This window comes from Mustela erminea, chromosome 17 (genome assembly GCF_009829155.1).
Source record: "Mustela erminea isolate mMusErm1 chromosome 17, mMusErm1.Pri, whole genome shotgun sequence".
Classification (NCBI taxonomy): domain Eukaryota; kingdom Metazoa; phylum Chordata; class Mammalia; order Carnivora; family Mustelidae; genus Mustela; species Mustela erminea.
In genome coordinates, this window is record NC_045630.1 from 18139251 (window position 1) to 18283429 (window position 144179).

At 40.9% G+C, this 144179-nt stretch overlaps 2 protein-coding genes and 1 pseudogene across 8 annotated transcripts; 2 read left to right on the top strand and 1 right to left on the bottom strand.

Annotated features, from left to right (window-relative positions):
* Window positions 1-2671: 2671 nt before the first annotated feature.
* Window positions 2672-4077, bottom strand: LOC116576611 (annotated as a pseudogene).
* A 16214-nt stretch (window positions 4078-20291) lies between these two features.
* On the top strand, window positions 20292-21065 carry LOC116576433 (transmembrane epididymal protein 1-like). The gene has a single exon (XM_032318627.1). It carries the CDS (start codon window positions 20292-20294, stop codon window positions 21063-21065), a length of 774 nt encoding a protein of 257 aa, XP_032174518.1.
* A 7873-nt stretch (window positions 21066-28938) lies between these two features.
* RGSL1 (regulator of G protein signaling like 1) lies at window positions 28939-102990 on the top strand. 7 transcript variants are annotated; one of them, XM_032319156.1, is made up of 21 exons: window positions 28939-29042; window positions 32004-32086; window positions 35542-35629; window positions 40085-40214; window positions 41719-41823; window positions 42809-42970; window positions 44285-45264; window positions 52412-52474; window positions 52873-53095; window positions 55833-55940; window positions 77388-77493; window positions 85222-85415; window positions 86689-86806; window positions 87204-87309; window positions 89995-90124; window positions 93823-93997; window positions 97264-97402; window positions 97636-97760; window positions 100922-101031; window positions 102332-102424; window positions 102792-102990. In XM_032319156.1, exons 2-21 carry the CDS (start codon window positions 32043-32045, stop codon window positions 102971-102973), a joined length of 3381 nt encoding a protein of 1126 aa, XP_032175047.1. In that variant the 5' UTR covers window positions 28939-29042; window positions 32004-32042; the 3' UTR covers window positions 102974-102990. The 7 variants fall into 7 exon arrangements, with proteins under 7 accessions (XP_032175047.1, XP_032175046.1, XP_032175050.1 ...); XM_032319155.1 differs by having other exon boundaries at window positions 35555-35629; XM_032319159.1 differs by having other exon boundaries at window positions 35555-35629; window positions 102332-102399; window positions 102792-102888.
* Window positions 102991-144179: the final 41189 nt, after the last annotated feature.

Consider the following 144179-nt stretch of genomic DNA (forward strand, 5'->3'; position numbering starts at 1 on the left):
GACATCAATGAAGAAGAGCACTGGAAAGTGACCATTGGATTTAGAAGCATAGAAATCATTAGTGACCTTGAAAAGAGCAATTTCAGTGCAGTGTTGGGGACAAGAGTCTGTTTGAAGTTGGTTCAAAAGAGCGTGTGAGGACAGGAGTTGAGACATGAGTATAAACAACTTCTCTGAGAAGGTTTTCTGTAACAGGGAGCAGAGCAGTTGGGTGACATGCAGAGCATTTGGCACAATGCCTGGCACACAGAAAGGGCTCAGTACATCTTGGTCAGAAAAGGTCTTGATGACCCATGGGAAGTGCTCAGGAAATGGGTCATTGACTGGGTACTAATAAAAAGACATATAGGCATAGGGGCTGGTGAGGAAGGGCGTCTTGGAGACTTTTCTTTTGAGCTTTAAAAGAAATGATGGAGTTAGAGGAGGTGCATAGAGGTGAGAGGGCGTTTCAGGCACAAGCTGAGGAACCAAGATGGGGAGATGTTGAGGGAAGGGGCAGCCTGTCTGCCAAGCCAGGGAGTTCTGGGGGGCTCCAAACAGGAGGCTTGAAGAGGAGGACCTGGAGACACAGCTGACAGAAGACCTTGAATGCCAGAGGGTGGCATTTATTTTGGGTCTGATGAGTCAGTAGGGAGCCAGGGATCTTGAGCAGTGGGAATCTAGTGGGAATATAGCATTAATTGTGTTTTCAACTGCGTGCTGTGTTTCTATTCCAAGTGTTGAAGTTGGGCAGGTTACAACGCGTGTTCCAGACAATCTAATGAGAAGCACATGTTTTTATGCTCACTCCAACCTTTAGTTTCTTCCCTAGGCTGGGACAATCCTGGGAATAAAATTCTGGGGCTAAAGAAATAGAAAATAAATAAATAAATAAATATAATTAATAAAAATATATAAATAAATTAATAGAAAATAGAAATGCACTTTAAGGATTTAAGGAGGGATGGGGAGACGGTGTCCTCTGAATAAGCACATTTGATGTTGGCTTAAAAAAAGACCGTTTCTGCAGAAATCCAGGGACTGCTGTCTAGGCTGGCCCTGTTAGCAGCTGTCTCGCATTTCTGAGGCAGGGGTGTGTATGCCTTAATGGCATCTTTCCCGTTTCCATGAATCAGAGTGAGGAAGGAGTGACCTCGCTGGTTATTTTAGCGTCAGGGCCATTCATCTTGTCACATATGGTCTTGAGGTTCTCCCCAGATATGGTTGGTGCAGTCCCAGGACACAGGGGAATGAGTGGTGAGGAGGGGTCTAAGAGGCACTGTGGCCCAGGAACAACCACCAGCCTTTGGATCTAGCTGGACCTGGGTTTGAATTCCAGTCTCTCACCTCCTGCCTTCAGGACCTTTGGCAAGTCCCTGAACCTTGATTACTTTATCTGTCAAATAGAGATGATGCTAATTGAAAGGATTAGTTGTCACCAGCATTTGCTTATATGAAGAATATTTATTACTGCCATTAGTTTTTAAGTTCTGTCCAGTCAATAAATGAGTAAATGGAGAAAAATAGGGGAGAAGCAGAGTTTCAGGCTGGAACATCATGGTTCCACCTAGATAAACCCCTCTACCTCTCGGATTATAGTGTTCTTTTCGGCAATCTATTTTGTTCACATGGTACAGGCTATAAGGAAAGCTCAAACAAGAGATTGCAGTCATTTCTGAATTTTTTTCTTAAAGATTATTAGATTCTGAGTCAATATCCCTTTGGATCCTGGGCTTTTTACATGGAGAGATTGGGCAGGTGCATAGCTATAGGGAATGAGCGGGCAAATAAAATGTAAATAGGGGACTTTGGACTCTCTAACCATCTTAAACTGTAGCTTTCTATTAGATCATCAACTGCTGGCTGGGATGATTGGGACACCAGATACGTTTCTACAAGCGTGAGAGCCTGGCTTACCCTACTGCACCGTGGAGAAGTTGCAATGCCGATTGCATACAGGCAGCCACAGGAATTCAGCATGGCGGGTCAGGGAGTTGAGTCTGACCCCTCCATCTGGAAGGGAGTTTGAATTATTCTTCAAGTGGAACTTTGAAGGCTAGCCCTAAGAACCAGGAGCCAGGGCAGGGCAGCCTCTGTGCCTGTAGAGAGAGGTGGAGAGACAGCCACATGCCAGGGTGTGAGATGAAGGGCCTTCCAGAATCTCTTCTGAGCTGCCTCTTCCCTTTCCCTGATCTCCCTGAGCCAAAAGACTGAATTCTGCCATTGTATGAAGACCCAGACTTGGGGTCTGGAGCTCCAACCCAGACTCGCATTTATTAGCTGTGTGGACTCATGATAATTAGTTAGCCTTTATTTATCTGTTTGTTTATTTATTTATTTATTTATTTACTCAACGGGTCACTGAGGCCTTTTTATTCTGCTCACAGAACCACTGGGGATCTCCCCTGTGGACACCTAGAGATTATCATATAGACAGACTTGGCTCTGACCCTGGGTGGGAAGTGAGGTGAGAAAACAGTGATTTGGGCCAACCTCACGACTACAGAGCTAGGGTTTCCAGCAGGGTTCCAGATGGTCGAGTCAGGCTTCTGCAACAGTTCTAAGGAAGCAGCAAGAACAGCACAGGGAGGGGAGCGGGCAGTTAACTAGCAGAGGCTCCGGTCAGTCTTGGCTGGGGGCAAAGGGGTGAGCAGAGGTCTAATGAGCCGACTCAGGACCACAGGACCTGGGGTGCACCACCTGGAGCTTACTTGGCGAGGGGGTTTCAGAAGTTTCTGTCGGCAAACTTAGCCTGCTACCCAGTTCCTCTTCAATTCTGGGGATCTGGTTGTACTTGGCCAAGTGCCCAAATCAGCAAGGTGCCCCGTCTTGATCTGCCCAGTGCAAAATCCCACCACCAGGTCAGCGATGAAGGTATCCTCGGTCTCCCCAGAGCAATGCAACACCATGATGCCCCAGCTGTTGGACTGGGCCAGCTTGCATGCCTAGAGAGACTCAGTCATGGAGCCGATCTGGCTGACCTTCAGCAGGAGGCAGTTGCACGATTTCTTGCCCATGGCCTTGGAAATCCACTTCGGGCTGGTCACAGTGAGATCGTCCCCCACCGCCTGGCATTGGCAGTGAACTTCTGCCAAGCTTCCCAGTCATCCTGGTCAAAGGGGTCTTCAAAGGACACCGCTGGGTAATCCTTGATGAAGGACTTGTACAAGTTGGCCAGCTCATCGGGCATGAAGTACCTGCTGAGGTCATTGGGAGACTTAAAGTCCAGGTCATACTTGCCCGACCAGAAGAACTGTGAGGCAGCTACTTCCATGCCACGACCACCTTGTCAGTGTAGCCGGCTGTCCTGACGGCGTTCTTCAGCAGCTCTGGAGCTTCTTTGGTCTCCAGGATGTTAGGTGCAAACCTGCCTTCATCCCCCGCGTTGGTGGCTCCTTCCCGTATTTCTCCTTGATAACATTCTTCAGGTTGTGGTAGACCTCAGCCCTGATGCGCATGGCCTCCCAGAAGCCAGCTGCACCCACAGGCAGGATCATGAACGCCTGCTTGACCAGCTTGTTGCTGGCGTGGGAGCCACCGTTGGTGACGTTGAAAGCCAGAACCCGCAGGATGACTTCGGCATTGCCTGCCAAGTCGGCAGTGTGGCGGTACAGAGGCACCCCCTTCTCGACAGCCCCTGCCTTGCAGACATCCAGGATCACACCCAGAATGGTGTTCGCACCAAATTTAGATTTATTTTCTGTTGCATCCATCTCGATCATCAGTCTGTCAGTCTTCTCTTGCTCCACGACGTTCAGTATCTTGCTAATCAGGGCAGGAGCAATAGTTTTATTGATGTGCTCACCAGCCTTTGAGACAACTTTCCCCATGTAGTGGGTCTTATTGTCCCAGAGCTTGAGGGCCTCGTAGATACCAGTGGTCGCACCACTGGGCACAACGCTCTGAAGAGACCTTTGGAGGTGTAGAGGTCAACCTCAGCGGTGGGATTCCCACGAGAGTCGAAGATCTCTCTGGCATGGATCTTGAGAACAGACATGGTGACTTTCTGGCTGCCGGATAGCACTGCCTGGGAAAGAGGCAGAAGATGCTGCAGGCACTGAGGACAGTTGTTAAGCTGGAAGGTCTGGCCGCTCCGAGTACCGTCTATTTATTTATTTATTTATTTTTAAGTAGACTCCACACCCAGCATGGGGCCCAAAGCAGGACTTGAATTCATAACCCTGAGATCAGGACCTGAGTCTCTGAGATCCAGCACTTAACCAACTGAGGCACTTAGCCGCCCCTAATTAGTTAGCCTTTCTCAACATTAGCTTCCTCATTCTCAAAGTGAGGACAATAGTTAGCATTATTATTAGCATAATTTCAGATATTTTTGTGAAGATTAAATGATTAAAAAAAACAAAACTATAAAGTCTAGAGGTGCCTGGATGCTCCGTCGGTTAAGTGTCAGACTCTTGATTTCAGCTCAGGTCATGATCTCAGGGTTGTGAGATTGAGCCCCTCAATGGGTTCAACACTGGGCATGGAACCTGCTTAAAGTTTTGTCTCTCTTGCTGCCCCTCCCCTTCTCATGCTCACTCTCTTTCTCTCAAATAAATAAATAAAAATAAAATCTTAAAATAAAAAACCCACAAAAGCAATAAAGCCTAACTCAGTGTCTGTCACAGAATATCTCAATAATTGTTAGCAACAAGGACATGTAAGAATGTTACACTGGGGGCCCCTGGGTGACTCAGTGGGTTAAGCCTCTGCCTTCAGCTCAGGTCATGATCTCAGGGTCCTGGGATCGAAACCCACATCAGGCTCTCTGCTCAGCAGGGAGCCTGCTTTCCCCTTTCTCTCTGCCTGCCTGCTTCTCTGTATACTTGTGATCTCTCTGTAGATAAATAAATAAAATCTTAAAAAAAAAAAAAAGAATGTTACAGTGGGATAATAACATTTTTAGAAAATGCTTTCCCAAGCATTATCACTTTCAATTTTCACAACACCTAAATATGTAAGAAGATCAGGTCCTGATCTCAGGGTTATGAATTCAAGTCCTGCTTTGGGCCCCATGCTGGGTGTGGAGTCTACTTAAAAATAAATAAATAAATAAATAGATGGTACTCGGAGCGGCCAGACCTTCCAGCTTAACAACTGTCCTCAGTGCCTGCAGCATCTTCTGCCTCTTTCCCAGGCAGTGCTATCCGGCAGTCAGAAAGTCACCATTAATTAGATGATTGAGGTTCAGAGAAGCAATATGACTTCCCAAGTAAGAAAAATTAGGATTCAGTGGGTGGACCAAGTTCAATGCCAATTTTATTTTATCACCATGTGCTGCCAGCATTAATGCTTGGAAAGAAGGGGACAGACCAGTATGAGGCCAGACCAGTATGGGAGGGCACACAGAAGGAAAAATGAGCGGGTACCCAAATCCACAATTTTATGCATGGAATTAGATGTTAACTAGTGGAATCTCTGAGAATAGACCTGTCGTTATACTCCACTCACCTTTGAAAGATCATACATAGGAAAGTCAAGTATTTCGAATACAGGGAAAGTCCAAGACAAAAGAAGGAAGCACCCCTGAAATTTTAATTTGAGTTGATGTTCTAAGGTTCGAGCAGTGACAATTATGCATAAAAAAAATCTCATTCAAAACCAATTTACTGTCTCTATATATGCAATGTTAGTTTATCTTACTGATTCATTGCCTAGGTCATAGATTAGAAGCAGCATAGCAACTGAAGAAGAAAATTCACATATATGACAGCAGATAAGAGCCAAGCCGATGTCCTGACAAGAGGAAAAAACTGACAAGCAGAATAAAACTTAAAAGCATGTAACAATTTGGGTCTAAGTGTAGATACTCATAGCGCTCCTTCCATATCCTACCCTGCCTTCCTATATGATGACTGAACAAAATAACTAGCCAAGCGATAAAAAGATAAAAAAGTAAAATATATTCATCATATCTTATCAAAGGTAGCAGATACGTTTTAATACATTTTAGCAATAATCACGCCTAAAACTGTTTCTAAAACCCATTTTTATTCCAATTTCCTGGGCAATTTGATAGCAGACAAAATTAGGTGTGATTGTCACTAAAAAGTAATTCATTTGCATAAACATTATTAAGTGCCAAGGACCCGTGGGTCAGATCTCAAAGTCATGCGATACCCTTTTCTACTATGAAAGAGTGATCCATTAAAAATTCAACTTGAATTTTTTGTTTCTGTGCCTCAGGAAGACCTGGTGGGACTTTTCATTGTGTGCTGTGTCTGTGTCCCTGGAGCAGTAATCATTCCCCTTTCCGTCCTGGAAAAAGAGGTAGAAACTCATCCAGAAGGAATAAAAGACATTGTCCTAACTACACTGCCAGGATGGCACATAGAATTTTGTGTTCCTAAAGTTTGGATCCTCCTCCTCGGGAGAGTGGATGGCTCGTTCTTTGTCCTGAAAATGCAGGCCTTTCCTCATGGTGCTCAAACTCTTGAAGCAGAAGAAGTCAGAATGGGCTTTTGGGCTTCAGGAAGTTAAAAGTGAACAGCTGCCTGATCCTGGAGGAAATCCCAGGGACTGGGAGTAAATTCAATCACTTCTTCTGAGTAAGGCCTCAGAGGGGGCACCAGGAGTCCTCGGGGACTGAATGGGAGAGAGAAGGTCCTGGGGCCCAGGTAACAAGCACGGGCATCTGAGACCATACCGACTGACTGTTACTCAGAGGGGCCCTCCTTCCAAGGCCTCTGCTGGCTTGAATGGAGACTAGACTGTGGCAGCACTACCTTACTGAGGCTAAATCATCAGAAACATAAAGCTTCAGCGCCGCTCCCGAGCTGGAAGGGCAGAGACATTGTTGCTGCACCAACAACAAGAATACTCCATCATGTCTCTCCTCTATCTGAGAAAGGCTGTTTGACAGACTACGCGACTGCCTTAGTCATGGGGTTCTTGCAGAAGGAGTGGTAGATGACGAAGGATCCATTTCCTGACAATCTGGTAGACTGGGGCTGGAGCCAGTTCTATTTGCATTTGAGAAGTGACTGACATTACTTCTGTCCAGAGAGCGTGAAACCATTTATGTGTAATTTTTTTTTTTTTTTTTTACATCTCGGTAGTCAGAAGACCAGAGAAAAGGACTAGATCCTCTCATGTCTGATGTTCATAAAACCATACCATCCACTCTTATGGCTACAAAAGGAGATGAGTAATTCTGATGCTCTTCCTCTTAGCAATCCCATCTGCATCTACCAGATTTGACCCGGTGATGCTTCCGCCAGCCAGCTGGTTAGCCAGCACAAGATACATCAGAATAGCCTTGTGTTGCAACACTTAAAAAATCAAGTCTCGGTCCTGAATGTGCCTCCAAGAGAGGAAACATGCTTGGATTCCCCATCGTGAGAGATGAGAGCTTTCCTATTGCATGGAGTACTTCGTAGTTTTTAGGGAGATTCCGAAAGCTGGCCAGCATCCTCGGCTGGCTGACTTGCTGGCTGAAGCCCCACGGTGCCACATCTAGCAGAAGCAGATGGGATTGCTAGGAACACTTCAGGGGACTTCAGGTTCTCAGGAGGCCTTAAAGTAAAGGACCCTCTCCTCTTTCCCTCACATGAGAAATTGGGCTCCCTTGTGGGCTTGAGTCTCTTAAGCTCATGATGGATATAATGTTAATGAGAATGGGCAGGTCCTCTTAGTTATGGTCATTAACACAGATTATGGGTTTAGTGGGATATTTCTGATGGCTGTAACCCTGACTTAAGTAGTTGGGATTTTCCGTAATTGGCTCCCTTATGTCTAGCCTTCCAATGAAAGGAGAAATCAAAATCCTTTTCAGGTGGTTTGAGACTCAGTTGCCATCCAGCTATGGTCTCTGATTTCTCATGGGTATTGTAAAGCTCCTGAGAAGAATAGATGTGGGATGAAAGAGAGTTACATTAGGGACCCTCCTGTGGGAGCAAGCTCAACCCCCAGAGGAGGCTATTTCTAGACTGTGGAACACCCTCTTCCAGCCCCATGCATACAGTGGCTAGGCTATACCAGCAACACCATCCCTCAAAAGAAAGCAAAGCACCCACCTAGATGTGTGAACTACCCCAGCAACTCAACACCTTTGCTCCCTTTAAAAGACGAACCTCTTGGGGCTCCTAGGTGGCTCAGTGGGTTAAAGCCTCTGCCTTCAGCTCAGGTCATGATCCCAGATTCCTGGGATCGAGCCTCACATCGGGCTCTCTGCTCGGTAGGGAGCCTGCTTCCCTTCCTCTCTCTGCCTGCCTCTCTGCCTACTTGTGGTCTCTCTCTGACAAATAAATAAATAAAATCTTTAAAAAATATAATATAAATAATATAAATTAATGTAATATAAATATATAAATATAATATAAATAAATATAAATAAAAATAAGTAAATAAAATCTTTTTTTTAAAAAATGTAAAAGATGAACTCCTCTTTAATAACTTCTCTTTCCTTCTCCAAGGACTTCTGTTTTTGGCAACATAACAGGCTGATCTAATCCCCCTCCCACTTCCACAGGAAAAGACATGGGGGATAAAATAAATAAGATGTAGCAGAACAAGATCGTTATTTTTTTTTTTTATCCAAGATCTAAAGAAGAAACCCCCCCAATCCCCAGGTGATAAAATATAAACTGTAGCTCAGAGCTAGAGGGCAAGATCGTGAGTTGATTCCGTGCCCCTGCTAGCTGGGGTTTTCATGCCAGTTAGGGGTACAGGAGGTATGTGCTTGGGCTCAGACATTGGCAAAACGAAAACACAGATTTCTACATAGAGGCTGGATTTGGAAATGGTCCTGTCAGTGTAAGAGAGACTCAACAAATTCTTCCCACCAGCTCAGGAAGTAAGGAAGCTGTTCTCTGGTACGAGCCCAGGGAAGAAAATAAAACAAGGCCCACGTGAGAATCTGCACCCTCTCTGAATTCACACTATTCAAGTGTGGGGGGCAGGGTCCAAGAATCTCAAGCCAAGAAATTAATGTCAAATAGAGTTAGCACCAGCCTAGTGTCCAGCGAATCACATGAGACTCTCAAAGGAAAAAGCAACCCTAGCAGAAGACTGTTCACCATCAGATTTATAGCCCCCTGCCCAAGGAGGCTGTAGCAGTTTGCTAGAGGTGACATAACAAAGTACCACAAACTGAGTGGTTCCAACAGAAATGTATTGTCTCACAGTTCTGCAGTTGAAGAATCTGAGTTCTAGGTGTCAGCAGGGTTGTTCCTTCTGAGGCTGTGAGGAGGGGTCTGTTCTGTGCCTTCTCCCTGGTCTCCGGTGGTTCACTGGCAGTCTTCAGTGCTCCTTGGCTTGTAGAAACATCAGCTCTATCTCTGCCTTCATTTCCTTTTTTTTTTTTTCCTTCATTTCATTTTTTTTTCACATTTACTTTTTAAAATTAGTTTCAGAGGTAGCTTTCAGTGATTCATTGGTTGTACATAACACCCAGTGTTCATTATATCATATGCCTTCCTTAAACTTCCTTAAAGATACCTTGTGCCCTCCCCCTATCCCCTCCAGGACTCTTAGTTTGTTTCCTATGGTTAAGAGTGTCTTATGGTTTGTCTCCCTCTCTGATTACATCTTGTTTTATTTTTCCTTCCCTTCCTCCATGCTCCTCTGTTTTGTTTCTTAAATTCCACATATGAGTGAGATCATATGATAATTGTCTTTTTTTGGTTGACTTATTTTGCCTAGCATAATACCCTCTAGTCCCATCTACATTGTGGCAAGGGGCAAGATTTCATGTTTTTGGATGGCCGAGTACTATTCCATTCTGTATCTATACCCCATGTTCTTTATCCATTCATCTGTTGGTGAACATCTGGGCTCCTTACATAGTTTGGCTACTGTGGACATTGATGCTATAAATACTGGGGTGCAGGTACCCCATGGAATCAATACATTTCTTTTTTTTTATGATTTTTTAAATTTTATTTTCTATAAACATATAATATATTTTTATCCCCAGGGGTACAGGTCTGTGAATCGCCAGGTTTACATACTTCACAGCACTCACCACAACACATACCCTCCCCAATGTCCATAACCCCAGCCCCTTCTGCAACCCTCCTCCACCCCGCAACCCTCAGTTTGTTTTGTGGAATCAATACATTTCTATCTTTGCAGTAAATACCTAGTAATACAATTGCTGGATCATAGGGTAGCTCTGTTTTCAACTTTTTGAGGAACCTCCATACTGTTTTCCAGACTGGCTGCACCATCTTGCATTCCCACCAACAGTATAAGAAATTTCCCCTTTCTCCATGTCCTCGCCAACATTTGTTGTTTCCTGAGTTGCTAATTTTAGCCATTCTAACCATGAAGTGGTATCTCATTGTGCTTTTGAGTTGTATTTCCCTGATGCCAAGTGATGTTGAACATTTTTTCATGTGTCTGTTGGCCAACTGTATGTCTTCTTCGCAGAAATGTCTGTTTATATCTTCTGCCCATTTCTTGGCTGGGTTATTTGTTTTTTGGGTGTTGAGTGTGGTAAGTTCTTTATATATTCTGGATACTAGCCCTTTATCTGATATGTCATTTGCAAATATCTTCCCCATTCTGTCAGTTGTCTTTGGATTTTGCCGACTGTTTCCTTTGCTGTGAAAAAGCTTTATATCTTGATGAAGTCCCAATAGTTCATTTTTGCTTTTGTTTCCCTTGCCTTTGGAGACATGTCTAGCAAGAAGTTCCTACAGCTATAGGCTCCATTTTTAACTCCAGTTCTACTGTGTAAAGTTGTATGACCTTGACCCAATTACTTAATTCTCAAAACTTCTGTTCCTTCAACTGTAAAATGGAAAAAGTTATTTGTTTGCCTTCTGAATAGCCCCCTGCCTCTTCTTTTATCCTAAAGAAACATCCTCCCCCAAATTTGTGTGTGTGTGTGTGTGTGTGTGTGTGTGTGTGTGCATGTGCGCGCGTGCACACTAGTTACTCTCCTCCTTCTGTGTATCAGAGGAGGTGGGCGTAGGCACCAGCCCCAGCAGCAGAGAGTGAAGCAGGTTGAGCCCAGTGGTGATTCCCTTGCTGGTGTTGGGTGTAGGTGTGGGCATGAAATCCAGGTCCTGCTGGAGAAATGTCCCTGTCATAAAGAAATCCTTTATGTATATATTTAAATCTGTATAGATATCTCTATAGAGATATATCTCCAGGCTTGGTGGCTTTATATACTTAATGAAGAAAAAAAGCTCTCTTCTCTGCCTCTGGACGTTCTATAAAGATGTGCCATTGGGAAGTGTGGCAGCAGCTTGAAACAATATCGTTGTTAATCTATGAACAATACCAATGAGAATGGCAGAGAGAAAAACTAGAGAGAATCTGAGTCCTTAATGACTTTACTTGGCCACTGTACTAACCAGCTCTAGGACTAGTCTACCTGTGAAGTTCTTATTAAGTGAGAGAATACATTTCTTAATGTTTAAGTCTGTGGAATCAGGGTTTCCTACTGGTTACATCCCAAGCATCCTAAGTGATTTATTACCTCATATATTTATGTAAATAAATGAGGTATTCCTATAAAGTGTTGAGCACTGTGAAATGTTAACAATTTTCATTAGTAAAACACCCAATTGAAGAATTGTTTACTGCTTTCTTCCTTACTAAAGTGTGTCATAGTTCTCTAAAAATATATGAGAATATTTTTGGCCAGAACTTAAGCTTCTGCTCCTTTGGTGCTCAATTTGGCTACCAGACAAAACACATAGGAGATATTTAATGTATATTTCATGATTAATTAATATATTTTTATTTTTTTCCCTAAATATAACCCTGATAGACGATCTAACCTGGGTGCCTTGTGCTTGGTGGAGACTGTGTCCCCAAGAAGAATATTTTATTTTGTCACTGGGCAGTGAATTCCAAGAGGAACTAAGTAGTTCGAAAAATGGGGAAAATGGCAGCCTGGAAAGTGCTACAGTCACAGGCTGTTGGGGCTCCCTGGAAATCATATGTACATCTTCTTCATTTTATAGCTGAGGCCCTTCATGTTCTAGAGGCCAGTCCAGGACAACAACCCAGCCTCCAGACCCTGCTTCCATCCCTTTCTTGCCCTTTGTCATTACTTTCTTGACTTTCTCCATAGTCAGCTTCCCTTACAACCTTAGTAAGAGGGAAGCCCTCTCCCTAAAGGCCATTTGGGCTGCCAGGAATTCGTAGGAGTCCATGGGAATCTGTGGGAATCTGTGCATCCACTCCCTCCCAAGGTCATTCTGTAGAGCCACTGCCAGGGACCAGGTGGCCTGGCATGAGATCTGAGATTCGGCATCCTTTGCTGACTGCAAACATCAGCCCCTCATCCCTGAGGGGTCACTGAGGGCTAGAGGTTGAAAAGAAGCCTCTGCCTGTCGACACACTGATCAGCCCCTAATGTGGAGGGCTGGTAACAAGGGTAGGGAGGGCCTCCCCATCCAAGTCAAAAGAGGGTACAGCATCTAAGCATGGATGGTGCCATCCATCCCAGGGTGAGATCAAAAAGCTGCTAAAAGACTTTTGTTCCAGTCTGTCCTAGACTGGCTCTGTATATGGCCTACCCCCACCCTCACCCCTGCCCCAGACACCATACACATTCATAACTTTGTTTGTGCCATTTTCCACACCTGAATGCTCCCACCTTCTCCATCTGCTCCCCATCCCCATGCTATTGGCCTGTTAGTGCAAATGGCTGCCTTTCCATCAGAGTTAACTACACGCTCCTCTATGTGCCCACCATACTTGGTTTATTCAACATAAAATTTAATTCAAAATGGCGTCAGTTGGGTCTTTTCTACTAAATCAGTGCTTCTCAAACTTTATACACATAAAAATCACCCAGAGATTCAGATTCGGTAGGTCTGATTTGGAGCCTAGGAGTCTGCATTTTTAACAAGCTCCCAAGTGATGCTGACATTGGGGGCCTATGGGCCACTCTGAATGTCCAGGTACTGCTTTTGAGTTCCCTGAGGGCAGGTGTCATGTCTTATTCGTCCTTGTAGTATCAGTTTTTAGCACAGTGTCTGGCTGATTATATGTAGTTAATACAAATACATTGAATTGAAATGAATCAAACTAAGGCATTGGTGGTTCTGAGGTGTCTCCTTTAAATGCAAATGTGGGATCTGGGCAACATTAGGCAGCTGTAGCTGGGGTGGCAGAAAGTGAGGTGGGGCAGGAATTGGGGGTCAGAGGAAACCAGAGTAAATCAGCATTACAGATCCAGAAACTCAATTTTATCAGCCTGTTTATGTTCTGAAAGACTGAGTGACACTAATATGTAAACCAGAAGGCCAATTTATTAATTAACATGAGAGGATCTGTCTTTCCAGCGATGGAAATACCAGTGTCTGCCAATGAGATACTCTCCTGTTCCCCACCACCCATCCACGCTCCCTGCCCACCAACCCCTCACTCTAGGATCAAAGTGGCTCTGGATAATTTAACTCAGAACCTTGACTAAAAGTAGATAAACTAAATGAACTGGCAGGTAAAAGAAAAGCTTGACAGGGCTGTTTGGGAAGCTCAGTCAGTTAAGCATCTGCCTTCAGCTCAGGTCATAATCCCAGAGTCCTGGGATCAAGCCCCACATCTCATCGGACTTCTTGCTCTGTGGAGAGCCTGCTTCTCCCTCTCCCTCTGACTGCCACTCCCCCTGCTTGTACACTCTCTCTCTATGTCAAATAAATAAATAAAATCTTAAAAAAAAAAAAAAGAAAGAAAGAAAACTTGATGAAATTTTTCCTTTCCCAAAAAGACTGTACTTCTGTAATACTTATTTTCTTCCAATAGCCTTTGTCCTTGGGTGGCACTGGATAAAGACAGTTACATTCTTGTTTCCAAGTATTTGGGTCTCTCTGGTGTGAACAGGCCCCATCAGTGGAGGGACTAGGTAAAAAAGGGGGTCACAGCCTTCACCCACGTATTCTTTGCCTCATGTTGATCTGGACTTCCCTTGTACTTCTTAGTGACAGTCAACTTGTGACTAAATATCTCAGCGTAGACTTTGTTATGCACTAACCCACTAACCATGTGACATCCTGTGAATCACTTTCTGTGCTTTAGTTCCTTCCTTCCTTTGTGAGTCTTCAGAGATTTGGAAGAAATAGGCTCTATGATCTCATCCAGCCCTAAGATTGCCAACTTAAAATACTTTATATTTATAATCTGCTTTAAGATACTATATTTCATGGATGCCCCATAATTTCACATTTACCTATGAGAAGAATGAATCTTAGAGAAAATGAATACCTTGTCTTAAAGCATCCACCTAGCAAATGGCCAAACTAGGTGTCAAACACCAATCAGACTCCTCATTTCTTAATCACTACCTGATAAGGTCTCCCAGAGCCAGGACAAGGAGGGTTTTTTACTTCTCTCCCACCCTTGGGAAAGAAAGCACAACCTCTGGCTCCCTTGAGTCCTCTTTTCTTTGTCTCCGTCTTCTCAGGGTCTGGGCTGCTTTCAACCTTTCTTTCCTCCTGGTGAGCCCCCATGTTCTCTCTCCGTTTCCTCCATCTCTCTCTCCTCCACCTTCCCTTCCCTCTACCTGCCTGTCCATCCCTCATGTAGCCTCCTCCCACCTCTGCTCCCTCTCCTTCTCCTCCTGCATGCCCGCATCTCTTGATAAACATTGTGGGTTCTGCTTTTATAAAGATGTCACCCCATACTCCCGGGTGAATCTGTGGGTTAGTTAGGGCAGGAAGATGGTGCCCATGCATGGCCTAATGATGAGGATGGTGTTTTCTAGTCTAGAGCAATGGTTTCCAAGCCTCAGGAAAGATGGCCTGCATTGGAATCACCAATAGTTGGGGGATGGGGGGTTGGTTGGGTATAACTCAAAATTCAGATTCCTAGGCCCCTACCCAGAGGGACTTTAATCATTAGGGTCAGGGTGAAAATTTAGTGCTCTGTATTTTTAAAGCCTCTTCTGAGATAATTATTATGAACAGCCAAGTTTCATACCTTACTATTGGCCTGTGCCCATCAGACCCTGTCCCTAGGGGTGAGTCAATGAGTAGCCAAGAATCCACTACAGTACAGGAGGGCTGCTTCTGGTGGAGGTCTTGTTTGTAGATTATAAAACATCAGTTCGTAAGTGGACACTTGCTCCGTCCCCATCCCAGGAGTCTCCCCCATCAGTGGTGTATCTGGCTCAATATGGGGAACTCCTTGCTCCTGCCACATTGGGCCAAACAGAAGCTCTTGATTTACATTCCACCTATTTTTAGTCACAAAACCCCAAACCAATAGGATATGCCCATTCCTTTCATCCTTTTAGATGATACTACTTCTTTCATACAGTAAGGAGTAAGAGGAGAGAAATTTTTGTTAATGTCCCTCTAATGGAACGTGAATTTTCCAATTATTGTATCAGGACTTGCAGCATGAAATCTCTGGGTTCTGAAAGCCACACATGCAGAGCCTGGTTTGAGGCCATCTAGTCTACCCCTCACTAATGAACCTCAATTGCTGAAAGACAAACGTTCTTTGAATATGAGCTCTGTGCTGCATTACCAAGCTCTTTGCTGGGATTACACTCTGCCGTTGGTTTATACTGTGTGGTCTCAGTACAGGGAATATTGCCCCAGAGAGAGAGTATTTGTGTTACAGTTATGCCAAGTCCTCCACACCCATAGATCCAAGGACAAAGGAGTTGAAGATAAAATTTGAACTCACATATGTTAGCCTCTCCAGCTGTTCACTGGGAATGATCATATTTGCCCTGACTTCTACAGCTGGGGTGAGCTCTTTCCTCTAATTAAATAGGTCTGGTCTTTTGTTTCACTTATTTGGCATTTAGCTCTTTGCATTAGTAGCCTTGCATCATTTGTATGTATCTGTTCTGTCTTTATAACTAGATTATAAAGCATTTTATGGTAGAGATCATGTGTTCATGTGATACTTCACTCATATATTCATTCATCAAACACTCACTGAGCACCTCCAGGCATGGGGCTAGATTCTCAAGAGAAAAAGAAGACAGGACATGGTCTCCAACTTCAAATGCTTCCTAGTAAATAAGGAGTGGTAAAACTGTGTGACTGTACAGATGAGTATAAGTGCATGTGTATAAGTGTAACTATAGAGATGTGTATCATTCCTTGTTGAGAGGAGACAATACTCAAGCTGAGCTTTGAAGGAGAAAGGAGGAGTTTCCCAAACAGAAAGAATGTGGAATAGGAAGTCCATTGCAGGCTGAACTTGAAGCTTCTGAGATGCCTAAAGACCATGATTCATGTAGGAAGGGACCGGAAATGAGGCCAGGCCAATGTGAGAGACACCTTCCAGGGTTAATCTAAGGTCATGGATTTTATCCACAAAGCCACGGAGGCTACTAGAGAATTTAACTTAGCCAATGGTATCATTAGCTCTCTATTCCCAAAGCTCACTCTGGCTGCAGTGTGGATAAGAATAGATGGGGACTGGAACCCTCCAATTAAGGAATCCCTCAGTTAAGGGATGTGGCAACAAAGCAAAGTTGGTCATGCTTGGACAAGGGCAGTATAGGTGGGGATACAATGTCCAAAGAACTTGTTGATTAATATATTGTAGGGGTGAGTGAAAATTTGTGCTACCACTTTGAAGGGAGATACATCACTAGTTATTAAATTTTGAGAAGGTAATGGTTCTGTGACTCAGAAATGCTAGTTATGGTTATCTTCTCTAAAGAAAAATATTAACTCAGCATTGTTTGTTAAAAAGTATGTCAGCTAAACCAACACGTCCATCACTAGGGGACTAGATAAAGAATATAATATTAAATGTATCAGTACTATCGATATAACAAAATACTTCTATAAATATAACAAAATAGTTCTGTCTCAAGCATCATTATGACTGAGTGAAAAACAGCCAGTAGTAGAATGATACATGTAAGTGTTGATGTCCTAGAGAAAATCTCATTTTGGAATTTGGAGAGGCCCGTGCAAACAGCTCTCTTCCTACCTTCTCCCCATAAAGCAGACTGAATAGACATCCAGTCACACTTCTCCACGCAGAGCTTCTACCTAAAATTCTTATTTTTTTAAAAAAAAAAAAAAAAAAAAAAAAAAAAAGAACACTAAGTAGATACAAAATAACATTATTAGAATACATATAAACTCTACAGAGTTGAGATGTAGACAACACTCCTGTGGTCCCCACCAACTATAAGAACAGAAAAACATTGTTATTTTCCACGCCTGTGTCCCTCTCAAATCTATCTTATGCATCCCCCTCTGGGAGGTAACCACTTTCCTGAATTTTGTTTATGGTTCTATGTATGTGTTCTCATTGTTTAATTTTGTGTGGTTTTGACCTTTTTATATATGTGGAACCTCACAGTATATGTTACATTCTTTTTTTATCTGAATATATTTTTGAGGTTCCATGTTGGTATCAGTCAGAGTTCCCCAGAGAAGCAGAACCCACAGAAGATATATATAAAGGAGATTGATCGTGAGGAAATGGTTCGCATGATTACAAAGGCACAGGAATTCACCATCTGCTGTCTCCAAGCTGGAGACACTGTAGTATAATTCCAGTCAGAGTCTGCAGACCTGAGATCAAGGAAGCTGATGATGTAAACCCAGTGTAAGGCCAGAAGATCTATGTCCCAGATCAGCAGACAGGCTGGAAGTAAAAGGCATGAATTCCATCTTTCTCTGCCTTTTGTTCTATTCAGTCCCCAAAGGATTAGATGAGACCCACCCACATTGGGATGGACAATCCACTTTACAATATCCACTGATTCAAATGTTAATCTCATAGATAGACCTGGAAATAATGGTTAATCTGGGCATCCTGGGGTTCAGTCAACACAGAAAATTATCATGATGTTGTTGAATGTAGCTGTATTTTTCATTCTTACTTCTCTACCATATTTTATTTTATGAATATCATACAAGTTCATCTACATATTTTAAAATTGAGGGACATTTTTATTATTCTTCCTTCTCTCCGCCAGCTATAGACAGGGCTGCTGTGGACCATTCCTGCATATGATCCTCGTGTGGGTGCGTTACCATCTACCATATACAAGTAAGGATGTAGATCTTCAACTTTCTCTATTATGCCATATAATATCAAATTCTTTTCCAAAGTGATTGTATCAACTTATATTCTTATTAGCAATATGTTCATTATTCTGTTTGTTTCACATTGTCAGACAGTTAGTTGTCAAGCTAATTTTTGTCAGTCTAGTGGATGAGAAATGATAGTTAGCAAGCAAAGGGGGCCTGCAATCCTACTGCTACAAAGAACTGAATTCTGCTACAACCCCGTGAGCTTGGAAGAGGACTCAGATTCAGCATGAAGTGCAAGCCTGGTCAACGTCATGACTGTACCTCTTGAGAGTGGGAGCAGAGGACTGACAAAGCTCTATCTGCATCCTGACCCACTGAAAGTGAGATAAGTGCCTGTTGTGTTTTTTCAAGATTTTATTTATTTATTTGAGAGAGAGACACACAGAGATAGCTACAGAGATAGGGAGAGAGCACAAGCAGGGAGGAAAGGGAGAAGCAGGCTCCCTGCTGAGCAGGAACCCTACGCAGGAATGGGTCCCAGCATCCTGCAGATCACGACCTGAGCCAAAGGCGGACGCTTAACCAACTGAGCCACCCAGTCCCCCAAATGCATGTTGTTTTAAGCCACAGAATTAAATTGTGTAAAACTGTTACACAGCAACAGATAATGAATACATTAATGGATCCACGGAGAAGGAAATATAACCCCAATATGCTAATTAGTTCTGCTGTAAGCAGAACTGATATAATCTATGAAAGGGCTGAGAGCTGGTTTCTTTGGTTAAATTGTGGGTGAAGGGCTTAGATCAGCCCCACTGGTTTAGGCACTCAGTCCCTTGACTGATGTGTGAGGAGGAAAGCAGGATTTGTCAGCAAGAGACAGCTCCCGTTTAACCATGTGGCTAGAGGAGACACTTCCCAGGAGAGGAGAGCTTTCACAGTTAAAACAACAACAGAATTCTGTCATGCTAATGCAATTGGGAGAGACAATTAGAAAAGACAGGTGTATCTAAAAGGAGAGCATTTTTTCATTATTGGAGTTCATATGATTATAAAAAATCATTTGAAAATTAGCAAGAGCATAGGTAATGCAACAAGATGGTTAATATGAAGATCAATCTAAAATTGTGGTTTTTTTAATCAGTAAAAATTATAGGGACGCCTGGGTGGTTCAGTGGGTTAAAGCCTCTGCCTTTGGCTCTGGTCATGATCCCAGGGTCCTGTGATCGAGCCCCGCATTGGGCTCTCTGCTCAGTGGGGAGCCTGCTTCCTCCTCTCTCTCTCTGCCTGTCTCTCTGCCTACTTGTGATCTCTGTCTGTCAAATAAATAAATAAAATCTTTTTAAAAATTATAAAATAAAATGGAAGATCCGTTGATAGACCAAAAGAGAATTTACCAACAAATGAACCAAAATGGAAATATGTAGGATCAGTATGAGAAAAATTTAACCTGAGATATTCCTGCACTTGACTGGCTGTCATGAAGGGTTATATGACCATTACATTCTAACTAAATGCTTATTTCATGAGAGAAAATATTTGATGGCTACTTCACACTAAGCTTAGTTTAATAGGATCTTCTTTCTAACCAGTACATACATACTACTAAGTGATTCAAATTTTAGTCCGCCTAAGAGCTACCTGGGAGTGTGTCTTGGAATGCTTATTTCAAGACATCATCCTCAAGAAATTCTGAATTAGCACCGCTGAGTAGAACCTGTTCACCTACATTTTAACTTGGAAAAACATTGCTTCAGCTCAGAGGAAAGACTCTCAGGAGGAAAGATCTCTCTGGAGATCAGCAGAAGACAGATCCTCAGGAGGGAATATTTTTCTGGCAAGCCTCAAATAACGTCAGAGAAATTGAATATTGTATGTATATGTTTACCTAAGACTGTTTGTACCCAGGAGAATACATTTGTACCTAGCACTTGTATGAGATTATATGTGAAGAATCTTAAGGGATATGCCCCACACAGAATCCTCTCCATGCTTTCTCTCGGCTCTTCCTTACGTCCTATGAGTTTGGGAAGTAAGGAAGGTAGCAATGGCATGAAGAGCACGAGGAGGAGAGGCAAGGGGAGTCTATAGCATAATCTCCGAGAACTGCAGGTGTCCAGGCACTGTGATGGAGAATATGCTTATTTTACTGTTTAGCAATGCTTGGTTAGCTATCAATGAACCAGAGCAGAAGACCAGAACGGAAACCATGACACCCACCCCAGCGTAAGTTTGGGTTTCCTCCAAAGCCATTTCCCCGTGTATGTGGATGCAGCTAGCTGGAGAGAAGATATAAGTAGGCTTCAGGAAGCTCCCTCCACGCTCTAGAACCCGAGGCAACCATTTCTGAGCTGCTTCTCTCTCCCTTTGGTCAGATCTACCTTCAGTTCCATGGGAGGCTTTGAGGGCCATCTGTACCCAGGACTGTCTCTCTTCTTCTATGGACTTTATCATGCACGACTAGTCTCCAGGGCCTTAATATGCAACTACCCTGTCCAGTATCTGCCAAGCTATCCCTGGAGCAAAGAACGATGGGCAAGACTGCAGCAAGTATGCTATGTTGGGCTGGTGAAGATATTAAGTGCCTTCATTTTAGCAGCCCAAGAGCTGCATAACATACAGGGACAGTTTGTACTTATCAGCAGGATATATCATCAGAGAAACTTTTTGTACCGCAAACAGTGGCAACACTTCACTCTCTATATGGCCTTCTTTCTGAGCGGGTGTGTGGATGTGGTGAGCCAGAACCTGCTGCCCCAGCGGTGTGCTGCTCTGGAGCAGGGCGCCCAAGCCCTGGGCATGTTTCTCTTTCTGCCTCTGATGGTGTCTCACATGCAGGACTCCGAAGGTGTGGAGCTGCAGTCCCACGTCCTGCTCACCCAGGCCATACTCCTGCTGGCGCTGGTGGTAGTCGCAGAGCTGTGGGCTCCCGATATGCTGCAGCTTTGGGTGATGAAGGCCTTTTTTTATATGTTGACAGGCTCTTGGCTGATTCAGATCGGTTTTATGCTGTACAAACCAATTTCTGGCTATAAATGGATGGACGATGATGAAAACGACATTATATTTGTCACCACCTTCTTCTGCTGGCATGTGGCTTTCATTGCCATGTTGATGATCTGGGTCTACGGCTTCTCCGTGGTGTGGTATTGTTACATTTGTTGATGTCCGAACCTGGGGAAACCCAGAATGGTTCCTATCACCTGCGCATTCTGAAACACCCGGATGAGAAGTTGTGGGAAGTGGTGGTGGTAGAGAGGAAGACGACCGAGGCAGCAGACTCTACTGGGATGACCTACCCCCTCTCCCCTCTGGCTTCTCTCAGTCTCATTTGCTGAGCAGTGTGCTGGGACAGGCAACTGAAACACAAGAGGCATGTCACAATGACCTTCATTCTCGGCTCCCGAAGTATTTCCCCCACCTCCTCTTCCTCTCCTCAACTCCAGCCAAGGCATTCTCTTTGCCTTTCTCCTCTCTGTAATCTTCACATCCCCCCCCCCCAAGGAGAACATGAAAATAAATGTACTATATCTTCCCTTTGGGTCTTTATATATATCCTCACTCACCCAAGAGAAGACTGACCACAAGTTACATTTAGTACATCATAATTTACCCATCATAGTAAGCACCTCCTCACCCTTTCTCTTTCTGGATCTCTTCAATACCTACACGAACTCTAAACTGTTATTTTAACTAGAAAGGGCTCAGAGAACAATTGTTGACTTATTTTTTTATGGTTTGTCAAAGAGATCTTTTGTTTTCAGCTTTATTGAGATATACTTAATTTACAAGCAATTGCACATATTTAATGTATATATTTTGGTGAGTTCGGGCATATGTGATACCATGATAACATCACCACACTCCTGGAAGGCAATTTCCTCCACAGGGTCTAGCACAACAGAGCAGCACCTTGCACATAGCAAGGGCGCAAAAGGACCCGTGTGCTTCCAGGAGTGAGTCTCACTGAGTGTAGAGTCTGTCAGATTCTTCTGCCTGGATAGATCAGCCCATTATTCTGTACATACCTCAATCCATTTCCAAGTGGTAGACTCACCTAGAACAACTCCTTTCTGGTTCTCATGTGTCATGAAATTCAGTGGCTTATTTATTCCACAAAAAAAATTTTTTTAATCCTCACAACTATTTTATCATGTAGGTTTATAGATGATAATCTAAGACTCAAAAGGTTTAAAAAAAAAAAACTAGCTTAAGGCAGTCAGATATCTAGTTATGTCACATAATGCTATGCCTGGTATCCACAGAGGTGGAATTCTAAGTAATAGAGTTAAACTGCTGGCAACTTGCAAAACAATGTCTTTATGATCCCTGCTATGCCTCTTTCCCTGCTGTGCCCAGGATATGGACAATCTGTTAGGCTTCTCTTACTCTTGGTCATGATTATAATATCCAGGCTTAGGACAGAGTGAGGCTGGGGTAGGGGTTCTAGGGGGTCATCATCCTTCCAGTTTCCCTTTTGCTTCTAGTTCTTCAGAGAACTGGACATACCTGTCTTCCTTTGGTTCTGGACTTACTCTTCCTGGTTAATTTCCTAGTTCAACAGTTACTGTGTAGCAGGGGTGAATTATTGTCTTCTTGTTAAGGTTTTCTACTCTGTGGTTTGAAGAGCTGTGAGCATTCAGAGTGACTGCAAAGGGGGTGGTGCCTCCCAGTGTCATTTCAGGGGTGGTCAGCAATGTCTCTGAATGCGGGATGACATGCATGTGACCGGCAGGCACCAACTTTCCAGGGAGGGCTTTTACCTTGCACCAGTAGGGTATCCAATCAGGCAACAATGCGGCTCTCCATCCTGGGTGACCATGGTCTGTGGGGTGGAAATAAAATATTTCTTAGGCATTAGTTCAGCTTCTTTGCCTCTCCTTGGTCCTGGTGACCCGTGGAGCTTTGCAGTTCTCTCTGTAGGTCCTGCCCTCTTCCTGGTTGTCACCTCTGGGTCCCTTCCCCTTGTTTCTCCCTCACAATCTTGGGTATTTTTCAGGACTTGCCTAACCTTGCAGCTCATCCTTCCTTGAACCCTAGCTGAACCTCTTCGAGTGTCCTGAGGTTGGAAAAGTAGGGAATCTGTTTTTCCTCTGCATTCTTTCCTACTGATATGGCAAACTCCTGTTTTTTATTTCACTCAGCCCTCCTATTTTTGAATTAAGAGCATGTTTGGGATTTTTTTAATCTAAAAATTGACTCTTTTCTTACAATTACAAGCAAACCTCATCTTGTGGCAGTGTCTGCCACTAACTGGGGAAGAAGTTATTTACAAGGGTGGAAAAGCAAAGCCTAATATTAATATATTAATATGTCAAGATATTATCTCTCTACAAAGATAGAAGTTGAAGAGATATCAAAGCCATCTACTGACAGATCTGTCCCTTTCTGAGTACTTTTGAGCTCCTGGTAGATGCTCATGAACTCATCTCCTGTAGTAATTAATGCCTCCCAATATTATTACGTCTCACAATATGTACTTTTGAGGTAAGATAATAAATATTAGCACAATCACAGCACCACAAAGAATTATTACTAAGGGCTGATATAATGGCAGAATGGACAGACCTGATGTTTGAATGAAAGGGTCCTTCTGTTCTCTTCACATCGAAGTAGGTATGAGCACTCTGAAAGCAATCCTTTGGATTTGTATCTTTGGATGTAAAACCTTTGGAATGTAAAACCAACTGAAGATAAATTTAGAAACAATAGAAACTGCAAAAAACCCCAGAGTTGTAGAGAGAAAGGTGTAATCTTCACCACGCCCACCAGAGGGCACATTTTTACACGAGCCTGGAAAAGGTAATTGCTCTCCGTTTGGTGTTGAAGTATCAATTAAGAAAAAATGAAGGGATGAAGAGGAGGGCAAAAAAATCCATAAGCAAGTGTTATCCAGGCATCTGGTAAACATAATGAAGGTCTGTTTCTTGTTAAACTTAGGTGTGTGGACAAGAGTAAACACAGAATTCAAACACTAGGTATAAATTATAGATAGATAACTGGAAACGTTGATATATAGATACATAAGGTATACAGGTGTATACATGTATAAATATCTATGCATATATATATAGATAGGTATGTGTGTATCTCAAAAACAAAACCGTGTATAATGCCCTTTGAGCTGAAATGGCTGCTGCTTTTTAGCAACTTTATAAAATAATCAAAATGCTTTTGTTTAGCTCATCACATAATAGATACACATCCAATAGTTGGTGAATGAGTAAATAAAGTATTTAGTACAGGTGTAGCACAGATGAAATGTTGGTTTAATTCTGATCTGCGTTTTGATGCATAAGTAGGAGTTTATTAGAGGAGTTCAGGATAGGAATTCTGAGGCCTTTTATGTTTCCTCTGCTCAGACACCAAAGCCCAACAAACACAACCTTAGCAGAGCAGTTCCAGGGATGGAATTTCATGGCCCAGTGATACAGAGAACACTACCAAGTTCCTGTCCCTTAGAATGGGTGGCTAAGGAAGAGCCATACAAAATTGTTTAATGAGAAGTTTAATAATTTACTTTTCAGTTTGAAGGCAGAATATTATTAATGGGCTCTTACTAATTGAAGGGGAATATTTTTCCAAAATAACAAAAACATTTGCAATTATTTGTATTGTAGTTAACATCCAATAGATTAGGCATACATTGATATATGAATTATTAAATTTTTTAACTTGACATAAAAAAATTATTTATAAATGTAATATTATTTTAAATTGCTATCATTTGTTCACCGTCTTTCAATAAAAGCATGCATTTGATAAATCATGCATATCATAAGTCATAGGAAACAAAATTTTCCTAAACAGATGCCATTTTTGTTGGGTTCCCCCAAAATCGGGTACCCCAATAATGGGTCCGTGATTAAAGGAGCGAGACTGATACAAAGTGAAGGTCAAGCAAAGCTTTATTTTGCGCCAAGCATCAAGAATCAGACCGACCAACAAACAGACCAGTTGGGGCGCCTCTACAGAGAGGATGAACCCTTCCTGCTTTCCAGACTAACTTTTATAGAGCAAAGGCCATGTGGTTGGGCCTGGCCACACACAGGTGGCCAATGAAATTGTAACACACAAAGAAAGCTGCACAGTCATGCTAGGTGACCAATTGAATTACAATTTACCCTAGTAGACATTTGAACCAGCCTATCAACTAGTTCAGAATTGGCGCCCAAAAGGTACCCAAAGGGCGGGGCCCATACTCCTTGGTAGCTAGGAGACAGTCTGCGCCCCCATTGATTGAATACCTCCACCTGGCCTGACCCACCCTTGTATTTGGACTTTGTTACATAGGACTGGTTTCCTGGACTTGCTTTTAAATAAGTTCCCCTGGGAGGGGCAAGGTCAATTTAAGTTTTACCACAAAATGGCAGGTCAACCGTGGTGGGGCCGCTCTGGCTGAATAGACCCTTACAATTTCCATATTTTATTAATTGAAATTCCTTAGTTGTTTCATATTATAAAATTTGAATTTAAATTTACCCACTCAACCAAAAGAAATAAAATTATTTTTGCCAACTTCTTGAGGCATCTCTGTCCAAAACTCAGAATTTTTATACATATTTTAGGTCAAAGAATATAAGATCAAGACTAACCCTTTCTTTGTAGGATTATATACATTTTTGTTGTTGTTGTTGTTGTTGTTGTTTGTTTTCTGTTTTATTTTGCTTTTGTTTTGTTTTTTTTTGTTTTGGTTTGGTTTGGTTTTGCCTTTGGCCAAGACTTCACTAATCACCAGTCACAAAAGATTGTACTTCTTGGAGTGCCTGGGTGGTTCAGTTGTTAAGCATCTGCCTTCAGCTCAGGTCATGATCCCAGGGTAGTGGGATGGAGCCCCTCATCGGGCTCCCTGTTCAGTGGAAAGCCTGCTTCTTCCTCTCCCACTCCCCCTGCTTGTGTTTCCTCTCTTGCTGTCTCTGTCTGTCAAATAAATAAATCTTAAAAAAAAAAAAAAAGAGAGAGAGAGAGAAAGGTTATACTTCTTATAACTTCAGTATCTTTCCTTAGAATGAATTGTTAGCTAAATAGCCCTATTTAGCCCTAAATAGCCCTATTTTAGTGAAAGTCTTTTCCAGTTTTTATTCTCTTTCTGTATTACTATAGCTAAATGCACCAAATCCTATTATGTAGCATTTTATGTAGCATTGGGTAGCATTTTAACCCCTTTATGTAGGAAGAAATTGCCCTTCCTTTGACTTTAAGAATTACATGTATTGCATCGACCACCATTTTGAAGTCTTTGATTGAAATCTATTATATCAGCAAAGATGACAAAAATTAAGAGTAAGGTCTAAATCTGCATGCTGCATCTTTTCCTTAGATAGCTAACAATGAGCAGTAATGCACACAAAGTTCTAAATCAGAAGGCACAGCTTTGCTTAGGAGAATTCTATTGTCTGTCGATACTATATCTAAAGCTTTCATAAGTTAACACTGGGACAATGACTCTGTGTTACTTGCTTTATCTCTTCCTGACCCTCTTTCAGTGTCCCCTTTCCTCAATCACAATTTTTAGGTCTTTATATTTGGGCAGGACTTCAAGCTTTCCATATGACCTTCACATCCATTTCTCAGCGGAACTGAACAAACATTGCCTGGTACCTACTACTGCTGGGCACTACAGGACGTGGGGTACCACTTCGTCTATGTCATTTCCTTTCAGCTCATTTCACCCAATTCCTAAGTAGTGTGATTTATATTTTCCTACTGTTAAAAGAGGATGCCAGTTTGAGAGAACAGATTGCAAGGGGGCAGCTATTACAATTTATTGTCATCCAACTTTCTATGTGTTTAACAACCATGCTTAAGTCCCTTTCCAGGTGGCTCATTCTCTCCCACCTTGTGACTTTCGAATCACTAAACTCAGCTTCCAAGGGTTTTGTAAACTGGTGGGTATTATTTTGGCAGGCAGTATCTCCTGGCTATTCTGTTCACTGAAAACATCAGCCTACCAGAGTCTTGAATTCCCTTTTTCTGGAGGGCTGTCAGGCACTTGGTTATTTTATCAAACAGCTCTTCCATTTTTCTGGCTCTCTTCCCATAGGAAGTGAATATTCAAATAAAAGACCATCACCTCTGTAAACCTTAATAATTTAGCCAAAAGTTACTGAGAAGAGAGTCAATCAGTGTCATACCCAAGAAAGGGTTAAAAGACTTGAAAAGTTCTGGAATTGTTGAGAAGCCTGTCATGTCTAAAAAAATCTTCTTGTCCCAAGGAGAAGAAATTCGGAAGGTGCCAGGCATGTTAATAATGAACCACCAATAATCACTTACATTTGAAGAAGTGTTATGCTTTCTTTGGTTTATGTAAAGACCAAACACTCTTTTTTAAAGTGATTGTGATTTTTAAAGTGAAGAGATTTGTGTTCCAAGATGAGTTGGTAGCCTACCATATTTCTTCAATCAATTATCAGTTACCTCCTTTGTTAGTCAGTATAACACACACACACACACACACACACACACACACACACACACACACACGAGAGAGAGAGAGAGAGAGAGAGAGAGAGAGAGAGAGAGAGAGAGAGAGATAGATAGATATCAGGGCGAAGCTCCTTATGGTTTACTAATCTCCAATCTCATCTATTCCTTAGTTTATCCTGTCCTTTGGAAAAGAGCTATCATAACCTGGCAAAGAAGAAAACAAACAAATAAACAAAAAACCTTTCCAGTCTCTTCCTAAAAGAATGGCATATGTAACACTGATATATACACCCACATTCCTTAACGGAATGTGCTTTCAGACTTGTCCTCAATGAGGCTGGGAGCAGCATTCTCTCCTCCCCATCACTCACCCAGCCTTTCCCAAGCTCAGAGAGGCTACTGGAGCTGTTAACAACTTAATGGAGTGTTGTCACTCAACAGTGGCAAGGACTAAAAGCCAACATCACTGGCTACAGGCATTTCAAGCATGATCCCTGACCTTTCAAGACCTTTTAGTTCCCAAAAGGAAAGGGAATCAGATGTCTCCCAAACTTGTATGATAAGAATCACGTGGGGTACTTGTACATTACCATGTCCTTCCTCTGATAACTCTGACTTAGAAGGGCGGGGGGGGGGGGGGGCTCGGGGATCCATATATTTTACAGGTGCCCCAAGATGATGATTATTCACAGGCAACTACAGGAAATTTTTGAATTAGATAGATTTGAGTTCACATCTCAGCTCTGGGACTTAATGGCTGTGTGTTGGGTCAAAACTATAAGGCAATGATTTCCCAGATCTCTGGGTGTCTCCTTTACCCCAGTGTATCTTTACCCTGGAAATGGCAGCAGATCTCTTTAGCAAAGATTAGGAAAGAGATTCATAGTAATTTCTGAAAGAAGTCCAAGGGGCTTATTTTTAAGTCCATGTGAAAAGTAGGTATGATTTACTAGCATGGGCTCTTGAATCAAATGGGCAGACTAAAATCTGTGTTGTACTTCCTATCTTTCAGAGAAAGGGAGGTAATAACCTCTAGTTTGTGGGTTAAGAATCGAATTAGAACAAACTATAAATACCTAGCCTGGCTTCTTCCTCATGGAAGATATTCAACGAATGTTTATTCTATTCCTTTTCAATGCCAATGAATTATGAAGCAACCCACAGCCAACTGGAAGAGAAACTATCTGGGAAAGAGGAGAAAGGGTAGAAAACACACTTGGATAGTTGGTTGAATTTGCCAGCTTATCTGGAAGATAAGTCAACTCATTAAACATTAAACATTCACCAAGTACCTATTAAATTTCTAGAAGGATCTTAGACACAAGAGACACATTAGAAATAAATGAACAGATCCTTGCTTCCCTGAAGCAGAGAGTCAAGTTAAAGAGACAGAACTAAAACTCAGGACCTGTATAACTTGAAAACAATTTATGAAGAACTTGTCAGAGCACACAAAATAGTATATGGACTAAAAGCCTAAGTATAGGAAGAGTCTGGTACATTCCAGGAGATCCAGGAGATGAGGTAACAATGACTTATCTTCAGACTGAGGTCTACACCAGACAGAAATAGGCCACTTCCTGATAGAATCTGGAACCCTTGGAGGGGGTGTCACTGCATGCTCACAAGGGATGGAGTTCTGTTGACTGGGGGCTAAAATTCTGCCTCCTAATCAATCACAGTGGCAGGGAAAGCATGGCAACATGAGCAATGCTGGTGAGTATCTAAAAGGGATGTTTCTGAGGCTTTTAGCTCCCCCTACTTAAGGCAAACCTCTCACCTTCCCAGTCTTACACCACATATGGCTTTTATGTTTCATGCCCTTTATTTCCTTTTTTCCCTCTTCTCCTCCCCAACTCCTACCCCCACTTTATGCCACCTGATCTTTAAGAATAGGACAGAGCCCCAATCATAGAAGAGTAAAGCAACTAAGAAGGAGGAAGAAAAACACCGATTGGGCTATCACGTGCCATGTCTCCTCCAGGGAGAAGGCTAGCTTGAGGTTTGGGATTACCCAATGATCTCATTTGTTCCTGAGTCAGTATTACTGTATGGAATGAATGTTGAAGGCCTGTCCAAATTACTAGGAAGTTTCAAGGCAGAACAGGTGAAAATAGAAACACAGGAATGAAGACATAGTAGGATAAGGAAGGGAAAGATGTGGAAAACCTAGTTTCTATACCCTATTAAGACAGTCTTATTAGTGGCAAATTCTGTCATAGTCGAGCCCCTTGTCACCAACAGCATGTATAGCTATGGAACACAATCAATTGGGAAATTTCTGCCAAACCCCACTTTCCTGCATTCAGATTGTCTCAATAATCTTATTAAAAAATCCATGCCAGTCTCTCTGAATGATAAATCAACAGTTGAACAAAAGCTCAAAAGACTGAAGAACTCTTGAAAGAACAGTTCATTCAACTTTTATAAAGCTTAGATATTAATGTAAGCACTTTAGTGCCTAGGAGAAGAATATTAAAAGACAGAGCTCCTCATCTCATTGAGCTCAGTCTATTGAGGAAGACAGATGATACATCAATGGAAGAAAACAGTGACTTGTTAATTATAATAATGGGAGATATAAATAATGGTGCAAGGGGGTAGTGATTGACTTTACAATTGTGGTAGATTCTACCATGATTGGTTCACCAAGAAGATCATATGTAAACCAGTTCTTGATGACTAGTGATTTGCAAACACATGGGTTGAGAGGACATTTTAAGTGATGGGAATATGGGAACAAAGATATGGAAATTGAAAGTGAGAGTGCATAGCACATGTAGGAAAGAGCAATATCTTGGCTGGCAAACAGGAGGAAGCATGGTATGGTGCTGGCACATAACCCAAAGGCCAGATCTGGTGAAGCCTTAGATTTGTAGGACACTGAGTAGTTTTAGAAGGGCTTTAACAATCACAGCATTAGAAGACTATAGTGGCAGTATGTGGAAAGCGCTTGGAAGGGAAAGTTAGGGAGACCATTAGGTGAGAGATGATAGGCCCTGAAAAAAGGATAGTGACTTAATGGATGGAGAGGAGAGAATAGATTCCAGAGATATGTAGGAGAGACCACATAACACGGTCCTCCATGTCTTAGGGGAGTATTTGAGAGGAAGAGAAACAGAACAAGGGCGTAATCAAAGATGATTTTCAGGATTCTGATTTAGACAATTGAAAGAGTGGCGGTTCTAGTGATTGAGATTGAGAATACAGGGAAAAAGATCAGGTTAGGAAGCAAAATGATCAGATCAGCTTTGAAAATGTTGAGATGGAAGTGCTGGTAGACGTCCATGGAGGGATATCCTATAGCTCATTGGATATTTAGAACTAGAGCCAAGGAAAGAAGTCTGGAGTAAAAACATGTGTTTTGGAATCATTCATGTGGACTACATAAAATAGATCAGTGAATGCTTCTTAAAAGAAGAGCAGAGATATCTGTGTAGCAAAGGACAAACCAGACATCAGCTGTACTGTAATAGTATTTGATTTGGGGTTCCTATTTCTATTACACAAAGACAATAGCAACCATCATCATGAAAAATGTTTACCTTTCTTATATTATCACAACTGCACTCTAGCAGCTGTGAGTGGCACTTCCTATTCTCACCAGACATTTAACTAGACTAAGAGACAGGACTAATACAGTATTTATGTTGCTCATTCTATACATCATTCATTATAAACTTTGGGTATGATGGGAAAATGCTGGGCATTGATAAAACAACTGGACTATTCAGTTGTTGAATATTGGGCATTACAGAGCATACACAGTGAGTTAGAGCAAACTTTGAGGGGGCACACAGTCCACCTGTGTTCTCTGTGCTTGGCTTCATGACATAACATTCATCCCTCAGATTAAATTCCGCTACACAATGATCAGCCCTGAAAGGAGTAATAAATACTTTGTGTGACCAAATCAGTATTCACAAAAGTTCTTGTTGGGTCTGAATCAACAAGTTGAAATTCAAATGGAATAAATGGAAGTTCCTGCCCTTGGTTTCTGAAAAGTGACTGCATGAATAAAGGATAATGGATAGTGCAGTTAATAGTGTAATACGGCAGCACCCAAAGCTAACCCCATTTGGGGCCACACCAATAGAACATATAAATGGACAAAGTTGTCTCTGCTCTTCCCTGGGAAGCATGCAGAGTGCTTGAGTTGCAGATGCCACTCTAGTCAGAGAGGGACCCAGGTAGAAAGGAGGCCATTTGAAGAAAGGTTGAGGAATTGTTTAGTGACGGATGAGCCAGAAGGGTTGAAGGTGGACAGAAGGTTGAGATGGTTTTATAAATATGGGAGCATCAAACCATTTAAGAGGACTTAGATGAATTCTGTTGAGCTTCAGACGGCAGAATTTCTGCAAATAGAAAGAAGATAAAAGAAGGCAGTTTACAATAGGAAAGTCTTCCTAACGATTTCATTTCTTCATAAATGGAATGGGTAGCCCTGGGAAGCTGTGAGTTCCCCACAGCTGGGAGTGTTTAAGCAGAGCGATATTGCACAGAAGAGTCCTGGAGAGAAGGAAAAATCAAGATAGATGACCCTAAAGGTCATTAAATGCTGAGATTTGGCCAAGTGAAATAATCTGTGCTATTTCTTCGTTTTTTCATCCCCAAAGCAACCCTGGTTCATAAGGTTTTATTTGTTTGTTTATTTGTTTGCTTTTTCTCCCCATATAGAGATAATCGGTTCTACAAATCTTATAATTCTCCTAGAGGATGAAATCTTTGCCGACTTTTTCAACACATTTCTTTCTCTTCCGGTAAGTATTCCCAGAATTAAATTCAAATGTTTGCTCAGTAGCCAAATAGTGAATCACACTGAGCTGAGTACATTTAAAAAATAAATAAATAAACTACTAACTCAAAACTATTTAAATTTGAGCAAATAAGTAGGAACCAGAATCTCCTTTAAAATCTCTGGGAGTTTCCCATTACTGATAAATCCCAAACCCTCAGCTTTCTGGGTTGCATTTGCGTGTCCGGTTATTTCCCATCACATCCTCTGCTGGCACCCAGATCTGCAGGGACAGCAAATGCACCCTCACGGAGTCCACCCTGCATTCTCTCACCGCTGCACCCCTTCTTGCCTGTGTTGTTAATTTTTATAATTCCGCCTACCAAAGTCTTTTTTTTTTTAAGATTTTATTTATTTAGATGGAGAGAGAGAGAGAGAGAGGGAGAGCATAAGCGGGGAGGGGCAGAGGGGGAAGAATAAGTCGATTTCCCACTGGGCAGGGAGCCCTATGTGGGGATCGATCCCAGAATCATCACCTGAGCCGAAGGCAGCCGCTTAACCGACTGAGCACCCCAGCGCCCCACCACCTACCAAAGTCTTAACCATTTTTCAAATCTCTACTTTAATCCTATTCTTGAGAAATTTCTATCTCCTAATCGGAACTTATTTCTCCCTGCCTTTGAGTCCCATTGGCACTTTCCAACCCTATTGTATTGTATGGGTGTGTCTCTCCTACTTAGTTGTGAGACTGTGAATTTCTGCAGGACAAGGACCTTGGATTATGTATTTTGCTCTATTTTTCTTACCAGGTGTTTGGCATCTAGCATTTTCTAAGCTGTTGCCTGAAACCGAACATGTATTTCCTTAACCCATGCAACTAAAATCTGAAACATCAAAATATTCTTAGATCCAAACCTAGACTGATCCCATATCTTTTTTGGTTTAAGTTTCTGGTTATATCTTAAAGTTGGTGCCTTATAATTTGTGGCTCAGTGTGTCCTTTCCCATGTAACACTACATATTAAAAGGTGAAATTTCATACAACTGGGGAAAAAACATCTTGTGCTAACTCACAAATATTTATTGGGTAGTTACTTTGTGCCAGCCAGTGGGCTTGGTACTGGGGATACAGATATTAATGATGCCATTGCGGTTCTCAAGGAATTCCCAGTCCAATGAGAATAATATTTAAGGTAAGTGCAAAAAGGGTTCTAAGTGACGTGATAGGAGTGTCTAGAAGGCAGCAAGAGTCTAAGTGCATCAGAGCTGTAGTCAGGAAAGGCTTCCGTGAATAGAAGACACAAGCACGTTTTTAAAGACAACATATTTGACAATTGGCTGGGAAAGAAAATGGGGAGCAAAATGTGAATAAAGAGGTAGGAGGAAAAGATGGGGTGGGGGAGGGGTTGAGTATTAAGAAGCAGAGACCTTACAAACAGAATGGAGTAAGTAGAGGCACCAGGGAGAACAATCTTGTGGTACTTGGGGACAAACTCTAAGCAGCTAAGGCAGGCTGAAGTTGTGACAGGCAGGCATAGCAAGACACAGAACAGCACAGATGGACTCTGAGAGCAGGCAGGCATCATCCTGAAGGTACTAGAGAGCCATCAAAGGGTTTCAAGTAAAGAAGTAACCTGACCAGACTTTGATTTGGGAAAATTATTTCTGCTAAAGTCTGACCATAGGTTGGGCTGTCTGGGGGACCATGGTAGAGGCAAGGAGACCAGTTAAGAGATTATTTCAGTGAGGGAGGTCTTAAGGCAAGAGAATGAAGAGAATGGAACAAATAAGATATTTTTTAGTAAGAAAAATATTGGACTTGTCACTGTTTCAATGCAGTGAGAGTTGGTACCTAGGGGAGGAGTCAGGGCTACTGTCTTTTTTTTAAATGAAAGGTTACAGAAGTAATCGTGAGGCATTCTTGTTAATTCATCAACACAATTTATGCAGCCTATACTAATGTTCTAGAAATGGTGAGAATGGTGTGGAAAGTAGAATGCCAGCCAAGAATGTAAGAAAGTCTTGGCCATTTAGGCGGCTGTGGTCTATTTAGAGAGACAGTATTCGTTCCCGTTGAATACCACTGTCAATTTATAATTTGGCCATTTAATTTCTATAATCACCCTGGGTGATGGACACCATTCCCTTCTCACAGATGAATCTCAGAAATTAAATGACTTGCCTAAGAACATATGGCAAGTCTGGGGAAGTTCCAGGACCCGACCAGGTTTTGAGGCTCTATACCTGGCATGTTTTCCACATCAGCCTCATGGGGTCTGTGGTACCAACATCATGTGGTGAGACTGCTTCTGTGCACTATACCCACAATAGCCTCATGACTCCTCAGCCCTACCACACATCTCATTAAGGCATTTTCACATGCCAGGCAGGGCGTGTCACGTCAAACCCCGAGTGCAGAGCAGAGAGGGGTCACTAAGGACTGAGCCTCCTTCACAGCCCGATATTTGTAAGGTACAATAGGTACCACTACCTTCCTTTTATATCTCATAGCCAAGAACAAAGGGGAGAGAAGGAGCAGGCCTCAGACTGACAAAATACGGGGCTGATAGTCTTGGGGAGATGGTCAGGCTGACATATAGTGCTGAGAGTGCAGCCAGGAGTGAGGGCTTTAGACCCTCTAGTTTATCACAGTTGATGTGGGGATACTTCGAGACATGTTAGTGCCTATGGTGAGAATGCTAAGCTTAGATACCTGTAAACATAGAACCCCATGCCCATTAGTCTCAAAGCTGGTTGTCCCTTCTCCAGGACAGTAACATAGAATTATCTATCAATTCTGGACACTCTAATTGCCTCCCCTAAGTAATTTGTACCCCTAGTCCTCATTCTTAGGCCTCTCTACTTTCTCCAGTTCAAGAGTTGAGGCAAATCCAAAGCTGTTTCTCTTTATAAAAAAAGCTTCAAGTCTTTGCTCTAACTCTCTAAATCCATGCAGAAATGAATAATGCAGAGTTGCCTGGGTGGCTTATCAGCTGAGTGTCCTGCTCCTGGTTTCAGCTCAGGTTATGATCTCAGGGTCCTGGGATTGAGCCCTATATCAGGCTCTGCTCAGAGGGAAGAGGGAAGTCTACTTGAGGATTCTGTCTCTCCCTCTCCCCCTCTCCCTCTACATTTTCCCCCACTTGTGTTTTCTCTCTCTTTCTCTCTCAAATAAATAGATAAATCTTAAAAAAAAAAAGAAATGAATAATTCAATGCAAAAATAATATTATGGGCTTTGGCCTTTGTACACAGACAAGATAACTCCCAGGCTGGGGAAGAACAGACCCAAAAGGTCAATGAATCTTTCAGTTTAGTCTATTTTGGGTGCTTTTCTGCAAGGCAAGTTGATTTAGGGGAATGAATTTAAGAGTTAATGTCCCTTGAGATAGGAAATCAATGGAATCCCCTTGCCTTGTGGCTGCAATTGGAGTGTGACATATTTGTGAAGAGAAGCTCTACCTCTTTGGCTGTTTCCTAGCTTTCTTTTGCAGGTTTTTGGTCAGACACCATTTTATACTGTTGAAAATTCACAGTGGAGCTTGTGGCCAGAAATACCTTATAACTTGGTAAGATTCTTGAATGGCAGAGCCTTTGGGGATGGGGAGAGAGGGACCTAAATCTGAAGTGTGAATTGAGAGATAGAGAGATAAAAGGAAGAGGAAGTCCAGAGGGTTCCTCTGGAAGAAACTCTAAAGCAGGTGAGTAGGACCTTGTAAACAGCATCAAGCCACTTGTAGACTTTTCTCCTTTTTGTGTTTTTACCACTTGGGCAGACAATCGCTGGTGAATTACCCGCTCTGTATTCTAGTCTATGGTCAGCAAATGATATTCATCTTTCATGTCTACTGTTATAATTGGGTAGCAAATGTTTGGAACACCATTTAGAAGAACTCTGGGGCAGCACCTAATCAAGAAAAAGTCTGAGAACTGATTGACAATGCCTGCCATGCGAGCAGTATAGGAAGTGTCAGCCTCTTGGCCACATAGTGATTATTTGCATTATAAGTTATAGCTTAAGGTAAGGTGCCACTCTTCAATTCCTAAGACTACCCTATGATTCTCCTTTAGAAACATGTCTTTCTCCCAATCTTTTTTATCTCTTATATGTTCTCTTTGTCCACGGTCTTTCTTTTCTCCTCTTCCCCCTTCCTGTTCTCCTTTTCCACTACGCTCACCTTAGACTTACCAGTGACGACTGCATGCTGTACCAGTGGCAGGTGGGATCAGAAAGATCACTCTAAACCATACTCATAACAAGATTTTGTTTTTCTCTGAGACCTGGACAACTTAAAAAGACACTCCCCTCGATTCTTATATCTGATTTCCCTAGAAAACCCCTAAAACTTAGAAAATCTTTATTTTCTTGAAAGAGAAGAAATAACCACCAACACTACAGAAATATAAAGAATTATGAGAGACTATCATGAAAAATTATATGCCAAAAAATTGGACAACCCAGAGGAAATGGATAGATTCATAGAAACATGCAATTTCCAAAAATGAATCAAGAAGGAATAGAAAATCTGAATAGAACAATTACTAGTAATGAAATTGAATTGGTGATCAGAAAATTTCAAATACCAGAACCAGATGGATTCACAGGGGAATGCTACCACATGTTTAAAGAATAATTAATACCTATTCTCCTCAAGCTCTTCTAAAAAATAGAAGATGAAGGAAAATTTCCAAATACTTTCTACAAGGCCAGCATTACCCTGATACCAAAACTGACAAAGACACTACAAAAAGGGAGAACTACAGACCAATATCTCTGAAGAACATAAATGCAAAACTCCTCAACAAAATATTAGCAAACTGAAATCAGCAATACATTAAAAGGAACATTTACTATGATCTAGTGGGATTTATTTTATGGATACAAGGACGGTTCAGTGCTTGCAATTCAATCAACATGATATACCACATTAACAAAATGAAGGATAAAAAAATCATACGATAATCTTAATAGATGCAGAAAACATATCTAACAAAATTCAACATCCATTCATGGTAAAAACTCTCAACAAAGTTTGTTGAAAAGGAACATACCTCAGCATAATAAAGGGCATATTTATATGAAAAACCCACAGCTAACATCATACTTGATGATGAAAAATTGAGAGCTTTTCCTCTCAGATCAGAAATAAGACACACATGTCCACTTTACTACTTTTTTTTAACATAGTACAAACCACAGCAATCAGATAAAAGAAAAAGCCATCCAAATTGGTAAGGAAGAAATAAAACAGTCACTATTTGCAGATATGATACATATGAAGCACTAAAGATGCCATCAAAAAAGTTAGAAGTAATAAATATAATTTATGTAATTATGTAAAGTTGTGGGATACAAAATTAATAAACAGAAGTCTGTTGTGTTTCTATATACTAATAATGAAATAGCAGAAAGAGAAACTAAGAAAACAATTGCATTTATAATTATACCAAAAAGGATAAGATACCTAGGAATAAACCTAATCAAGGAGGTGAAAGACCTGTACTCTGAAAACTATAAAACACTGATGAAAGAAATTGAAGATGACACAAACAAATGGAAAGACATACTATGTTCATGAATTGGAAGAGTTAGTATTGTTAAAAGGTCTGTATTACCCAAAGCAATATACAGATTCAATTCAATCCCTATCAAAATACCAATAGTTTTTTTCACAGAACTAGAACAGATAATCCTAACATTTTTATAGAACCACAAAAGACTCCAGAATACCAAAGCAGTCTTGCAAAAGAAGAACAAAACTGAAGGTATCAGAATCCTAGAGTTTAAAATATACTACAAAACTGTAAAAATCAATATCGCACTGACACAAAAATAGATACATAGATCAATTTGGCTGGATCTGTGAATAAATCTACCCATAGATCTGTCCATAGTACGTAGAGTCCAGAAATAAACCCACACTTTCATAGTCAATTAATCTATGATGAAGAAGGGAAGAAAATACAATGGGAGAAAATATAGTCTCTTCAATAATGTTGAAAAAAAGGGACAGTTACATGCAAATGAATGAAACCACTTTCTTTTGCCATACACAAAATCAACTCAAAATGGATTAGAGACCTAAGTGTGAGACCCGAAACCATAAAAATCCTGAAAGAGGGTGCCTGGGTGGCTCAGTGGGTTAAGCCACTGCCTTCGGCTCAGGTCATGATCTCAGGGTCCTGGGATCGAGTCCCGCATAGGGCTCTCTGCTCAGCAGGGAGCCTGCTTTCCTCTCTCTCTCTCTCTCTGCCTGTCTCTCTGTCTACTTGTGATCTCTCTCTGTCAAATAAATAAATAAAATCTTTAAAAAAAAAATCCTGAAAGAAAGCACAAGCAATAATCTCTTTGACATGAACCTTAACATATTTGTGGATATGTCTCCTCAGCAAGGGAAACAAAAGCAAAATTAAACTATTGAGACTATACCAAAATAAATACCTTTTGCACAGCAAAGGAAACCATCAGGAAACAAAAAGGCAGCCTAGTGAAAGAAGAAAATATTTGCAAGTGATATATATATATATAAGAAAGGGTTAATATCCAAAAAATATTTAAAAACTATACAACTCAACACCAAAAACAAATCCAACTAAAAATGGGCATAAGACCTGAATAGACATTTTTTCCAAAAACAGATGTACAGATGGGGCGGCTGGGTGGCTCAGTCAGTTAAATGTTGGGCTTAACAATTTCAGCACAGGCCATGATCCTCGGGATCATGAGATGGAGCCCGATGTAGGGCTCTGCACTCAGCAAGTAGTCTGCGTAAGATGGTCTGCCTCCCTCTCTCCCTCTGACCCTCCCCCTGCTTGTGCTTTCTCTCATTAAAATAAATAAATGCAATCTTTAAAAAAAAGGAGGTATAGATCACCAATGTACATGTGAAAAGATGTTCAATATCATGATTCATCAAGAAAATGTAAATCAAAACCAGAATGAGGTACCACCTTATACCTGTCAGAATGACAAGCAATAACAAGTGTTGGGGAGGATGTCGAGAAAAGGGAACCCTCATTCACTGTTGGTGAGAATGTAAATTGGTGCCACCACTATGGAAAACAGTATGGCAATGCCTCAAAAAATTAAAAAATAGAACTGCCATAAAATCCAGTAATTCCACTACTGAGTATTTACCCAAAGAAAATGAAAATACTAATTTGAAAAGATATATGCACACCTATGTTTATGCCTTATTTACAATATCCAAAATATGGACATACCCTAAATATCCATCAATAGAATAATACTTAGCCATTTAAAAAAAAAAAAAAAAGAAAGAAAGAAAGATCTTGCGATTTGTGACAACATGGATGGGACTAGAGACTATAATGCTAAATGAAATAAAGAAAAACAAATACTGTATGATTTCACTTATACGTGGAATCTAAAAAACAAAACCCCAAAGAACAAATAAAAGCAGAAACAGACCCATAATACAGAGAACAAACTGGTGGTTGCCAGTTAGGAAATGGATGAGGAGGGATGAAAAAAAAAAAAAACAGGTGAAGAGAAGTGAGAGGTACAAGTAAAAAGAAAAATTATATTCTTCTTCCTTTTCTGGCGGCTCAGTCCTTCAGGGATCCCACCCGTACTCTAAATGACGTGAGTCTTTGTGTCTTTTTGTACATGTCATACATTTGATATGGGTTAGGAACTTGTGAGAAATTGTAAGAGTGCTTACAAAGAAACAAGTTGAATAGCGTTATGACAACATCACAAATCAAAATCTCTTCTGCTTCTCTTCTACCTAACAAGACTTAGATCTTTTCTTAAACAACTTCACTCAGGAATAAGGAAAATTTTTTGAAAAAAGACCAAGGTTTTTCTTGCCTACCAATTCATTCACCCCTTTGGGAGCCTCAGCTCAAGTCTTCACTCCCCTTAAATATTTTTAATCAACATAACTCTTTTGTGGGCCAGATACCACAGGAATGAAGTTATTTATTTCCCCTTGCTACGCTGCATTTCTTTGCATTCAGTTCCATTTCTCTTTTCTATTCCCATGTTGTTTGGACCCTAGATTGCGAAGTACAAAGGATTATTGACCTGGTTGGAAAAATACCGGTTACCTTTCTTCTGTAAAACCAACTTGTGTTTCCATTACATTCTCTGTCAGGAGCTCATCGGCTTCATTAACTCCCCAGAAGGAGGTAAGCATGAGAGTGTATGTGTGGAGATATATGGGAAACCAGGCTGCATAATGATCCTGTGCCTGTTAGTTCTATAGTAAGGTACAAATACTGGCCAGCTTTGTAGCCTTAGATGGGAGGGTACCTCAGCTTATAATGTAAGGCAGCAGTGGGTGAAATCTTGGGCTGAAATGTTGGTACCTAGAGCAATAAGCAGGGACCAGATAGGTTATGTGCATTAGTTGTCAGAAATGAGAGAATTACTGGTGGACACACAACATGGAAACATTGCCTAAAATATATCCAGAATCAAACATAGCTCACTGCCTGGTCTAAGCCTCCATCATTTCTCACCTGGCTACTGAACTCATCTCTTAATTAATCTTCTTGCTTCTTCTCTTGTTCTCCTGTTCTCACAGCCAGAGAGAGCATTTTAAAACTTAATTCAGATCATGTCACTCCTCTTCTCACTGCTCCATACCTGACCAATGGCTCCAGTGTAAAATGATCTCAGTGTAAAATCCAGTGCCCCTACAATGGCCTTCCGGATCCTACCAATGTGGTCCCAGTACTTTTAGGACCTCATCTGCTCCCACTCCCCCACCTTGCTTACTCCGTTCCAGTTATACTTGATCTGGTTGCAGTTCCTCAAACATGCTGGATACATTCTCACTTCAAGGTTTTGCAATGACTGTGCACTCTGCCTGGAATGCTCTTTCTCCATATATCCACACTGGCTCTCACTCTCACCTCTTCAGATCTCTGTGGAAATCTCACCTCCTCAGTGGAGAACCACCCTGATGACCCTAAGGTCCACTCATCCAACTCTTGCCCTAGCACTCCCAACCCCTTTACCCTCTCTTACTTTTCCATTTTTTCCTGTAGTGCTTATGATATTTGACCTCACCAGATAATGTATTTACTATGGTTATTATTTATTATCAGTCTCCTTCACCAGAATGTAAGCTCCTTGAGGGCAGGGACTTTGTTTGCCGGTGTATCCCAAACACCTAAAACGGTATGGTACTAAGTAGTAGACATGTAATAAATATTTATTGAAAAAATGAATTAATAAAATTTCCATCTAGAGCTGAATTGATCATTTGACTCTCATCTCCACCCTGGGGAAAGTCAAGATTCAGGAGATATGATTGATTAAAATGTAACAAAACACCCAATATACTCATATACTCATCTCCTTCATCCATCCCAGTATATATATATATATTGGAAAAATTGGATTGGCAAAATCACTGTCAGGTGGGGATTACAGAAGGCAAGAGGTCTTGGTCAGAGGGTATTTCTAATCTGTTGATTGTACTGTCTGTGGGTCCTTCATATTATGCATGTCACTAAGAGGGTCTTTTCCTATGTTCAGAAGTACCACATACTTATAACAAGCTCATCCAACTGGCCACTATTTTTCCTCACTCACACTGACTGAATGGGGGTCAGCTGTGCAAGGCTGACAGAGGTGCTGTGGGAAGAGCTCATTCTCTCTCTCATCATGAACTTCTCCTGGCAGCCAAGATGATGAGATGGAGAAAAGCAGACCAGTGGCTACTCCATAAGTGCATTGGTGGGGTCCGAGGGATGTGGCGCTTCTGTACCTACCTTACCAGCAGTACAGGTAGGTTCTTGAGTTGTTTCCGGAGCCTTTGTAAGTTCTCAACAGCTTCCAGAATGCCCCAGAACACTTACAGACAGCAAGGTATGTATATGGGAAATATCGTGTTTTATTATTGTTGTTTGCATGAAAGTCTTTGAAAATGGGTCCACGGTATAGATTAGGGCAAAAGCAATCAGAGTGCCTTTCTTTTATCCATCCATCCACCCATTCATTTAACAGTGTTTGTGGAGCACCACCTGTATGGCAGTCACTATGAACAGAGCCATAAATCCCCACTTAATAAAGCTGCCACAGTGGTGGGGAAACAGACAAGGAACAAGTAGATAAACAAACATGAAGCACAAGTGTTGGGATGCACAGCTTTCTATTCTGTTGGGTCCAGTGGTTGATGAGTGCTGGGAGGTCAGCTGCCACACTAGCCAGCACTCCAGTTCAGCAGCATTGAGTTTCATCTAAGGACAAGCTCTCATTTAAGGGTGAAATCCTGTGTTTCCAGGGAGGGGATAGGGAAGAACTAGACAGACCATCTTTCAGTTTGTCACTCAGACTCCAGCCCTGGCAAAGTTGTGAAACAAGGAATGTAATCTTTGACACCTTTGGGCTCCATTATTCTTCTTCTGGCTGCTCTCAGTCCACGTTATAGCAAATGTTCTTTTTTCCTTCGCATCTTCATTTTTTTTTGGATAAAACTCAAATGTCTCATGATCCGTCCTTGGAGTCTTGCAGTTTTTCCCTGAAGTGACACTTTTTATCACAACAACAGAAGTCACAAAAGATCCCTACCCGTTAAGCCCCTGTTCTCCATCCCTCCATCTGCCCCTACATTATGACACTACTAAAGACCATGCCTTAACCTAAAGAAGTGACTAATGGTGATATTGGTGGTGGGGAGTGGTATGAGTGGTATCAGCTGCTACACCCAGATGCAACCACTGCAGGGGCAAGATGGGGCTGTGGCTCTGGGCTCACCCTTTCTGATCTGTAGGTGAAGAGCTGGTGGACTTCTGGATCCTTGCTGAGGAGATCTTGAGCATAGATGAGATGGACCTGGAGATGAGAGACCACTACCTGTCCCTCCTCCTTGTGCTGAAGGCTACACATCTACAGGAGGGCTCAAGAGTGATAACTCTCTGCAACATGAACATCAGTGAGAATCACAGAGAATTACATCTGAGCTGAAATCACTGGGGGGTGTAACAAAGAAGTCAATTCGGTGTCTGATAATATTCAGTTTCTCATTTTGCAGACTGCTACCTTCTCCATTTTCTATGTATCAGGGATGCCACCTGAGAACCCTGAACAGGAAAGGGTTGCAAGAGACCCGTTATCTTTAAACTTCTTCCTGAGATACTGATTACCAGTAAAGGTTGGCTGGAAGGAGTGAGGAGAAATTGGGACAGGGTAATTAAACAGCTCCTGCATCTTCTGAGACTGCATGGCTTGTCTTTCTTTAAACTGAGATTCCCTAGAACAATCTACAGTTCACAGGCCAAACATAGTGCATGTAGCCTATGAACTAAGAATGTTTTTGTATTTGTAAAGGGTAAAGGAAGAAGACTATGCAGCAGAGCCTGAATATGGTTCTCAAAGAATATTTCACTTGAACTTGGCCAAAAGGCTGAGAAGCGAGCAAAGAATAATATTTTATTATCTGGTCCTTTACAGGTTTGCCAGCCTCTTCTCTAGAATATCAGATTCATCTAAATTTATTTGTTTGTTTGTTTATTTATTTATTTATTTATTTAGTAAGTAAGGAGACATTCCTAACCCAAATATAAATGTGTTCCAGAATATTTGCTGTGTAGGATTGGTCACACTCCTCTAAGAGATAAGTTGAGAATTTACGACATTAAAATCAGGGCTAGTAATGACTTCCTCAAATCACCCATCTAAACCCCTTCCTCCAGGCAGATCTGACTCAGAAATCCCATTCTTTTTTTTTTTTTTTTTAGAATTTATTTATTTATTTGACAGAGAGAGATCAGAAGTAGGCAGAGAGGCAGGCAGAGGAGGAAGCAGGCTCCCCGCTGAGCAGAGAGCCCGATGCGGGGCTCAATCCCAGGACCCTGGGATCATGACCTGAGCCAAAGGCAGTGGCTTAACCCACTGAGCCACCCAGGCGCCCCCAGAAATCCCATTCTTAAACATGTTTTCATGTACCTTTTGCTTTTCCCTACAAAATATCATCCAGTTATCTAAAAAATAATTCAAGGAATCCATAAACTGGCTTATCGCTATGGTGAAGAAGGAGGGTAATCAGAGAAAGGGGTTACTGTTCCCTGAGAAAATCCTAAAAATGTGTTTATTATATATTTGTCCTGTCCATACCCAAAGGTTGTATGAAGAACAAATGAAATGTTATGCACAATGATATTTGGAAGAATTCAAAAAACCACTCCCAACATCATCATCATCACCACCACTACATTATTTTCACCCTTCATGTCTCTTCTCTTTCCAGAGTCCCTCCTGAACCTCTCCATCTGGCATCCCAACCAGTCAACCACCAGGAGGGAGATCTTGAGCCACATGCAGAAAGTGGCTCTGTTCAAAATTCAGAGCTATTGGCTCCCCAACTTTTACACCCATGCCAGGACAATTATGGCCAAGGAGGAAACATGCCAAGGTCTGATGCAGGAATATGAGACTCGACTGTACACTATTTGCTGTACTCACGTAGGAGGACTCCCTCTAAACATGAGCATCAAGGAGAGCCACCACCCCCAGAAGCAGTACTCGAGCAGGAAGACCAAGAGGAGGATGTGGCAATTGATAGACCATAGCACTACTCTGAAAATGGATACCAAGCCAGACGCCAACATTACGCAACCCCAGAAGATGTGTTCTCCAGAGAAGGACACATACAAATATAAACATATACAAATGCCTTCCCCAAAAGTGACTTCTTCAAAAGAGAGAATAATCAGTTCCCTGGAAAAGGATATTTTATGTGCCAGGAAGTCTGACATGAAGAAGAAAGCCAAGAGCCACCTCGACATGGAGGGCCTCTTTGAGACAACGTTCTCTACACACCTGAGGACTGTCACCCCTATCATCAATCACTCCCCCCAGATGAAAGTCAAGAAGGCCATCAAGCAAACCATCTCCTTAGGGTACACCCACTGGGCCTTGTGTGCTGATGCCTGTGCAGGGAGTCCCTTCCGGAACCACCTGAAAAAGCAGAATTTGAAAGTGGAGACCCAACTCCTGGACCTCTGGCAAGACCTGCACCATTTTCTCAGTGTCCTGATGAATAACAGGAAGACTGGGAATGCCACCTTTCGGCACATGCTGGGCAACCGAATTTGTGAGCTCTACCTGAATGAACAAATTGGTCCATGCCTACCACTCAAATCGCAAACCATTGAAGGCCTGAAGGAGATGCTGCCTTCTGGGGATATAAACCCCTGGATTCCCAGAGCCCAGAGGGAGATCTGCAAGGTAGGAATTGCAAGGTAAAAGTCTGCAATGTAGAAATTGGTTAGTATCTGGAAGATGAGGTCAAGACTGACCAAAAATCCTATCTGGTCATCTAGACTGGTTAAGTTAATGATATAATTACCTACATAATTTTTCACATATTGAAAACTTGGATGATCTCTTAGGAAAAAGCTATACAAATTCCCAAGAAATAGCCAAAATCCAAAGTAGAATAGAAGTGGGTGATTGGTCAACATCCACTTTTTATTTCTTCTTTAATTTCCCCCTATATGGAATCTCCCAAAACCATGAACCCCAGAGTGCTCTACTGAGGAAAGTTCCAAGAATTCTGTTCCAAATATAATGTATTGAAATGCAGGGTAGACTAGACTACCAAGAAGTAGCCAACTGGTAGGAGTTTATTCTTATCCCAAAACATTAGATAAAAGCATGTGACTATCCTGAAGACTCACAGCCAATGAGGCCCATAGCTTGAATATTTACGGTTAAGATCTTGGCAGAGACAAATGGCAGAATCAAGTTGGGTAGCAGATAAAAGTCTGATACAAGAGACTGCTTACAAAGGAAAGGGCACAGCGTAGGGAAACCATAAGAGATAGTGTAACACCTCAGGGTCAGTAAGCGTGGATCACTTTTTTCTCCCTCTGAGACCTGAAGAATTGAGGAAAGGGAGCAGTTACCAGAACCAGGAGAGAAAGAGCTGTTTGGGGTGCAACAGTTGGCAGGAACTCTGTCAGTAGAAATGTATAGCCAGTCCTCGGTGATCTGGCCAGAAGGGATCATGGGGAATAGCTAATTCCACGCTTACTCTCCTCCTGCTTTCCCATCTCCTGTTAGGACTCCTAACTAGATGAACCCAACGTGAGGTCAAGGGAGCCTGTTGATGTGGTCCATACAGGTTAATTTCCCAAGGCACAAACAGTGAAGAAGAATAGAGAGTAGATCTGGAAGGGCGGGTGGACATAAACAACTTACTTAGTGCATTAAAATGTATATAAAGTATATATTAAAATGTGTTATAAATGTATGTATATACATATACATATATATGTATATAAATGTATAAATGTATTATAAAGTATGTTTTCACATATTACCTCTTTTAGGCTTCTTAGAACCTCAGAAGTAGTAGACAGGGTAGTGCTATTACCACTATTATGTAACTGAGGTAAATGAGACTGACCCTAGAAGGTAGGTGGGTTAGCCCAAAGGCACACAAGAGGCTAGTGGAGTAACCAATATCAGAATCCAGGAGGTCTAAGCATGCCTCCCCTTCCCTGTTACAACTGTTCTTGTCTAAGACCCATCCTGCTCTTGTCTAAGACCCATCCAGTGTCACCTAGATTACTGCAGTGGCCTCCTAACTGATGCCTATGGATTTGTCCTTGGACATGACAAGCAGGCTCATTTCCACACTGACTGTGGTGATTCTGCGAAAACATAAACTGTGTAATGAAAATTGAAAATAAGTAAAAGGAATTGAGTGGGGACCTTGAAAACAGATGGCTTTCTGTCTTCAATAAAATCCAAAGACCTTGCCAAAACTGGCAAGGCCAAATAATTTCTATAAATTTCCATAAATTTCTCTATCTCCCTCTTTGGTTTCATCTTCCACTGCCTCTGGGTACACCACCCCAGCCATGCTAGGAATACTGCCTGCTCAGTGGCAGTGCTCCCACTCTGTGTAAAGTACAGATGCTCACACAGCTTGCCCCCCTCCTTCAGCTGTTTGCTCAAGTCCTCTCAGCAAAGCCTTCCTTACCCACTTCATATAAAATTTCATCCCATCCCCACTTTATTTTTCTCCTTAGCACATATCATCCAGATCCAATTCTTACGTACACCATTCTAACATACATATGTACATACATTCACTCTGTGTGACTGTGTGTATAATACACATATATTCCTTACAGTGTACATGTATGCATATGTGCATACATCTATTATATACACATATACTTGTATTATTTTCCAGATAGATGCATAATATGTATGTGTGTGTGTATATATATATATACATGTGTATATATGTATGTGTGTATATATACATATATTTATTTATTTAACTTATTTTGCTTATTTCTCCCTATGAGGGCTGGGATTTTCATTGTTTTGTCAGTACTATCTCACCAGAATTTGGAACACTACCTGGGGGGGTAGAGTATTCAGTGCTTGATAGTGCTAATAGACATTCATGCTCAATAGATGTCTGTTGAACTGATCAATCCCAGTTAGCAATGGCCCCCCCTTTTGGCCTTGCCCAGAGCTCTTTTCTGATTGGAAACAACTAGATTCTTTTTTTCTTTTTTCTTTTTCTTTTCTTTTTTGAGACAACTAGATTCTGTGAGAACTCTGATTTTCATCCATCTCTTCAATCATTCTCCAATTATTTAGTCAACTTTTGTGAATTACCTATAGTATGTCCACTGATATGTCCATTTCCTGACTTCTGACTCACCAATGTGGAAACATGTCTATGTAGAGTATGGGAAAAATTTTTAAAGTTCTGGCTGTGTGACTGTTTGGCTATGTGATCTTGAACAAACCCAAGTTTGTATAATTCTTGAATTTCCCTAGGTCTCTTTGCCTCATATATAAAATGATAAATGGGACAAAATCATATTTTGTCATTGTATTTGTGGATTTAATAAGTTTATAGATACATTGAGAATACTATACCATAAAAGGAAATGGGTAAAGAGAAGTAGGTGTGAACATGGAGGATAGCACATCAGCTTAAAAATTGCCTTGGGTTCTAACCAAAGAGGAGAGGATTGAGAGAAGGTACTGAAGATGCTGGAGTAAGGAGTTCCATAGACACTGGAAAATATTTACTATCTGGCCTTTCATGCACTGCTTTCAGGATAGGGTAGGAGAGTTTACCAAGTGATGGGCAAACTGAATTCTGAAGGAAACCCTAATATCTTTTAATAAAAAACAATTATAGAGTGAAACCATGTAATTGTCTTTCTCTGCTTGACTTATGTCACTTAGCATAATCCCCTCCAATTCCATCCATGTTGATGCAAATGGTGGGAATGCATCCTTTCTGAGGGCTGAGTAATATTCCATTGTATATATGGACCACATCTTCTTTATCCATTCATCTGTTGGAGGGCATCTTGGCTCCTTCCACAGTTTGGCTATTGTGGACATTGCTGCTATGAACACTGGAGTGCATATTCCCCTTCTTTTCACTACATCTGTATCTTTGGGGTAAATATATAGTAGTGCAATTGCTGGGTCATAGGGTAGTTCTATTTTTAACTTTTTGAGGAACCTCCATACTGTTCTCCAAAGTGGCTGTACCAACTTGAATTCCCACCAACAGTAAGAGGGTTCCCCTTTCTCAACATAAGGAATAGTATGGAGGACATTAGGGGAAGGAAGGGAAAACTGAAGTGGGGGAAATCAGAAGGGGAGATGAACCATGAGAGACTATGGGCTCCATGAAACAATCTGAGGGTTTCAGAGGGGAGGGGAGGTCGGGGGATATGGTAGCCCCATGACAGGTATTAAGGAGAGCACATGTTATCATAAGCACAACATGTGCTCATGGTGTTATAAACAAATAATGAATCATGGAACAGTACATCAAAAACTAATGATGTACTATATGGTGACTAATGTAACATAATAAAACAATTACAGAAAAAGTACATATATATTAAAAATAGTAGGTCAAATTTTATTTAGATTCAATTAGTCAACATATAGTACATCATTAGTTTTAGATGTAATATTCAATAATTCATTATATAAACCCCTTACTCATCACATCACATGCCCTCCTTGCCCATCACCCAGTTACCCCATCCCCCTCACCTTCCCTCTAGCAATGCTTAGTTTGTTTCCTATAGTTAAGAGTTTCTCACTCTTTTTCTCTCTCCCTAATGACTTCCTATTCAGTTTTTCCTCCCCTCCCCCATGATCCTCTGCACTGTTTCTTATATTCCACATATGAGTGAAATAATATGATTATTGTCTTTCTCTGACTTACTTCGCCTAGCATGATACCCTCTAATCCCATCCATGTCAATGTAAATATTAAGTATTCACTCTTTCTCATGTCTGAGTAATATTCCATTGTATTTATACACCACATCTTTATCCATTCATCCGGTGATGGACATCTCAGCTCTTTCCACAGTTTGGCTTTTGTGAATATAGCTGCTATAAAAACTGGGATGCAGGTGCCCCTTCAGATCACTGCATTTGTATCCTTTGGGTAAATACCTAGCAGTGTAATGGTTGGGTCATAGGGTAGTTCTATTTTTTTAAAGTTTTTTTTTTTTTAGATTTTTAGCATTATTATGTTCAATTATCCAACATGTAGTACATCATTAGCTTTTAATGTAGTGTTCAACAAGTCATTAGTGCAAATAACACCTCCATTTTTAACTTCTTGAAGTACCTCCATACTGTTTTCCAGAGTGGCTGCACCAGCTTGTAGTCCCACCAAGAGTGTAAGAGGTTCCCCTTTTCTCTGCATCCTCACCAACATTTGTTGTTTCCTGTCTTATTAATTTTAGCTACTCTGACTGATGTGAAGTGGTATCTCATGGTGGTTTTGATGTGTATTTCCCTGATGCCAAGTGATGTGGAGCATTTTCTCACGTGTCTTTTGACCATTTGTATGTGTCTTCTTTGCAGAAATGTCTGTTTATGTCCTCTGGCCATTTCTTGACTGGATTCTTTTTTGGGGGGGGGCGGTGTTGAGTTTGCTAAGTTCTTTAGGGATTTTGGATACTAGCTGTTCATCCAATATGTCATTTATAAATATCTTCTCCCATTCTGTCAGTTGTCTTTTGGTTTTGTCAACTATTTACTTTGCTGTGCAGAAGCTTTTTATCTTGATGAAGTCCCAATAGTTCATTTTTGCTTTTATTTCCCTTGCCTTTGGAGATGTCTAGCAAGAAGCTGTTGTGGCCAACGCCGAAGAGTTGTTGCTAGGATTTTGATGGGTTCCTGTTTCACATTTAGGCCTTTCATCCATTTTGAGTTTATCATTGTGTATGGTGTAAAAAAATGGTCATTTCATTCATCTACAGGTAGCTGTCTAATTTTCTCAGCACCCTTTATCGAAGAGACTGTCCTTTTTCCATTGGATATTTTTTCTTCATCAAATATTAGTTAACCATAGAGTTGGAGTGCCATTTCTGGGTTCTCTATTCTGTTACTTTGATTCATGTGTCTGTTTTTGTGCCAGTACCATACTGTCTTGATGATTACAGCTTTGTAATATAGCTTGAAGTCCAGCATTGTGATGCCATCAGCTTTGGTTTTCTTTTTTAACACTCCTCTGGCTATTTAGGGTCTTTTCTAGTTCCATACAAATTTTAAGATTATTTGTTCCAGCTCAGTTGCATTTCTATATACTAACAATGAGACATAAGAAAGAGAAATTAAAGAATCAATCCCGTTTACAATTGCACCAAAACCCATAAGATACCTAGGAATAAACCTAACCAAAGGAGTAAAGGATCTATACTCTAAAAACTACAGAACACTTATGAAAGAAATTGAGGAAGATACAAAGAACCAGAAAAACATTCCATGCTCGTGGATTGGAAGAATATTGTTAAAATATCTACATTACCCAGAACAATCTACACATTCAATGAAATCCCTATGAAAATACCATTGACATTTTTCATAAGTCAAGTTTTAAAATGTAAGTTTAAGTTTAGATATTGCTTTATTATATTTATTATTTATTACTATTATTTTGCTGCAACTCTATTTCTTCTAATGGGAAATGCTTCATTAAACATTGTTGGTTAAGATACCAATTAGAACACTAGAGTCATAAATCTTTTAAACTAGAAGGAACATTAATAGGATACTCATGTCACACGTTTATTACTCATATTTAATATATATATATATTCAGAGATTATCGACTGGTCAATCACATCATATTACATTATATATTGCTAATATTCAATCACTGAGCTTAATTTTCTCAGTAATATACTTCACTCCAGTTCCCTAGGAACCCAGGAGATCTGATGAAGTTACTAAAACTCATATTCTTTAACTCACTCACCTTTTGGCAGCATGACTGAGGTGGTTTGCGGAAACAATCTTACATTCCCTAAAAATTAATGTTGTTGACTCATTCCCAGCAAACTAATGCCTAGACTACATACCAAGGCATTCAAGTCCTTCATGGATAGTCCCAACCAACCTTCACTGCCTCATCTCTTGCTACTACCCCACCCCTCTGCTCTCTGCAGGATGCTACAGCTCACCTCTGCTAGAGAGTATTCATCATTCTCAAACTGTCCTTGCCCATGTCTATGCCTTTGCTTAAGTTCTTTCTACTGCCTGGAATGCCCTTTACTCAACTTCCATATGGTGAGCTCCTACTTATCCTGCAAAATGCAAATTCTGGTTAAAATTTCCTTGCCTTTTTGAATTCTTTCTGAATCTCCTGGACTCTGCTCCCAGAGGACGTTCTTCACCCTTGTACTGTAGCATGTGCTATCCTATGCTACTCATCATGCTAGAAGGTGCACTCTTTGAGAACAAGGTTTGTAATATATTATCCGTATATTCCCAGCCGTTTGCATAGTGCCTGGCAGATAGGAGGCCCTCAGAAACTATTTGTCAAATAAATGAATGAACAAAGGTGAGAGTACAGACAAATAAACCTAGCTGAGCACTAACTCTTAAGTGTTTTTGTTGTTATTTTTGGGTTTTGTTTGTTCTAATGTAGTGAAATATCCTTCACAAATGGGTAAGGTCTTCAAGTGGAAAATCTTGAGAGAAGTCACTGCAGAAAAGATCTTTGGTTTTCAGGGCCATTTTGAGGCTCAAATGAGATGGTACTTTATTTAGAAAAAAAACAAGGAAGTAGGAAGATGCCAAGTAATTGTCCTTCAGTAAGTTGTTATTCTTTCCTTAGGTAAATATCAATTACCATTCTCTGAGATTCAGAGAGAGACTGTGCAAGCTGCCATCTTCGGGGAGACAAACGTTGCCTCCTGGTTGGTTATGGCTAATGCTTGCTGTTCCATTGTCTCTCCAAAGTAGAGAATGCAGAATCTGCAGCCTGCTCTTCTCCCACATAAACACTAGCACAAGAGATGCAGCAAACTGAGCATCACCTCATAGCGCTTATATCTTGTTTGGATTTCAGATGCTCAGCTCCTGGTATGATGAATTCCTGGAGGAAGAGGACCACTGGTTTCTCATTTTCACAGTAGGAGGGACTTTGAGTTGGGGAGGAATCATGAGGTTGTGGGAAGAAAAAGGAGTAACTGCTCTCTTAGAAGACTTATTTGTCAAAGTAAATGTAATTTTTATTTTTCCCAGAGGCCAGTGGACATTGACATGGTCTCCGATATTCTAAACACAAACCTCGAGGGAAAAGACTCAAGTGCAGTAGCTAATTGTGAAGAAGTCACATTCATATAGAACTCCTTCCTTATAGATATGAGTTTGATTAGAAGAGGGTGGGGGTTGGTGTGGAAAGGAGCAGTGGTTCTTAAGAAAAGCCCATGTGACGAGGAGGCTCAGGAGGACGGGGTGGTTACAAAAATCTTGCTTCTGGTCTAGTTCCTATAGCAAATGCTCTTTGACCCCATCCCATTCTCTTAGACTCAGGCCAAGTTCATCAGCAGCAAATGGCATAAAAAGGGATCTATAAGTAAAGAAGAGAACATTCTTCTTTATAAGAGGTGTGAGGAATCCCTGGAGTTAAGCCAGGGCTTGGCTAACATGGAGGAAATGGATTCTATGCAGTGGCAAAAGATAGCAACCGAGGACCTGAAACAAGGCGGGTCTCTCCAGGTAGAACTAAAGTCTCCAGTGTTCCAAGAAGGTAAGGGCAGTCACCATAATTTTTGACCCTAACATATAGGCAATTGGGAAATATTAATATTCAACATTTAGTGATGATTTACTGTATATCAGCACTGTGCAATGCAAAGATTACCTCATCCGATCTTCAAAATAACCTATGAGGTAAGTACTGAGTAACTGAGTAACAGAGAGGTTAAATGACCTTCCCAAAGTCACACAGTAAGTGGCAGAGCCAAGGTTGGACTGACTGGCTATTTAAGTTTGGCCAGACTCCTGCCCATCAAAGCATCTTAGTTACAGAATAATTCTTTGTTGTTCATCTGATAAGCCTATTCCATCTTACCATACCTCCTCCAGAGTCAGGTCCAAAGCATTTCTACGAACATATTTTTAATAGCTACTCCTCTTCCCCAACATAACACAGCAGCTCACTCAGGCAGTAGAGAAGAGTGGTTAGGAGCACAAGGTTGTGCTGTCCCAGAGGACAGGGTTATATCCTAGGTCTGCTAGTGACTGTAAACTTGAGCAATGTATTCGTCCTCTCTGTAAGGCCCCGTTTTTTCATTTTTAAAATGGAACTAATCATGATAGGTTTGTTGCTGTTGTGAAGAAGCTCCAAGGTCACCTATGAAACCTATTACCACAATGTTTGGCAATAATTAAAGTTCAATAATGTCAGCCATTAATATCTAAATTGAACAAACTGCTTTAATTTTCTGTGCTGAGGCAGTCAGAGCACTGCAGTACTGCAATCCACAATAAACACATTAGACCTCAGGGAACATGTACTTGTGTATATGTGTGTGTGTATATGTGGAAAAGCATTTTCACAAAGCAATACTTACCTTTACTATATAATGTGATTTCCTCTAGTTTCTCTATTCTATTTTGTTCTATTTCATTTTGTAAAGGCTGGCAATGACAATTTTTCGACATTATTGAGTCATGACCTGCACTTTTAAAAATACAGAAGGGGAATAAGCCAAAGCTTCAAAAATTCAATTTCACTGCTCCCTTGCTCAGTGAGCCTGGGCGAGTTACTTCATCTCTTTGAGCCTCTCATTTTCTCAGCTGTGGAGTGGGGATAATGGCCCCTGCTTGGTAGGATTGTTGAGGGGATTCGAGGCAATGCCTTTACAGAGCCAGCAGGTGCTCAGTAAGTACTTGTTAGATTAAACTAAAAAACATTCAGCTTTTTCAAAACTTTGATGTGCACTCCATATACAAAACAAGATGCCTTGAATGCTTGCCTCTCATAGCCATGTTTGGGCATGAGTTATTAAATCTAGCATGAACAAACCCTGTGTTTCATATCAGAATTTCACCTTCTCTTTAACTACCGAACATGCCAGAACCTGTTCCAGAAATCAAGAGAAAAATGGAAGAAAGGATGGCTGGTAAATTTGACTACACACATACTTGGCAATAGGCATGGCTTTGGTGGTCTTGGAGTGCCAGGGATGGCCAGGAAGAGTGGGAACCACTCTCCATGAAGATGCTTCTTCCTTCCCTCAGCACACATCATTACTTCCTCCACCACTGCTTTTTGGAAATGCAAGTATGACCTGATAAAGGTCCTCCTGTATATTTGCCCAACCCAAGGCCCTGACTCCCAGGTGGGCTGATCCAGTCAGGGAATACCATAAACTCACAGCACATCAGAGCTAGAATACCCTCAGCTGTCCTATGGAGAAAACGAGTCTCTGAGAAGTGGAAAGACTTGGTCAAGGTTGGTTAGCAAGGGAGGGTTTGGTCCAGAACTGGAAAACTGGATCTATTGCAGGAATGATCTGCTGCTCTTAACAACTTACAGCCAGATTCCCCTGGCTGAGAGATGATAATGATGATAATGACAATGCTGACATTTGTGGGTCCACACCCCAGCCTTCCTTCTAGACTCCCACCAGTATGATCTTCAGAAAGTACTAGACTGCCTTGGAAGAGTTTCTGGGAAGGAACTGTGCGCAATAAGACTTACTTTAAACCGCAGAACTCACCGCATGATTGAGTGTTTTCACCTAGGTAGGAGGCAAGGTGCTGCTAATCTGTTCTATTGTTCAGTACATGACTAAAACTTCCCTTGATGTCTCGGCCGTCCTGTCTCATCGTATTTTGGATGCGAAAATGTATTCCTCTCAATCAACTGTGTATAGCTAGAAATAATGTATGACTTTTTCTAGAAAAAATAATTCACTCTCAAAGGACAATGATTTGCAACTATTAAGGATATTTACATGTATGAGCTGTCAATTCTGAAAGTAATTCCCAAAGACAGAGCCAAGCAAGAGAGAAAGTTCCTAGCATGTTATTTGCCATATATTATCCCTAAGTGTATCAAATTCTTTGAAGCAATAGCAGAATGTTTGAAATATATTTGCAATTCCTTCGCACAACAGATGGCTACTTTGAAGGGGTCAGTATTCATTTGAATAAATTACTTCTTGTATATGTGTTAACAATTAGTACCACTTTCAAAATTATATCTCAGTTACCCTAGTATCCCTCGGGCAGAAAATCTCCATGGGTCAGGTGTCCCCAAGAAGGGCAGAATCCTCCCATTCTGGAGAGGAGGGAAGGTTATACTTCCTTGCTTCTAATTTCCCTGAGGAATTTATATTTCTTGTGTAAACATTTTATTAAAACATTATTATCTTCCTAAAATAACAATTTAAAGGTAATACTGTCAATAAAAGCGTATGAATCTTTGAACCAGAGTGGACAACCAGACTCTATACCTTTTTTCCCCTACTTGATAGACATTAGGAAAATGTCCTTTGAGGAACTCTGCTATAAGTTTCCAACGGTGGCCATACAGAAGATCAGCGATGATTACAAAATATATTGTAAAAAAGCGCCTAAATTAGGTAAGTGTTTACAACTCAGAGAGACATTTGAAAAAATCAGGTAAGACTCTCCCCAACTGCAAGAGGCATAACCCAAGACAGGAACCATGCTTCTTTTGAAATGAGGGATGGTCTGGGGAGAATTGCCACATCTTTTTTTTCCTCCTACGTGGCCACAGGAGGGCATCATGAAACTGACAGGCAATTATAAATGAATGAGAATGGTGATGAAAGTTGTTCATTCCTACCTCCTCACCTAGTTATTCTGGGACTTCCTAATACAGATTTGTCCTCTACCATGTTTCTTAGAATCAGAGATGTGTGGAAGGAGGTTTGTTGGTATGTGTTCTTAGTAATAACCCTTTTCAAGAAATAAGGAAAGCAGCATTGGCAGAGGTAGATGCTGGTCAGGCAGTTACAGTAGACCTCAGCAGGGGTCCCATAGAGGAAACCCTAAAGCTAGGATGGCTTTTCCAAGTTGTGCCTCACTGAGACAAAGGATTTTTGGGTTTTTGTTTTGTTTTGTTTTTTACATTTACATAGACTCAAGGGATTGGGCTGCTTGTAGGGAAGATATAACCTTGGGTCATGCAGCACCTTTTGGCTGAGGCAATGCCCAGAGGGGGTCTCAACTATGAGCTATCTGCAGGCAGCTGAGAATGAGTGATTTGGTCCTTAAAGGAGGATCTGAGCTATGCATCAGCTGTACACCATAGCACCCTGTTGACTTTCTTTGTAAGGAAATTTCACTCCATCTTGGAGTAGCTACCCCAGTAACTTCTGGTTGGTTTTGTTGGTTTATTTTTTCCCCCTGGGGAAATTAGACTGGAAGGGCTGGCTCACACTCCTATAGCTTATCTGGAGACCACAATGAATACTCCTCTTCACCCTCCTTTGCTACCCATCCTAGAGTTCCTTTATTTTCAGCTAGTGTCTCTGCTGGTCTTGAGAGAATTAACTGAGAGGATGACGTAGACTGTCATTCCTAAGGGACCTGAGCTCCCTGGTCATCATTACTTCTCAGGCTATAGTTATTGCCCTTGACAATTTATCATTAGAATTAGGCAGCAGAATACCAAGAGTGCCAAATGAATTCTCCATTGTCCCTGTGTTACTGATGACCTAGATGGTAAAAGTCAATTACCCTGTCAGTATAGTAACTCCTTTTCTTGCCTGCTAGCCTCTTAGCCTAAGGAGTTTAAAGTGACTGAGTGCCTACTCTGTCCCTGATAGAAGCACTCCCCATCTGGAAACCAGGATCTTTTAGACCAGCACTGCCCAGTACAGGAACCACTAGCATCATGTGGCCATTGAACACTTGAAATATATCTGATACAAATAGGTTACACAAATACATATTATTTAAATTAATTTTATCCTTTTTATTTTATCTTTTTTAATGTGACTACTAGAAAATTTAAAATTATATATGTGATTCAAGTTGCATTTCTATTGGACAACACTGGTCTAGACCCACAGAACCTAAAGTTGTAAGGATTAGAAATTTCCCTAAGTAAGTCATTGATACTAATGTTAAATGAATCACTCCTACTTTTATCCTTTGTTCCATACACATATACTCTAGTTACTGGGAACACAACACCTTCAGTTTAACCTGAAGGATGATGTTCTATGTCCCAAGATCATAATCAAGCTGGTTTCACAGTGCACCTTCAAGGAATGGCTCCATTGCTCTACCAGGCCAGCACCTCTCACAGCTGATAGACCTAGTGGATCCCCTCATCATATGTCCATTGCCAACCTCCTGGGCTGTCAGTGTATCCCCCAAACGTTATATGGGATCTCATTCAAGGATCTTGTAAGCCCCCTGATAGCAATGCTCGCTGAGGCCTTACAGGCAGGAATCCTTGTCACTTCCAAGCAAGATGAATTGATGGCCTTTCCAGAGTAGAAGTGATCCAATGTCATCAATTTGTCACCAAGTAAGCAGTTGGTTTTCTCTGAGAGTTATTGAAGTATGTGGCCTTGGCATTTGTCCCTGTCACTGAAAAGTTGAACATTTGGCAGCAGTGGTAACTAAATCGGCCTTGGTGAGTGTAGGGCCCATGCCATTGGGTACACATACAACTTCCATCCCTAGTAGTCCAATACCCATCTAGCCACTCTGTTCATGAGTTCATTGATGGATTATGACAGAGATTTGCTGAAATCAATCATCCAAGTCATTTTGTCTACTTGGTTACTTGGTGCCCTATTTCACAGTGGTTGTTTATGAGTGAACTTTAAGATACAACGCAAAAACTTTTGTTCTTCATGCTTACTCCCGTAGATTCATCCACATGTGTCTTCCTTCCTCCCAGTATTCTTTATTTTTTTTTTTTAAGGCTTTGTTTAGAGTAGTTTTAGAGTCACAAAAAAATTAAGAGGGAAGTACAGAGATTTCCTATATACCCCACGCTCTAGCACTTGCACCACCTCTCCCATCATCAGCATCCCCCCGTCAGAGTGCTACATTTGCTACAATTGATGAACCTATATTAACACACGATAATAGCCCAAACTCATAGTTTACTGTAAGGTTTCCTCTTGGTAGTGTACTTTCTTTGAGTTTGGGCAAATGTATAATGACATGTACCCATCATTATCACACCATACAAAGTATTTTCATGGCTCTAAAAAGTCTCTGTGCCCTAAAAGTCCTAATAACCTCTACCTATTCACCCCTCTCCATACTGCCAACCCTAGCAACCACTGATCTTTTCATTACCTCTATAGCTTTGCTTTTTTAAAAATATCACATAAATTGAAATCATATACTATATAGCTCTCCAGATTGTCTTCTCAGACTTTGTAGTAGACATATAAGCTTCCTCCATGTCTAATTTTGCCTTGATAATTTATTTCTTTTTAATACTAAATAGTATTTCATTGGTTTACCAGCATTTGTTTATCCATTCACCTACTGAAGGACATCTTGATTGCTTTCGAGTTTGGACAGTTACGAATAGAGCTGTTATAAACAACCATGTGCAGGTTTCTGTATGGTCATAACTTTTTATTGGGTAATATCAAAAAGCACAATTGCTGGGTTTCATGATAATAGCAGGTTCCTTTTTTTTTTGTTTTGCTTTATTTTTTTTTTTTAAGATTTTATTTGACAGAGAGACAGCGAGAGAGGGAAAACAAGCAGGGGGAGTGGGAGAGGGAGAAGCAGGCCTCCCACTGAGCAGGGAGCTGGATGTGGGGCTCATCCCAGGACCCCGAGGTCATAACCCAAGCTGAAGGCAGACCACTTAAGTGATTGAGCCTCTCAGGTGCCCCAACATGTTCAGTTTTATAAAGAAGTGCCAGACTTCTTCCAAACTGTCTTTGGAAATGTCTTCCAAAGTGGTTGCACAATTTTGCTTTCCTACCAGTAATGAGAGAGAATTTTTTTTTAATTTTTTATTTTTTATAAACATATATTTTTATCCCCAGGGGTAAAGGTCTGTGAATCGCCAGGTTTACACACTTCACAGCACTCACCAAAGCACATACCCTCCCCAATGTCCATAACCCCACCCCCCTTCTCCCAACCCCCCTCCCCCCAGCAACCCTCAGTTTGTTTTGTGAGATTAAGAGTCACTTATGGTTTGTCTCCCTCCCAATCCCATCTTGTTTCATTGATTCTTCTCCTACCCACTTAAGCCCCCATGTTGCATCACCACTTCCAATGAGAGAGAATTTCTGTTGCAGATTTGGGCCATTCTAATAGGTGTGTAGTAGTATCTTACTATTGCTTAATTTGCTTTTTCCTAATGATATACAGTGTGAAGGTTCTTTTTAAATACTATTTTCATGGTACCTGGGTGGCACAGTCAGTTAGACATCCAGCTCTTTGTTTCAGCTCAGATTGTGAAATCTGGCTCATGGGATCAAACCCCTGGTTGAACCTGACGCTCAGTGCAGAATCTTCTTCAGATTCTCTCTCCCTTTGCCCCTCCCAGTTGTGCAGTCTATCTCGTTCTCTCTCTCAAATAAATACATAAGTATTCTTAAAAAAGTTATGTTCTATCTGTATACTCCTTTGCCGAAGTGTCTGTTGAGGTGTTTAGTCCATTTGTTAGTCAGATTATTTGTTTTCTTATTGTTGAGACTTGAGTTCTTTGAATATTTTGGAAAAACAGTTCTTTATCACATATGTCTTTTGCCACTATTTTCTTCCTTTCTCTACTCATCTAATTGTCTTCCATAGAGCAGGGTATTTATTTTAAATAAAGTACAGCTTATCAATTCTTTTTTTCATGGATTGTGCCTTTGCTATTATCTCTAAAAAGTCATTGTCAAATCCAAAATTATCTAAATTTTTCCTATGTTATCTTCCAGGAGTCTAATAGTTTTGCATTATACATTTAGGTCTATGATCCACTTTGAGTTATTTTTTGTAAAGGGCATAAGGTCTCTGTCCACATTGATTTTTTTTTTTTTTTCATGTGGATGTCAAATGGTTTCTGCACCATTTGTTGAAAAGATGAAAAGACTGTCTTTGGGGTATCTGGGTGGCTCAGTCGTTAAGCATCTGCCTTCAGCTCACATCGTGATCCCAGGGTCCTGAGATCAAGGCCCACATCAGGCTCTCTGTTCAGTGGGGAGTCTGCCTCTCCCTCTGTGCCCTCTTTCTCTCTCCAATAAATAAATAAAAATCTAAAAAGAAAAAAGAAAGAAAGAAAAAGGCTGTCTTTGTTGTATTCTATTGCCTTTGTTCTTTTGTCAAATATCAGCTGTCTGGATTCACGTGGGCCTATTTGGGGGCTCTCTATTCTGTCCCATTGATCTATTTGTCTGCTCTTTCACCAAGATCACATTGTCTTGATTATTCTTGCTTTACAGTAGGCTGTTTTTCATTTTTTTTGTAGTAAGTCCTGAAGTCAGTCAGTCTTCTAACTGCTTTTCTCCTTCACTATTGTGTTGGCGATTCCGGGTCTTTAGCCTACCCACAGGAACTTTAGAGTCAGTTTTTCAACACAGGTGTAACTCATTTTGTTGCATTTCATTTTATTATGCTTTGTAGATGTTGCATTTTTACATATTGAAAGTTTATGGCAACCCTATCTTGAGCAAGTCTATTGGTGCCATTTTTCCAAAAGCATTTGCTTACTTTGTGCATCTGTGTCACATTTTGGTAATTCCTAAAATATTTCAAACATTTTTATTATTTTATTTGTTATGATGATCTATAATCAGTGATCTTTGATGTTACTATTGTAAGTGTTTTGGGGTGCCACAAACCTCACCCATACAAAATTACAAACTTGATGAAATTTGTGTGTATTCTGACTAGGAGGATGACTGGCCACTCCCTTTTCCCTGAGGCACAACAATATTGAAATTAGGCTATTAATAACCCTACAATGGCCTCTAGGTGTTTGAGTGAAAAGAAGTATTACATATCTCTCAATTTAAATCAAAAGTTAGAAATGATTAAGCTTAGTGAAGAAGGCATGTCAAAAGCTGAGATAGGATGAAAGCTAGGCCTCTTGCACCAGTTACCCAAGTGGTGAATGCAAAGGAAAAATTCTTGATGAAAATTGAATGCGACACTCCAGTGAACACATGAATGGTAAGAAGGCAAAACCACTTTATTACTGATACAGAAAATGTTAATGGTCTGGATAGAAGATCAAACCAGACATAGCCTTTCCTTAAGCCAAAGCCTAACACAAAGCAAGGTCCTAGGTCTCTTCAATTCTATAAAGGCTGAGAGAGGTGAAGAAGCTGCAAAGACAAGTTTGAAGCTAATAGAGGTTGGTTCATGAGGTTTAAGGGAAGAAGCCATCTCCATAACATAAAAGTACAAGGTAAAGCAGCTAGTGTTGATGTAGAAACTTCTGCAAGATATCCAGGTGTAACCAAGATAATTCACGAAGGTAGCTACACTAAACAACAGATTTTCAGTGTAGACAAAACAGTCTCATATTGGAAGAAGATGCCATTTACAATTTTTCATGGTTGGAAGAAGATAGCATTTATAATTTTTCATGGTTGGAGAGAAGTCAAGGCATGCCTTCAAAGCTTCAACAAACAGGCTAACTCTCTTGTTAGGGTATAATGCAGCTGGTCACTCTGAGCTGAAACCGATGCTCTTTTACCTTTCTTACCTTTAAGTGTAGGGTCCTTAAGCATTATACTAAATCTACTTGCTTATGCTCCATAAATGGAACAACAAAGCCTGGATGATAGCACATCTGTTTATAAGATGGTTTACCAAATATTTTAAGCCCACTGTTGAGACCTATTGCTTGGAAAAAGATTCCTTTCAAAATATTACTGCTCATTGACAATGCCCCTGGTTACCCAATAGCTCTGATGGAGATGTACAAGATTAATGCTATTTTTATGCCTGCTAACACAACATTCATTCTGCAGCCCATGGGTCTAGTAGTAATTTTGACTTTCAAGTTTTATTATTTAAGGAATACATTTCTTAAGGCTATAGCTGCCATACATAGTGATTCCTCTAATGAATTTGGGCAAAAGAAGTTGAAAAACTTCAGGAAAGGATTCCCTCTGTATGTCATTAAGAACATTCATGATTTGGGGCACCTGGGTGGCTCAGGTGGTTGAGCATCTGCCTTCGGCTCAGGTTAGGGTCTCTGGGTCCTGGGATAGAGCCCCAAGTTGGGCTCCCTGCTCAGTGGGGAGTCTGCTTCTCTGTCTCCCTCTGCCTCTCTCACTCACACTGTCTCTCTGTCTCCCAAATGAATATCTTTTTTAAAAATTTCATGGGAAGAGTTCCAAGTATCAACATTAGCAGGAGTTTTATAGAAGTTGACTCCAATTTCCATGGATGACTTTGAAGTGTTCAAGACTTCAGTGGAGGAAATAACTGCATATGTGGTAGAAATAGCAAGAAAACTAGAACTAGAAGGGCACCTAAAGATGGGATTGAATTGTGGCAATCTCATGATAAAACTTGAGTGGATGAAGAGTTGCTTCCTATGAAGGTGCAAAGAAAGTGGTTTCTTAAGATGGAATCTACTTCTGACAAAGATGCCATGAAGATTGTTGAAATGACAACAAGGAATTCAGAATATTACATAAGTTTAGTTGATAAAGGAGTGGCAGGGTTTGAGAGGATCAACTCCAATTTTGAAAGTAGTTCTGTGGGCAAAATGCTATCAAACAGCATCATATATACAGAGAAAATTTTTGTGAAAGGAAGAGTCCATTAATGTGGCAAATATCATTGTTGTCTTATTTTAAGATGTTTCCACAGTCACCCTAACCTTAAGCAACCACCACCTTGATCAGTTACCAGCCATCAACATTAAGGCAAGACCCTCTACCAGGGTCACAACTCACTGGAAGCTTTAATGATAGTTAGCATTTTTTAACAATTACATGTTTCTTAGTAAACTAAACAAACTACAGTATAGTGTAAACATAACTCTTATATGCATTAAGAAAAAATCTTATATGCATTAAGAAAAAATGGGGCACCTGGGTGGCTCAGTGAGTTAGGTCTTTGCCTTCGATTCAGGTCATGATCTCTGGGTTCTGGAATCTAGCCCTGTGTTGGACTCTCTGCTCTGTGGGGAGCCCGCTTCCCCACCTTCTCTCTGCCTGCCTCTCTGCCTACTTGTGATCTCTTTCTCTGTCAAATAAATAAATAAAATCTTTAAAAAAAAATCATTTCATTCATTTTATCATGATATATACTTTATTGTGGCAGTCTAGACCTGCACCCAAAATATCCCTAAGGTATGCCTATATCCACAAATAAGTAACTGGAATTTTCATTGTAACTGCATGAATCAAGTTGGGAATAACTCACATCTTGACAATACTGAGTCTTCCTATTTACGAACAGGGAAAGCCTCCCCATTTATTTTATTCTTCTTTGAATTAGTTCAGTAGAGGTTTGTAATTCCTCATATGGGTTTTGTACATATTTTGTTTTATGTATGCCTAAAGGAAACAAAAGTATCTCAGTGTGATTGTGCTAACATAAATGGCATTGTGTTTTTAATTTCAAATTCCATTTATTCTTTGTTAGTATATACGAAAGAGTGGCACCTGCATATTAACCTTATATTCTGCAACTTCACTATAATTGCTTATTAGCTCCAGAAGATTTCTTGTCAATTCTTTTGGATTTTCTACATACATAGTCATACATAAACAAACAAGAAACGTTTTAATTCTTCTTTTCCACTCTGTGTAACTTTTACTTTTTTTTCTTATTTTATTGCATTTGCTAGAACTTTCAGCACAATGTTGAAAAGGAGTGGTAAAAGGACGTAATTGTCTTGTATGTGATGTTAGTTAAAAAACTTCCTCACCATTAATTATAGTGTTAGCTGTAAGGTTTTTTTGTATGATAGCCTATATTACACTAAAGAAATGCCTCTGTGCCAAAATCAAGAGTCAGACACTCAACCAACCGAGGTGCCCTTATCTTTCTCATTCTGTTCAAGTTTCCACACCTCATGCTGGTCTGCTCCTTTATGTCTCAATGTCGGTGCCCTTCTCACCGCAGCTGAACTCCATATGCTGGGCCCTCCTTTGTGCAGAGGTCCTCCTCATCTTGCTTGAGTTCTGAATTCTCCAATCCAAGTTGCCCTTCATGGGGTTATGCTCCTCACCCAGCTTGGGCTTCAGCTCCCAGTGTAAGGCAGTATTTCTTTGAGGAAGTCCCCTTACCCTACCTGGAATCTTGTGGCTTTATCTCCCTTTTTGTGCTGATACCTATCTTATCCTGACCTTAGTTAGGATATGAAGCCATCTCTTCAGTTTTTTAAGGGTGGCATTAGTCTCTACTATTATCTTCAGAATGTGATACTGTTTTTATCATCTTGAATAGGAACATGGAAAGAGTTTCAGAGACTTCCACTTGATCTTTCTCGCCATAATAGCTCTTACTCCTTAGACCAAGGAAATAATGTGGAGATCCTACCCACTACCAAGTAATGCCATTCCAGTAGATGTGTAGGGATTGGAGAAATCACTACTGAATGGGTTTCTGGGCCCACTGGGCCCACTGTGAGCTACACCTAAGCCAGGACTCCATTTATTAGCTATCTTCATAAGTGTCTTCTCTACTGGGGTTGATGATGACATTCTGGGGATCCAGACAGTGTTAACTAGGACCCTGTGTTCAATAGTCCTTGAAATGACTAGATATTTCCCTTCCAGTTACTGGAATAAATGCTCAAATGTCCCATTGGAGAGGGACTGCAAGTATCATTAGAATTCACTTTCCACAATGCTGTAGGGTCTTCTTTCATGGAGACTTTTCTTCAGTCAGTGCATTCCGGGTCTGAAAATTGACTCATGTTTAGAAACTGAGCGAGTGATTGTGACTTTCATTGGTGCAAGTGCTCTCAGTCATTTGTCTTTGGTGTCTTTTTGTTGTATATATTAAGCAGTAATTTTTTTGGCTGCCTATCTATTTAACCTCCAGGAACACCATATTATATTAACCATACCCACAGCTTTCTGAGGGTCAGGTCCTCCTAGCTCCCATCCTTGTTCTATTGCCACTTTATATATAATATATGTATAATATGTTATAAATATAATATATATGCTATATATTATATAGATATGTATAATACTAGCATCTTCCTTATTTTGGGCAGTAAATTGCTTCTACCTCACCTCTACGATTCTGGGATTTGATTTCCATTGCTGTCAGAGACAGCAATTCAGTAATAGTTAGCCCTGACCTACAGAGAAATATGTGCTGGAAAACCCAGAGTTTGTGTGCTAAGTATATGCAGACTATGACTTGCTGAGTGAGAAGGCACAAGCCACCTCTACCAGGTTGGCAGGTAATTCCCTTGGCATCTGAGCTCATTTTGGGAAGAGAAAACCCTAGGACCATTTTGATTGAAAGCACAGTTTCAATACACTCATACAGAAGAAGTCAAATCACAAAATTTATTACTTTCAAGACTCAAAATGGGGTGCAGCAAGCCAGAGGGAAAGCATTCCTACATCCCAGGTCACCAGCGAGCGAGAGAGAGAGCACAAGCAGAGTAGCAAACACCTATTATTTATAAGGAGATTGGCGCAGCTGTCACTAATATTTCATAGATCCAACTCTGAATGGCCATTATAAAAGATATCCCAGGAAAAGCAAAGCAGGAACTTGGGGTGAAAATCCTAAACTTGGGTCCTTTTCTAAGTGTCCAGACTAGGTATGAGCAAAATTGTCACACTGCAAAATACATAGGCAGCTACTCAAAATGGATGTTTTGTCATGACAGAAAGTCACCAAGAAGTTTCTCAGTGATGCTAATGCTGCTCTCATCAGGGGTTCCCATTCCACCCCCACCCCACCCCACCCCGCCCCCTACTCTTTGGCTTTAGTAAAAGGATTGACCCCTCTGTGACCCGTTGTTGGCTGGTGGGTTTTTTAGGCTTACTTAATTTATCTTCTGTAGCAGGCTCAGTTCTATGAGCCATTTGATATCTTCCTTGCCTGTTTGTTTTGGCCACTAGAATTTCTACTTAGTATGAGCCATTGCTTTCTCCAAACTTCTAAGAATCAGTGTAGCAGTGTTGCACTACTTTCCAGGATCCTTACCAGGCTCTTAAATCCTATATCCTAGGAGAACAATCCTATATTAATCAACTCTCCCTTAACCAAGTTTCTATTCTGTCCCCTTGGAGCCAGCACCCTCAGCATTATTCCCGTATATTGTCTCCTAGCTTCTGCCAATCCATGTTGGCCAGGTTCACTGTTCCTATGAAAGGTTCACTACTGTGGGTTGAGCAGCAACTCTTTCAGCTGAGGTCTTCAACTGTGCACCATCACCAGGCAAAATTTATAGCAGGTTAGGAGAATGAATGCTTCAACTCAGACAGGATGGATGGGATCAGAGTTGCTACAACATCTACTGAAGTGTTCTTGACCCAGAAGAAGCTTGATATATCAGTAGCATGGTTAAATCACTACAGTGACAAGGAGAACTTCTATGTCTACTCTGAGTGTGTTTCTCCAGGCTCTACTCCCGTGTACATGGTTTATAAAACTTTATTCTGTGCATAGCTTAATAGTCTTAACATGATCTCGTGACCTGATGCATGTAGCATGCTCCCATCCCAGTATCTCAGCTCTGTTATCCCTGAGAGAAGGGAAGGAAAAGCCAAAGCATCATGGCTTTTTTTCATTTTTCCCATTAAAAATTTCTACTTCAAATCACCTCTGTTCTTTTGTCTCTTCTTAGCCCTTATTTGCCTCTTTTCTAATAACTACTAATAATTGTGAAGAATAGGAAAAGGAAAAATATGTTTGATCTTCAACTGCCCTTTTGAACAAAGGTCACCTTTATGTTACCACCCCATTTTTAATCCTTCCCTATTTCCCAAGGATAATGGTAATTTAGTTTTATCTGGTTTTTTAAATTTACATAATTTTTTTGATATTTATATAAATTGAGTTTGTGAGTTCAATCATGTTGAATGCAGCAACTGTTGATTTTTTTTTAGTAATGCGGCACAGTTGTGTACCCCTCACCTCAATTTTTTTTCATTATTGCACCCCCACAAGGAGCCTCTTTAGACATAAATTTTAATGCCATAGATATACTACATGTCAATGGTATATAAAGGAGTAAGACTCCTCTGACCCACAAAAACTAATTTTCACCTATTGGAAATAATAGCATCCTTTGAGAATGCATGCTGTGGAGTATTCTAATATATGAATGTACCATTTTTAATTCATTCAAAAGTGATGAATATTTGAGTTGTTTCAGTTTTTTAATGCTCCTATGAACATCTTTGTGCATATTATTTGATGCACATATGAACACATTTCTGTTGAATATGGACCTAGAATTTCTGGGTCAATAAGATACACATACATTCCACTTCGGTAACTAATTCCCAATACTTTCACAAAGTGTTTGTACATGTTTATCAACAGGATATGAGAATTCCAATTGCTCCACAACCTCACCAATATTTAATGTGTGAAATCTTTATTCTTAGCTATTTTTGTGGGTATGTAGTGATATGTCACTTGTTATTTTGACATCCATTTTCTTATTGAGTAATAACACTGAGTGCTTTTACATTTGTTTAATATTCAATTGGATAAGGTGTGCGTGTGTGTGTGTGTGTGTGTGTGTATGACATTCCTATTTAAGTCTCTTGCCTACTTTTCAATTTGTTTTCTTTTTTTTTTTTACCAATTTGTATGGGTTATTTATATATTCTATACATGAGTCACCTATCAGTCACAAGTCTTATAAGGATAATATTCTCTCTCTCAATGGTATCTCTAACAAACACAAGCTCTTAATTATAATCCAGTTAAAATGGACTTTGTTTCTTTACTCCAAGTATCTTTATTCTATAAAGATACTCGTGTTTTTAACTATAAGCTTCTTTGCATTGCCTTTAATGTAAAGATCTATAGTCTTAACTCTTTAAATGTTATACTATAGAATTCACCAGTGAAGTCATGTGGTCCTTGGTTTTTCTTTGTTGAGAGGTTTGTCTTTAGTGATTCAGTCTCTTGTTATAACATGTTCAAATTTTTTATTTCTTCTTGAGTCTGTTGGATAGTTGTACATTTCTTGGAATTTTTCTATTTGTCTAGATTATCTAATTTATTGGCATATAATTGTTTATAATCTCTTTTTATTTCTGTAATGTTGATAGTAATGTCTCTACTTTCATTTCTGAGCTTAGTAGTTTGAATCTTTTATTTCTTGGTCAGTCTAACTAAATATTTATCAGGTTTTTCTTTTTTCTTTTCAAAGAAAAAGCTGTTGGTTTTGTTGATTTTCTATATTGGTTTTCTGTTCCCTATTTTGCTTACTTCCATTCTAATCTTCATTATTCTGTTTTACTGCTAACTTTGGATTTAGCTTGCTATTCTTTATTTAGTTCCTAGAGGTATAAGTTTCATTTACTGATTTGGCATCTTTTTTTCTTCAATATCTGCATTTACAAGAATAAATTTCTCTTTGAGCAATACTTTTTGTTATCTGATTTTTAAATTTCATTTAGCTCAAAATTATTTTACTTTTCAGCTACAGAATTGCTATTTGATTTCTTTTTGTCATTTCTATCTTTTTATTGATACTTTTTTTGGTGAGACACCATTCTCTTGACTTCCTTTAGTTCTTTGTCCATACTTTCCTTTAGCTCTTTGAGCATTTAAGACAGTTGATTTAAAGTTTTTGTCTAATAAGTACAATGACTGGACTTCTCATGGACACTTTCTATTGATTTCTTTTTTTCTGTGAATGGGCCATACTTGTTTTTTTGCATGCCTTATAGTTTTTTTGTTGAAGACTAGACATTTTGGACATTATATTGTGGCAGCTCTGAAAATGAAATTCTCCCCTCCTCTTCAAGTTTGCTGCTGCTGCTTTTGTGGGTGCTGTTTTCTTTGGTGAAATTTCTCAACTATTTTTATAAAGTCTGTACTCTTTGTTATGTGTGACCACTGAAGTTTGTGTTCTACTTGCTTGTGGCCAACCAGTGTTTTGATAGTTTCCTTAAATGTCAGAAAGAAAAAAAAGAAAAGGAAATAAACAAAACAAAAAGAAAAATTGCTCTACGGGCCTTTGCAGATTGGCTATGTGTTGGAATACTCTTTCAATGCTCAGCCAGGCTATTTACAACTCTGCCTTAGCCTTCATTTTCCATTTGCCTGGACCCTGAAGTTCAGCCAGAGGGGAAAGTTTTGGATCTTCTCATGACTTTTCTGAGCACACATCCAGTTTCGGGCATGTGAATAGCTTTCTTAATTCCCCAGTATATGTGGGAGCTTTAAAAGCCCTTATTACCCCATGTATACACTTCTTTCCCCAACTTTGTGTTGTCTGATGTCCCAGCTGTTGGCCCAGTCTACCATACCCAGTACTTGTGCCTATAAATGCTTTCAACAAATGTCACATGGGATGCCTCTCAGCCCTAAAAATACTCCTAAATAGGGAAAAACAAAGGCTAGTCCTTATGCCAGTTCTTCAGGGAGCCAAGAGACAACTTCATTTCAAGAGACAAACACATTCTTTGAAAATTAGATCCATATTGCTATCTCTGGCAATAGAAGCCTGCAGCAAGAATGTAGGTTGCTGTCATATGGCCACCACTGATGTGGCATCACAAAGGAATGCAAGGTGGACAACTTAAAAATGTCACAACACTTTCTTAGCAAACTCAGCCTCTTCTTTCCTTACTAAGCTTTTCCCTGGTTATTATAAGCTCTTGACCAAGTTCAGAATTCTGTAAAACCCTGATTATGAACATTTTGCCACATCTTTAGTTGTTTTTATGGAAGATGGATCCCTGGAGCTCCCTACTTAATCATTTTCTGTGATGTCATTCCCTATTGTACTTTTTAATCCATGAATTTAGTGTATTTCTCCACTTATTTAAGTTTTCTTTAATTTCTTTCAATAATGTTTTCTGTTTTTCCATGTAATATTATTTTGTAGCTTCCATTACATTTGTGTTTAGGCCTTTGATGTTTTCTGATACACTTGTGAACGGTATAATTTTTAAAGTTTCATTTTTAAATTGTGTCTGGCATATAAAAATATGTTGATTTTTACATATTGGTCTTGTCATCTTCTGCTTTCCTAAATTATAAATTCTAAAAATTTGTTTGATTTTTGTACACACAATTATGTCCTCTGCCAATAAAGAGTTTTATTTATTATGCTAAAATTTTTATACATTTGGTTTCTTTTCATTACTTCATTGTTCTTACTAAATCCTACATTACCCTTTTAGATAGAAATGGTGTTGACCATCAGGGATGTCCATTATCACCACTGCTTTTCAACACAGTACTAGAAGTCCTAGCCTCAGCAATCAGACAATAAAAAGAAATTAAAGGCATCCAAATCAGTAAAGAAGAAGTCAAACTATCACTCTTTGCAGATGATATGATACTTTATGTGGAAAAACCAAAAGACTCCACTCCAAATCTGCTAGAACTTGTACAGGAATTCAGCAAAGTGTCAGGATATAAAATCAATGCACAGAAGTCAGTTGCATTTCTATACATCAACAACAAGACAGAAGAAAGAGAAATTAAAGAGTCAATCCCATTTACAGTTGCACCCAAAGCTACAAAATAACTAGGAATAAACCTAACTAAAGGGGCAAAGAATCTGTACTCAGTAAACTATAAAGTACTCATGAAAGAAATTGAAAAAGACACAAAGAAATGGAAAAATATTACATGCTCATGGATTGGAAGAACAAATATTATGAAAATATCTATGCTACCTAAAGCAATGTATACATTTAATGCAATCCCTATCAAAATACCATCCTTTTTTTTTTTCAAAGAAATGGAAAAAATAATCCTAAAATTTATATGGAACAAGAAAAGACCTCGAATAGCCAGCGGAATGTTGAAAAATAAAGCCAAAGCTGGTGGCATCACCATTCCAGACCTTCAAGCTCTACTACAAAGCTGTCATCATCAAGACAGTATGGTACTGGCACAAAAACAGACACATAGCAGAATGGAACAGAATAGAGAGCCCAGAAATATACCTTCAACTCTATGGTCAACTAATCTTCAACAAAGCAGGAAAGAATGTCCAATGGAAAAAAAGACTTCTCAACAAATGGTGTTGGGCAAATTGGACAGCCACATGCAAAAAAATGAAACTGGACCATTTCCTTAAACACCACATATGAAAATAGACTCAAAATGGATGAAGGACCTCAATGTGAGAAAGGATTCCATCAAAATCCTTGAAGAGAACACAGACAGCAACCTCTTTGACCTCAGCCTCAGCAACTTCTTCCTAGGAACATCGCCAAAGGTAAGGGAAGCAAGGGCAAAAACGAACTATTGGGACTTCATTAAGATCAGAAGCTTTTGCACAGCAAAGGAAACAGTTAACAAAACTGAAAGACAACTGACAGAATGGGAGAAGATATTTACTAGCAAACAACATATCAGATAAAGGGCTAGTATCCAAAATCTATAAAGAACTTATCAAACTTAACACCCAAAGAAACAAATAATCCAATCAAGAAATGGGCAGAAGACATGAACAGACATTTCTGCAAAGAAGACATCCAGATGGCCAACAGACACATGAAAAAGTGCTCCACATCACTTGGCATCAGGGAAATACAAATCCAAACCACAATGAGATACTACCTCACACCAGTCAGAACTAAAATTAAGAAGTCAGGGAATGACAGATGCTGGCGAGGATGTGGAGAAAGGGGAACCCTCCTACACTGTTGGTGGGAATGCAAACTGGTGCAGCCACTCTCGAAAACAGCATGGAGGTTCTTCAAAAAGTTGAAAATAGAGCTACCTTATGACCCAGCAATCATACTACTGGGTATTTACCCTAGAGATACAAATGTAGTGATCCAAAGGGACATGTGCACCTGAATGTTTATAGCAGCAAGGTCCACAATAGCCAAACTATGGAAAGAACCTAGATGTCCATCAACAGATGAATGGATAAAGAAGTGGTGTATATATATACAGTGGAGTACTATGCAGCCATCAAGAGAAATGAAATCTTGCCATTTGTGACGATGTGGATGGAACTAGAGGGTATTATGCTTAACAAAATAAGTCAACCAGAGAAAGACAGTTATCATACAGTCTCCCTGATATGAGGAAGTTGAGAGGCAACATGGGGGGTTTCAGGGGGTAGGAAAGGAATAAATGAAACAAGACGGGATCGGGTGGAAGACAAATCATAAGAGACTCTTAATCTCACAAAACAAACAGGGTTGCCGGGGAAAGGGGGATAGGAAGAAAGTGGTTGGGTTATGGACATTGGGGAAGGTATGTGCTATGATGAGTGCTGTGAAGTGTATAAACCTGGCAATTCACATACCTGTACCCCTGGGGCTAATAATACGTTATATGTTAATTTAAAAAAATTTTAAAAAATTTTTAAGGGGCACCTGGGTGGCTCAGTGGGTTAAGTCTCTGCCTTTGGCTCAGGTCATGATCTCAGGGTCCTGGGATCGAGCCCCACATCGGGCTCTCTGCTCAGCAGGGAGCCTGCCTGCCTCTCTGTCTACTTGTGACCTCTCTCTGTCAAATAAATAAATAAAATCTTTAAGAAAAAAAAATTATTTTTAAAAGAAAGAAATGGTGTTGGCAAGCTCACTTGTCTCAATCTCAAGGAGAGATTTAATTACAAACTTCATTTCTTTAAAATATGTAGGATTTTTCAGATTTTCTATTTCTTCTTGTGTCATTTTAATATGTTGTATTTTCTACAAATTTGTTGATTTCATTTGAAATTTCAAATATTTTGTTGTTTATGATACCCTCTTATTATAATTAATTATCTATCTCTAGGCATATAATTTTGGATATAATATTCTGTATCTACAAGTAGATGTATTCGATTAAGTATGTTCAGATTTTCTATATCTTTTTTTTAGGTTTTATTTATGTATTTGAGAGAGAGATAGCATGAGTGATGGGGATGAGCAAAAGGAGAGGGAGAAGCAGGCTTCCTGCTGCTGGGCTCAATCTCAGGACCCTTGGATCATGACCTGAGCCAAAGGCAGACACTTAACCAACTAAGACACCCAGACCCCAGATTTTCTATCTTTGATGGTAATTTTAGAATACATTTGAATCCATTATTGAAAGAGAAATTTTTTAAACCTCCCCTCTGGATTTTTACTTCTTTTTCTAAGACTTGCAGTTTTGGGGGCCCCTGGGTGGTTCAGTCAGTTTAGCATCCAACTCTTCATTTCAACTCAGGTAATAATCTCAGCATCATGTGTTTGGGCTCCACCGGGCTTCATGTTCAGCAGGAAGTCTGCTTAAAATCCTCTTTTCCTCTTCCTCCACCCCTCCCTGCTCTCACTCTCTCTCTAAAATAAATAAATAAATAAATAAATAATTCTTTTTGAAAAAACGACTTGCAGTTTTTCCTTTATATTATTTGAGGCTACATCTCTAGATACAAGCAAATTTGGAACCATTATAGATTTATGGTAGAAAATTTCATTACTTCTGATAATGCTTCTTTATTGTACTTTGTCTGATATTATCTGATCTAATTAGATATCTAATTATATCTAATAGTCATCACCTTTCTTTCTGGCTAGTGTTTGCTTGTTATATCCTTTTCCATTCTTTTATTTTTTTAGTATCTCCTTCTTTTATATCTAAGGTGAGCCTTTTTTTTTTAATTTTTTTATATATATATATTTTTTAATTTCTTTTCAGGGTGCCAAAATTCATTGTTTATGTATACCACACCCAGTGTTCCATGCAACACGTGCCCTCAATAATACCCATCACCAGGCTCACCCAACCTCCTACCCCCTGCCCCTTTAAAACCCTTAGATTGTTTTTCAGAGTCCACAGTGTCTCATGGTTCATCTCCCCCTCCAATTTCCCCCTACTCCCTTCTCCTCTCCATCTCCCCATGTCCTCCGTATCATTTCTTATGCTCCACAAATAAGTGGGTCCATATCTGGGCTCTCTACTCTGTTCCACTGATCTATGTGTCTGTTTTTATGCCAGTATAAGGTGAGCCTTTTTTAAGCAGAATCTCTCTTTTTTGGTATTTGCATTTTTGTTTACTCCAATTTGAGAATTACCTTCTAATTATTTAGTCTGATCACATTCACTGTCACTTCTCATGTATTAGGTTTTAAATGCTACCTTACTATTTTCTATTTGTCCCTTCTGTTCTATGTTCTCTCTTCTCTTTTTGACTTTCTTTAAGATTACAAATTGTTTTCTGATAATTCCATATATTCTTTCTGTTAATGTGTTGTTTTTACATGTTTTCTTCTCTTACTGGTTACTATATAGATTTCAAATGCATCCTTGACATTAAAGTTTAATGTAAGTCACTACTTTTACTACATATATATTACTATTTTATAAATTAATATTCAGTTATGCTTACTCACAACATATTCACTTTTTCTTTCTTTTTCATCATTTCCTGCCCCTCTAAGTTGCCTCCAAGAACACCTTTTGGCATTTCCTTCAACGTAAATTTTAGAATTATCTGTATTTTGGCTCTGTTTGATAACATGGTTTTCAGCTGTAGAATTCTTGTTGGTATTACTTTCTTTTAGCACTTTGAAGATACCATTTTACTATCTCTTGGCTTCCTTAGTTCATTTTGAGGAGTTAGCCTAACGTCTTCACTGGCATTGTTTAGTAGAAGGAAATATTTCTTTTATTCATTGCCCACCCCCCCTTCATTTTCTCTTTGTTTCTACTGTCATGCAATTTTAATAAGACATATATAAGTATTTATACTACTTGTGGTTTCAGGACTTCCTGTATTTCTGATTTGATGTCATTTGTCAGTTTTAGAAAATTTTCAGTTATTATCTCTTCAAATATATGTCCTGCTCCATTTTATTTTTTCCCTCTTTCTGATAATCGTACTTCATTATTTTTTACATTATAGCCACTTGCTTATGTCTTCTATGATTTTTCTTCATTTTCCATATTTTTCTCTGTATGTTTCAGTCTGCATATTTTCTTTTGATCTAACTCTTAGTTCAGTAATTTTCACTTTGTTGTATATAATTTGTCATTAAAACGATTTATTAGTTCTTAATTTCATTAATTTCAGTCATTAAATTTTTTATTTTCAGAATTTTTTCTTTGTATGATACTTAGTCTCTGTTGATATTTTACTCCTTTTAATGCCATATATTATATTAATAACAGTAATTTTAAAAGTCCATATTTGGATTTCCTATGTCAATTTCAACTGTCAACTCCTCCTCCCCTCTTTTTTTTTTTTTTTTTTTTTTTGGTTAGATCTTTTTAAATACCTTGCTATTTCTGCTTTATTTTTTTAACATGGTTGGTTAGAAAAAACTGTAGAGATAATTTAAGGTTCTGGGTAATGTTATTTTCCTCCAGAGAGGATTTTATCTTACATCTGACATACACTAAACTAGTAGCATCCAGATAACCTTAATCCATTTAGGGAATGTGTTGGTTCAAAGCTGATTTTTATTCCTTTTGATGGATGAGCTATTTCTGCTTTCCTTTATTTCTTGGGATCACAATTGAAAGACTGGTACTTATCAGAGCCCCTCCTCCTGCGCTGGTTTGAAATTTTGCCTTCTTCTGCCCTGAGACTCTGCCAAAAGTCTTGTTAAATTTTTCAGTAGCAACTGTCATAATTGATGTGTGTTTTGAGAATAAAAGCAGTGCCAGGGTTTTTTTTTTTTTTTTCCTTTTTCTAAAGGCCAGTGGCTTTGTCTTCTGACCTGTTGTGGTTTTAACACTGTGAACACCTCTAGGATGTCAGCTTAAACTTTCTGGTTTCTAACATCCTCCTTGTTTCTAATTTCTATGTTTTTATTTTGTTTTGTTGTAATTTTCTACAAACTTATATATGAGTTTTAAAATGCATAAATTTTTTATCCAGGTTTTATAAGTGTTTATACTGGGTTTTTGAGTTTCATTTGTGTGGATTTTTTTTTTATCTAATCTTCCATCATCTGGATTTTATTTTTTTTTTTCACCAATTCAATTGCATTTACTTAGAAGCTATATATATATATATATATATATATATATATATATATTCATCCTTGCCCTTAATAATTTGATAGTCTATATATTTTCTTATACAATACTTACCCCAAAGGGCTTTCCTAAGATACTGAGATCCTTGGAATCTATTATTCTTCAATAGTAATGTTTTAATATACTTTTTGAAATAATGTTTTTATATAGTAATAGGGAACCAGACACCCACTCTAAACTGCATATGGTGTGATAGAATAGCTTTTAAGAGCTTGCATTGTGGGGCACCTGGGTGGCTCAGTGGGTTAAGCCTCTGCCTTTGGCTTGGGTCATGATCTCAGGGTCCTGGGATCCAACCCCTCCTGCATCAGGCTCTCTGCTCAGCAGGGAGCCTGCTTCCCTTCCTCTCTCTCTGCCTGCCTTTCTGCCTCCTAGTGATCTCTCTTTGTCAAATAAATAAATAAAATCTTGAAAAAGAAAAAAAAAAAAGAGAGAAGCTTGCAGTGGAAGCAGTGTTCTCAGAAGAGAGAATGATTTCAGTTAAAGCAAGGAGATAGAGGGAACGCTTAACAAAGAGCTCCCGATTCTGTGAGAGTTTGCTGATTACAGAGCAGGAGCTCCTAAGGGCAAGTGAAAGGGCATGGGATGGGATAACAGAGGTGTCAGGCAGACTGAATGTCTTGTGGAATATAGTCCAGTCAATATGGCTGATCAGAGGAAGGATAGATAACATTTGGTGTTAAAATGGGAAGAAATACAATAGGCTTGGTCTTAGGAGGTCTTCTGAGGAAGGTGGCTTCTTGGCCTAATGACCAACACACTTAGATAACACAATCTGGACTGAAGTCAGGGTAAAAATCATCCCCAAGTCTCTTTTCAGTAGTAATGTCCTGAGATGCTGGACAGTTGTGGGAACTGTGGTTCTTCCACATGTACTTGATGTCTGATAAGTATCTTTTTTAATTTGTCCCTTCTTATTCTCTGGAATATTCTTTATAACATGGTGTTACCTAACTGTGATTTTTCATTAGATATTGCACTGGAAGTTTTCAGAGAACCAAATGTGTTTTCAACATCACATAGGAAAATGTCCTTCTTCAGAAAGGCTGGTGTAAGGAAGCCCTCGTTAAGACCCAGGTAAGACATAGGATCTGGTTACAGCAATATACTCCAGACACAAGTTCTCTTTAATCTCAACATGTTTAATGCTGAATTTATCTTTCTGTACATGGATTTTTTGCTTCTTTCCACATGTCATACACATATGCAAGGCACACTTTATTATTTATTCATTTATTTATTTATTTATTTTTAAGGTTTTTATTTTAGTTAGTCAACATACAATGCAATATTGGTTTCTGGAGTAGAAATCAGTGATTCATCACATACATACAACACCCAGTGCTCATCACAAATGCCTTCTTTAATACCCATCATCCATCTAGCACATCCCCCACCCACCTCCCTTCATCAAGCCTGTTTTGTTTTGTTTTGTTTTAAGATTTTATTTATTGGGCACCTGGGTGGCTCAGTGGGTTAAGCCTCTGCCTTCTGCTCAGGTCATGATCTCAGGGTCCTGGGATCCAGCTCCACCCGCATCGGGCTCTCTGCTCAGCTGGGAGCCTCCTTCCTCCCCTCTCTCTTTCCGCCTCTCTGCCTACTTGTGATCTCTCTCTGTGTGTCAAATAAATTAAAAAAAAAAAAGATTTTATTTATTTATTTGACAGAGATCACAAGTAGGCAGAGAGGCAGGCAGAGAGAGGAGGAAGCAGGCTCCCAGCTGAGCAGAGAGCCCTATGTGGGACTCCATCCCAGGACCCCGGGATCATGACCTGAGCCAAAGGCAGAGGCCTAACCCACTGAGCCACCCAGGCGCCCCAAGCCTCAGTTTGTTCTCTATCATTAAGAATCTCTTATGGTTTGTTTCCCTCTGTCCTTTTTTCTTTTCTCTCTTCCCATATGTCCATGTTTTCTTTTTAATTTTCGTATATGAGTGAGATCATATGGCATTTGACTTTCTCTGACTTATTTCACTTAGCAGAATATACTCGAGCTCCATCTGTGTTATTGCAAATGGTGAAATTTCTTTCTTTTTTTTTTGATGGCTGAGTAATAATGCACCATATATATATATGGTGGAATACACACACACACACACACACACCACATCTTTACCCTTCATCAGCTGATGGACATTTGGGTCTCTCCATAGTTTGACTATTGCAGATAATGCTGCTATAAACATTGGGGTGCGTGTACCCCTTTGACTCAGTATTTTTGTATTTTGTATTTTGTATTTGACTCAGTATTTTCTTTGGGTGAATACCTAGTACTACAATTGGTGGTTCATAGGGTAGTTCTATTTTTAAGTTTTTGAGGAACCTCCATAATGTTCTCCAGAGTGACTGCACCAGTTTGCATTCCCACCAAAAGTGCAAGAGTGTTTTGCTTTCTCTGCATCCTCACTAATACCTGTTGTTTCTTGTGATGTTAATTTTAGCCATTCTGACAGGTGTGAGGTGGTATCTCATTGTAGTTTGGATTTGTATTTCCCTGATGATGAGCATCTTTCCATTTGTCTGTTAGCCATTGAATGTCTTCTTTAGAAAAGTGTCTATTCATGTCTTCTGTCCATTTCCTAACTGGATTATTTTGGGGGGAGGGTGTTGAGTTCGATAAGTTCTTTATATATTTTGGATACTAACCCTTTATCAGATATGACATTTGCAAATATCTTCTTCCATTCTTTAGGCTACCTCTTATTTTTGTTGATTGTTTCCATTGCTGTGCAAACATTTGTTATATTGTTGAAGTCCCAATAGTTCATTTTTGCTTTTGTTTCCCTTGTCTTGGGCAACATGTCTACTAAGATGTTGCTATGGCTGAGGTCAAAAAAGTTCCCACCTGTGTTCTCTAGAAAAATTTAGATAGAGTCTTGTTTCACATTTAAATCTTTCATCCATTTTGAATTTATCTTTGTGTATGGTATAAGAAAGTGGTCCAGTTTCATTTTTCTGCATGTTGCTGTCCAGTTTTCCTAACACTATTTGTCAAAGAGATTCTTTTCCATTGAATAATCTTTCTTGCTTCATTGAATATTAGTTGACCATAGATTTGAGGGTCCATTTCTGGGTTCTCTATTCTGTTCCATTTCATCTATGTGTCCATTTTTGTGCCAGTACCATACTGTGTCAATGCCTCAAGATGCCTCCAGGTTTGTTTTTCTTTTTCAGAATTGTTTTTTTTTATTTGGAGTCTTTTGTGGTTCCATACAAACTTTAGGATTGTTTGTTCTAGTTCTGTGAAAAATATTGGTGATATTTTGATAGGGATAGCATTAAATGTATAGATTGGTTTGGGTAGTACAGACATTTTAACAATGTCTGTTCTTTCAATCCATGAGCACAGAATGCTTTTCCATTTCTTTGTGTCCTCTTCAATTTCTTTCATAACTGATCTATAGTTTTCAGAGTATAGATCTTTTACCTCTTTAATCAAGTTTATTCCTAGGTATCTTGTTCTTGGGGTTCTTTTTCTACTGCTTCACTATTGGCGTGTAGAAATGCAACAGATTTCTGCACATTGATTTTATATCCTACAATTCTTTTGAATTCATGTATTAGTTCTAGCAATTTTTTTGGTGGTCTTTTGGGTTTTCTACATAGAGTATGATATTGTCTGTAAATAGTGACAGTTTTACTTCTTCCTTACCAGTTTGGATGCCTTTTATTTCTTTTTGTTGTCTAATTGCTGAGGCTAACACTTCCAGTACTGTGTTAAATAGTAATGGTTGAGAGTGGACATCCTTGTCTTGTTCCTGACCATAGGAGAAAGTTCTCAGTTTTCCCCCATTAAGAATTATATTAGCTATGGGTCTTTCATATATGGTCTTATGATGTTGAAGTATGTTCCCTTTATCTCTCTACTTTCTGAGGGTTTTAATCAAGAATGGATGCTGTATTTTGTCAAATGCTTTTTCTGAATCTATTGGCAATACCATATGGTTCTTTTCCTTTCTTTTATTAATGTGATGTATCACGTTGATTGATTTGTGAATATTGAACCACCCCTGAACCCAGGAATAAATCTCACTTGATTGTGGTGAATAATTCTTTTAATATACTTTTGAATTAGATTTGGTGAGTATTTTTGCATCCATGTTCATTAGGAATATTGGTCTGTAACTCTCCTTTTTTAGTGGGGTCCTTTTCTTGGAATCAAGGTAATACTGGCTTTGTAGAATGAGTTTGGAAGTTTTTCTGACTTTTTTTTTTAATAGTTTGAGAAGAATAGGTATTAACCCTTCTTTAAAGTAATTCCCCTGAGAATATACCTGGCCCAGGACTTTTGTTTATTAGGAAATTTTTTATTACTCATTCAATTTCTTTGCTGGTTATGGGTCTGTTCAAATTTTCTATTTCTTCCTCTTTCAGTTTTGGTAGTTTGTAGGTTTCTAGGAATTTGTCCATTTCTTCCAAGTTGCCCAGTTTGTTGGCATATATTTTTTCATAGTATTCTCTTATAATTGTTTATATTTCTGTGGTGTTTGTTGTGATGTCTCCTCTTTCATTCATGATTTTATCTATTTGGGTCAATTTTCTTTTCTTTTTGATAGGTCTGGCTAGGAGTTTGTCAGTTTTACTAATTCTTTTGAAGAACCAGGTTGAGTTTTATTAATCCATTCCACTGGGTTTTTGTTTGTTTGTTTCTATATTGTTTATTACTGTTCTAATCTTTTATTTCCCTTGTTCTGATGGTTTTAGGCTTTATTTGCTGTTCCTTTTCTACCTCCTTTAAGTGTAAAGTTAGGATGCATGTGGGAGACTTTTCTTGCTTGTTGACATAGACCCAGTATGTTTTCCATCTTCTCAACTTGACCATGATTCTCTTGTAGACCATGCCATTCATTCAATAATTCATTTTTATTCAGTAATTACCTCTTAATTACTAGGTATATGAAAAGTCCTTAAAGAAGATAAGGTTATAGTAACACATACAGATTTGGTAGTCAAAGTCATTGGAAGAATATTTTGCACAGAGAAAGCTTTCTGAAGTATGCTTTCAGTTATTGATAACATTCCTTGAGTGTGGTAAGTCCTCTAACTCTTCTAAATACTCTAGAGAGACCTCCCTTCCCTTCAAGGAACTGAAATTATTCTCTGAGCATCAATCATTTATTCCTTTTGCTCTTCCAACTTGTACCACTCCCCACTCTCCATTATGTTTACAGAAATACCTATTTTCCAATATTTTTGAGTGTAAATATCACAGAAATCATATAGTCCAGTTTCATATCTTCAGTTAAGACCAAAGGAGAATGGCCCAGGGATACCATAGTTGCAATTCTCTTAAACTTTGTCCTAGCCCTCATTCAATATAATAAACAATTATTGACCATATACTGTGTCCCAGACACTCACGTTACAAAAAATAAAATATAATCCTTGCCTTTAATCTAATAGAGAATTAAATAAAATACAAGGCTGACCTTATAATGTTACAATAAAATATTGACTAATTACTATAAGAGTATAGGAAGGAGAAGGAAATTTTGAGTGAGGATTAGGAAAAGTCAGAGTATCAGAAGAGGCCCCAAACTACATGTACAAATTCGTGTGCATGTTCAAAGAAAAGTGAGTATTTTGGGGGTAGGGCTAAATCTTCTAAGCTAAAGAAATGATACCAACATATAAACTCACAAATATAGAAGTACTTAAAAACTTAAAAACGCCCAGTGATGTTAAGCATAGAATGCATAAAGAATGCATTAAGCATAGAATGCATAAAGCATAAGATTAGAAAGCCATATTGAGATCAAATAATAGAAAGGTCTTGAATAAATTATTAAGGAATTTGTATTGTTTAACTGGAAATAATAATTCCTTGGCATTTGTTAGAACAAGAGTACCAGAAATACCTGTTATATAGATTTAAAAAACATTACCCTGGGGCACCTGGGTGGCTTAGTTGGTTAAGCGACTGCCTTCAGCTCGGGCAATGATCCCGGAGTCCCAGGGTCGAGTTCCATGTCAGGCTCCCAACCCCATGGGGAGTCTGCTTCTCCTTCTGCCTTCTCCCTTCTCATGCTATCTCTTGTTCTCTCTCTCAAATGAATAAAGAAAATCTTTAAAAACAACAACAACAAAAATTACCCTGGCAGAAATAATAATGATATATAAGAAGTCTGAGAATCAGAGACCAAAAACAGAAATAATAGTTAGAAGTTCATTGCAGTTGTTCAGACAAGTGATAATAAAAGTTTGAATTAAACAGTGGGAATAGAAATGGAAGGGAAGATACAGATTTTAAAATGACTGAAGAGGAAGAATCAGATTTCTGGAATGGTGGAGTAAGAACATCACAAATAGCTTTCCCATAAAAGCAGTGAAAAACCTGAACAAAACTTTCAAAAGAATTCAGAATTAATTTTATTCGTAAACTAATCAATAAATTATTTTACCTAATATGTCAGTTTCAAAGAACAACAACAAATTATGAGACATACTCCCCCCACCTCCCAAGAAAAACACACAGGAAAGTTTGGTTCATACACAGAAGAAAAAAAGCATCAATAGAAGCTGTCTCTGAAGTGATTTAGATGTTGGACTTACCAAAGTCTTCTAGGCAATATGTTTCATGAAATAAAGGAAACCATGTTTAAAGAATTTAAGGAAAGTCTAAGGATAATAACTCATCAAATAGAAAATATTAATAAGATAGAAATTGTAAAATAGAAACAAGTAAAAATGTGGAGTTGAGAAGTACAATAATTGAAATGAAAAACTCACTAGAGAGAATCAACAGCAGACTTGGCAGAAGGAGCAATGAACTTGAGAATAGGTTGATATACATTATCCAGTGTGAAGAAGAAAGAATAAAGAAACATAAACAGAACCTCAGAGATCTGAGAAATTCCAGTAAGCATACCAACATGCAAATAAGGGAAATCCCAGAAAAAGAGGAAAGAGAGAGAAAGAGGCAGAAAATTTTTATATATATAATGGTTGAATATTTTCAAAATTTTATTACAACCCTAATTAAGACATACAAAAAGCTTCATGAACTCCAAATAGGAAAAACTCAAAGGATCCACATCTAGACATATCATAGTCAAAATGTTGAATGACAAAGAGAAAAATCTTAAATGCTACAAGAGAAAAATTACTTATATTCAAGGGAACTACAAAAAGATTAAAGTTTACTTGTCATCAGAAACAATGGAGACCAAAGTTGGGATGATACATTCAAACTAAATAAAAGCAGAAGGAAGTAAATAATAAATGTCAGAGTGGAAGTCAACAAATGTAGACCAAAAAATAGAAAAAAATCAAGGCACAAGTAGGTTTTTTGTAGAGATTAAAAAAAGAAGAAGAAGAAAAGAAAAGAAAAAAAAAGAAATGATAAACCATTAGCTATAGTGGCCAAGGAGGGGGTGGGAATTGAGATGACACAGATCCCCAAAGTCTGGACTGAAAGAAAACATAATCACTGACTCTATAGAAATTAATAAGATTTTAAAGAAATGTAAGGAACAAATTAGACAACTTAGATGAAATTAATAAATTTCTAGAAATACCCAAATTTCTGAAACTGACTCCAGAAGGAGAAAATGCAAATAATCTATAACAAGAGAAAAAATTAAATTAGTAACCTAAAATATTCTCACAGAGAAAAGTCTAGATACAGATGGCTTCACTGGAAAAAATCTATGCAGTAATTAAATGACAAATAATACCAATAATAGTCCATAAACTCTTTGAGAAGATAGAGATAAGGAACACTTGCTAAATATTCTATGAGGCCAAAAAAGTATTATCCTGATCCCAAAGTCAAACAAAGGTATCATAAGACATGAAAGTTACAGACCAATTTCCCTCAATCTTGATATAAAAATCCTCAATGAAACAATAGCAAACCAAGTCCAGCAAAATATAAAAAATATTATACAACATGACCAAGTGGGATTTATCCCAGGAATGCACAGTTGCTCTAACATCCAAAGATCAATTATTACAGTATGCCATATTGATAAAATAAAGGGGAAAACTCCACATGATTATCCCAATGGGTGAATGAAAGCATTTTACAAAATCCATCACCCATTCATGATATAAATTCTCAATAAAATTAAAATAGAAGTGTACCATCTTATTCAAATAAAGCTCATCTATTAAAAAAAAACTTAGGTCTAACATCATACTTAATGAAATAAGTATGTAAAGTATGTAAGTTGGACAACATGTGGATGTAGGTATAGAGGCTTAAATAATAAGTATGACAAAGATGAGGTTGAATGGACAGTTGAAGTTTTGAGGTAGAGGTCATGAGAACTAGTGATATGGTATCAATGAAAATCAAAATGAAATGAAACCACTTCCTCTTATCAATGAAAAGTGAAAGCCTAGAAGATTAGACATTACCCAGAGAGGGGGGAAATCATAGGCAAAAATAAAGAGGATTGAAGATAAAATATTAGGAGTATCTTTATTTAAGGAAATGTGAAATAAGTCAACCAAAGAAATTTAGAAATATTGATCAATAACAACTGATCACTCATGCTCTGCCTCATTGAAATGAGTGCCAATTAGAGGTTGCTTTGAATCAACAATGTAAAAAAAAATTATCTCCTTTAAAATACCTCTCCTCCTCTTCTATTGGGGTTGTCAAATAATTGGACTAAGCTTAGGGTAGATATATAAAAGTTTAAATTTATCTCCAAGGAGATAGGCATAGTAACCAATTTATTGACTCCACTTTTCACATATGGCTAAAGTCTGGGAGATGCCCCTCCACATTCCTTAACTGGAGCAGAATCTCGAGCTACCATCCTTTTCTCTTCACCAATGATGCTTTCTTATTTTCCAGAAACTTAACAGAAGTCCTCCTCAATACACACCACTTGGAGTTCTTCAAAGAGTTCCTCAAAGAACGGAAGGCTGAAAGCCCCTTGCAATTCCTGGTAGCCATACATAAGATCAGTATTGAGACAAACGAAAAAATGTACAAGTCTCTCTTTGAAAATATAATCAAGACTTATTTCCATGGCAAAAGTTCTGCTGGTATACACCCTCTTCTCCTGATATTGTTCCCTTCTCCCTTTAGTATGTTAGGAGTAGAGTTTGGCAGAGACACTGTCTCCTGTGAGACCCCTGAAAGAGCAGAACAGAGCAGTAGCCACATGGGCAGTACTGAGGCAAAGATTTAGAGGGACAGTAAAAGCAGAGAGCAACAAAAATAATTCTAAAGTAAATACAACTGTAAGAAGCCAAGTGCAAGACACTTGTACTTAAAAATGAAATTTAACCTCACATTTAAATCAATTCAGCACTGAAAATAGGATTTTATTTAATCTCTATAAGATAGGAAAGAATAGCTCCATTTTACTAATGAGGATGATGAAACACAGAAAACGTGAATTCAAACTCGAGTTATTTTACCCTTAAATCAACTAGACAGTAATTTAAATACAAAAGTAAGAGTCAGCCATGTGTAAAGTTGGCGCGCTTGCCCACTGTAGATTGTAGAGAGAGTTGTCTTGGGAAGAACTGTCTCCCTGAAAATCTTTGTTTCATAAATTTTGTTTACTTGCCTGTGGAGGGAGGGCAATCTGACCCACGTAAATTCATCTTGACCAAAAACAAAAGTTGCAGATAAAGTGTTGACCTATAATTCTAGAGGGGAGAAAAAGGAGGTAAGCATAATCCCCTCCTCGAAGTTAACAAACCTATAGCAAAGCAATGAAGATTTTGCCACAAAATGAACAAACAGGTGTGTGTGTGTGTGTGTGTGTATTTCCTTGTGATAACCAAGATAAGGTTATGCATTTTATGAAAGTAAAAAGAAAATGTAAATCTGGCAAATGTTTACTTATAAGAAATGTTTACTTGTTGATTCTCAGGAAGAAGACAAAGATGAGTTTGCAGATCTTGTCGCTGATAAATGTTCAAGTCTTATTAATGAACATAGTAGTATCTGGACACCTGAGAATTATAGTGCCCTCATAATACTTATTTGTAATCTTGGATTCCCTCCCATCTGCCCCAACAATTTAACTTTAATCCTTTACTGTTCTGCTCTCTTCCTAAACCAAACACTTTAACTGCAGAAATGAGTCTTTTAAATATTTCCTTCCCTTGAAGCACTTGTTTTTGAATTTGAATGGAAGTATTTGCTCTACAATTATGCTTTTGAGATTTTCAAATTGTGGAGAGCTCAGAGTCTGACCAGATTAAGAATAAGGAACTGTGAGACTCTAAAATGAAAAACACACCAGATACCTCAGAAAAGGTAGACAAGTTGATGACTTTTTTCTCTCTCTTGGCATCTTTTTAGAAGAAATACTGCAGTGTGACGCCCCTATTATCAAAGAAATCTCTGGAATGCGCCATGTCAGCACAACCACACTGTTAATGATACAGGGCTTTGTCATGAAATCTCTGGAAGAGAAGTGGTGAGTATTGCTCCGAGAAGGTGATAATTCTTTCGGAAGCTGCTCATTGGCTTCTGAAAACTATCATACTCAAGGAGTCTCAAATTTACTCTTACAGTTCACTGCCCGAGCTTCTCTACAAGAGAAAAAATCAAATTTATCCTGAATCCTCTACCTACATACCTGTGCACACACACATTTCAGTTCATTTACCTGAAAAAGGAACAATACAGTATTGATCAGGAAGGATAGGCTGACATTAGCAAAGGATCGAAATGGTAAGAAGAGTCCTTGGGAGTGTCCCACCATTCCCCAGTTCCCACTCTGACTCCCTCCAAAAGCTGAGGTAGGTTTGCCTGGACCGTTACCTTGTTTGTACCAGGTGTTTGCCTTGATGTTCTTGGTTTCCTTCTGGCAGGTTTAAAGATTACCAAGAGCTGTTCCCACCTTATCCTGAAGGGCATGTTGAAGTACAAACTTCTAAGAAGCCCTCAAAGACCGCAGCTCACCTACAAGAATCCCAGGTCTGTGAGGAAGGCAGTGAAGACCACACACTGGGGGCAAGAACATCTTACGCTTTGTCAACCGAGCAAAGAAGACTTTCCCTGTTAGCTTCTTTATTCACCCAAACAACTACTCTTTGGCTATGTTTCTTTTTTTGTTTGTTTGTTTGTTTGTTTGTTTGACAGAGAGAGATCACAAGTAGGCAGAGAGAGCAGGAAGCGGGCTCCCTGCTGGGCAGAGAGCCCCATGCGGCTCTATCCCAGGACCCTGGGATCATGACCTGAGCCAAAGGCAGAGGCTTTAACCCAATGAGCCACTCAGGCGCCCCGACTATGTTCCTTAATTCACATTTTACAATGGAGGACCCCGAGGCTCAGAGAAATGGTTACAGTGGGAATTTGAGGAAAAATCCTTGCTTTCACTCTGTGACTAGAACCAGTTAAGCGAAAGACACAGGGGTCAGATACATGGAGATCAAAATGTGAGGGAATCTTTTTACTGCTAAAAGCTGGTTTGAAGGATGTGGATTGGCCATAATGCCCGATGGGTTTAATAATCCTCTCTGCACCCAAATTAGACTTAGTCAGGTATGCAGCCACTGGCATAATGGAACAACTTGGGCCTTCTGGGTGAACCCCTTATTGAATGACAAACCCCTTATGGATACCTGACATTTCTCCAGGTATCCTGCAAACAAGCCACTCCCAAAAAGAGAATGCAGAGGGCTGAGAGCAGAACATGCCCATTTTCTTCTTCCAAACTCACCAATTATTGAGCTCACTCTTTCTCTATGCCAGCAGTGAAAAAAAAAAAAAAGGAGGAGTGGGTGGGAGAAAGAAGAGACAGGATTTTTTTCCAGTTTACATAAAAGCATTTTAATGGACAGTATACAATTTTGCAAAATATAGTTTTGCAAGAAAATGGCAATTATTAAATATTGTCTTAAAAATAATTAAGTATTATTTTTACAAAGAAGTTTCATCAGTAAATTCCAGTGTACTTCTGAGGCCTGTCAACCAAGACACATGCTCCCCTAGACAGGAATGTTATTTGGGAAACTATCTTCATATGATTTGAGAAAAAAATACATGCTCCATTTTTAAATAATCACTTGTTCATTGTGTTGTAGAGTTGGTTAGTATCAGAAAATTTTGAGCCCAGCTGTGACTCCAAAAATCTTGCTAAGATATTTCTGAAAACAGACATGGACTATGCTTATATGAAAACGTCTACTCCCTCTTTTCTCTTTTTTTTCCCTCCATACATGAGTCAAATCTGTGTCGGGGTACCATGAATGCTCATGTAGGACATTAAAAGGAATATTGTACCCAGAACCAGACTTCATTTTAATTTCAGGTCTTCCAGTTGCTCTTGGATAAGAAAAGATAAAAATAAACTGACACGGTACTTAATGCCTACTTTTTATCAAGCACCATATTAGAGTTTAAATACATAATCACTAACCCTCACCCCAATCCTGAAGGCTATTGTTTCTCTCTTATACATGGAGACACTGAGACACAGATTAAGTAAATTGACCCAAATTACATAATCAGGGAAAAGCTAGGCTCCAGACTCCAAGTTTCTGAACCCAGACTCAAGTGATTTTTGTATATTGCTACTGGCTCTTTAAATTCATGCTTGCCTTGGGGCGCCTGGTGGCTCAGTGGGCTAAAGCCTCTGCCTTTGGCTCAGGTCATGATCTCAGGGTCCTGGGATCGAGTCCCACATCAGGCTCTCTGCTCAGCAGGGAGCCTGCTTCCTCCTCTCTCTCTCTCTCTCTGCCGGCCTCTCTGCCTACTTGTGATCTCTGTCTGTCAAATAAATAAATAAAATCTTAAAAAAAAAAATTTCATGCTTGCCTTGAAGATCCCTCTTTGTGGAATGAGACAACTGATCTAGTTGATCAATAAGATTCTTTCTGCCTCCAAATATCAATTTGTCAATGGGTAAATGAATTACAGAATCGTCACTGGGCATTAAGAAACAGATAATGAACTTATAAAATGCATTTGGGTGTGTGGGGGGGTATGCATGTGCATGTAATTATACTTTTCTCTTTTTAATGATTAGAAATGATTTTATTCATCTCCTTATTTCTTCAACATTTCAAATTTTTCTGAGCTAATACTCCCTTCTTGTGAGTTAGGCATATCTCCCACCCCTCTTTCTTCCTATTTTTAGCACTCACACTCTCTCCTAATCATGTCATCTCAAATCTTACTGTTGAAAGTCTATGGTAGAAGGAGCTTTGCCAGTGCCCCCGTGCCTGGGTAAAGCCAGAATCTTCTGCCCACTAGCCACTTAATTTGGAGAAGGTTTATGATTCTGTTTTTCCTCACCTTTAAATTGGAGTTTAAGATTATTCCTTACAGGGCGCCTGGGTGGCTCAGTGGGTTAAGCCGCTGCCTTCGGCTCAGGTCATGATCTCAGGGTCCTGGGATCGAGTCCCGCATCGGGCTCTCTGCTCGGCAGGGAGCCTGCTTCCCTCTCTCTCTCTCTCTCTGCCTGCTTCTCTATCTACTTGTGATTTCTCTCTGTCAAATAAATAAATAAAATCTTTAAAAAAAAAAAAAGATTATTCCTTACAAAGGAGGTATTGTGAGGACTAAACATAATGAATGTCAAGTTTCTGGCACATAGAAGACTTCCGGCGAACAGCAGCTATACTAATGAATATGGCGCACCCCTCTCTTTTCCCCCAGGGGAGAGGCTGGCGGAAAATGATTGGATTCATTAAGAGCTTTTGCAAGTACCGCAAATTTATGTCTGATCCCCATAAGCGCCAGGAATTTGAAGACTATCTTCACCTAGAAGTACAAAATAACAAGGAAAGTAAGTAATCTCTCTATTTACTGTCTTTCCTGTTGATATTTCAGACACAGGGGTCAGCCCTGATAAGAGGCTGCAGAGCTCTCGCTTTTTGTCTTGCCTGTGTTAGCCTGGGGTCAGGCAAGGACTCCAGGTCCTGGGTGCAAAGCCAAGCTCAGACCTGCCTAGAGAGAATGTGAATCCGGTGGCGGCTTCTCCCAGAGCCAGCAAGGGTGGAAAATGACTAAAGTGCAGCAAGATCTGACATTTCACAAAACTGTTGTCCATAGAATAGATTTACTCAACTACTTCATTTCTTAGCTCATTCATTCATTCACCACACTTTCTGAGAATCCACTACATGGCAGGAAATTTGCCAGGTGCTGGGGATGCAGTGGTAAACATGCAGGATAGGACATGTCTTCATGGCACTTACATTTTGAGGGCAAGACAGAAAGTAAGAGCCAGAGATGTTGGAGCCCAATATCCTGGATTAGAATACGCCTGAAGGACCTTGTGAAAGTGATTTTATACCTCAATTTTTTCACTTGTAGAATGGTAATAATAATTGTGCGTAACACCTAGATTGTTGTGAGGATTAAATGAGTTAATACATACAAAGTGTCTTTACCCATTACCATAAAAGTGTTAGCCAGTGTTACTGCTGTTATCGTATGGTGAATAATCCCAATGACAATTGTAGGGAGACCCTAGTTAGTCAGGGAGGAGGATCAGGGAAGACTGCTAGAAAATGACAAATCTGTCTTCATGAATGACAAGTTAAGCAGACAAAATAGGTGGGGAGCAATTTCAAGGTCTACATAGAATCCTAAAATAAGAAAGAGCATGGCTTATTGCAGGAATTGCAATCAGGCCAGTTGGACTGGAGTTTAATGATTATGATTAATTAATTAAGATTAATGACATGGCCAAAGTGCCTGAGATAATACCAGAGGAATTGATAATGAAAATCTCATCACTCTTTTTTTTTGTTTTTAAAATTTAAATTCAATTAATTAACAGTGTATGATCAGTTTCAGAAGTAGAGTTTAGTGATTCATCAGTTGCATGGAACACCCAGGGCTCATTCCTTCAAGGGCCCTCCTTAATGTCTATCGCCTTCATCTCTCTTGTTGACTTTTGAGTTGTTTTAATTGTCGGTATGACAAATAATGCTGCAAAACGCACATATTTAGCAATCGTGTATTTCTATGAGATCAATTCCTTAAAATGGGAGAAATGGGTAAATGGTTAAAAATAGTTAAAATTTAAAAACATTACACTAATTAAACTCTCACCAACCATATAAATAAGTGCCAAGTTGTCACCAACCTCTGGGATATTAGGCACTTTTTAAAAACTGATGATCCAAGGGCACCTGGGTGGCTCACTGGGTTAAAGCCTCTGCCTTCCAATCAGGTCATGATCTCAGGGTCCTGAGCTCAAGTCCCGCATCAGGCTCTCTGCTCCATGGGGAGACTGCTTCTCCCTCTCTCTTTGCCTGTCTCTCTGCCTACTTGTGACCTCTGTCTAAAAACAAAACAAAACAAAACAAAAAACTGACAATCCAGTAAATGAAAACTAATGTGCCATTCTTATGTATATTTTTTTCGTAATTGAGTACCCTCATTTGTTGGTCATTTGCAGTCCTATTTGAATTGTTTACATCCTTTGTCTATTTTTCTATTGGAACTTTAATTTTAATATTATGATATTTTCTAATTTGCAAAAGTTTTTGTATGTATTTTTTAGGAACTGCTTTACAAACATTTAGGGTTTTCGAATAGTTCTAGTTCTTTTGTTCCTTCTTTTAAATAAAATTAGTTCAAACCCTGGTGCCTCAGAATGGTTAGAAAGTCTAATTTCACCCTACTTCAACTTCCCACATCCTGAGCTTTGGATAAGACAGCCCAAGAAGAGTGCTTCTATAGCTCAGTGGGAGATCTGTCTGCCAGTGGTCTGTTTTCTATCATTATCATTTAGACTTTTCTGGGATTGTTACGTCCTTCAATCAATTGACCCATTAGTCATTACAAAAAATATATATATATATTTCTATCTTTGGTAATATTCTTTTCTCTGAAATCTACTTTGTCTGATATTAAGATAGTCACTCCAGCTTTCTTTTTATTAGTGTTAGCATGTATTATCTTTTTCATTTCCTTTACTTATAACCTATTTATGTCCTACAGTTAAAGTATTCTTATAGCTAGCATAGAGTTGGGTCTTGCTTTAAAAAAATAATACAACCTGACAATCTCTACCCAATTGAGAGTCAACTGTTAAATATTCGGGACATTTTGTGAACCATCAATAGCTGAAACCAGCTACAGTGGAAGTATTTATTATAGAAATTGGCAAAGACACCAAAGCCAGTCTCCCCCATCCCCTACCAGAGCTGGTTTACAAGTATATCACTGCTCCCAGATTTCTTGAGTGGATTTAGCATACTCTTTTCCTAAAATCCCTGGCCATCACACCAACTTCCACTACTATTCAAACTTTGTTTTCTCCTTTGAACTCAAGTCTAAGAGATAGATGATAAGACAGGAAGGAGGAGGCTTTGCTTTATTTGGTGCTGTAACCCTAGGACCTAGCACAAGGTCTGGGAAATAAGAGGTGCTAGCTATTTATTTAGTGTTGTAGTACCCTCCCATTTTATATGTAACACTTCTCCAAAAGGAATCCCACTTACACCATAGGAAGCACCATACCACATCAGCGATTCCTGAACAGATATCCAGAATAACGGATTTTATAGGAAGAATTGTAAATTCTAGAGCTGGATTAGACAATTTTCTTAAACCCAGCCAGGCAATTAACCAGGGTCTGCTTGCCAGATACAGTCCAAAACTGTTGTCTTCTCAATCCTAAATCCCAATGAATGGATTTCTTTGTGTACATCCTACTCAAGAAACTTTCTAAAATAAATGTCTTGTTTTTCTAGACACAATCCAAACCTTCTTGAATCTTCTATATTCTTCTTTACTCATTTATGTCTGTTTTCTACTCTAGCACCCTACTCTCTGTTCCATTAAACTTCTTTACTCTTGATATTTTGACTTTTTTGTTGTGCTGCTTTCCCAGTTTCCTTCTAAATTACTTCCTTGATAAACCTAGAATAAGCATCATCAGAACCACAGACTCCTGGGTGCCTGGGTGGCTCAGCTGGTTAAGCAACTGCCTTCAGCTCAGGTCATGATCCTAGAGTCTCAGGATCAAGTCCCACATCAGGCTCCCAGCTCCATGGGGAGTCTGCTTCTCCTTCTGACCTTCTCCCCTTTCATGCTCTCTCTCATTGTCTCTCTCTCAAATAAATAAAAAATCTTAAAAAAAAAAAAACCCCACAGACTCCATTTTGAAGGTCACATCTGCATATTCAATTTCTGCAGAAATGTTAAGGATTGGCATAACTACAGTGCAATTATATTTCCATGAGACACGCACCAGGAAAACACCTTTCAGTACTCAGTTAATTTTTTTTTTTTTTTTTTTTTTTTTGGTGTGTATGTGGTCATACCATCTGAGCAGATGGCTTTTTTAGCAGTCCTTCAAGTCAAAGTAAAGCATTGAGCCCAAGGGTAGGAAATCACTATTTCAACAGCCCCAAAGATGGGTCCACACTTTCCTTTCTCCATTTTAGTTATGCCCAAGTCAAAGGCTTCAAGTTTAAGAGTGATATCATCAAACTAGATTTTAATTCTTTTGTCTTTCTCTCTCAGATTTCTCCACAACACCAAATGCACCAGGACGCCCAACCGCAAATGCCGCCAACGTCCGGAATGCAGACCTTGAGGATGGGGATATAATATTGATGAAGCGCCGAATACTTGGCCACAGAATTATCACCGTCAACTTTGCAATCAATGATTTGTATTTTTTTTCTGAAATAGAGAGGTAAGTTTCCCATCTCTCCCTATCACGACTTCCCCTGGTTAGTACCTTCCTGCAAAGCCTGTAAGTGACACAGTGATTTCAGCCCTGCCAGGCAGGAATCTCCAATTGAAAATCTCACTGAATTCTGCCTGTCACCATATCAATTTCTGCCATCCTTCCCTTTAGGTCCTAGATGCTCTTCAGTATTCTGGAGTTGCCAATATTGAAATGATTGAAATATTGAAATGGTATTTATACCCAGGAAGTGGAGCGCTTTTTTCTCCTTATTATTTGCTAATATGATAGAAGTCCTCTTATGGAGCACCACAGAGCCAATAGTTCCTTAGTTAGAACAAAGAATTTTAGTAATAAAAATTGTGTGTCTCTGTGTGTGCATGACATTGAACAGAGACATATAGTTATAGATATAGATATTAATCCTTGCTTTATCCATGCATCTTATGAAAAAAGCAAGTAGTAGAAAAAAAATTGGAGATCATTCCATTACAGCTTTGGTGAAATACAGAAAGGAAAACATCTTTCTGCCCTGGGTCAGATTATTCTTACCTGTTGTTTAGTACAGTTTCTACTTAGAAATATTTCTCTGGACAAAGAAAAACAGAAGGAGAGGGAGAGAAAGGAGCCTGAACAGGCTCTATATCCAGTGCAGAGCCGGACGTGGGGCTCAGTCTCATGACCTTGAGATCATGACCTAAGCCAAAATCAAAAGTCAGGTGCTTAAGTGAATGAGCCACCCAGGCACCTCTCTACTTAGAAATACAGAAATACTCTTAACCAAGTGTGTCTCATGTGCAGCTCTTCAATTTGTGAGCCCAGGGTCTGAACTTGCAAAACAATCATCCTGGGGTAAAGGAGTTAGTCAATGGCTCTCAACACTGGTGCACATCAGGGTCTCTGGGAGCTGGTGAATACTGCCAATGCCAAGGCCCAGAGATTTGGATTTCAGGGGTCCAGTGTGGAGCCTGGGAACTGGTACTGTCATAAGCTGCTCATGGGATTCTGATGGCAGCACAGTTGAGAACACAGGTCTAGCGCCTCTGAAGGAGAAAACTGACTTAAAATTGTCTCGAACATTTGCAGATAGAAACAAGTGACTCTAAGAGAAATAAGAGTTTCTACTTCTTTCTCTGTCCTCATCAAAGGGAACATCTTTGCCATTAACAGAAAGGGTATGTTCCTGGAGCACTGATTTGAAATTTGGAATACATTTCCCCCATAGAAATGATGTACTGCATGGTGATTAGGTATCTTAGGTACTAAAGTAGAATGGCTTATGAGTCTATGTTTTAGAATGTGGTGGGCTTTTTTTTTTTTTTTTGAGAACTTTTAAAAGTTCTGAACTAATTTAGAAATAAAGATAGAGATGCATAAATGGCATTTAAGCTGATGTAAGTTGGAAGTCTCCTGTACATGCATACAGGCTACTCAATCCTCTATATAACTTCACTCATTGTGTAACATTATTATTGTCATTTTTGCCTGCTTTTGGTTGATTAGCTTTATACCCTCTATCTCCATCCATGTTGTTGAAAATGGCAAGATTTCTTTCTTTTTCATGGTTGAGTAATATTCTATATTTTCTTTATCCATTAATCTGTCAATGGACACATGAACTGCTTCCATAATTTCGCCATTATAAATAATGCTGCAATAAACATAGGGGGTGCATTATTTCTTTGAATTAGTATTTTTGTATTCTTTAGGTAATACCCCATAGTGGGATTACTGGATTATGTGGTAAATCTATTTTTAAATTTGTGAGGAACATCCATATTTAAATAGATATTATTATGTTAAATCATGCTAACATACTTCAACTCACCTGTCAAACTTTCAACGTAAAATCAAAGCCATTCCTCTAACTGGAGATCCATATATTTTTCTTGCATAAACTATATCCAAAATGCTATCAGCTAATTCTAAAATTTCTCTCTTTAAAGTGAGTGAGAATATAAAGGCAGTTTAATCCTTCTGAATTTTTATACGTGTTTTTTCAAAGTTTTAAATTGCTTTGTCACACCTCACTCAATAGTAACCTTGTTTTTTTTTTCAATAGCAACTTTTTAAAAAACAACTTGCTTTTACTGGAACATTCCAACACATTCAAATTTATTTTCTGAGAAACAACAAATATCTTTTCCTTTTATGTTCATATTTTATTAATTTTCATAAATTACAAATTATAGGAACAAGTACAACAGGCAAAAATCTTTGAGAAGAGGCATGAATAATTCTCAGTATGTATGTGCCTCAACTCACTGCGAAAATGTGAGAGTATATTACAGAAGGTACAACCAGTGTATATGATGAGCATGTCGTAGGCATCAGTCGGTGTGTTTTGAGACGTGCAGAGTATCTGGTCATTCAGCACACTAGTTAGGGGAATTGGTTAAGAGATCTTCTTAATCTGCACCCCAGTGAGGCATTTAGCTCAGTTCCACAAATGCTTACTGATTGCTTGGGCACTGGGTTTGGCACTGGAGATTCAAAAGACGTGTTATGGTAAGACGTGTTCCCTATTCTCTGAGATCCCGCAAACCAATCTGGATGGCAGACAAAACACAAATGAGAGTTAATAAGTAGGATGATAGGTGCAGGAAGTGCATTTAGACAACTAAAAAGAAGGCAGAACTTTGTTTACCAAGTTCACTGCTGAATCCCTGCTCTTGGTATGGCAAAACAAGGTTATAATGGGAAAATCTTAGTATTCTACTCTTAGGAAAAGTTTCAGCTGGGGAAGATGAAAAAGTTCTGGAGGTGGATTGTGTTGATGGTTGCACAGCACAGTCAATGTACTTAATGCCACTGATTGCATGTTTAAAAATGGTTAAACTGGTAAATGATATGTTGCATATATTTTACTATAATAAAAAAAATTAAGAAAAGTAATAGGTGGCTTCACAGAGTGGTGGTAATTGTGAAAGCATCAGGAGGAAGGTAAAGAAAGAGCAAGATAACTCTTACCCCTTAAAGTCTTCAGAGGCAAAACTGGTACAGAGGTCCGGACGGAGGCAGGATGGGATACCTAAGGGAGTTTATGGTAAAGAAATACACTTGAAGAAGCACTTAGCATATTACCTGGCATGTGGTAGGCGCTCAATTTGTATTTGCCTGTGGAGGTATTATGATTGAATGAATTAAGTTTCAACCTGGCCCAGGATTGGCCCTGTCTTTTTTAGTCTAGAAATGGGTCTGGCCTGGCTGCCCTATTTAGTTGCTGCTTTTATCTTCTCCTCACTGATTTCCTACTTACTGCTTCTTTTTAGATTTAATGATTTGGTGAGTTCAGCTCACGTGCTGCAAGCCAACCGGGCATACAAGGAGAATGACGTGGCCCTAATTAGGTCTAAAGTTAACATCATCCTAAAGCTCTACCTGCATTCGGAAATCCCTCCAAGGCTGAGGGTAAAGGAGATTCCTGTTCCTCTCTGGGCATTTGCCAAGAAGCATTTCTTCCTCAAGAACTCTGAAAGCTGATAGGCACCTCCTAAGTCTTGGGTCAACCAGATGTCCTTTCCCTAGCAGTTGCATGAAAAGCTTCTGGGGAGGGGGTGGTCTTATAGGTCCTGGGGGGTCAAGAGAGGTTTCCTGCCTTCCCTGAAGCCTCAGCCATTAACATGCTCCCATTCTATGGGTAGGTGAACATCTCTGAATCCCAGAAGGATGCCATCATTGCTGCCATTGCAGAGGGCCACCTAGATCGGAACATCTTCCATGGAACTGTCATGTCTCTCTTCCCTGTCATTATGTACTTCTGGAAAAGGTAACTCTTTCTCCTTGCCCAAGACCACGAGGGCAGAAAAACACATTTGACTTTCTAGAGTAGCCCTCTGCTTCACAGTTTCCGGTCTCTTGGGGACTATAATGGTGTATTCTTATGCCACATAATACACCCCATCCCTCCCACTCTTATGCTGAAACTGAGTCAGAGGATGGAAGGCCAAGTAAGACTGGGGATCAGAGTACCTGGCTCTCTCCCAGGTACCTCCTCCTTGCTTAGCAAAATGATGTTAATTTTCTTAGGCATAGGTTCCTCACCTAAGAGTAAGTATGGACCTCCATACCTGGGAAGAAGTTCTGTCAAATTTAACACAACTGTAATTGTGCTTGAGGCGCTTCATGAGAGAGTAAGACACAAGAGTTCTACTCTGTTATGTCCAAATCCCATAATTACCATTAGAGGCACAGTTGCTACATATTACATTCTCAAGAGGAGCTTAGAAATTTAGGAGTTTTGTTGTTGTTGTTGTTGTTGTTGTTGTTGTTGTTGTTGTTGTTGTTATTGTAAAAGATTGATTTATTTGAGAGAGAGAGTGAAGGGAGGCAGAAAGGAAGAGAATCTTCAAGCAGACTCCCCGCTGGGCACAGACCCAGACACAGGGATCCATCTCATGACTGAGATCGTGACCTGAGCCAAAACCAAGAGTTGGTCACTCAACCAACTGAGCCACCAACGTGTCCCAGAAATTTAGGTTTTTATGTCCTATCTCCCAATGTTAAAGTGGCAAATGTGGCAACAAACTCAAAACTAAAACATGGTGAGGAAATTACGAAGGCCAAAGAGCAAAAATGAAACAAACAAAATATCTGCAGGACAAATGCAACTGTGGCCCACTGGTTTCTAACCTAGCCTGCCGAATCTGGGCTGAGACACTGGTCCAGGTTCTCCCAGCTGGTTATTCATTCCTATAGTGTATAGTGCCAACCTATACATTCCACACGGGGCCCTGTATGACAGTGACCAGAGGCTGAAATGTTCCAAGACAGGGCTAATTAGGATATTTAGATTATTTTATGATTCTGGCTCTTAGGGGACCTCCCCTCCTACACACACACACACACACACACACGCATAAGTGTTACTTTAGTGGAAGAGAAGTGTAAAGGTTGCTTACCAATCTCCAACCTTTATTTTAAAACCTCTATGATAAATAGAACTATCCTATGATCCAGCAATTGTACTACTAGGTATTTAACCACAGGACACAAAATACAGATTCGAAGGGTTACCTGCACCCCGACGTTTACAGCAGCATTATCAACAATAGCCAAACTATAGAAAGAGCCCAAGTGTCCATCAGTTAATGAATGGATAAACAAGGTGTGGTATATAGACACCATGGAACATTCCTAAGCCATCAAAAAGAATGAAAGCTTGTCATTTGCAGTGATGTGGATGGAGCTAGAGTGTATTATGCTAAGCAAAACAAGACAGTCAGAGAAAGACAAATACCAAGTAATTTCACTTACATGTGGAATTTAGGAAATAAAACAGATGAATGCGTGGGGAGGGGGAAAAAAGAGAGAAGGAGAGAGGGGGGAGGAAAACAATAAGAGACTCTTAATGTTAGAGAACAAACAGTGTTGATGGAGGGCAGTGGGTGGGAGATGGGGTAAATAGGTGATGGGTGTTAAAGAGAGCCCTTGTTCACTTGTTACGATGAGCACTGGGTATTACATGCAAGTGATGAATCACTAAATTCTACTCCTGAAACAAATATTATACTGTATGTTAATTAATTAGGATTTAAAGAAAACTTTGGAAGAAAAAAATAAATGTAATTCAGTTAAATTAAAAAAAATAAAACCTCTATGATAATACATTATTTAATACAGGATTAAAAGAATTAAAAATTGAAGTTCAAGATAACCAGTTTATCCTTTGAACATTAGTTGTTATCTAGCACCAAGTCCAGACTTGATTCTAGTTCTGTTAAGCAGGACTAAACAGAAATTTGTCCTGAAACTTTCTGGAGGATCAGAACCCTGAGAAATGCATGCTGCTCCTGGCTTGAGTCAGTGCTCGGCACTGCTTCACACCTATTTAGGAAGTATAGACTGCTTCAGGGAGACTTTGGATCCCTAATCTTTATGCAGCTGGTTCTTCACTTGCTTTCCTATACACTCCTATATAAAGAGTTTTATATTGCACAAACTGTGTCTACATATGTTATCCCAGATGAACCTCTCAACAGCCCTTTGAGATGGGTGGGGCAAAGTGTCATTATCCCTATTTTATAGATGAGTAAATTGAGGTTCAAAAGGGCTAAGAGATGCCTAGGAGCACTTGGACATGGTAAAACCAGGATTAGAAACAAGGTCTCTCAATATTTTAAGCACCATAAAGTATGCATTGTGGCATGCTGGGAGCTTCCTGATGGGACAAAGACCCATTATAGCGAGTGGAATGAGAGAAACCAGCTGGATCAAATAGAATGCCCCTTGGGGGCATGGGAAAGAGGGCATGAGTTAAGACTATCAGAGAAAAGGCAGGATAGAAAATAAATCCAATCTTGGCCAAGACCAACCTCCAAGGGGTCCAATGCAAGAGTGGGCTGATGGACAGCAAGGCATTAGGGGCCAGGGGGGAACAGATGAAGAGTGTTGTGAGGGACTCCAGGGAGCAATAGTTCTTAGATTGAGTAAGTATATGAGTGCAAGTTCATGTGAGGAAGGGGTTTACTCAGACTGCTGGGAATGTGATGACAGGGTCATGACTTTGAGTAAGGGACAGGATAAAACCAGGGATTGGGACCTGAGAGGAAATCAGTCAGACACTCAGGCTGTACCACGTGGGATTAAGTGGAGAGCTCATAGTCTGATGCTCAAGCAAGCATTGGAGGGATTGACTCTTACTCAGACCTGGATAAAGCAGATTCTTTAAAGACTCCATTCACTGGTTCCGAAAGGGGATCCCAACATACTGCCCATACAAGGTCCTCACTGGAGCTAGGCCTGGACACAGAGAGGGCTCAGAAGAAGGGCCTCTGACAGGCAGCACTCCAAGGCCAAGTCTTTCCTCTTCTCTACTGCACACTTTACTCTCTGTGAGGAGTGGTCCTGACCCAGTTGCCCTGTGCTCAGTGTGCCAGCCTCTTCAGCAGGTAACTTTTTCCACGTGACCAGAAGCCAATCTTCTCACAGGTTTTGTTCCTGGAAGGCAGCCCGCTCTTACTTCCAGTTCAAGGGGAAGAAACACAAGGATAAAAAAACTTCTCCTAAGCCCACACACAAGTCTTCTCCTTGGAGTGGAGGTAAGCTCTACCATGACCTATAGCTCCATTCTCTAAATAATGAGACTCATAAAGGGAAAGAAAGCAAAGGTCCAAAGGACCAAGGTAAGACTTCATAGAGGGTATTTCCTGGAGGGGTGGGCATCTCATTATCTTGGCTCTCAGAGAAGCCTTAGAGTAGGTTTTGTCTGTTGATATCAGTAACAGCAAAACGGTACCCCACCCATGTACCACACTCCTCAGCAGTACCTCTCAACAGCCTCAGGATGTAGGTCATGGTCCGTGTGGTGGGTAGATAGGTGATGACTTGCTTTACTGCTATTTAAGAAGCCCCTGCTCCAACTATCTCCAGAAACCCTATCATTTGAAAAGCATCTGTTTTATGGTGTTAAATGAGAAAATTAAAAAATGGATTTGGGGTATGATTTTCATGTGGTAAATATATATATATCTTTATGCAAGTATGTGATTTTTATGAGAGCATGAGAAAATTTCAGAAATAAAGTATTAATAGGATTATCTCTGCATGGTGTGATTATGAGAGATCTACATATTTATTATTAATATACTCTTTATATGTCATTCATATATTGTATATTATTAATATGCTTATAAATAAGCAAATAGATGTGTTTGAAAACAAACACAGACATGTTTTCTTAGCAGAGCAGTTAAACTGAATCCCTTTCTTAATATCTGCACTGAGATCAGTAAGGAAATATTAAAGAGGGGGAAGAGGGTGCACAGAGCAGTGTCTGGAGAGAGCAAGACTGGATGTCTCTGCAGTGGAAGGTTCTGAGAACCAAAGAGAACAGGTCTGTGAGTCTGAAACCGGTACCAGCATCAGAACAAAATAAGGACATAGGACAGGAGTCTTAAAGACAGCAACAAATTGTCCTGTGAGAGAGCTGAGCATTCCATGGTTTTAGTTTAAGCCTATGCAGTTCTCATGTCCATTTTTTTCAGATACTTAACCCTCCCCCACTTCCAGCCTCCTCCCAAACAAGCGTCCCACTCCCTTTGGGGAGTACAAATGAGGCTTTTGAAACTTAACCCATCACTAGCTTGCATGAATAGTGAGAGAAGCAGCTCTGGCTAGTTGTGGAGCCAAGTTCCTGCCCCTCTGAGAGGTTCACCTAAGTAGGAAATAAATCGCCTTTACCTCCCTGATCTCAAATATAGAGGCTTGGATTTAGATAATATCTGTCAGTAACATCCTATACTCCAAGGAATGTTGTCAAGAACTTCCTTGCTTACATGTAAAGATTTATTTTGTTGGGTGTTATAAGGGATTTTAATGTTCCCTGTCTTTCTTCTCCAGGAGACCATGCCATCTTAAGATTCACCTTGCTCAGAGGTATTGAGTGGTTTCGGCCTCAACAGAGGGAGGTAATAGCAAGTCCAGGCCAAAATTGTGAGTTGGAATTAGAATCCCACTGATCTAACTACTAAGATGGTGACTCTAATCCAGTTTGGCCAAGCTCCTTAATGACCACAAGGAGACTGAGGTCCCTGAAATGTGAAGCGATTTGCTCCAAACCACCCAGCATGTGAGTGACAGAGATGGGATGAGAAGCAGGTCTCCTGACTGCCTTTCTGGGGCTCTGTGCACAGCTCTCATCTGAATAATTGTATCTTCCTAATTCTTTTATAGCCCCTTGAAGGCAGGTACCTTAGGCTTGTCTGTATCTCTGCTGGCTCCTCTGTGTGTGTGGTGGTTCCAATGTGTGTGTGGACACAATTGTAACATCCCAGTTGTTATTTCCCCCTCCCTCTGAGAGCACCTGCTGGCTTGAACAGAACCTCCATCCCATACCTTCTGCTTTCTGGAAGTGCCTGCTACAGATCTTCTTATCCCAGTAATAAACACTCTTGTCCTAGCCACCCATATCTGAGCCATGTTACATCCTTTTTCTCCCCCCATCTTCAGCCTCAAGGAGTTAAGCCCTCTTCCAAGTATTAAAGTTGCCTTGGTTTCCACATGGTCTCTCCTGACAAGCTTTTTCTTTCCCCCATACCAACTGTTTCTAGGTTGAATATACTATTTCTTTCTGCTGCTTATGGGCATGAAACACCAGCTTGTCTTTTCTGCCCATCTGCATATGTTCCCTCAATCCTTAATGGGGGAGGCCACCATGGAATATTGCCCATAATCCATAGGGTCCAAACAGCCTTAAACTTTGTGATTCTAGTATTCATATGGCTTCATTTCCTTTTGTTACTTCCCTGGGTCTTTGGGGTTGGCATCATGACCTTTGCATCCAGATAAAGTGTCTCCTAAGACCAAAGGTACTGCAGCATTCAGACCAGGTCTCCTTAATGTCCTTGGAGCATCACTGCTTCACCTTCCATTTCCCCACTCCTTCCCTGAAGGTGTTTCCCCAGAGGTTGTTCTGGGACAGCCTTCCTGGGCTGCAGACCCTCAAGTGAGTGCCTGTACCCTGAATTCTGATGCAGTTTTTCTCTACATTTGTCTTTAGCTTCATCTAGCAACCTTACCCCATCACCACTGTGCAGCTGTGTCCTGTCCCAGCATAGGCATGGGTCAGAAGTCCTCTTCTTCAGTTCAGAGCTGTGTTGTCCATGTGTACAATGGGAGATGGGGGAGAAATTTCCCAGAGACCTAGCTCCACATCCTGACACTCCTTAGCAGATGAAAACCAAGAAGTTGAGGTTGCTTCTTCTGGAGAGTCCTATAGTCAAGATAGTTAGGGAAGGGTTTCTCGGTGGGTTTCCTTACATGTCTCCAACTAAGGCACTTTTAGGAAGTTGGATCCCCTGACCCACCTTCTAGGAGAACATTAATGCTAGGAGAAGAGTGTCTCATTTGATCTTTTATTACCAGCCTCCCTAATACTCAAGCTTTTCAAGGTAAAGGGCATAAAATGGAAAGAAAAAGAATTGTTCTACTTGGCAGGATATTTTCAATAAAATCATAAAGGACTTGAGCCTGTCAAAATCTGATTCAGCGTGGGACGCCTGGGTGGCTCAGTGGATTAAACCTCTGTCTTCAGCTCAGGTCATGGTCTCAGGGGGTCCTGGAATCGAGCTCCACATCAGGCTCTCTGCTCAGCAGGGAACCTGCTCCCCCCACCCTCTGCCTGCTTCTCTGTTTACTTGTGATCTCTGTCTGTCAAATAAATAAATAAAATTAAAAAAAAAAATCTGATTCAGCCTAACTCACTTCTGTACAAGCACCAAAGTAGAATTCATGCTACATTAGAGCTCTGAGAAAATCACTAGTGGGTCGTGGAAGACCAAACTGAGCCAAAGAGCTGCTTGAAAGTCAGGGTTATAGACACCAGGCTATGTGACTGGAAGGCCTGGTTTCCTCAGCAGCCAGCCCATTTTCTCATATCTTCTACAAGGTCAACAGGAGTTTAGAGCTGCCCCAGTATCACTTGCCTGGAAGACAAGAACTTTGGAATTGTTTGTACAGAAAAGCAATACGTAGCTTCAGGGATTATCAGTTCTTGGAGAGGAAGGTAAGAAGAAGAATTCAAGGAGCCCTACCCTGAGGTCAAAGGGTTTTGGTCTGGACCACTGCTATTCCTAAAGGGAATGCCAGCAACAAACCAGCAGAGTATGCCAGTTATCTCATTGCCATTCTAATAACTGGCCACTCTCCTCTCTTCCTTCAGACCAAAATTACCTGACACCAAAAAGTAGAGAAAGTAGTCCAGTCAGACTCCCAACAGAGGCACATCATCTCTCAGAAGCCTCTTAACACTGACAAAAACTTTTCTGCTCAGAAATGAAATGGCCCAGTGTCATCTGTCCTGGAGTGATCAATGGGATGTCAGCCCAGACATGGTAGGATGGGACTTCAGTGGCTAAGCTGTGAGCAGAGAGCATGAACAGAAGCACCTTGGTGCTCCTTGATCCTGGGGTTCCTGTCAGAGATGCTCTTTCTACAGTGGGCATGTAACATCACCTGACTCTCGGGGTCAAGAGACCTGAGATCTTGATTCACTCTGGAGCTGCAAAGCCTTGAGCAGATCTCTGACTCATGAATGTCAACGAATCCCATGACAAATGTATGTAGATGGCATTAAATACTCTAGTAAACAAGGTGCTGTTTTTATCAACAGTAAACAGATGGGATCTTAATGCTGGGATCTCCAATTTGGACGATGACTCAGATCCATCCTTAGGAAATCCTCACAACCCTGTGAGTAACCATGTTAAAAATTACTTCTTTTTAAACAGATAAGGAAAGCCACACAGACGGTAAGTGTCTTTCCCCAGATCACCAGGTAGTCAGTGGCAGAGTCTGGACTATAACCACTTCCAAATCTTCGGCTAGACCTCATTCCATGATCACCCTCTGTATAACTTTTCATGCCCAAAAGGAATAGCTCTTCCCTAGAGTTCTGTTTAGTCGTCAATTAATAGATAAAGAGACTCTTTGGGAATTTTTTGAACTAAAGGCCCAAAATATTGTCATGGTTCTAGAGCACTAGGTTCATTTTGAAGAAAATCAGGAGTAAAATGACCAAATGTCCTAAATGATCCTTCCACTTGAGATAATTGAGAAAAGATGGGCTCAACCCTGTGAGCTGCAGAACAAGGAATGACTAGAAAACTTACTGGGGATGCCTCTCAAATTTCCAGGCAGTTTCCTCCTATGTTCACATCTTTTATTTCCTAGACTTTTCTCAAGAATGAAAAATGTAATGTCCGCACACAAATGCCTGGGACAGTGAGATCATCTGAATGGAGCTTTGATTGTGACAGGCCAAGAAGACTCTACGCAGATGTGACTAAAAAAGGTGTTGTCTCATATGACATGTGGAGAGCCTCAGGCCACTGGGAGAGAGTCCAATGAAGTAAAAATTCAGCCTAAGGAAGGCCCAGAAGAAAGGAGTGAGAATTTCCTCCCCTAATGAAGCTAAGTTTCCAAGACAGAATTTGAGTTAACAGAAAGATTAGAGGGCATGAGACAGAATTACAATTTTTTAAAAATCAGGCAAGAAACAAAGGCAAGAAGAGAATGGGGAAGAACCCTATTAGAATTGAGCTGTCAGGAATGATCTTGGTCAAAGATAAACAAGTCAAAACCTTGCACAAAGAACCAGAAAAGATGTTAGGCCACAACAAAGCAATGATGAGGATCTCATAAAATACTGCCTCAGGGTCATGTGCCTAAATATCCTCCCGTTGGACTGAGGCAGAACTGAAACTATAGATTGGTAGTAGGTGGGTCCCACTGAAGGAAAAGAAACCTCACTCAAAGAATTCATCTGAAACTGTGATTTTTGCCCATTTCATAATTCTCTACCTATATACACTCATCCATAAGTATAGTCGCACGCGGAGGTGCAAGCACACACATTATTCAGAAGACCTCACGATACTTCATAGGACCACCCTGAACTGAAAAAAGTAATTCTGCTCATTTATTGAGTCTTGCTGTTGCTTCCTTTGCTTTTGTATCCTCTCACTTCAGAGATCCCAGATTGAGTATGTTTTCACTCTAGATTTAGGCTAGTGTCACAAAGGCAATCAGCATGCAAACAGGTCATATAAATGAGTAAACAACCCATGAGAGGTAACAAGGAATGCAGAAAGTGAACACTTGTCAAAGGAGACAATAACAGATCCGGCAGCCAGCTCAGTGGGGCCAGAGCTCCTTAACTTAAGGCAAAAATAAGGAAAGAAAGAAAAAGAAGAAAGGGAGGGGGGAGGGCAAATACAAAAAGGAAGAGAGACAAAGAACATGAAATTTAAAGTTTTTATAATACTATGCAAATCAAACAAAACTTGGTGGTCAGTAACCAGGGCCCACAGCCCAACAAATGCAAATCTTCGCGTTAAACTTTTTCTTTCCCCCTTGTAATTATACTTGGGTCTGGGGTCTATCTTAGAAAACATTAGGAGGGAGGAGGAGAAGTCCAAACATTAGACCGATGAGGGTCACTGGCATCAAAGTGAGGAGGGAACAGAAGGCTGGCGGAAGACAGCAGCGGCATCCCCTGCAACCCCTCCGCCCCCCCCATACCTGGGTGGGACGGTTGTGATGTCCTTCCAGGACCATCTCCCAACTATCTTATGTTAATGCCTTGCTAGAGGGGAAAGACAAGCTTAACTTCACTACTGGCAAGGAGCTTCGGTATCTTGAAGGTCCTCTTTAGCATATGAAAGTTCTTTTAAAACCTCCCCTTTTCCTTACCTCTCCCAACCCCACAGTATATAATCAGCCACCCCTCAGAGCCCCAGTGCAGCAGGGCTTTCTGCACCACCACCCCCCGGGCGCTGTCCATGGGCTTTAATAAACCACCGTTTTGCCCCCAGAGATGTCTCAAGAATTCTCTCTTGGTCACTGGCTCTGAACTTCACCCCACTGAAACCCACCTATATTCCAAAGCCAAATAAATCAAAAGGGAAAGGCCAGGGAAGGAAGGTGGCTTCTTCTAAGTCCCTATATTAGTGTTCTAGCTATCATAACAAATTACCAGACACTCACTGGCTTAAAACAATACAATGTTACTATGTTACGGTGCTGTAGGTCAGAAGTCAGAGCTGGGACTCAACGGGTTAATGTCGGGTGTGCAGAGCTGCATTCCTTCTTAGAGGCTCCAGGGGTGAACCCATCCTCTCGCTCATTCAGGTGGTTGGCAGAGTTCAGGCCCTGCAGGTATAGCACCGAGGTTTGATTCCTTGCTGGCTGTCAACCCTTCTTTGCCTGACGGAAAAAGCCCCAACTCCTTAGTAACATATAAGACCACTGTCGATCTGACCCCAGTCTGGGTTTCCATATTCATCTCTTGCCTCTTCCTCACGTATTTCATTCCCCAGCAACACTGTGTAAAATGTCCTTCCTCTTCCCCTCCACCTGGTGATGAGACATCACAACAGTGACACCTCCTGGTTGTCTCCTCTCTCTTCCCACCCTTTCTTCTCTTTCTGCAACGCTTTTTCCCCTTCTTGAGATTCTTGTTTATATATATTCCTCACCTGCTAAACTATAAGCCTTTATAAGACAGAGACCATGCCCTGTTTTTCTTTATGCCTCTAATAGGTAGCAGAGTGACATGCAGATAACAGTTGCCCCGTAAATACATGTTGAATGCATGAGTAAATGAACTGTGCTAGGTTTAGGAATGCAGTGGAAAAAACAGAACGTGCACTTTGTGCCTGTCTGACCTTACAGTTAATTAGGCTCACTTCACAATTAGTGTAGACCACGATGTTCACCAGAAAAATCAAATCAGTCATCAAATCTGATTGCAACTAGCCCATTAAAGAAGAAATATATAATTTTCTTTACGAATTTTTTTTTAAATGTTCAATGACTCTTGATGCTTTAAGGGCTCTGTATTTTTTTAGGAAGTTCTTACAGCCCATTCAGACTGAAGAGTAATGAAAGTGGCAGGGAAACAGCAGGAGAGACAGAGGTTCCAACTTCCACCTTCAGAAACCTCCCAGTTGCACGTCTGGGAATGACATAAAATCTTCCCTCTTTCTACAAAAGTTGGAAGAGATGTCTGTCCTTCATTCTGAAAGCCTCCAACTGATCCAAGTGTTGCTGCAGAGGAAGGGGCAGCTTGTGTGCAGCACTTCGGGGTGCCAGTCCCCACCCCTACACTTCAACCAGAGCTGCAGATCATTAACCAGAATAAAGGACGTCCATATTCAAAATCGGAGGGCCTCCCATACTCTTCTTTTTTTTTTTTTTAAAGATTTTATTTATTTATTTGAGAGAGAGACAGTGAGAGAGAGCATGAGCGAGGAGAAGGTCAGAGGGAGAAGCAGACTCCCCATGGAGCTGGGAGCCCGATGCGGGACTCGATCCCGGGACTCCAGGATCATGACCTGAGCCGAAGGCAGTCGTCCAACCAACTGAGCCACCCAGGCGTCCCTCCCATACTCTTCTTAAAGGAAAGGACACAGCAAAACAGTATGCCACTCCCCAGGGGCTCTTAAGGTCATTTTCAATTCAAGAAATTAATGGAAATATTACTCCCCCTTCTGGATTAAGACCATGGACCAGCCAGGCTCATCCAGAAGCTCTGACACATGGCCCACCCCTAACCAAGAGTCCAGGCCCGGAGGCCCGGCTGCCATTCCTATGAGCTCGTGTTTTTCCATGAGGCAGGCTTGGTTTTAAATCCCATCTCCACTCCTTCGAACCTTGGCAATCATCAGCAAATTACTTAATCTTGTTGAGTCCCAACAAGTGTAAAATAAAGATAGTAATGTCTGCCTCCTCGGGTTTAGAAACCGTTTGGGATCATATAGGCCAAGTGCATTGCATGGTGCCAGGCACAGAGCTTGCATTAAGGACATTAGTTGCTCCCCCTCTTTCTACCTTTTCCCTAAATTTCCTGGAACATGAAGGAAATGATTGACCCAGAGTGACATAGTTGAAGAGTTAAATCCTGAAAAAATTCCGAACGCTTTTCTTCATGTTGTTTATTAGCATTGAATAGCCGGGACTTCCACAAACCCATTAATTTCTAATGTGTAATTTCTACATAGTCATTTGGAGGATTTCTTTATGTTCTATAAATCTACTATTTATAGGAGGCTTAAAATTTTTTCTGTTGTTGTTCCTCCCGAGCCCCTAACAGATACTTCACAATATTCAAGACCCTTCATTGAGCATTTACTATGTGACAGGTAGGATAGGAATCACAAGATTTATTTTACAGGTGAGCTGATGGAGGTCTGCAGAGAAGTCTCTTTCTGCCTCTTGCTTGTGTGGTTACTGAGAAGTAAGATGTAACTCTTATCTTTGTTCCTATATAGATTAAGTGTTTTATTCCTCAGGCTTTTTTTAAGATTTTTTCCTTTATCTTCGATATTCTATAGTTTGGGTCTAATACGCTTAAGTATAGTTTCTTTTGGCAGTTATTCTTCTTGGCTTTCTTTAAACTTCCTGGATCTGTGGCTTGACATCTAGCATTAATTTGGGAAAATTCTCAATCATTATTGCTTCAAATATTTATTTTTTTCCTTTCTTCTTTTTCTGGTTTTCCCATTACATGAGTGTTACACCTTTTGTAATTGCCCCCACAGTTATTGGATGTTCGCTTCCCTTTTTCCAGGGTTTTTTCTCTTTTTACCTTTTAGTTTTGGAGGTTTCAACTGACAAAACCTCAAGCTCAGATCTTTTTCTCAGCCATGTGCAATCTACTAATGTAGGTATCAAAGACATTCTTCATTTCTGTTAGCTTTTTTTTTTTTAATCTCTAGCATTTCCTTTTAATTTTTTCTTAGAATTTTCATCTCTCTGCTTGCATTACCCATCTGTTCTTGCCTGTTGGCCACTTCCTGCATTCAATCCCTTAGCATATTTAGCATAGTGGTTTTAAATTTGTGGTCTGATGATTCCAACATCCCTGCCATATCTTGGTCTGTTTCTGATACTTGCTCTGTCTTCAGACTGAGTTTTTTTGTCTATTAGTATGCCTTGTAATTTTTTGTTGAAAGCCAGACATGATATACTTAATAAAAAAACAAAACAAACAAACAAACAAACAAAAAACCCTGTGATTGACAGGACTTTTATAAGGTAGAGGTAGGGTGTAAAAGAACAACATTCTACAGACACTCCTTGTTTTATTGCCCTTCACTTTACTGCACTTTGCAGACATTGCACTTTTTAAAAGTTGAGGTTTATGGCAACCTTGTGTTAAGTAAGTCTATTGGCACCATTTTTCTCTGACAGCATTTGTTCACTTCAGGTCTCTGTGTCATATTTTGGAATTCTTGAAATTCTTACACTATTTCAAATTATTCCATTACTATTATATTTATTATGATGCTCTGTGATCAAGTGATCTTTGATGTTATTATCATAACTGTTCTGGGGAGCCACAAACTGTGCCCATATATGACAGCAAACTTAATCATAAGTATCATGTGTATTTTGATAGAACAGCTCTACCAACTGGCTGTTCCCCTCCTTTCTATCTTCAGGTTTCCCTGTTCCCTGAGACACAACAATATTGAAATTAGGCCAATTAACAACTCTACAATGGCCTCTAAATATTCAAGTGGGAGGAAGAGTCACATGTCACTCACTGTAAATCAAAAGCTAGAAATGATTAACCTTACTGAGGAAGCATGTCAAAAGCTGAGGCAGTCTGAAAGCTAGGCCTCTTGTGGCAAGGAGTTACTCAGGTAGGTTGTGAACAAGAAGGAAAAGTTCTTGTAGGAAATTAAAAGTACTATCCCAGTGAACACACAAATGGCCTTTTTACTGATATGGGGAAAGACTCAGTAGTCTGGAGAGAAGATCAAACCAGCCACAACATTCCATTAAGCCAAAGTCTAATCAGAGCACAGCCCTGACTGTCTTCAATTTTATGAAGACTGAGAAGGGTGAGGTGACTGCAGAAGAAAAGTGTGAACCCACCAGAGGTTGGTTCATGAGGATTAAGGAAAGAAGCCATCTCCATAACACACCAGTGCAAAGTGAGCCTGCAAATGCTGATGTCAAAGCTGCCGCAAGTCATCCAGAAAAATCTAGCTATGATAATCAGTGAAGGTAGCCACACTAAACAGATTTTTATTATAGATAAAACAGTCTTATATTAAAAGATGCCAGCTAAAAATTCCATAGCTAGAGAGAAGTCAAAGCCTAGCTACAAAGCTCATTTGTTAGAGACTAATGTACCTGGTGAATTTAAGTTGAAATCAATATTCATTTCCACTCCAAAAATTCTAGGGCCTTCAAGAATTATGCTAAGTCTTCTCTGCCTATGCTCCATAAATGCAACAACAAAGCATGGATGATAGTATATCTTTTTATAACATAGTTTACTGAATATTAAACCCACTGAGACCTACTGCTCGGGGGTTGGGGGGTGCGGAACATTCCTTTTAAAAGACTCCTGCTCACTGACAATACACCTGGCCACCCAAGAGTCCATGGAGATGTATAATGACATTAATGTTGTTGTCATGCCTGTTAACACAACATTCTGCAGCCCATAGATTAAAGACTAATTTTGACTTTCAAGTCTTATTATTTAAAAAATACATTTCTTAAGGCTATAGCTGCCATACATAGTGATTCCACTGCTGGATCTGAGCAAAGTAAATTGAAAACCCTCAGGAAATTGTTCACAAATGAACTTTAAGAACAGTCGTGATTCATGGGAAGAAGTCGAAATATCAACCTTAGCAGGAGTTTGGAAGAAGTTGATTTCAACCGTCATGGATTACTTTGAAGTTCAAGACTTCAGTGGAGGAGATAACTGTAGGTGTGGTAGAAATAGCAAGCGAACTAGAATTGGAAGTGGAGCCCAAAGATGTAACTGAATTACTTCAATCTCATGGTCAAACTTGAATGGATGAGGAGATCTTTCTTACGGGCGAGCAAAGAAAGTGGTTTCTTGAGATGGAAACTACTCCCAGGGAAGATGCTGTGAAGGTTGTTGAAATGTCAACCCAGGATTTAGAATATTATATAAACTTAGTTGAAAAAGCAAGAACACGTTTTTGAGAGGATCCACTCCAATTTTGGAAGAAGTTCTCCTGTGGGTAAAATGCTATCCAACAGTACTGATGCTACAGAGAAATCATGTGTGAAATAGCCAATCAATGTGACAAATTTCATTTTTGTCTTATTTTAAGAAATTGCTTCAGCCACTCCAGCCTTCAGAAGCCACCACCATGATCAGTCAGCAGTCATCAACATGGAGGCAAGACCCTCTGTGGGCAAAAAAGATTATGAATCTATGAAGGTTTCAATCATAGTTAGCATTTTTAACAATAATTTATTTTTTTAATTAAGGTATGGATATTTGTTATTTAGACACAATGTTACTGCATACTTACAGACTACAGTGTAGTGCAAACATAAATTTTATATGCACTGGGAATAAAAAAATTCCCTTGACTCACTTTATTCACTTTATTATGGTGGTCTAGCCCTGAATCTACAGTATAGCCAAGGTATGCTTGCAGTCTTACCATTTGATCCTAGAGTTTTAGTGAAGTTGTGCTGCTGGGATGTCAAAAATTTTGCAAATGCTTCACAGTTTTTCTTTCTTCCTCCTCTTCCTCCCCCTCCCCCTCCCCCTCCTCCTCCTTCTTTTTTTCTTTAACCATCTGCATGGTCCAGGATGGCCAGAGGGGGCCGGATTTGTGTATTGCCTTCCACATGGAAGGCTTGAGTAGCTGCAGTTGGCTATTTGCCTTTCACCTAGGCTGGTTAGACTCTGATAAAACCCCAATATGTTAGGTCTGGTAAAATAGTTTCTCCTGAGGGCCTGCCTTTCTCAGAATGCACTGGTGTGTTTCAAAATGCTTACTTTTTGCCTCCCTCTCCTGAAAGCCCAAAGGTATTTTTCTCTGATCTTTACTGTGAGAACCTGGTAAAGCTCCTGGAGGTAAAATGCACGAAGTGTGAATCTTGCCCCTGTGATTGAGTCTTCCTGGGTTTTGCTTTGTTTTGTTTTGTTTTGTCTCCCCGACTTGTCCATACAGAACCCCCAGCAATTTATCAGTTACAGCTTAGATTTCTTCCCCCATTTTTGGTCTCACTGAGGTGGGTTTCTGCTCTGGTAAGCTGAAATTCTCTCTAATTCAAGGAGCAGCAGTTTGCCTTGTGATCTTGCTCCTTTGATAGATCTAAGAAAGTTTATTGATTTTTTTTTTCAGTTTGTTCATTTTTCCCTTATTGATAGAATGGGATGATGGCTTCTAAGTTCCTTACATGCTGGATCAGAAACCTGAAGTCCTGGGGGAGATTTTTTAAAAGATTGAACCCGGGGCCCAGACTTAATTGGTCTGGGATGGGGCCCAAGTGATTCTAACACAGAGCCAGGGTTGAGAACTACTGACAGGTACCACGTACACTTTTCTACTGAAGGAGAGAAATAGGCAATGAGAATGAGTACAGACGGCTTTGTCTTCTCGGTCACTCTAGTCAGTCTTCTCCGGGCTAGATCCAGTTCTTTGGGTATTATCAAAGGAAATAGCTACATGACATTTGTGGAATTTTACACTTTTTAAAATATATTCACAGGGTCGGGCAGTCATCAACACAAACTAATTTTAGGACATCTTTTGTTGATCTGCAGTTCAACTTAGGGAGTACTGCCATCTTAATATTAAGTCATCCAATCCATGAATCCATTTAGCATAATAAGCATAATAAGACTGAGACTTATATAATCCTAAAAATCAGCATTGTAGGTATGTCTTGCTCTCTATAACAGCTGAATTTGGCAATAGTTGAATAAAAACCCATCTTTATATCAAATTACTTTCCTAATTAGGACTATTTTTAGAGCAGTTTTAACTTCACAGTAAAATTGAGGAGAAGGTACAAAGATTTCTCATATACCCCTACCCCACACACATGCATAACTTCTCTATTATCAGCACCCCTCCCCACCAGAGTAGTACATTTGTTACAACTGATGAACCTACATTAACACATAACTACCCAAAGTCCATAGTTTACATTAGAGTTCACTCTTGGGTGTTGTATATCTAAAGGGTTTGGACTAATGTATAATGACATACCATCATTATGAGTATTCTTACTGCCCTAAAAAGCCTCTGCTCTGCCTATGTATCTCTTCTCCCTTGATAGCCCCTGGCAACCAATGATTTTTTGACTGTCTCCATAGTTTTGCCTTTTCCAGAATGGCATATAATTGAAATCATGCAGTATGTAGCCTTTTTATATTGGCTTCTTTCACTTAGTAATATGCATTTGAGGATCCTCCTTGTCTTTTCATGACTTGATAAATCATTTAATTCTAGCATTGAATAATAGTTCATTGGATGTCCCAGTTTGTTTATCCATTCACCTACTGAAAGACATCTTGGCTGTTTCCAAGTTTTTGTAATTATGAGTAAAGCTGATATAAATACCCACGTGCAGGTTTTTGGGTAGCCATGTTTTCAGTTCCTTTGGGCAAATACCAAGCAGCGTGACTGCTGGATCATATGGTAAGAATATGTTTGGTTTTGTCCAAAACGGCTGTACCAGTTTGCATTCCAGTCAGCAATGAATGAGAATTCCTTTTGCGACACACCCTCCCTCGTCAGCATTTAGTGTCATCAGTGATCTAGATTTTAGCCATTCTAGTAGGTATGTAGTGATACCTTGTTCTTGTTTTAATTTTTATTTCCCTGATGACATATAATATAAAACATCTATTCATATGCTTTTTGTCTGTATATCTTCTTTGATGAGGTGCCCATTAAAGTTTTTGCCTATTTTTAATTAAATTATTTCTTTTCTTTTCTTTTTTTGTTTTTTTAAGATTTTACTTATTAGTTTGACAGAGACACAGCGAGAGAGGGAACACAAGAAGGGGGGAGTGGGAGCGGGAGAAGCAGGCTTCCCGCTGAGCAGGGAGCCTGATGCAGGGCTCGATCCAGGACCCTGGGATCATGACCTGAGCTTAAGGCAGATGCTTAATGACTGAGCCACCCAGGCGCCCCAAATTATTTGTTTTCTTATTGTTGAATCAAGAGCTCTTTGTACAATTTTAGAGAACATCCTTTATCACGTATGTCTTTTCCAAATTTTTTTTTCTGGTCTGTGTCTTCTCTTTCCATTCTCATGATACTGTCTTTCACAGAGCAGAAGTGTTTAATTTGAATGAGGAACAGCTTATCAATTTTTCTTTCATGGTTGATATCTTTGGTTTTATATCTTAAAGTCATTGACCCAAGGTCATCTAGGTTTTCCCCTGTGTTTTTCTTCTAGGACTTTTATCATTTTTAACTTTAAATTTAGATCTGTCATATATTCCAAGTTAATTTTTGTGAAGGGTTAAAGGTCTGTGCTTACATTCATTTTTTTTGCACGTGGATTCCAGTTGTTCTGGCACCGTTTATTGAAAAGACTATCTTTGCTTTATTTTATTACCTTTGCTCCTTTGTCCTTCATGGGGGTCTAATCCTGGGCTCTCTATTCTAAAAAATTTATCTATTTGTCTGTTTTAGCTACTGATAACTTTGTCTGTTGTGCTGATCTATTTGTTCTTTGCCAATATCACATTGTCTTGATTAGTGTTGCTTTATTGTAAGTCTTGAAGTTAGGTCCTCTGACTTTGTCTTCTCCTTATATATTATATTGCCAATTCTGGGTCTTTTACTCTGTGTATAAACTTTAGAATAAGTTTGTTGGGGCGCCTGGGTGGCTCAGTGGGTTAGCCGCTGCCTTCGGCTCAGGTCATGATCTCAGGGTCCTGGGATCGAGTCCCGCATCGGGCTCTCTGCTCAGCAGGGAGCCTGCTTCCTCCTCTCTCTCTGCCTACTTGTGATCTCTCTCTGTCAAATAAATAAATAAATAAATCTTTAAAAAAAAAAAAAAGAATAAGTTTGTTGGTATCCACAAAATAACTTGCTGGAATTTTTAATGAGTTTACATTTAACACAGAGGTCAAGTTGGGAATTGACATCTTGATAATATTGAGTCTTCCTCTACGGAAACATAGAATATCTCTCTACTTACCTTCTTCTTTGATTTAATTCAACAGATATTTGTAGTTTTCCTGATATAGATCCTGAATGTATTTTGTTAGATTTATATCTAAGCATTTCATTTTGGAGGGTGCTAATGTAAATGATATTGTGCTTTTAATTTCAAATTCCACTTGTTCATTGCTGGTATATAGGAAAATAATTGGTGCTTGTATATAAACTCCATGCTGTTTTCCAGAGTGGCTACACCAGCTTGCATTCCCACCAACAGTGTAGGAGGGTTCCCCCAAAATGTATACTTTTTATTTCTTGTTCTTCTCTTACTGCGTTAGCTAGAACTTATAGTATGGTGCTTAAAAGGACTGGTGAGAAGGAACATCCTTGCCTTGTTTCTAATCCTAGTGAGAAAGTTTAAGTTCCTCACTACTAAGTAAGATGTTGGCTATAGCATTTTTGTGGATATTAAGCTGAAAAAGTTCTCTATTCCTAGTTCACTGAGGATTTTTATCATGAATGGTACTGGACTTTTCAAATAGTTTTGGTATTACTGATCTTTTCAAAGAATCAGCTTTTGATTTTATTGATTTTCTCTATTAAGCTCCTGTTTTCAACTTCATTGATTCGGTTCTGGTTCTTGTTTCTTTTTTTTCATGCCTACTTTGGATTAAATTTGTTTTTCTTTTTCCAGTTTCCTAATGTGGAAACTTAGATTATTAATTTTAGGTCTTTCTTATTTTTTAACATAACCACTCAATGGTATAAACTTCCCTCTAAGGGGTGCTTTTTACAGAACCTCATAAGTTTAAAAAGTTGTATTTTTTATTTAGTTAAAAATATCTTTTTTTTAAAGATTTTATTTATTTATTTGAGAGAGAGAGACAGTGAGAGAGAGCATGAACGAGGAGAAGGCCAGAGAGAGAAGCGGACTCCCTGTGGAGCTGGGAGCCCGATGCGGGACTCGATCCTGGGACTCCAGGATCATGACCTGAGCCGAAGGCAGTCGTCCAACCAACTGAGCCACCCAGGCATCCCGAGTTAAAAATATCTTAAAATATTTTCTGATATATCTTCTTTGACCTGTGTATTGTTAGAAGTATGTTGTTTAATCTCCAAGTATTGGGGGATGTTCCAGATACCTTTCCATTACTGGTCTCTAGTTTCAATGCATTATGGCCTGAAAGCAGACATTGTATGATTTCTATTCTTTTAAATTTGTTAAGGTGCATTTTATGACCCAGAATGTGGTCTATATTGCTAAATATTCCATGTAAACTTGGGCATTAGGAGTGTTCTGCCACTGTTGGATGAAGTAGTCTATAGATGTCAATTATACCCAGTTGATTGATAGTATTACTGAGTTCAACAATGCTCTTTTTCCCCCCATTCATTCATTTATTCATTCAGCAACTTTTTATAGGGTAGCTCTCTTATAGATTGGGCTTTGTCTAAGCACAACAAGAAGAAGAAAGATATTATATCCTGGCCTTCTGTTCTTCTCAACTCCTACTATCCTTGGTACTTCCCTTGATTTCCAGTGGTTACTCGAAAATCCTCAGCTGAAAACAACTTCCAAGGGTTCGTGCATTCAGTCCAACCCCTGCCTCCATACAGAATATCATTTGATGCAGCTTTGTGTGAATACACATTATTAATTAATGAATAGTGAATACACATTATTAATTAATGTTAAGTTACAACAATGTCCGTCTTTCAACAAGTTTGGCACTCAGACCACAAAAAAGCTTTATCTTCTGCCTCAAAGTGAGAAACATCTCTATGGTGATCTCTGACATCATAAAGGCAGGAATACTTCTTTAGATTTTGTTCCCCAATGTTAACAGCCCTGGGAATACTTTCTTCATTTCTTAGAAAGAACCTAGAGCTGTGGGTGCCTAAGGGAGTCGTTTCAACAGAAACTAGAATTTCAAGAGAGAGAAAATGTATCCAGCTGCCTGTCTGGTGCTTTGTCTTTTTTTTTTTTTTCCCCACTGTTCCCAAATTCATTGTTTATGCACCACACCCAGTGCTCCCTGCAATAGTGCCCTCCTTAATACCCACCACCAGGTTCAGCCAACCCCCACCCCTCTCCCTTCCAAAACCCTCAGTTTGTTTCTCAGAGTCCACAGTCTCTCATGGTTTGTCTCCCCCTCCAATTTCCTCCAACTCACATCTCCTCTCCCATCTCCCAATGGCCTCCATGTTATTCCTTATGCTCCACAGGTAAAACCATATGATAATTGACTCTCTCTGCTTGACTTATTTCATTCAGCATAATCTCTTCCAGTCCCATCCATGTTGAAACAAAAGTTGGGTATTCATCCTTTCTGATAGAGGCATCATACTTCATTGTATATATGGGCCATATATTCTTTATTCAGTCATCTGTTGAAGGGCATCTTGGTTCGTTCCACAGTTTGGCTACTGTCGCCATTGCCACTATGAACACTGGGGAGAAGAGAAGTGAGTTGGAGGAAATTGGAGGGGGAGACAAAACATAAGAGACTGTGATGGCCCTTCTTTTTACTACATCAGTATCTTTGGGGCAAATACCCAGTATTGTAATTGCAGGGTCATAGGGTAGCTCTATAAGGAATCTCCACACTGTTTTCCAAAGTTGCTGCACCAGCTTGCATTGCATTCCCACCAACAGTGTAAGAGGGTTCCCCTTTCTCCATATCCTCTCCAACACCTGTTTCCTGTCTTAATGATTTTGGCCATTCTAACTGGTGTAAGGTGGTATCTCAATGTGCTTTTGATTTGAATCTCCCTGATGGCTAATGATTATGAACATTTTTTTCATGTGTCTGTTAGCCATCTGTATGTCTTCTTCGTAGACTTGTCTGTTAATGTCTTCTGCCCTTTTTTTGGTGTGATTACCTGTTTTGTGTATGTTGAGTTTGAGAAGATCTTTATAGATCTTGGATATCGGACCTTTGTAGTGTCATTTGCAAATATCTTCTCCCATTCTGGGTTGCCTCTTTGTTTTGTTGACTATTTTCTGAAATCCAAAATTATACAGGAGAGTGTATTTTTTAACTAACAAATTAACAGGACTATGGGGGTTGGGGGGGGAGTTGTTCTACTTTTTTTTTTAAATGAAGCAACTGCTGCTTGCCAGCATGAGGGAAAAAAGAAACCCTCATATACAGAAAGGAGAAGTTTACCTGATACAACTCTTCTGGAAAGCAATATTGGTAATATAAAACAAAAATATGAAAATCCTTAGATCAGTTATTCCAATTCTAGAAGTTTAATTCTAAGGAACCAATTATAAGTGTTTACAAAGACTAATTCCAAAATAACTGTAGTATCATCAACTACAGAGAATTTTTTAAAAAACCACTAAGTGTCCAACAAGAAGGATGCAATTAAATAAATCATGATACAAGATACAAACAAATATTTAATAAAATGAGAAAACATTCATGAATGGAAGCAGATGCAGAAGCAGTATTATGCTATGACTCAAGCTGTTACTGATTTTATATATCTATATCTATATATATCCCAAATATTATTTGATAACTATATAAAGAATGTGCATCTTTATAATACCAGAAGTTTCTATGCTTTGGGATTACAAGGTGGTATCTATTGTGTTCTTTCTTCTTTCCTAAAATTAACTTTCCTGGAACTCCAGCATCTGCCTTCAGCTCAGGTCATGGGTCCTGGGATTAAGTCCCACATCCAGCTCCTTGCTCAGCGGGGAGTCTGTTTCTCCCTCTGCCTGCAGCTCCCCCTGCTTTTTCCCTCTCTCTCTGACAAATAAATAGATAAAATCTTTTTTAAAAAATAAAATTAAATTAACTTTCCTTCAATGAACTAAAATTAAACATACACATTTAGACACATATTTCATATATTTCAAGCGACAACTACAGTTTTTTTTATTTGCAAAAGGATGAAGTTATGTGCTTAGAGTAGCTTCTTGGAGTGCTATTCATATTAATAAGAGGAAGCAAATAAAAATAAGTCAAAAAGATGATGTTTAAACAATCTTTGATAACATAATTGATGGAATATTATAGCCATTTTAAGTAATTATTATAAATCAATGTAATGTGCTTGTAGTATGTTAAGTCTTTTTCAAAAGCAGCATCACAGTGGAGCAATACAATAGAATATCAATTATGCAAAACTCTCTTATGCATGTAAATAAAGTCTGAGGTAGAATATAGAATATTAAAATAGTTTGTTATCGTAATGAGAGTGGGTTTTTTTAAATTGCTGATGCTTTCATGGTATTATTTATCAAAAAATATGAATTATAATATAAATTTGACTTATCATAAGATACAACTATTAATCTTTTTATAATAAATTTGACTACTCTTTTTAAAAATTAATTTGTTTCTTAAAACTCAAGTTTATTTCCATTCTGGTTATTTTTGACTCACCTTAGTTATTCAAAAAAAAAAGGAACCTTACACCCAACAAGTCTTGTCTTGCTTTTAATTCCCTTCCCATCCAAGAATATCCAAGGAACTGAGCTGAAGTCTGGACCCTGACCTTGACCTGCCTTGGCACTGGCTGTGTGGCATTGGGCAAATTATTGAGCATATCTGAATCTGTTTTGCATCCATTGAATGGGCATTACACCACCTAACTTGGGAAAGAGGCAGGATGGTTGCTATTCATACCTTGGGGCCAGTAGAACTTTACCGTGGAGGACCATGATTTATTCCTTACCTTGGGTCACCAAAGTGGAGAAGCAAACTGAAGACACAGTCCAAGGACAATGGCAAATAAGCTCTGCTCTCTGGAGGCTCTTTGCCACCATGTGTAAAAGACACACCAGCATATAAGACCAATGTTTTTTTGGCGGGAGGTGGGGGGGTTGGTTTGCATTATTTCCCACTTGCTAGTCTTTCATGTTGCTCTAAATGGCATAGGAGAAATGCCAGTCAGTCAAGAAGACTGACTTGTAATTCTGGAGTGGGGGAAGAAGCTGCTTTTAAGGACACTGGCCTGCCAAGACATACCTAGAGGAGATCTTGGGGAGGTGGCATCCAGTCTAGAGCAGAAGTGAAGAGAAGTGTAATACTGTGAAACAATATATTCCATATATTAGTGACTTCAGAACCCTGGGGTACAGCCACCATCTTCAAGTGGACGGGGTGGTGATGTCACACACCCCTTTGGAATTGCTGTCTTCTTTATAGATTAATTCAAACCTTCTAATAAATACCTTTATACTTCTAAGTGGGGTCACTTAATTAAAGTCAATAAACAAAATCTTGGAGGGAGCCAGCTTGGCATTATGTTGACAAGGATGATTCCACGAAAGAATGCAAGTATTCTAGGCTGGAAAGCATTGTGCAAAAATAATTCTCAGCCAGATAATTAGTTTATATAACTGCTAATCTAGTGAGAGGGGGACATGAATACAGAGGAAAGACCATAGGCGTCTGAGCCAGATAGAGTTCCATTTCTGTGTCTTAATAGCCGTGTGATCCTGGACAGATCATTTACTCTCTCTGCTCCTTATTTCCCCACTGTAGAATGGAGAAATAAAACTATCTTTCAGGATGATCATGTCAACATAGAAAATATGTAACAGCCTAATAAAATAGGAGACTTTTCAGCATATGTTGAATAAATGTTTATCTCAGCCCACCACCACACCACCCCGCACCACAATTCTTGTGGATTGTCTCCTTATTTTCACAAGACCAGAAGGAGACATGATAAAGCATGTAATTCAGCCATGTCTTGGGATCTCTGGGAGGGAAAATTAAGTTCTTTTTTTTATTTTTTTATTTTTTATAAACATATAATATATTTTTATCCCCAGGGGTACAGGTCTATGAATCACCAGGTTTACACACTTCACAGCACTCACATAGCACATACCCTCCCCAATGTCCATAACCCCACCCCCCTTCTCCCAACCCTCCTCCCCCCAGCAACCCTCAGTTTGTTTTGTGAGATTAAGAGTCACTTATGGTTTGTCTCCTCCCCAATCCCATCTTGTTTCATTTATTCTTCTCCTATTCCCTTAACCCCCCATGTTGCATCTCCACTTCCTCATATCAGGGAGATCATATGATAGTTGTCTTTCTCCACTTGACTTATTTTGCTAAGCATGATACCCGCTAGTTCCATCCATGTCGTCACAAATGGCAAGATTTCATTTCTTTTGATGGCTGCATAGTATTCCATTGTGTATATATACCACATCTTCTTGATCCATTCATCTGTTGATGGACATCTAGGTTCTTTCCATAGTTTGGCTATTGTGAACATTGTTGCTATAAACATTCGGGTGCATGTGCCCCTTCAGAGCACCACGTTTGTATCTTTAGGATATATACCAGTAGTGCAATTGCTGGGTCATAAGGTAGTTCTATTTTCAACATTTTGAGGAACCTCCAAGCTGTTTTCCAGAGTGGTTGCACCAGCTTGCATTCCCACCAACAGTGTAGGAGGGTTCCCCTTTCTCCACATCCTCGCCAGCATCTGTCATTTCCTGACTTGTTAATTTTAGTCATTATGACTGGTGTGAGGTGATATCTCATTGTGGTTTTGATTTGTATTTCCCTGATGCCAAGTGATATGGAGCACTTTTTCATGTGTCTGTTGGCCATCTGGATGTCTTCTTTGCAGAAATGTCTGTTCATGTCCTCTGCCCATTTCTTGATTGGATTATTTGTTCTTTGGGTGTTGAGTTTGCTAAGTTCTTTATAGATTTTGGACATTAGCCCTTTATCTGATATGTCGTTTGGAAATATCTTCTCCCATTCTGTCAGTTGTCTTTTGGTTTTGTTAACTGTTTCCTTTTCTGTGCAAAAGCTTTTGATCTTGATGAAGTCCCAATAGTTCATTTTTGCCCTTGCTTCTCTTGCCTTTCGCAATGTTCCTAGGAAGATGTTGCTGAGGCTGAGGTCGAAGAGGTTGCTGCCTGTGTTCTCCTCAAGGATTTTGATGGATTCCTTTCTCACATTGAGGTCTTTTATCCATTTTGAGTCTATTTTTGTGTGTGGTGTAAGGAAATGGTCCAATTTCATTTTTCTGCATGTGGCTGTCCAATTTTCCCAACACCATTCATTTATTGAAGAGCCTGTCTTTTTTCCATTGGACATTCTTTCCTGCTTTGTCGAAGATTAGTTGACCATAGAGTTGAGGGTCTATTTCTGGGCTCTCTATTCTGTTCCATTGATCTATGTGTCTGTTTTTGTGCCAGTACCATGCTGCCTTGATGATGACAGCTTTGTGATAGAGCTTGAAGTCCGGAATTGTGATGCCACCAACTTTGGATTTCTTTTTCAATATTCCTTTGGCTATTCGAGGTCTTTTCTGGTTCCATATAAATTTTAGGATTGTTTGTTCATTTCTTTGAAAAAGATGGATGGTACTTTGATAGGAATTGCATTAAATGTGTAGATTGCTTTAGGTAGCATAGACATTTTCACAATATTTATTCTTCCAATCCAGGAGCATGGAACATTTTTCCATTTCTTTGTGTCTTCCTCAATTTCTTCCATGAGTACTTTATAGTTTTCTGAGTATAGATTCTTTGCCTTTTTGGTTGGGTTTATTCCTAGGTATCTTATGGTTTTGGGTGCAATTGTAAATGGGATTGACTCCTTAATTTCTCTTTCTTCTGTCTTGTTGTTGGTGTAGAGAAATGCAACTGATTTCTGTGCATTGATTTTATATCCTGACACTTTACTGAATTTCTGTACAAGTTCTAGCAGTTTTGGAGTGGAGTCTTTTGGGTTTTCCACAATATAGTATCATATCATCTGCGAAGAGTGATAGTTTGACTACTTCTTTGCTGATGTGGATGCCTTTAATTTCCTTTTGTTGTCTGATTGCTGAGGCTAGGACTTCTAGTACTATGTTGAATAGCAGTGGTGATAATGGACATCCCTGCCGTGTTCCTGACTTTAGCGGAAAAGCTTTCAATTTTTCTCCATTGAGAATGATATTTGCGATGGGTTTTTCATAGATGGCTTTGATAATATTGAAGTATGTGCCCTCAATCCCTACAATTTGAAGAGTTTTGATCAGAAGGGAAAATTAAGTTCTTCATGAGGTCCTGAGTCATACACAAAACAAAAAAGACATTTCCTTTGGACATCCTGAGGCCATGTCATGCTCAGTTTTAGCTGAGATTTCTACAAAATGAATCTTTGCATTTGTGACCATATACAGGACAAGCTTTGCCCATGCCTGCCTGACTAAATGAGATGTCCGTATAACATTTCCAGACTCACTATTTTCTATGCCAACACTCCCTTTACTCATCCATGTTAGGACTTTATGGTCAGAAGTCATTCTCCTCTGTCAAGGGTCTCCTTTATTTGTTTCAGAATAGACTGTTGAGGTTAAGTGTAATTAGCTTATTTTCTGTTAGTGGCTCTGCATTTTGTAGAACCTTATTGAGTGCCCAGGGCAGAATTTCAAATGACTGGTATCTGTTCTTAGACCATGGGTACTTAGCCCAAAAGGGTCCTGCATGGTTTTATCCTCAGACACCATTTGCAATCCTTTGTGAACATAGGTTATTTCATTTATATTAGGAGTCCTCATTAGCTGGTACCAATGTATTAAAATTGGTAACAGCATTTCTAAGTTAAGGTTGCCTCTTGAGTCTTAGTCCTTCTGAATTCCCTTCTTAAACAATACCACCCCCTACTTTTCCTAGTTATTTTATAAATGTGTTTTGATATGGTCGTCTTATGTGGTATGTGCTCTTTCCAAAATTGAAATAGTCCTATCAGTTTGTGACCTGCTGCTTTTGTGATAGGAGTTTACACGCTATCTTCTTTATAACTGGGTCAGTTCTTTCTCTGCCTTCAGAGGACCAGATTATACTTAGAAATTATACTGTAGTGTGGGGTCCTTGGACATTATTTGAGTCATTTGTCCATGTTCTGAGTGTATGAGTCATTTGTCCATCTTCTGAGTGTAAGGGATTCCATTAACTATAATGGGACTCTAGTCTGTTGTTCCAAGTTATCTCCATAAATAGGGATGTCACGGTTAGAAGAAATGATGGTTTGTGTACGTGTTGTGATTTCCTGGAAGACCTGGATGTCTTGTGTTAGAAGGTTGTGGGCTATTACTGGGTTGTTAATGTATGTTGTTGATCAGACCTAATGTATTTGATATCATAGGAATGTAGTCATGGGTTGGCTCTCCTTATCAACCAGAATAGCAAAGAACATGTTGGATAAGCCCATCCCCATGTGATCAGTTTCAGATCCAGTGGTGGTGTTGCTGATGATAGCACCTATATCTGGGTTCCCCACCACCACCAATCTGGGGAGGTTGTTTGTTAAATTCCTATAATCTATAACACTCATCCAGCTTTTTAATAGGCTGGATTGGATTTTTTTTAAAGGTTTTATTTATTTATTTGACAGACAGAGATACAAGTAGGCAGAGAGGCAGGCAGAGAGAGAAAGGAAGGGAAGCAGGCTCCCTGCTGAGCAGAAAGCCCGATGTGGGGCTCGATCCCAGGACCCTAGGATCATGACCTGAGCCAAAGGCAGCGGCTTAACCCACTGAGCCACCCAAGCACCCCTGGATTGGATTATTATAATGTGAAACAGTAGGCACAATAATTTATTCCTTTAGGAGTTCCTGAATGTGTTTCCCTCAAATTTTGTGTTATTACCTTCCTTCCAAGAATGTTTTCTAAATTGAGATTTATAAAGCATGTAACCATAATGCACAGTCTATCCTCAATTGTTAGACTCTATATACCCATGTGCCCCTGGTGTTAATTTCCATCCTAATCATTCAAGTGCATTTGTTTGTTTGTTTGTTTAAATTTCCTAAATGGGAAACCCTGTGTGGCTCAGTCAGTTGATGGGCCGACTTTTGGTTTCAGCTCAGGTTGTGATCTCAAGACCCTGGGATTGAGCCCTGCATGGAGCTTCTCTCTCCCTCTCGCTTCCTCTTCACCCCTCTCCCTTTGCTCCTCCCCTGGCACAGGTGCTAACCACCCCCTCACATAAATAAAATCTTTAAAATCTTCTAAACAAGTAGGATAGCCCTGTATCATTGTTACTTGGGCCTCTGTATCTAACAACATAGTGGTATATGCAGTATTTCTGCTTGCAAAATAGGTTTCTATTGATATGGTCTGTGTAATATATGGGCAATTATCTCTGGCTTAGGCCAAGAGACAGTGACCACAGAGTCTCGGGGGGCAGGGGTGGCTCATGAGGTTTACTTTCCTTTGACTATCAGCGGCTTGTCTATAAATGGAATTAGGTTTGCTAAAACAGTATTTATAGTAAATGGGGTAGTGGGTATATGTGGGCTTATTTTCTGTAGGTCTATCTACCATAAAAGTGTAGCTGTTTCCATTTCTTTACTATACATGCTTTCTGGGGTTCTTATTTGAGTTTCTGTTTTTATAGTTTGTGTTCAAGGGTGGTGGTCTAAATGGTTTAGGAAGCCCAAACCGCCAAAACAAAAAAGCCAGAAACTTAAGTCTAGATAGTCTGTTTTGACTTGGTTTATTTTCATTAGGTGTAAGCCTGTTTTGTCTATAGACAGGAGGTTTAACCTTTATCTTCACTTAATTCCTCAGTTGGTCTTATCAAGTCAATCAGTTCAGTTTTTCTGGCTTATGCAAATACTATAAATAATGATGTTCTATCCTGCAGGGTACAGATTTTTTTTTTAAGATTTTATTTATTTATTTGACAGAGAGAGCACAAGCAGAGGGAGTGGCAGGTAGAGGGAGAAGGAGAAGCAGTCTCCCTGATCAGCAGGGAGCCCACTGCTGGCTCCATCCCAGGACCCTGGGATCATGACCTGAGTGGAAGGCAGACACTTAACCAACTGATGGCTCCATCCCAGGACCCTGGGATCTTGACCTGAGCAGAAGGCAGACGCTTAACCAACTAGTCACCCAGGTACCCCTAGTGTATAATTTTTAAGCTGACTTTTTAATTTGTTTTGTTGCTTCCACATGTATCAGTGAGGATCTATGTTCTCTATTACAGATCAGAGTTAATAGTCCTAATTTCATAATATGAAATATAATAGTGAAATGAAATATATTAGTAGTTTCCACTGCAGTTTTCCATGGAGATGTTTTAAGGGATAATATATCAGGCGTTGGTCATCTTAATCTCCAGTTTGCTGCTACCCAAAGATCTTTGTAAGTTAATATTGTTTTTTCCAGATGTTCTGGGGTATTGATTCATTTTAGCATCAGTGGTAATGGGTTTGAAGTGCATGATCTCTACTCTGGCAGGATCAGGTTTTGTCCTGTTTGGACCGTCTGTGTCCAAATGAGGTTGTTGTAATTCCATTCTAGTTTTTGTCATTTCTTGTCCAGTATTAGCATTCTCTTCATTGACTCTGATTTGGTTTCATATTAATCATTTGTTGTAGTTTTGTCTATTATCATGGGCTTTTAGCTTCAGGTTAACGTTACTGTTGCAGACTTCTTTTCCTTTGGTGCCCACTGTTCTTGGTCACGCCATTTTGGGGAATGAAGAGGTAGACCAGAGAAAGAGTGGCAGGCAACAAAGCAAGGTGTATTGAGTGGGTAGTACCACACTCCTAAAGAGGGAGGGGACCAGAGAGGGTTGCCAATTTGGCATTTATATGTAGAAACTTTTGGGGGCTCTTTATTATGGGCTGTTTTAATCTGATTAACCCTCCCTGCACCTGTCACCAATCAAGTTTTTGACCATGAGCTCATCTACTCCCAGGTAGTTGTTCTGTGGGAAAGGGTGGAGGGGTCCTTCCAGAGTGGTGTTTCCTAGCCTCTGGGATCAAGAGGGTGGCCCCAAGGCAGGCCAGCCCACTCAGGCCACCAGATCAAGCTCTTTAATTAAATATCCCACTGGCTGCTGAGCTGGCCCCCAGGCCTGAGTTAGGACACCCAAGGCCATTCATTTCCTTTCTTCCTACCCTGGGGATAACTTTTTGTGATCGCACTTTTCCATTCTGCCTGTTGGCATCTGTGTTAACGAATGCTTGTTACAGTAGCACTGGATTATCTTCCTTGGTTGCTTTTTTAGGGACTGGATCGGGTGACCAGGCCAATATCTGGAGGTTTCTTGATTTTAAGTTTTTCCCAAAGTCTTCAATAGGTCTTAGGGATCCTCAGACATTAATAAATAATCCATTCTACCCATACACCATCTCTTGAATAATTTTGGTAAGGTTAGTAAGTGAAGTGTATATTTTCTATTGTTCTGCTGCCTTTAACAACTGTGTTCAATGTATGTTTCATCATAGAGTCTGCGTAATAGGATTCCAGATCATTTATAATATGGTAAAGCAGAGTCAGATAATTGCTGTGGCGACCACTAGCATCCAAATTGTAGTAGCTCTATCAATTTTATCTATTCAAAGGCTGGTTATAATCTCAGTAGGATACCATAGATAGTAAATCATATATTAAGTTTAAATTTTGTCAAGCCATTAATGGGCTTTATCAGATTCTGGTTAATTATACATGTATTATAATTTATCACCTGTTTTTAATTTACACGGAATACGACATTTCACAGCAATGACCAAAGTTCATTACTATTACTTTGGTTTGAGTTGCAGATTATACCATTTGTTTTGTTTGAGGATGTGAGTTAAAGCTCAGATACTGAGGGGCGCCTGGGTGGCTCAGTGGATTAAGCCGCTGCCTTTGGCTCAGGTCATGATCTCAGTGTCCTGCGATGGAGCCCCGCATCGGGCTCTCTGCTCAGTAGGGAGCCTGCTTCCCTCTCTCTCTCTGCCTGCCTCTCTGCCTACTTGTGATCTCTCTCTCTCTCAAATAAAATAAATAAAATCTTTAAAAAAAAAAAAAAAACAACCCTCAGATACTGAGTTTGTCTTTGCCAAAAATTTACTCGATGTAGGTGATGTGGGAAGCAAAGGCAGAAGAAGAATTGTTAAATTTCCTTACTCCCTACAGACCATTAACAAGTCCTTGAAACGGGCAGAATGACTTTCCTCTAGGGACTCAACTGCTTTGATGTTGATATTTTGCAAATGGCAATCTCAACCCAACCTCCAGGCCCTTGTGAATCTACTTAACAGATAAAAATTCCTTTGGAAACTTCCTTCATTTCTAACCCCCTCATTAAGGCTGATGAATGTTGGCTTTCATCCCCCAAGCACAGTGGCCACCAGTATACATTGGAAGGAAGGGTTTCAAGACTAAGGTTTTATTAGATGGTAAAAAATGACTTTTTCCCAACAATAGCTGGCCCCTTCAAGGTCCTGGAAACCTTGCTTCCAAAATCCCTTTAGAAACTTACTCTATCCCTAACCCTCTCCCAACTTGAGAAGTGTAGAATCAACCAATCCTCACAACCCTGGTGCGGCAGCTCTTTCTGCCCATGGGTCCTGTCTTTGTCCTTTAATAAAAATCACCTTTTTGCACCAAAGACGTCTCGAGAATTCCTTCTTGGACATCCGCTTCAAACCCTTATGTCTTTCCTACATCTGTGAAATTTTCCACTGTGAAATTTTACAAGCCAACTGCACACAGGATAATGTGATCTACTAAACCAATAAAGAAATACCATGGTCCAAACCAATGATAGATGAAACACACTATTGTTCCAGGAAAGGGGAGATGAAAGGAATAAAGTCCAAATTTAGTTTTGTACTTTTGTTAAAAAAATTATTTTTTTAAAGATTTTATTAATTTATTTGAGAGAGAGAGAGATCACAAGTAAGGGGGGGGGCAGGTTCCCTGCTGAGCAGAGAGCGGATGCCGGGCTCGATCCCAGGACCCTGGGATCATGACTTGAGCAGAAGGCAGAGGCTTAACCCACTGAGCCACCCAGGTGCCCCTGTTAAAAAAAATATTTAACCTAGTAAGTTAGAATATCTAATTGACTTTATTAAGCAATTTATGAATCAACTGAGGAAGCAAGTAGAGAGATGTTCTGAGGAGTTGTATAAAATGGACAGGTTTTAACCGGAAGGAGGGTGGGGCAACGAAGCTATTAGCAAAAGAAAAGAAAGGATTGTTTCAGGCCAGGGCAGCTTCTTTTAAGGGGAGAGGGACCAACGGGGTTTGTTATCATGCAGATGACCTCACCTGAAGCTGATCAGGGTATTTCAGATTGACTTTTTTTTTTTTTTAAGATTTTATTTATTTATTTATTTGTCAGAGAAAGAGAGCGAGCGCACAAGCAGGTGGAGTGGCAGGCAGAGGCAGAGAGAGAAGCAGGCTACCCACTGAGCAAGGAGCCCGATATGGGACTTGAATCGTGCACAAGTGGGAGGGGCAGAGGAAGCAGAAGAGAGAAAATCCCAAGCATACTCCATGCAGACCTCAAATTTCCACAGCCCTGGCTTGATGTAAACACTCTGAGATTGTGGCCTGAGTGGAAGCTAGACCCACACACTTGAGGGTGCCACCCAGGCACCCTGGATTTCTCTTTCTAAACACTTAAGAGGAGTTGAAATCAAGAGAGTCTTAGCCAGGTTGAGAGCTGACATCCAGCAGCCAATGCAAAAAAAAATAAGGTCCTCTGTTGCTATAGCGTGTTGCTAGGCAACAAGGGCACATGTGTTGTTTGGCACGATGATCTTCACAAGGAGGATACCTGGATGTGTTTAAAAGAGACTTGCCTTTACTGGGGCAGAAGCTAATTGTCCTAAGTTCTTTGAGAGCTATTTTTAAAAAAATCAGCCCAGGTTTTGATTGTTCAGAGCAAGCACTCTCCAGGAGCCCCTACAGCTCTCAGTATTTGTATTCTGACGTCTCCACGCCAGTTCCGTCATGTTTTCCCCCATACGCCGCCAGCCAGGTGCCGCCAGCTGCTGAGTTCTCATGGGTGAGAACAGAGGAGATGATGATGATGGTGACCTGAAACGACTTACTTCATTGTCGTGCCGAGAAAACTCTACCTCTAAAGACAGTTTGTCTTTGTCATAAACAAGTGGACTTGGAATCATATCAAACCAACAGACGACATAGGCAGAGCTGGAGGAATGCGGACTGCCTGGCCATCCGTGCGGGGAGGGTTGTCATTGTATTCTTGGATAAGAGACACCTGGGAGGCCCCACTGCTGGAGAAGCCCAGGATCCCCCCCAGGCAGCCAATCCAAATGAGGACAACCTGTCTCCAATTTAAAGCTGCTATGCCTCCGCCCACCCCCCCCCCCAAGATTTTCTAGTAGTGGTTTCCCTACAGCCCGGGGCAATTTTGTCCCCTGGGTTCTGACCAGAATTTCATGGGCTTGGAGTGTCCCCTGCAGCCCTAGTCCCGCTAACAAGGCATGGACTGCACGTCCCCACTGCGCAGGTCAGGATAGCCAGGGCCCTGGAGCAAAGCAACGTTGAAGGAGGCCAGGTCACAGGGGTAGGACAAGTCAACAGCCTACACATGCAAGGCCTACCTACCCATTGTGGAGTTCTCCCCAAAAGGCAAAGCTGGAGCTTTCCTGCTTTGCCAGGGAGGGGCCACGAGGGCAGAACAGGGGAGCCTCCATTTAGACCCATTTAGAAGTCCTGGTCCCTAGAGAAGCCTAGAACTCCACTGACTGCAAGTTCCCATGGTGGCTATCCCCAGTTTGCAGCTTTGGGGGCAGAGCGATTTTCAGATGGCCTCCCTCCACTGCTGAAGGCTACTTAGGTGATTAGGGCCCGTCAGGAGGTCGACAAGTTTAAAGGGCGGGTCTGCCCATGTCCGGGTTCCAGGTGCATACGGCGCATGTGCAGGCTGCACTGGCCAGGGCGATGTTGGACAAGGCTCTGAGGGGGCATTCGGAGGTACCCAACATCCGCCTAATCCCAGACCTTCGCCTATGCAAATAAACATATTCCCACTGAAAGCGGACTTGGAGTACTCTGGAGTGAGTGCCTTGCCAGAGTTACATCGGCGGGCTGGCTGGGGCTTCCTCCAATAAGGACACCTGGGAACCTTGACTGCTGTAGAAGTCCCGGGCCCAGTTGACGGTAAGTCTCCGTGGGGTCTGAAAGGTTCCGTGGCAGTGGTTGTTAAACAGTGATTTTCAGGGTGTTGGGTCCCTGCACCCTTGAGGCTGTGCAGGTGTTTGGGGTTGAGTTCTACCTCCGAAGGCATGGTGGCTTCAGCTGCCAAAAGGATGGCTAACCTGGCACATACCTCAGGCACCTGCAGAGGACCTGAGAAAAGGTGTCTTGTGAGGCCAGGTCAAAAGACCAGGCTATTGGAAGTACCAGGCATCTGCCTAATTCTAAGGCTTAACCTACCCAAATGTGTGTCTTCCCCCTCAAGCAGAGTTGGAGAAATCTGGATTGCCTCACTAAAACCAGGTGGGACACCCCCTTATAGGACACACCTGGAATCCTTAATCACTGGAGGAGCTGGGACCCCATCAGAGAGCCAGGTCAAATGGAGACTAACAGGTTCCAATGTAACCTAGAGTCTCAGAAAGATTTTGGGGATTTGGGCTCTCTCTCCTCTTGTTAGGTCCGTAATCAAAGGAATGAGACTGATACAAAGCGAAGGTCAAGCAAAGCTTTATTTCACGCCAAGCATCAAGAATTAAACCCACCGGCTGGGGCCCCCTCTTACATAGAGGGCGACCCCTCCCTGCCTTGCCCACTAACTTTTAAAGGGCAAAGGCCATGTGCTTGGGCCTGGCGACACACAGGTTGCCAATGAGATTGTAACACACAGAGAAAGCTGCACAGTCATGCTAGGTCACACACGAGTGGCCAATTGAATTACAATTTACCCTAGGAGGTATTTGAACTAGCCTATCACCTGGGTTAGAATTGGCACCCAAAAGGTGGGGCCCACACTCCTTGGTAGCAGTATGCGCCCCCACTGATTGGATGTCTCCACCTGGCCTGACCCACCCTTGTATTTGGGCTTTGTTACCTGGGACTAGTTTCCCGGACTTGCTTTTAAGTAAGTCCCCTGGGAGGTGGGGGGCAGGGTCAGTTTGAGTTTTACTGTCTAAACAACAAAAGCACTGTTTAACTGGATGGAATCGCTCTGGCTAAATACGACCTTACACTCTGAGGGCTAGCAGGTAATGGGCAGCTGTGTTGCTCTTCACAGGCCTGAGGGACTCCCACGGCCATAAGCTGGCAGGGTGCAGAAGGTCCATTGCAGGTCCCCGGTCATGACTGCCAGGATCCTGGAACAGAGCAATGTCAAGTGTGACCGGGTTCCAGGAGGGGGTATCGGGGCTACAAGGCATTGACCGAATGCACAAGGCCTACCTATGCACTGTGGGAATTTTTCCCTCTAGAAGGTAGAACTGGATGTTTTTCAACTGCTTTGCCAGGGCGGGCACCTGCCTACAAGACAGCTTATCCTCCATTTGGGGGCCCCTAGAGGTCCTGGTCCCCTAGAGAAGCCCAGGATCCCATCCAGCAGCCAGCCCATGAAGGAACTGATTGTGACCCATTTGCAACTTTCGGCTCTGAGCAATTTTGGGGAGATGGGCTCCCTCCATGCCAAAGGCCATGTAGGTGATAGGGGCCTGGCCAGAATTTCACAAACTGGGAGGGTCTCATCTGCTCAGAGCTAGATTACAGGGTGGGGACTGTGCCTGTGTGGGTCACCAGGTGAGGGTAGCCAGGGACCTGTAAAAGGGTGAGTGTCCCGTGAAAGTGGCCTGGTCACAAGAGCGAGCTATGGCAGGTACCTGCATGTGCACAGGGCAAACCTTAACCCACGCAAATGCACATTTCCCAGCCGAAGACAGAGCAAGAGGAACCAGGACTGCCTTGCCAGGGTGGGACCCAAGGGGATGGCTAGGGTAACCTCTAGTAAGTGACACCTAGGAGCCTTGATTTCTAGAGAAGCCCAGGACCCCAGCAGGCAGCCAGTCCAAATGGGGATCATCAGTACTTTAAGCTGGAGCCTCAGAAAAAATTTTCTGGAGGTAGGCACCATCCACCAGGAAGCCGTTTGGGTGGTTGCAGTTTGGCGGGAGCTCCCCAGGCCTTGAGGGCCCCGTGCAGCACATTCCCAGCCGGCGGTACGCGGACGACACGTGAGCAGGCAGTCGGGTCCATGGAGCCAGAGATCTGGGATGGGGCAATGCTGGAGGAGGTGCGTTCACAGGAGGGGCTATCGGGAATACAGGGTATTGCTGGGGGATTTTCACAAGGCCAGCGCCTCCACACTGGAATCTGTGCCTGTGTTTGGGGCCTGGCCAGACTCCTATAAGCTTGGAGCATTGGGTCTACTCAAGGCTAGTTTCAGGGGGTTATGGCCTGTGCAGACCACACAGGTCAGGACAGCCAGAGTCACAGGGCAGGCCAATGTTGGGCAAATTCCAGACACCCAGGGGGGCTTCTGAGGGTGCCTGGCATCTGACTGATTCCAGGATTTTGCCCACCCAAACGCATATGCTCCGCTAAAAGTAGACCTGGAGGAATCTGGACTGTCTTGCCAGGCTTGGATCGGTGGGCTGGCCGCAGTAGTTTCATGCCAGACTCCTGGGAGCTTAAGACTGCTGCGGGAGCCCAGCACCCACGCTGCTAGGAAGTCTGAGTGGAGTTTGACTCCCCCATTTCCGAGGGCCGGCTGCCTAAAGCTGGCTTAGGAGGTGGGTCCTGCCACGGTGGGCCTCCGCTGTCAGGGTAGCCAGTACTTGGAACGGGGCAAGCACCTGGAAAGGTCCCGTCACAGGACGCGGATGATGTAGTACCTGGCATCTGTCTCGTTTCAAGGTTTAACCTACATAAAGGCTCGTTGTCCCCCTGAGGGCAGAGCTGGAGGAATCTGGACTGCCTTGGCATGGTGGGCTTGGGCGGCATGGCCTGAGTACCATTCAATAAGAGTTACTTCGAGCTTTGATCAGGGGAGAAACCCCAGACCCCAGTAGCTAGCCGGTTCAAATGCAGATAGACAGTTGCTGGCTTAAGCAAGAGTCTCTGAAAAACATTCAGTTGTGGGGTCTCCCCACCTGGAAGTGACGGGCGTGAGCTCCCACAGCCCAGGCAGCCGGACAGGGTGGCTATGGTGGACATGTGGGCTGTGCAGCTCGGGCTAGCCAGGCACCTGGAACAGGGCGATGTCAGGGGAGGCCGAGTCCCAGGTAGGGCTTATTGGGGGGAACTGGCATCTGCCTAATTCCACAGCTGAACCTACAAGAATGCTTATAGTCTCTGGGGAAGCAGAGCAGGAGGAATCCTGAATGCCTTGCTGGGGAGGGACCTGGAGGCCTGGCCCCCCCAGTCTCCTATAGGAGACATTGGGCAGCTCGCCCACCTGGGGACTGACTGTGGTCAGATGAAAGCTGCTGCCTCAGAAAGAATTTGGGGGTGGTTCCCTTTACCCTGAGGCCATTCAAGTATTTTCAGCTTAGCCTGCACTCTGTAGGCCTGGAAGGTGCTGTGTAGTTCAGGGTCAGGGGACCCTGTGCAGACTATGCATGCCAGAGACAGCCGAATGCCTTGATTGCTAGGGAATCCCAGCAACCCACCACGCAGACAGTCCAATTAGGGCAGACTGTTGAGAGATAAAGCTGTTGCCTTAGGAAAATTGGTTGGGGAGGGGTTGTGGGGGGATAGAAGGGTCTGGGAGGTGTTGGGCTCCTTCACCCTGAGGCCATTCAGTTGTTTTGCTCAGGCCAGAGCTCCAGAGGCCTGGAGTGCCCTCTGCAGTCCAAGACAGGTGACAGGGTGGGGACTGAGCGTGCACGGGGTGACAGGCCAGAGCAGCCTAGGACCTGGAACAGGGCGATATCCAACACAGCGGGGGTTACAGGAGAAGGCTGTTCAGGGTGTCGACCTCAAAATAAAACTGCCAGTTATTTTTACTAACGAAGTGAGGTTTTGGGGGGAGTAGCAGAGGAATTGTGATTCAGGGCAAGCAAACCACGGCAAACCATAGGCAAGCTGGAAGAAAGAAAGGAAGGTCGGCTTTTATCAGGTTTCAGGAGGAACTGGGGAGGGTTTCTGTACCAAAGTCCATTGGTGGAAAGTGTGAGGTTGTGGTGGTTTCTCACTGGCGGTGAGGAGTGGTCAGTGCGTGGTGCTGGGGCAGGGAGAGCTCCTCCTTCCTTAAAAGCGGGGATGGGGGGGTAGATTCCTGTATAAAAGGGTCCTCTCTTGTCAAGATAAGAATTCTCTTCCTTCCGCTGGCATGCAAGCTGCCAGGAGGAGCACAGGAGCATGACCACTCCCTCTTTGGGGCGTCCCCCCTTCAATTTTTGATAAGGCTGCCGGTACGCTGTTTCATGGGGGAAGCTGGATCCCACCTAATTCCAAGCTTAACTTCCTCTAATGCAAATAATCCTCCTAAGGCAGAGCTGGAGGAATCTTGAGTGTTGTGCCAGGTTGGATGGGGGTAGAGGGGCTGCTGGCTGGGCGGTCCTCCCATAAGACCAGGAGGTCTGGTTGCTGCGGAAGTGCAGGATCCCAGCAGACATTAAGTCTGTACAGGGTCTGACTGTCGCCCATTTGAGCAGTCGCCTTAGAGTGATTTGGGAGTGGTGAGCCGCCTCCTCCTGAGAGCACTGCAGGTGAGGGATGCTCCGAGCTCCACAGGCCTGGAGAGCCCTGGTTGCACAAAGGGGACATTCTGGGCTTATGGCACATGTGCAGCCCCCCAGCCAGGGACCTGTCACTGGGCAAGTTAAGTGTCAGGGGGAGTCTGGGTCCCATGAGCTGGGTGGGGGTACCTGGGTTCCACCTTACTCCGAAGTTCAACCGACACAGATGTACACAGGGGCCCTGAAGGCACAGCTGGAGAAATCTGGACTGCCTCACCAGGGCATGGCTGGTTGGGATGGCCCGGAGTCTTGGTTGCTGGAAGAGCCTGGGACTTCATCAGGAAGCCAGTCCAAAAAGGAACAGACTGTGGCACAGCTTAAACACCCAAGCCATTCAGGTAGTTGAGTCATGGCAGAAGCTTCACAGGCCTGGGGATACTTCCTGCATCTCAAGGCCAGGATACGAGGTATGAAGTGCACTGACATGAACCCCACAAACTAAAACAGCCAGGGACCTGGAACTAGGCAGTAACAGCACGACTGGCTCGTAGGAGGGGTGCTATTGGGGGTACAAGGCTAATGCACCAGGCCCACCTACCCATTGTTTCCTAGTCCTCCTGAAGGCAGAGCCGGGGCTTTTCTAGCTACCTTGCTGGGGGAAGGGCCATGCCTGCAGGAAAGGGTGGACTCTATTGGGAGCCAGCTGGGAGTCCTGCTTCCTAGATGAAGCCTGGGGGTCCCATCAGGCAGCAGGTCTACATGGGGACAGACCATCCCCAGGTTAAAGCTGCCACCTCCGGCAGATTTCCAAGGCTCCTTCCATCCTGAGGCCATTGGGATGGTTGCATTCCCTCCAGAGTTCCCTAGCCCTGGAGAGCCTTTTACAGACTGAAGTTCACAGACAGGGTGTGAAGGTCACTGGCTGTGCAAGTCAGGGTAGCCAGCTACCTGAACTGGGCCGTGTCGGGAGAGGCTGGGTCACCAGAGGAGGCATTTAGGGTGACAAGGAGTAGGCCTGATGAGCAATGACAACCTGCCCGTTCTGGAATACACCCCCTGAAGGCGCCTTGCCACCAGGACAGGGTCCCCTCCTTTGGGAGACTCCTGGGAGTCCCGCTTCCTAGAGAAGCCCTGAATCCAATAGGCAGCAAGTCAGCACGGGGACTGACTGCCACCCATTTGCAACTTTCTAATTAAAGTGATTTTCGAAAGGTGGGTTCCCTCCAGGCTGCATAGGTGGCTGGGGATGGCCAGAGTTTCACAAGCTTGGAGAGTCTGGTGTGCTCAAGGCTGGCTTACAGGGCACAACTGTGCATGTGTGCTTCTCCAGGACAGGGTAGTCAGGTATCTGGAACAGGGTGAGAATCCAGAGAAGGCAGCTCGTGAGTTCAGACTCTTGGGTTACGTGGCACCTGCCTAGTTACCAGCCGTAACCCACATGAGCGCACATGCTCCCACTGCGGGCCAGGCTGGAGTAATCTGGGTCCCCTTGCAGGGGCTGGATATGGCTAGCTAGCTGGGGTGTCCTCCAATAAGACCCCTCTGAGAGGCATGATTGCTGCAAACATCTGGGCCCTCAGCCGACAGTAAGGCTAAATGGGGACTGAACTCACTGTTGCAGTGTTTGGAAATGAACTTTAGTTCCAGAGGCCCAGAAGGCCCGGACCAACCAAGGGTGACTTTCAGGGCATGTACTGTGCATGCATGGACCAGGAAGGTCATGGCAGCCAGAAACCTGAAAGAGGGCAGGATTTGGGACAAGGCAGGTCACAAGAGCATGCTGTTGGGGTCTGGTATCTGCCTAATTCTAAACCCCAGCCTACTCAAATGTGCGTATTCACACTGAAGACAGACGAGGAATCTAGCCTGCCTTGCCAGGGGAGAACCAAGTCGGGTTACTGTAGGGTACCCGCCAATGAAAGATACCCAGGAGCCTTGTCGGTGCAGAAACCTGGGACCCCTGCAGACATTAAGTCCACATGGGAAATCACCATCTCTTATTTTAGCAGCCGCCTTGGTGATTTTCATGAAATGGGTCCCCTCTAGTACTGAGGCTATGCGGACAGTTGTGGGGGGGCCCTAGCTCCGCAGGTCTGGAGGGCCTGGCTTGCCCATGAGCAGCTGACAGGATGCGTACTGCACATGCCTGGGACACACAGGTCAGGCTTGTCAGGGCAAGGGTCTGGGGACACGGGGTCATGAGAGTGGGTTACTGGGAATTCCTGGCATCTCTCTAATGCCAAGCATTAAGCTACACGAAAGTGCATCTTGGCACTGAAGGCCGAGCTGGAGGAAGCAGGTGGGATTCCTGGGGTGCCATCTGGAAAGATACACCTGGGAGCCTTGATTGTTGGAGTCACTCAGGATCCCATCCGTTAGCCAGTCCAAAAGGGGATGACAATTGCCAGGTTAGGACGGAGCCTCAGAAATACTTTCAGCGGGGTGGGCTCTCACCACACTGAATGGCAGCTTGTGGGACACTGACCGAAACTGCACAGGTCTGGAGGGTTCTGGCTAACCAGGGCGAGATGACAGGAGGCTGCTGAGCACATGGAACACTCCGCTCAGGGAAGCCAAGGACCAGGACCTGGGCAATGTCAGAGGATCCAGTTCCCAGGAATGGGCTTTTGGAAGTCCACGGCATCTGCCTAATTGCTAATATGACCCTATACAGGTTTGCCTGTCTTCCTTAAAGATAAAACCATTAACCTGGACTTCCAAGACTGAACCAGGTGGCCTGGCTGGGAAACCTTCGCGAACTACACTTGAGCCCGGGTTATCGGTAAACCCAGGTTCCCATCAGGTAGCTGGTCCAAATGGGAGCTCTTTCTACCCTGAAGCGAATGCCTTAGAAATATTTGGAGGGATTCTGCCCCCCTGTGCCCTGCGGGTATGTGGGTGGAGGAGGGCTGGTTGGAGCTGCAGAGGCCTGAAGTGGTCTAGCTGCCCAAGATGGGTGGGTGCATGGTACGCATGTGCATGTACATGTCAGGTTAGACAGGACCTGTGACAGCAAAAATGTCAGCAGAAGCCTGGTCACGTGACGGGGCTGCTCCAGGTACAAGACATCTGGCTGTTTCTGAGCCCTTAATTGAAACAGACGTTCCTATTTCCCATGAAGGCAGATCAGAAGAAAGATGTACTGCCTTGCCAGGGTGGGGTCTGGCAGATGGCCTGATAGCCTCTAGTAGGAGACACCTGTTAGCTTAGATTGCCAGAGAAACCTGGAACCTCATCAGGCAGCCAGCCCAAGTGTGGACTGACTGGTCTGTCTAAAGCAGCCTCCTCAGAAAGATTTTTGGGTAAGGGATCCTCCTACCCAGGAAGCCAGGCAGGTGGTTGGAGACTAGCCTGAGCTCCAGGTGCCTGGAGGGCCCTGGCCGCCTGTGGCTGGATGTTGGGGGGCATACAGCATATATGTGTAGGCCGTGCAGGTCAGGGCAGCCGGAGACCTGGAACAGAACATCGCCTGGAAGATGCCATGTTACTGGTATGCGCTTCTGTGGGTCAGAAGCATCGGCCTAAGTCCAAGACCAGACTGTCTTTAATGTGCATATTTCACCTGAAGTTATGCTTGGAGGAAACTGGATGCCTTTCCAGGGGAAGCTAGGCAGTCTAGCAGGGTATCCCTCAGTAAAAGACACCTGGTACCACGACTCCTGGAAAACCTGGGTCTTCATCAGGCCACTAGTCAAAGGTGGAATGACTGTTTAAAGTTGATGCCTCAGAAAGACTGTGACAGTAGGTTTCCTCTGCCCTGGAGGCTATGTCAGTGGTGTAGACTGGTCCCAGCTCCCAAAGGATGGCTGATAAAGGGCATACTCTGCACACACGTGCTGCACAGGTCTGAGAAGCCAAAGACCCGGGCAAGGTCTGTAATATCCTGGTTTCAAGAGACTGCTCTCGAGGGTTCGTGGTATGTGCCTCATTTCAAGCCCTGACCTCCACAAATGTGCATGTGGGGTCATACAGTCTGCCCCAAAATGTGCCAATTCAGCATACTGACTATTTTACATTAGAAGCTATTTAATAAATAGCCAATGCAAGAACAACACCCAGACCCCCATTTGCCTTGAGAAAGCAAGAAATAGATCTCTCCTATGAAAGGTACCCTTTCTGTACAGCAGTTTGAAAGACCTCTATCGCCAGAAAGAGAATTCAGTGCAGAGAAGGTTATTTAAATAAATATGGTTATTTTTACTAATTTACTACCCTAGTGCAGATTCCATTTAGAGTTCTTTATTTTTTTTCCTATTATTTTTATTTATTTTTTTATAAATATGTAATGTCTTATAGACCCAGGGGTACAGGTCTGTGAATCGCCAGGTTTACACACTTCACAGCACTCACCATAGCACATACCCTCCCCAATGTCCATAACCCCACCACCCTCTCCCTCCCCCCTCCGCCCATAGAATTCGTTATTAATTGAAGCTCTCAAACATTAGTTTTCTTTTTACTGTCAATTCCTTACAAGTTTATGGTTTCTTTGTCTAAAAAGCATGAAAGCTTCCTGCCCTGATCACTTCTTTGGGTCTCAATTTTAACATTGGGCCTGTCACTGTTAAATTAATAGGTCTCATGTCCATTTACTTCTTAGGCCAGCTAGAAGAATTTTGAATGATAGAGGAAAATTTTTCCTCCCTGACAGCTGGCATAGTTAGCAGGATAAACTTCTCTGGCTGGACATGACTGCAGCTGAGAGATCCTGGGACAGCTGACAAAAGTCAGCACAAGGAGTTCTTACCACATCAGCCCTGGGGAGAATCCTCTTTCTCTAAATTTAGATCAGGAGGAGAAAATGTATGTGAACTCGTTCCTTGGGTTTAGCAATTCTGGTAAATTTGGTGGCATATTCTTGGTCTGACTGATCCATTTTCTCCCAGCGATGGTCACGGTTTTTCTTTTTCCATTTGTGTCATTTGCCATAAAGAGGAATTGCCGTAGAGAAAGGCAGGTGTAGGATTCATCAGCCTGCTGTTTGAGTCAGCTTCACAAAGAACAGAGTTCTTGATTCTCATGAAACTGGCTGGCGTCTGCCTAGACAAATTTTGCTGTGGGTCTTGTATGTAAAAACTGGATGAGATTTTTCATTTCACCTTGTTCTATGTCCTGAGAGCCTGGATAATCTGACCAGTGACATAATCTCTCTGGTCTCTACCATGTGGAGTGGTTACTTACTTGGATAGACCTTACCAGCCGGTGAAATTGACTAGGGTTTCAAGACACAGAGTTGCAAGCAGTACTATTTGCCATCTGGCTATTTCCGAGCCCTAACACAGAAGAGTTTGTTATAGGAAGCTCCAGCCCTTAAGGGACCTTTATCTTAATCTGTGTTGCTTGTCAATGCTGGAAAGTCTCATTTCAGTAGCATATGCCCAGTGCCACAAGTTAGCAGGTCTGCGATTAGAGGTGTCTCAAGTTTTCCTGGGACCAGAAATACCATGTTTACTACACCACCCTTACTGCCTGTGCAACAAAGGCTTTTGCTTTCTTAAACTATTTTTGAGAGCAAACTTCTGGATCATTAGGCTACATCATCTCTGCCCTCTCTAGGGATGCCTCTTGCATCTATGATCTAAGCCTGGAAAATTGTCTCCAGGTCATTCCATAGAAAGGCTTATCGGTTTGATTGGCTGTTGAGGATAAGCAAGATTCTACTTGTCAATGGCCAGACGATGGATCCTTTAAAATGGCTATATTTGAAAGGAAAAGATATATATATATTACAGAGCTCTTGAAATTGTCTTATGAGTATTAACAGCTAGACTTAGGGACTCCCTTGATAAGATGACAGAACAGAAATTAGTCTTAAGACCAAATCTAATGTCCATATCCAACTTAAATCGCCCTTTTCACAATCTGGCACATCTCCCTGTTTTAACATTCTTTTCCCTATATGACTTACAGAGAGCACTCTGGCCTAATCTCTAGGTTCAAAGTACACAGATTACTCATGTATGTGCTGAGAGCTAGGAAATGAATTTCATACAAGCTCCTGAGACTGGTAGTTAAGTAGGGCTGTGCTCCTACTGTCCAGGGCTCTGTAATCGGGCTCTGCCAGCTTCTGGCTTTCCTATGCAGTGTCCTTTGCAGGTGGATCCTAGACCCCCACCAAATGAAATTCATGTCCCCTGAACAGCAGCAGATCTCTTAAATTATAAAGGCCTTTTACCTCCACTTTCAGAAGATCCTACCAAATCAGAGAGGGATTAGAAAAGTTAGTGGCCACTCAAACATTCTGCTCACAGATAAAACAGGTGACTATTATGCCCCAATAATGGGTCCGTGATTAAAGGAATGAGACTGATGCAAAGCGAAGGTCAAGCAAAGCTTCATTTCGCGCCAAGCATAAAGGATCTAACCCAACGTTCAGGGTTACGCCCTCTTACACACAGGTGGCCAATGAGATTGTAACACACACAGGAAACTCCACAGTGATGCTAGGTGACCAATTGAGTTACAATTTACCCTAGTAGACATTTGAACCAGCCTATTACACCTTGATTGGGATTGGTGCCCAAAAGGCTCCCAAAGGGCAGGGCCCATACTCCTTGGTAACCAGGGAGATAGCATGCATCCCCCCCATCACTGATCAGACGTCTCCACCTGGCCTGACCCACCTTTGTATCTGGGCTTTGTTACCTGAAGCTGGTTTCCCGGACTAGTCTCCAAGTAAATCCCCTGGGGGAAGGGGAGCAGGGACAGTTTCTAAATAGGTCCTTAGAGTGACCAGAATCTCTCCTGGGCCCTCCTACAAAAGATCAGCAGAAGCAATGTTTAGGGACTAAAAGAAGCCAATGTTGAATCATGTACTCAGAAACAAGGCTTTTGTTAAAATGCTTTATACAGATTTCCTATTTTAGTTAAAAATCTTTCTGATATAAAGTGGAACATTTGAAAATGTAGTCAGTCCTTAACACTTGGGCTGTAATCCAGTTCTTTTGGGGGAGTTAAAAATAACTTTATCTTTCAAATATCTACAAAACCAGAAATGCAAGTCTAGAAACAAGTCAGAGTCCACCTATCTTTACCAACCTCCAAAGCTTGCCTATTTCTGTCAAAATGGTGAAGTTTCAGAATATAAGTGAGGTTCGGTGGGGTGAGGTCTGGAGCCGACGACCAAGAAAGAATTCTTGAGACATCTTTGGTGCAAAATGGTGGTTTTTAATTTTTTAAAAATTTTTAAAGATTTTATTTATTTATTTGACACAGAGAGATCACAAGTAGGCAGAGAGGCAGGCAGAGAGAGAGGAGGAAGCAGGCTCCCCGCCGAGCAGGGATCCCAATGCGGGGCTCCATCCCAGGACCCTGAGACCATGATCTGAGCCAAAGGCAGAGGCTTTAACCACTGACCCATCCAGGTGCCTCCAAAATGGTGGTTTTTT

Bases quoted from the DNA above. Each gene is read 5' to 3' on its own strand.
- LOC116576433 (XM_032318627.1), top strand. From the start codon at position 20,292: ATGGGAGGCTTTGAGGGCCATCTGTACCCAGGACTGTCTCTCTTCTTC.
- RGSL1 (XM_032319155.1), top strand. The intron at 77,494-85,221 runs GTAAGACATAGG...CTTATTTTCCAG, and splicing joins AAGCCCTCGTTAAGACCCAG to AAACTTAACAGAAGTCCTCC. The intron at 93,998-97,263 runs GTAAGTTTCCCA...GCTTCTTTTTAG, and splicing joins TTTTTTTCTGAAATAGAGAG to ATTTAATGATTTGGTGAGTT.